Source organism: Atractosteus spatula, chromosome 4, assembly GCF_055471065.1.
Source record: "Atractosteus spatula isolate fAtrSpa1 chromosome 4, fAtrSpa1.hap1, whole genome shotgun sequence".
Lineage (NCBI taxonomy): Eukaryota > Metazoa > Chordata > Actinopteri > Semionotiformes > Lepisosteidae > Atractosteus > Atractosteus spatula.
This window is the reverse complement of record NC_142709.1, coordinates 47,507,667-47,630,168: the sequence shown is the minus strand read 5'-3', so window position 1 is coordinate 47,630,168 and position 122,502 is coordinate 47,507,667. Positions and strand designations below refer to the sequence as shown.

Below are 122,502 nucleotides of genomic sequence, written 5' to 3'. Positions count from 1 at the left end.
AAGAACGTTTCAAAGACGTAAAAGGATGCATTACCTTATGGCAATGGAAAGGGGAAAAAAATAACTCCAAATGACACATTGTGTTATCATTTTACATTTTGAGAAGACTCCAAGTGCAAAAGTGAAGGATACAGGAAAGGCATTAAACTAGAGTAGTAAATGACAAGTCATTTTTTCTTCAGATTTTATTCATTGTAGGTGTTATGGTACGTATTGACAGTTTATGGGAATTAGGGAAAACGCATAATTTGCGCATAAGCGAAACTCGACCCTATTGGTAATTAACACTGTTTCTGTTTAAAATACGTTTAAAACATGTCGGACGACCCGATTGCGCGTGTCAAAAACCTCGTGGCATCTGTCATTTTAATTTGAACATTTTACCTTATTTTCCAGTTTTCGTCTAATATTACGATACTGTACGCCTGTTTTGTTGAAGCAGGTGTTTTGAGCCAACAGAACTGCATTATCGCCGCAAGCTCAGGGACTCTGACGGAGTCGTCGACTGTTGGTTGTTGAAGTCAGACTTTCGATCTTTCCAGTTGGTTATTAACGCGCTGTGCACAACAGAGTATTAGCTCAGAAAGATTTCCAGCGCCAGTCCTACTGTGCTACCCAGGCAAAAAATGCCACATGCTTAACAGAAACAGAGAGGGTCTGTATCTCAGATAAAAGCATTTCACAACATCAGTGATTACTGTGTAATGCAAAATTCGTTCCGGGAAATGATGGGGAATATGGTGAATCTCGCTTCGAAATTAACTATTTACTAACAAATCTTACATCCTATAAAGTGTTCTGTGTCGGTTTAAAGACTGGGCATGTGGCAGTTCTTGAATACGTACCTTGTCAATGGTCATTGTGCTCCATTGTGTTATTAATCTATTGCAGCGGTTACCGTGTTAAAAAAAAAGGTAATTGTTGCGCTGGAATTAATCCAGAGAACAACATCCAGTGTCTGGAGCTGAAAGCCATGCCCTGCACTAGCGAGCCAAAAGAATTGGATCTTTTTAACTACACACACTACACTAAGGGCAACTAATCCAACTGTTCGGAATCCCCAAAGTTCACACAGCTGGCATCTCCATAATAAACAGCGAAAAAGAACCAGTGGAGACATGTGGGAACCACACAGAAGTGCATTTAGAACTGAGAACATGAGGCACTTCTTTACCACAATGGGTGTGGGAGTGTGGAACAAGCTACCCTGCCAGGTTGTTGAAGCCAGTATCACGATCTATTTCCAGAAATGGAAAGGATAATGTCCTTATGTTCCACATGATCTCTTACGTATTTCATTTAATGAATCATCTGTCACAGATCACAGATAAAACTTACAATGCTTTAGAAATTGACCTACAGTACTACCAACCTATAAAACCAGCTTGATAGGGGCTCTCCAGCTGTAGGGCTGGAGACTCCTGATCTATTGAGTAAGTAGTTGTAATAATATCTATACAACTGACGCCTACAGTGCGGGTCCTGGGGTGGCGGTGAATCTGCAGGCTCTCCTTCAAACAGGAGCACTCGACGAGCTGGGGGAGGCTGGCAGATTTCTCCAATCAATCCTGATCACTGCTAATCCAGTGCTTGGTAGTTCCATAATGGATTTAATTAAGGAAAGAGTTGGAGTGGAACAAAGTCTAGGAGAGATGTGGTTTCCCACTCATGGGAATTTCTAGACTAGTACCATTGAAACTTTCAATACTGTATTAAAGAATAAAATGTAAAATTCTGATCATTTTTATTAATCTTATTGAGTGTGTAAAGACAACGCGTCACTAAGGCTTATTTAAACTATAATCACATATGTCCAGGGTTTTCTTAGGCACAATGATTCATTTTCCTCAGGGGCCCTAAAACATCAACATCTAAGCTTTTTTTCAAGTGAATCCATAAAATGAGTAATCCTGTAATCATTTTAAGCTACTTCATTCATAAAAGACAAACTGTAGATTCACAGTAAAAAGTCACAAGTGTTCGTACCCTAATATCAGCCACTACTTAAATGAACAGGAGCTCTTCGGTGTTTGTTATACTTGTGATAAAACACAGGAGGGGTGGCACAGTAGTTAGCAGCACTGAGGCTCTGGGTTCAATTCCTGGTCCACTACCTGCCTGGAGTTTGTACAGTATGTTCTCCCTGTGAAACAGTCCAGAGACATGCTGGTAGGCTAATTGGCTTCTGGTAAAATTAGCCCTTGCTGCGGTTGTGCCTGTTGCTTGCAGAGGTAGGCTCAGCCTCTCCCCTGCAACTCCCCTGAAAATGGATGGACAGAAAATGAATGTATTAGGCGCTCTAAAGAGCAACCACTTTATCTTGCATACTTTGTTACTCAGGCCCTGAATAACTCTTAAATTTTGCTTGTGCTTAAATTGCTGTTTTCCATGTACAGTAATTAAACGATAGACTGTGATCTTTTTTAAGTGCCAGTTTGGCTCTGAAGAACGGGCACCAAGAAAGCAGAGGACAAAAATGTTCAAAAGAAATGGCGAGATGTCTCAAGCATGCTTGCTGTGCGACGTAATTTTCACCAACCACATGGTTGTCGAAAATAAACTTGTGTTCTCTGTTTGGGGAAATAGGCAGTTAGTGGGATGAAGGTGTGAAACCAGGGTGCACAAGTTCACTGGGTACTGCACTGCTGCTGGGGAAGAGCAGAGTCAGAGCACAGCTGACACCGATTTTGCTCAAGTCATCTGTCAAAATCTCAAGGGACACGCAGTTTCCAGATGCAGAGCTCAACCCCTGCCAACATAAAAGTAAACATAATAATGAAACAGACTCCAAAAAATGCTGTTTTTGATCAGGAAACAAGTCTGCATACCGATTACCTTTCAGTGACGTGTACAAATGTTATTTTTGTTTCCTGAGATACGAAATCAGCTGTTGAAATTGAGCAGTTTTAGCAGAGGTTGAGCTGCCCAGCTCTAGTCTTGCGGGGGCCTTAGCATCTGCAAGATTTGATTCCAGCTCAGCTCTCAATCCATTCATCCACAGCCATTTTGTATCTGCTTTATCCAGTGCAGGGACGCCAAGGAGCTGGACCCTACAGGCGCAGAGCAGGAAACATCCTGGATGGGATAACAGTCCATCACAGGGCACACACACACATACACCAGGGCCAGTTTCTCCAGAAGCCAATTAACCCACCAGTATGTCTTTAGACTGTAGGAGGAAGCCAGAGCACCCAGACAGGAACCCATGCAAGCATGGGGAGAACATACAAACTCCACACAGACAGTACCCCAGGAACTGAACCCAGGGCCCCCAGCACTGCAAGGTAACAACGCTATCCACTGGAACATGCCCTGTAAATGTCGAATTTGAACACTGGCATTCAAACACTGAGGAGAAAAAAAAAGAAAAAACACATTTCTTAAAAACTCCTTAAAGGAATGTAACTAAATCATGGTGGGGTGAGATGTTATACAACTGCTACACCATAGTAAAAAAGGAAAATGTTAGGATACATAGTTGAAAGTATAGACCTCATAACAATGGATGTTATGCTAAAACTATTTAACTACTATTTTACAAACTGTATAAGACCTCATTTAGAATACTGTGTTCAATTGTGGTCACCCCAAAAATACTAAGATATTGCAGCTCTTCAGTGAGTCCAGAGAGGAAGAACAATATATATTCTAGATCTTAAAGGACTGCCTTACACTGGAACTTCATCTTTTTAGTCTCAAACAGTGAAGACTACACAAGGGGATGATTCATGTTTTGCAAATTCATGTTTGCAAACTATGTTGAGGTCTATGTCTGTAAATTGGAATGCAAGCTTAGCCTTGTGGCAGCTGTGCTTGTACTATCTGTCCATTTCCATGTACTTGACCTGTGAGGGTCAAGGCTATCTAACAGGTCAACTGCTATTGATCTTTATACTGTTTTATTTTTTTCAAAAAGTGCTCAGAAACATTTTTCTGATGTGTGACATTTTTAAATGCCGTTTTTGTGCAATGCCTTTGCACTGCTCTGAAAATGTTTGTGCAAAATATGTGCAACTTTGGCAAAACAAGGCCGCCAATTCTGAAATAAAAATAAAGTTCTTCTGAATCACAATTCTGGCTACCTTGGCCCCACCACAGGAAACCAGGGCTAGCTATTACAGCTTGAGCCTGAAACCTACTTGTCAGATGTCTTTCCAGGCAGCCTGGTGTTATCTTCAGTATGCAGCTTCCCTCCATATCTGTCTTAACCTGACAGGATTTCCTGCGCCTCATGAAGAAAACATGAACACTTTGAGCACTCTGTTCTAACTGCAGATTTAATTAATATTCCCAATCTATAAGTTTTTTATAGGTTTAAGTAAGAAAATATGTTCTCTATACCTGTGATGTTGTTTGTGTTTTGCTGAATCTGAACATTTACAGGGCGGCACAGTGGTTGGCATCGGTGCCTTTAAGTGCTGGGGTGCTGTCTGTGTGGAGTCTGTGTGTGCCCTCAAGTGTTTGCATGGTTTTACTCTGGGTGCTCCAGTTTCCTCCCACAATCCAAAGGCACACTGATTGGCTTCTGGGAAAAATGGCCCTGGCGTGAATGTGTGTGTTTGTGTGTGTGTGGCCCCGTGATGGACCAGTGTCCTGTCCAGGGTGTACCCTGTCTTGTACCCGTTGACTGCTGGAATAGGCACCAACACCCCTGTGACCCTGAATTGGAAGAAGCGTTTAGAAAATGGATGAATGAGTACTTTTTTACCTTCATTCTCATAAAACCGGACGTAAAACAGAAATAATTGGTCTGCAAGGAAAAGCTTTCAAAAGTTTTGTGATAATGCGCATTAAAACATTCTGGGTTCCTAATGTCCTTTTTGGCCTGCAAATGACTGGGTTAGTGTAATACATGGTGCCAGTTATTACCGTTCAAAACAGCCTCTGCACTCGGGGAAAGTCCTAAATTATTTTCCACAGTAAAATAAATGCAGTCTGATTTTCCACATCTACGTCAAGATTGTGGACTGCAACACTGAAAAGTATATCCTTTTACAGTATATCTGACGTCCAGTATTCTAAAAGAGAAAAGTTCATTTTAAATAAGTGCATTTAAAAGCATTGTTCTTTTGTTGCCTCTTGTGTCTCTGTACATTGACAGCTAACCCTGAAAAACTCTTTGTCCGTACCTTTCGTGGTTTTCCATACTTGAATCAGGATCCTAATTAGGAACTTTGTTGTCAAAAAATATAAACAGATACAGTTCTTTTAGGCCTGGAAGTATAATACATTCCTTTATTTATTTGCTCTCTCCCTCACACCTGAACAAGACTCCACAGCTGAAATGTTGTGTTTCTTTTCTTTACCTTTCAGCATGGAATGAACCTTTACTTGTTTCTTGTAGCTGATGCCTTCTAATGCAGCTCCCTACTCAATTCTTTAAGTCTGCTAACATATCTGTCTGCCCTTCTTTGGATTCATTCCAGAGCAGCAAGACCCTTACTCTTCTGTGACCATCAAAACCAACTAACCTGATCTGCATGACTGTACCTCACTAGGTCTAGTCTGGTGAAATTGCTAGGGAGGCAAGATTTTGTTGACAAAATATTACTGGCATGTCCTTCCATTCCAGAAAGCAGTAATGCTTTTTTTTTACAAAGACACAATGTGCAGCTGCCTCTGTTTTTCATGCACATTGGTCTGGTCCCGTGCCATTTCCTATTACAGCAGGTTTGAAAATGATTTTGATCAAATGACTCTGTGAATCATCTGAAGACGTGATAAAAGTGAAGTACGGTTTGGAAGAAACTACTGTGCACTCACACAAAATGAAACCGCCGTTGTTAAGTCATTTTCCTAGCGATGTAGGCCGACCCATGCCCTTGCAATGTGTTTTGGGAGAGGGGTGACCTCTCTGCAGCCCTGGCAAGAATGAAGCTGGCCCGTCTACAGAGTGGCCTGCAATCCGGACCCAATCACAGGCTGGCAGCACCAGGGTAGCGGCCCCTTTCAGAGGGGGTCCTGGGTGGGTGTGTCTGCAGGTTTTCATCCCACTTCAGCACATAATGACATAAACCAGCTGGTTACTGGTTTAACTGGAATCATTTAACAGCTCCTCAGAAACTGCTGCTCTAAAGAGACCTTGAAAAACTGCTCATACACTGGCTCTCCAGGCCCAGGATTAGACACTGCCATAGACTTTAGCTTTGCACCAGTGACTCCTCAGCCCAGCGCATTCTCCAGATATCTGGAGCCGGACTGACTGTTATACTGCGCAGTGTTACTGTAATCAGCACATCATCACTAAGAAGGACTACTGATGGCATCGCTGAACAACATCCTAAGGGCTCATTAAGGTCTTCCAGGTCGTATGCTTTGTTTTTTTTAAAGAAGTGGATCAATTGTATTTATTTTATTTGATGGTTTCCATTTGTATAAAGCACTTTGAATTACCTGTGTGTACGGAAAAGTGCTGTATAAATAAACTTGCCTTGCCTTATTTATGACCCTGTACTGCAGTTATTACAGACATGTGCTGCTGATTAAGGTATTTCACAGTCTGTCAATATTTCAGAACAGTTCCGCCCCAAAACTTCTACTCAATAGTCCTGAACAAGAAGTGTTTGCCCTGGATTTGTGTAATAGATGTGTAAACTATCAGAGCTGTGGTAGCTCAGAGGGCAAGGGCATCTAGCTCCTGACTGGGAAGTCCTAGGTTCAATCCTAGGTAGGAGAAAGTGATGTACTGTACCTTGCTCTAATTCCTTCCAGACAGCTCCAGGTCCACTCAGCCTGCTTTCCAAATGAGTACTGGGGTTTAATCCTTCCAGGGGTAATAGGCTGGCTGAAGCATGATGCTGACCACATCACCTCCACCTCCAGTGTTGGATGGTCCAGAAAAATGGTGGCCTTTGCCCCCCAATCCCCCATGGGCCTTTATAGCCTGAAAAGGGACCTACCTATGCGTATAATATTACAAACATCGTATGTATTTTATGTTTACAGTATGTGTTTTATAGAACTTGACTCACCCTCTCAGCTTTTGCACTGGGTTTATAAACTCTGCCCATTTTACAGTTGGGTGTTAAAGTGCAGTGAAGTCACAGAACAACATGCCAAAAAAATATCTTTGATGTATTTTTTTTTCTGAGCAAATGAGGCAAGAGAAAGTCACGGTAACACTAGATGAAATCGAGTAGCAGACAGCCATCGAGCAAAATACCAGCAAGTTAAGAAATATGTTTTGTTGTTATTAAGATCAAACAGCTTCTGTTATGAAATGATCTGTAAAGTTTTGGTGTGCTTTGTAGTACTCAGTACTGCCGCGTGTCTTTCCTGCTCTGAATTTTGTTAACACATTTCTGGGGGATTACACAACTCTTGTTTGCTTGTTCCCTTTCCTGAGTGGTGGAGTTTAAAATTGAAAATAAAAGCCACTGTTGGCAAAAAAAAAGATTATTTTTTCAAATAAAAACTCAGGAGAACTTTAAAATTCTCTGGCGTTTTCTTTTGGTAACTGCGTTAATCACATCCAAACCCAGGCCTGTACCTTGGATTTCATCCACTTGCCAATCATTCTCGGGAGTAGCACACATAAAAAAGTCAACAGTGCAGTGTGCGCAGCTCTCCTGCCTTTCGGAGGGCACTTTAAACTTTGCTCTCGTCTTTCACAGCCTGCAATAGAAGCCAAACGACATACATAACCAAGCTAGGGTGTTTATACAGTAGGTCAGGCTGCTCTGGGGTCATGGGTGATCTGCATACATGGGTGTCCCTCTATCGTTTTGAAGACAAAGATCACTTTTTTTTGTCTTAGTCCATTCCTCACATAACGTACATAACACACTGTACCAGTGGTACTCAATACCTATCTTGCAGGACCTTAGTGTCATTGTCCAGCCTCTTCCTAAGCACCTAACTGAACTAACCATTAGCTTAAGCGGTCCAGTTTAGTGCTTTTCACAGGTCTTCGGCAGTTAAGGTAAAGAGAGCCCAGAAAGGCTGCTTGAATCACATCCTGGAAGACTTGAGCTACGCACCTATGGTTAAGAATAGGGATCTCCAACCATGGTAATGGAGAGTCCCAGTGCAGCAAAATACATGGATTTTGTGTCTCTTTAAATAGAGCTGTGAACAGCTGAAAAAAAGTGTCAAATTCACCCAGTTAACAACGAGTTCACCGTGAGCCAGATTCCTCAAGTCTGTTTCATTGAGCTGGTTCTTGACCCGCAAAAGGACTGTTTGAAGCACATTTTCTTTCCGCTTTTACTATGTGGTCAAAATGGCGACATCTAGTGGCCATTTGGCGACACTGGTATGTTGATGATCTTGATGAGATTAGAATTGGAAAAAAGACCCGTTGACTGTTTTGGGGAAACGGGTGCCTTTTCTGATTTCCTGGAGCCATAAATGTTTAGACAACTGCAGACTCCAAATTAGGCGGGCATACAATAAACCAATTTTTATTTTACTCTGCTTTGGGAAATTAATTAATTTTTTAAAAAGAAAAAAGACAACCTAGGTGGAATGAACATAGCTTCCTGCTTAGTGTGTGTTAATTCTGTATCTCAGTCAGTATATAAAACTACTATGTTTTGAAAATATTTGAGTATTCAAAATCGTCAAAGGCACTGACAAACCATCCGGCAACGTTAGAATAAAACATGAAACACAAACCAGGGGAAACAAATGGAACCTATGTGGAAGTGCTTCTTTACACAAAGGGCGGTGGCAGTGGGGAACAAGCTGCCCAGCCATGTGGTTGAAACTGCCCTGACAGAAACTAAGACGAATGAGCCTGAAAAGAGCACAGGCTGTGGCATTACCTCTCACACAGAGCTCCCCGACAGCTACCGTACAGCTGCACAACCTCCATCTCCTCCGAGCAACACTGCTCGACACGCATGCACAGCTGGCACCAGCCACAGAAGAGGTCATGTTGAATTTGAAAACTAAAGACAGTTTCACGTGCAGGATTCGGAAAACAATTCATTTGGAACTTTTATTATTTCATTCACAAAGTAACACCTGAATGCAGAACCCCTTCCCCTGTAGAAATGTACTGTTGACAAAGGCGTGTCAGTTCAGGTCGATCTGGTGCTGAGCTGGGCTGACCTTCCTCTGCTGGGAGAAGCAGGCCTCCAGCCAGCTCTTCTGCACAGGGAGGGCCTGTGGATACTGCGTCCGGAGTGCCTGCAGCTCCTGCCAGTAGACACAGGACACAGCACACAGTGTTAGCGCTGGGGCATGCACACATGCCATATTACCTTGCTTCCGAGAAACCAGGAGAAAACCCTGAACCAGGCAGCAGTTATTACTGGAAACAAAAGACCTCAGCAAACATCCTCTCTCCTCTGAAGCTAGATGCGTTTACTCTTCCCAGTGTCACAAACTTTATCTAAAATCTAAGAGACACTTCTCAGTCACCCAAAGCTGTAACACTTGCTTTATGTTACATTCCTCTATCCATTTTCTAATCGCTTCATCCATTTCAGGGTCGCGGGGCAGCCAGAGCCTATCCTGGCAAACAACAGGAGCCGCAAGGCAGGGTACACCCTGGACTGGATGCCACTCCATCACAGGGCACACACAGACACGGGCACAGACACACAAGCACTCACACCACGGGCAGTTCTCCCAGAAGGCAATTACCCTACCAGTATGTCTTCGTACTGTGGGAGGAAACTGGAGCACCCAGAGGAAACCCATGCAAATGTGAGGGGAACATACAAACTCCACACAGATAGCACCCCAGGGTCCCCAATGCTACTCACTGCGCCACAATGCCATCCCTTTAAGTTACAATATTTAAAACAAAAAACTGCCCAGTGTTGTACTGCATGCGATATCACCTTTGTCTGCCTTACTTGTAATTTTGTGTTCTTTTTACAAACCAGAGGCTAATTTTAGCAGACCGGGATTTTTATGATAGCACTTCAATAATCACTTGACTGATCTCTCTTTCCTAACCCCGATACAAGCAGCTGACAGACTGGTGTGATCTGCCTGAAAGGGGGACAGAGACGACTAACCCTGACCTCCCGAGACCGGGTCCTGCTGTTCGGACAGCAGCAAGAGAATAACTAGGACTTCACATATCCGGCGTCACTGTTTCCGAGACTCTTAATATGAAAACAGTTTTCCATGAGTATAGCATACAGGGGTGGTGCGGTGGCTCTGTGGCTAAGGATCTTATCTTATCTTATACAGCCGGTGACTCGTTTCAGCACAAGTTTAATTTTTTTTTATAATCACCCTGCTCGCAAGCTGTTCCACAGATTTGAGCTTGCACCTCTTGAGGGCTGACAGCACAGGCACGACAATTGCTCCTTCTCAATTGCAGGTCAATCAGTTACGCTGTGCATGCCGGTGCAGAGAATTCGGGAAAAAAGGCCGCGAGGGTGCTTCACCTGCGTGTGGAATGGGCTCTCCACCTCAGCCACGATGTGTGTGACCTCAGCGCTCATCACCTCGTCTTCGCTGCCGCTGTACGTGTCCAGTTGTTAAGGAGGCTGAATCAAATAAAATGACCAGCCGCACTGCAACAAAAACTTAAAAGAAAAACATGAAAAGGACCGGAAATACCCATTTAATCAGGCTCTGTTCATCCGTTCCACTACGTATAAAAGACAGAGATTTGAAAACAAAGGCAGTTGATTTGCTAAGGATAAAGAAGACAACAGCAGTTCTTGCTGATTCTAATCCAGGAATATTTTTCCAAAAGGAATTAACCTTTTTACGCAATATTTTGTGGCTGTTAGCAAGACGCCTAGCTATGTTGTGGTTCATGACGCAAGAACATCCCTGCCTCAGCTATTAGATGACTAAGCTATTAGTGATTTGGGCAGAACAAGCCTCTATTGCACACTCTGAGTTCAGTACAGCAGGACCAATTCTTCTGCAGCTACAGTCCAAGGCATTGCTCGGTTTACTGTCAATTTACAACCTTAAACTTTAAAAAGGATATGTAACAAGGAATTGGCCCAGTCTCTTCCGATCTGAAGCGGCGATGTTGTAGAAGTACACCTGGACTCCACTCATGAATTCAGCCATGCTGGTAGAGCTCTGCGGGTCACTCTGAGCTGAGCTGCCCGCTGCCTCACTGCTCTCGGACAGACCACTCACACGAGATGCGCGGGCAGAGGCTGAGGACATCACGGAGGAGCCCTTCCTGGAATAATAATATCTGACAGCCAAGTCAAGGGCCAGGCCCAGGAAACCTAGATGGACACCACTAAGAGACTCACTCGAAAAAAAACAAACACCGACACAGGGAGTCTGAACCACTTACTGTACATACAGAAACATCATCAGCCTTCCTGAAATACAGCTTCAATATTGCATAAACTACACATTTCCCTATGAATCATCACTCTTGAATTCAAAGCCTGCCATGCCGAACACAAGAAGTCAAAGTTAACTTGAGAAAGTTTCTTCAGAGCCGAGAACATCATCATGCTAGTGGTTGTTTTTTTTTTTCTGGGTTACTCCTGCAATGTGTGGGCTGTTTCCAGACATTACATAGGTGCCCTGCCAAAATCAATGAAGAAAACAGTCTTTATACATCTTTTTTTTCAGTTTGAAAGTGTCTGGGTCATAAAAATCCTTTTAAATATAGTTTTGTCCTTGATCACAGACTCCATCTCGAAAAAACCGAATCCCCACAAAGCTGAAAATAGTCAACTCTAATATTACCTAAAACCACTATTTCTAAAACGGCTTTAGTCACATAAAAGTATTTGAAAATTCAACACCCTTGCTCCAGTTGCAGAAATACCAGCCTTTCCCATGAGATTTTGTCTCGAGGCTGGCAGGACTCACAGGTTCCGTCTGACAGCTGCTATTCTATATGAGCATAGTAATTCTGTGTTTTGTATTGTACGTACATTATCTCTTCATCACAACTTAAAATTTAAACATTTTAAGGCTTTGGCCTAAACCTAATTTAGGATATTATATACTTCATCAGTCACCACATTACTAAAATCTTGTTGCTCTGGCATCAGTCCAAGGTAAAGATTCAGATACATTCTTGGACAAAGGAATTTCCTATACTGACAGGATCAAAGAACAAAACATTTTTAGACCTGAACAGAGACGACTAGGAGAGGACCTCATTCAAGCACTCACAATCGTCAAAAGCTCTGCCAAAATGAACCCCATGGATATCTTCAGAATTAACTGCAGAACATGAACCCAAGGGCACGAGCAGAAACTATAGAGAAGTCCAGGGAAAAGTGAGTATGGCAGTCAGTGCTTTGCACAAAAGGTTGTGGGAGTTTGGAGCAAGCTACACAGACAATGTTGTTGAAGCCAATACCCTGTTGACTTTTAAAAACGATACCATGGCTTCTTGGACCTATTAGTTACTAATTACCTAGGGGACTAGACAGGCGTAATACCCTCCAATTTGTAGCAGCTGTTCCCTGCTTTCTCCTTGATTACAAAGCATAGGCAGCCTGTCTATGCATCGTTATTGTACAGATTACCTGGCACCAAGGATACATGTAGGTGGGAATACTCCGGGAGGCCAGGTGCTTGCGGATCAGCCTCTCTGTGCCGTACCAGTTAAACCCTTTGGTGGAGTGTCCGATTCGTGGCAGGTGCACACTTGCTAAGAAAGAAGAGAGACCAACCTGTCATGAATCCTTTATTCCTTAAGGTTCAATCTTTGATCCACGTCACTGCATGCACTAGTCACAAGGCAACTGGCAGCCACAGCTACACGAAGTCAGTCAGTAAGCTCAGTGAAAAACATACTTCAAACACCTGTGCTCGTCAAGATTTAAAAACACAAATTTCCATCGTAAAAGAAGCCTGTAATGTAAATTCTGTCCAAATGTCTCTTTCTTAATTTTAACATTTTTATCTACTTGTAAAAAAAATGACCGATTTGCCAACTAACACTCTGTTTCAGTGCACTCCCACGTTTTGGTTTCCCAACACCAAAACGAACATCTCAGAACAGCCTTTTTTTAAACGATTTAATCAATTTGTGGACTAGCCAGCATTTAAAACAGCACCACCCTGCTGAAAGTATAGCATGGTGGTGCAGTATAGCACATAAGAGACGGAATCTCTGTCCAGCTAATCTGCTTCAGTAGCCTGGCGCTTTGAAAATTCCCCTTGAGGGTCGCCTACAGTCAGAACTCCTGCCTTTTCCATCTACTTTTAGCTCCCTCCCGTCCTGAAATCCTGACCTGGTTACCTTTCTTCCTCTTGGCCACCCTGTAGATCTTTTTCAGGCCCTCTTCCAGAGCCGTGAGCTTGATCCCGGACAAGCTGTTGGAGCGATCGCGGTGTTGTGCCACTATCAGTGCCAGCTGAGAAACAAACCACACCGGCCAATGAACAGGACATCGCAAATCCCCCGGAAAATTACAATAAAGGCTGCGAGCGTTTCGGGGAAAGCATACTGATCTCAGAGCTGAAAGAGACCAGATTTCATCCACTTTGGGGAAAAACAGATGATCTGGTTTCAGTTTTTGGTACAAACTTAAGGACACTGAACACCGTGGTAATAATGCCTCCATTAATTTTCCCAGAGAGGGACTGAGTACTTACTAGGTCTTGCCCGTCCATCCTGGACTCTTTGTCATCAATGGGGAACAACAGCACACTACCGAGATCCAAGTCTGCAATAAAAAAACAATTTTAAATCTCAAGGTCAAGGTACTCTTCTCACATAGTTCAGAGATTTTGTCTTCGTAAAGACACATTAAGAAATGAATGTCATATAAAATTGAAAGAATATACCTGTATATTGTCCTGTTTTTAAATGTGTTTCTGTCATAATTTCTCTCCATCAGTAGTATTTCACAGCTCAACAGTGTTATGTTGTTTAGGGGCTTCTGCCATCAATCCATCTTCTTTCAAACTGGGGTCATGGGGGAGCCTCTCTCAGCAAGCAATGGGTGCAAGGCGGGGTACACCCTGGGTGGGACGCCAGTCCATCACAGGGCTCACACAGACACAAACACACATGCACGCACACCAGGGCCAATTTTTCCAGAACCCAATCAATCTATCGAAGAACCAAGAGGAATCCCATGAACATGGGGAGAACGTACAAACTCCGTGCATATAGCACTCAATGTCCGAAATCGAACCCTGCACCGTGAGGCAGCACTGCTTACCACTGCAACACCATGCTGTCCGACTTGTCCCATGTGAAGGGTAACAGAAGGATGAGTGCAGAAAGGCTCGTTCTGCTATGTGTGTGCAGACCATCACAGAGTGGGTCACACAGCCCGTTCTGCAGGGTGGTCTGCTTGGGCTCAGTGTAACAATAACGCCCAAGTCAGCATGAGGACAAAACTGAGGAACAGGTGGTGGTTTTGTTTTCCTGTGCCACAGGGAAAGCAAATAGTCTATTACCTCTGAACACTACAAGAAAATTACCTCCTCTGGTCACTTTTAAAGGGAAGTTTCCATATATATCCAAACTACAACAGAATTGTATATAATTGTATATACAGCATATAATTAAATACCTTAATAATCCCCACTAAAAGCCATGTTATTTGTGGTTTATACTTTCTTAAAAAAATATTAGCGGTAAAAAAGTATGACCACATCATGGTAATTAGTGACTGTTAATAACTGGATGAGGAGACCAGCTCCCCTCCGAAACAGGTCAGTAGCTCTCTGGTTACTGCTTCCCACATTATCTCTGGTCCTTACCGTGAGTGCAGATTTAGCCCAGATTGCACATGAGTGAAATTTATTATACCGCCAGAAGCAAGAGCCTGCAGTTTTTGAAGTCCGAACTACACTGTACTGCAGTGCACTGGGAGGCTTGGGTCTATCCCTGCAATTGGATGAGGCGTCTGGTTACCTTTCATCTTGCCAGCTAGCTCATACTTCCTGCGGGGCTCATCTGACCGCACCTCCAGCGCTGTGAACAGTCCGCCTCTGCCCCAGTGCCCAGAGTCATCTGACACACAAGACACACACACAGGAGGAGTACAGTGAGAGAGCATCCGCTGCAATAGAACCCACAATCCCACCTGACACACACAGGAGGAGCGCAGTGAAAGAGCATCCACTGCAACACAACCCACAACCCCACCTCACACACACACAGGAGGAGTGCAGTGAGAGAGCATCCACTGCAACACAACCCATAATCCCACCTGACACACACACAGGAGAAGCATTGAGAGCACATCCACTGCAACACAACCCACAATCCCACCTCACACACACAGGAGAAGCATTGAGAGCACATTCACTGAACTGTGAGACTAGTTACAACATATCTGCAGGAGCTAGAAGCTGATGGCAGGAGGGCTACCATGTTGGAGCAGGGTGTCCCTGCCCTGACCCCTTCCGTACCCACGCAGTGCACGATGATGGCGTCCTCCCGGGCAGCCTCAGGGTGAGTCACATCCCCCAGCACGTAGCGAAGCCCGGTGTGCTCCGAGTCTGTGGAGGCCAGGCTCACATCGTCTTCCTCCCCGCCCTCCTCTTCCTCGCTGTCCTCCGAGGGCACGCACAGAGAGCGGTACCCTCTGGACTCCCACCATGCCATCCTGGACGTGGGCACAAAGCACAGGAACTGAAGACAGGTGAACTCAGAGGGGACACGGCAGACTGTCATCTCCAGCGCATGTCAAAACGGTATCAAACCTGCTCAACAGGTTAGAGGTGTACTTGCATATTTATCTTTCTATATCATCCCCGAACCAACTTGGGAGAGATCCAATACTTTTTTGGGAATTTGGAATGAACATTTTTTACTTTATACCCACTCAGTTTGTAACTGTAAATTGTTTTAGGACTTGGCTCTTCATCTTTAATCATACACCTGAACAGATACAAAGGAAGTCGTTTTCAGTGGGTGTCAGTGTATCAGCATTTAGCAGACGTTTCACAGAAAGCCTTCTGAAGTTTATTGAAATTAAGCTGCAAATCAGTCACAATAAAGAGGGGAATATAATATAATTTAATACTATGGTGGGTATGAGAGTTATGCACTGCGTGACCAATATTATTAATACCGATGGAGAAAAGAGTGGAACCTAGGATGTAACCTTGAGGAACTACCTCAATGAACAGAAGAGGTTGTGAAATCTCTCAGATTTTACACACTGCATGATTACAAACCATCATTTCTGAAACCATCCAAGGGAGTTCATATCAAGACTAGTACAGCACATCTCTTTCAGAAGAATGGTGAATCCACATGATCAAAGCTTAAGATAAACCTATAGAGTAAGAACCAGAAGTAGGTTTTTGTTGAGAGCCATTTCAGTATCGCTGAGAACATTTAAAGCTGCTGTAATAAACCATTCCGAGAACAGCCCTGAAAACCAAACAGCAGATCAGACAGAATATAATTACTGTCTACAAAACAACACAACTGGCCCTTTTTTCCCTGATTTTAGATAGGCAAGGCAATATGACTATACTGTAGCTATAGAGCAGAGTCTGATATACCGCTCCCTTTCAGATCTAAGACAGGCTTCCATTGTGCTGTGATTTCAGAAGGCGGCGGCCTTACTTCTTCTTGTGCTGCTGCTCCTCCCTCTGCCGTTGTCTCTCCTCCCGCAGCTTGGCCCTCTTGGCCGCGGCCTCCTTCCTCCTCTGCCGCCTCTGCTCCAGCTCTTCCTCGCTCAGCACCCTCTTCCTGCGGAGCGGAGCCCCCAGGGGGCAGGAGAGGAGGACCTGCAGGTTGGCAGTGGACTCAAGAGACGCACGGAGCAGCCAGGCTTGCCAGGCCCTAGGCTCCAGAGCAACGTCTCTTGGACTTCTCTAACCTCTGGGATCACAAAACAAAGGCGTACACAAGTCTAGCAGGGGCCCTGACTTCCCATGTTCTTCTGGGTGTGTGAAAGCCCCTGAAAGTATTACCACAGATGCTCTCCATGCCTCATACAGGGATAAGAGCTTCTCTTTCTGTTTAGCAGTCGTGACCGCTACGTTCTACATCATGAGCGATATGCCTCGTGCTCTCCAAAGAGAGCAAGAGGGCCAAGCATCTTACACTGGATTTGTTCCGGAGAGCTCGTCCTTCTGTCCCTGCCTTCTCCATCAGAGCCCTCTGCAGGTCCAGCAGCTGCTCAAAGCTCCTCTTGTCCTCTGTGCTAGGGTCCTTGGAGTAGTCCTTGCCTTCATATAGATACATGTGTGCTGGAAAGAGGAACAGTAGTAGTCAAAGAAGCAGCGCACAAACTACTGTTTTTTGCTTCTCTACAACTAAAATGCAACGAGTCCGCTGCAGTGCAGAGTGTGATAGGTTGACTTGCTATGGTTATTTTATGCATCTCATGTTGCGTCACGTTTTCAGGATAGCAGCAGTACTGCAGAGGCAAATCAGTACTTTTAAACCTGGAGGCATGGAGAGCCCTGCCAAATACTTTAGATTTTTTCAAACTACCTCCAAGCCCCTGGCATAACCTTCATTCCTGTTGGACTGTCTGTGTTGGGTGCCGCAGATGGAGCTTCTGATTGCATCTGCTCTGTTTTGGGCTCTGTGTTGTGTTTTCTCCTTGCTAGGGTTGCTTATTTCAGTAGAGCACAGCGCCTCCGTACAACCAGCAGAACAGCCGAAAACACACAAAAATGGAACAATTTCATTAACACCTACTCTGACCCTCGATATCGGAGCTCTCGTCCTCACGAGGGAGGGCAGGATCCCCGTCCGTCACCCACTGGCCCCGCTGGGTCTGTCCCAGGATCATCCCCAGGTCCACGTCCTGCATGGAGCTCTCCTCCGACGAGAGGAGCTTGTCCACTCCAAATTTGAGGATCTCGCTCAGCTGCCGGGGACAGATCCGCCCACAGCACGCAGGAAGATAGAGCACACAGGTCACCGACACATGCTACTCCAGTCTGACCTGCTGCTGAGCACTCAGGCTTCTCAGAAAACAAGGAGAAATTTCAACCGAAACAAAAAAAACAAAACTACTCACGCCTGGCTTAGTGGAATTACTCATATAAAACCTGTTTCTCTGCACATAAGATGTGAACTGCACAACATTTAAAAGAAATGCATATTAACAAACACATTTATTTATAGCGTCATCCAGTTTGGACTGCAACACATAAATGCGGTTCAAACACTGTCAGGTGAGATGTTCTTGTTACATGCGCATTAAGAACAAGACGTTCCCAATTTTAGATGACTGTTTTTAAAACTCCTGCCTGAAGAGAGAGCTCCTGAGGGTACGCTCACTTCCAGGGCTGTGCTCAGAGAGCACTGTTACCTGGAGACCTGCTGAGGCGGCTTCTGCCTGCTCCAGCAGAGAGAACTGCCCTCCCTCGATCACCGTGCTGGTGAGCTGCAGCTTGGAGGCGGCGCGCCGGTACACAATCTCCTCCACTGTGTCTCTCCCAAGCAGGCGGACTATTTTCACTGGCCTGCCAAAGTCCAGAGGAAAATATACCAGAGAATGAGACTACATACAGTATAATCACATGCTTTTCAGCTAAGCGCTATACTAAAGTGACACTTTACCAAAAACGTTGAAGGAGTGTGGAACAAGCTACCAAGGTATGTTGTCAAAGCTGATACCCAGGTTTCTTTTAAGAATGAGATCTGTATGTAATGAACTACTATCAAGCAGACTTGCTTGAAAAAATGTGCTCTTGCTTGTAACTCTTCTTATGTTTCAGTCTGCCATCTTCAGTCTGCCATCTTCAAGAATCAACTGGACTAAAGCTTCATAGAGTCATGTAGCAATATAATATTAACTATAAGCATTTATATGAAGCATACACAATAAGAAAATTGAATTGTCATTGAGTTGTCTTTTGGGGCTTGCTCTCCTTTTCTTCCAGTCTGGCTCCTCTCCCTCCTGCACTGCTACAACTGCAAAGCACCAATGCCAACCGCTGCGCCACCATACCACCCGTTTGAAAGTTCAGTGGCAAGGAAATGGAAACACACGTACTTCCCATACAAGACGAGAGACGGAGATGAAGGAGGAAATGAGGGAAGCAAGCAGAGTTTGTTGCTGGTACCTTGTCTGTCCAATCCTGTGGGCGCGGGCCGCAGCCTGCAGGTCATTCTGGGGGTTGAAGTCGCTGTCCACAAAGATCACCGTGTCCGCGGCCGTCAGGTTCATCCCCACTCCCCCTGGGGAAAACCCTCACTTTTAGCCCAGTCTTGGGAAACATATCTGCCCCCCCTTCCCAAGAGTGGTTTACTTGTTCATTTCTACTGAGCAAAGTCAATGTTCCACTCATTCCGGCTCAACTAAACACCAAAAGACAGGAAGAAGAAAAACAGATTCATTTCCACAACTACAAACTTTTGCTGCTTTCAGTTTAAAACATTTTCCAGAATACTTCACAGTGCAAATAAAGACAACAACCATGAACAAAGAGTGTCTAGTGTCAAAATGTAATGGGGGGGGAAGGGTACAGCTGGTCTCACACAAAGGATTTTGTCTCACACACATGGGAACACAAAGACAAAATTGCAAATCTTGTTGCGAATGGTCCTAGATTGCAGACTGGGTCAGAAACAATCCTGTACAGCAGGAAAGTCAATCTGTCCAGCCATGCCCTGAACAAACCAGTTGGCGCCAGATGAGATCATTGCATCAATCAGCTACAAAAAAAAAACAACTTACGTGGAAATGCTGAATGGCTTCCTCTTGTTTGTAAATGTTCTGAGAACTGTGAACGATGCTCTGTTGTTTTAGCAATTGAACTGGCTCAAAATAAATCCATCCATTTTCCTACCATGTTAGCCAATACAGAGCCGCAGAGGAGCCAGAGCCTGTCCTGGCAGACAACAGACACAAGGCAGGATACACCCAGGGCAGGACACCAGTCCATCGCAGGGCAGACACACACACTCACACCAGAGACAAATATCCCAGGAGCCAATTTACCTACCAGCATGTCTTTGGAGTGTGGGAGGAAACTGGAGCACCTGGAGAAATCCCATGCAAACATGGGGAGAACATAAAAACTCCATACAGATAGCACCCCAGGAATTGAACCCAGGGGCCCAGAGCTCCGAGGCAGATATACTAACCACTACCCCGCTGTGACTCAAAATACTGTGTAATACAAATGTGAGAACCTGCTGGATGATTAAGGGAATTTTATATTGCCAGAAGAAAGAAAGGAGGTTTGTCAGTCTTTGTAACCGGGAATCTTTGCTTTAAGAGTGTTATAATGCTAGCACCAGGTGAATTATTATACACAAGAGTATTATTTTTCCAGGTAACAGTGCTTGCTCAGGCAGCGAGCAATAGGAGCTACAGCTGGCAGTACCAAATGACTTGACAGCTTGACTCCCAGTCTGTCTGGAGACTAAAGCAGACAGGTTTGTTTAGTGACAGTAAGGGTCCTGAGTCGCCCATCAAAAGACCTTTGTCTGCAAATAAGGATGACTAACGATTTCAGTCTCAACAAGTCAAGTGGCTTCGGAAACCTGATGGGTTTTTACCTGTTAACAGAAATACAGATCGTATTGTGAGCCTCTTACTCACTCTCTCTGTGTGACTACTCCCTCCACGCCCAGCCATGCCCTAGTGCCAGAAGGAGGATGGGGTTTTCAAACCCTCGTGCTCCTGCATTCGGCTATTTCAAAATGGGAACCAATAAAAAAATAAAGACTGCTTTCTGCAAAACACAATCCTGTCGTAATCACACCGCAAGTCAGCTCGAAGTAAGGAAAGTTCAAGCAGCACGGGTTTTTCAAATGAAGTTTCCATTAATCGTGAACCAAGCAAAACTGATCTGTATGCCCTAAAGCACGATTCTTTGCCTGGATACGAGAGACAGCCTTTCCTCTCCTGCGCTGGGGGTTGGTGGAGACCTCTCAGCAGGGATTCCAGACTGCTGCACTCACTTGCTTCTGAAATCCAGCGGTGGAATTTCACACAGCTTAAAACACGCAGCCTGCAGTGCATCGCGAGTGCCTTTTCATATACAGTGCTGCTGAGGCGAAAACGCAGAGTAAAACTTACCAGCCTTGGTGCTCAGGAGGAACACAAACACGTCCTGGTGGCTGAAGCTCTTGATGGCGAGGTTACGCTCCTCTCCGCGCACGGACCCGTCCAACCGCTCGTAACTGTAGCCTGTAGGGAGCGGGGAGAGACAGCAGCGTCACGATGGCAAGCACCCTCAACACACACAGAGAGTGGAAACTCACGCTCTCTGACCGCTGCTTGGTCAGCCTCTGTTTCACTATTCAGGCAAGAACAGAAAGGAATTCCTCTGCACCTAGCAGACAAAGAAGCCAACACCACTTTTAATCAATCAATTAATTTATCAATTAATCAATCAGTTATTCAACCAAGGGCCTCACGGACTGAGCTTTTAGTTCTCATCTTTAAGCATAACAAGGTCATTACTAAAAGGTTCTGGCAGCCCACACACAATTTGGTTAGATGTATTAACATAGACAGAGAAATGAGCCAGTTCTTGGCATCATAAAAGGTATTAAGTCAAAGTTTTTGCCCACCATACAGAAGGGAATAGACACTTGAGGCCGCTGAATGGTTTTTCCTCTGCAGATATATTTTGCAATTCAATCATTGAGCTGCCCTCACCACCACACCAGAGAACTGGCTTTATACAGTATATATCACAGGGTCATTTGTGCGGTGCACTGTCTGTGCATGCTCTGCTCAATCAGAGCTGTATGCACACGCACAATTTCCACATTTCCAGTCTATCAGGTGTCGCCACAGGAAGATGAAGCAGACAGTGGAATCAGATATCTGACAAACAGATACAATCTCTACTTCTCTTGAAATCGAAGCCATTCTCCTTAATCAAAGCTCTGAGCCTTTAAGCTGTCAAAGTGGACCTTTAAGTTCTAACAACGTTACAATTCGCCTGAATTTTATTTTCCATACAAGAGGCAACCCGTTTGTGCACGTTCCATGAGAAGCACAGAAGATGATTCCCAGCATATTCTTGTTAAAAAGCCATGCTGGACACACAATATCATGAGAATGTCTTTTATAAGCCGTTAAATAGGCAGTTGGTTAATTATTTGTGCTATTTCCATATTCTGTTCTTGGTTTGAATGGTCGAGAACGTAATTAGTTGTGTATAGAGTAGGGAAGACAGGGGGATACTGACTCAACACCACTGCTAATCAAAGCCTAAACCTTCTTCAACATCAGTGCCAAGGGCAGGGATACAGTATATCCTCGCTGTAATAAGTACCTTGCTTTCTGTCAACTAAAGTTTTTTGGTGAAAAAGTTTGTGTTCAGACAAGTCTAGAAAAACTTTAATTTCAATACATTTCATTAGTTACCACCCACACATGTGATGGTGCTGTCAAAATTGGGGAAAAAAGAGGTAGAGGGGGCACTAGGGTGAGTCTGTTAGAAGTTGCCACCAAGTCAATGCAACAGAGATCTCTCTGATGAGATAATTCTGGATTGATCCCTTCTCTTAGGGATGCTTAGGAAACAGTAGAGGGCCTACTGCTGGCAGCCCTTCACTTCAGAAAAATCCCAGAGCATCAGAAAATGGGAAAAACCGGCTACAACCCAATATTGTAAGAAGATTATTTGATTAATCTCAAATAAGTGGGAAGAGAGTGTAAGCCATCAGCTGGTGATGTGGTTCTGCCTTATCCTGCATTTACTTGTTTCCTGTTTACTGTCTGCGACTCTGTAGGATCACTGAGTGCAATGCACTGACACAGTCTCCTGCAGGGTGTCCCTGTGTCAATGGCACAGAACAGTACTTTGGGTCTTTGAACTTGCTACTAGCAATACTGGCTGCTGCTGTAGTGATGTAGTGTAGTGTAGTGAATCCCATAGTGATTTTAGCGAGCTGCTGCAGTCTATAAGGAATGTGTAAGGTCCTGATTTACAGTGTGTTGCAGACGTCAGCTCTGCCTGTTGAGTTACACTATATATCTACGTGCATTGAGATCTGAACCAGTTGGACAGAAAAGCAGAGATGATCTTTTTTTTTTTACATTTGCAATCTGGAACAGCTGCAAATGCAGGCTTGACAGGGACCCGTGTCAAAGCAGAGAACAGGATTGTGCTGCTACGACTAGGTGCCGAGTGAGGGGCCGATGAAGGAGCTGCACTGCGGAGCTCCTGCAATCCTCCGTACCTCTGTACTCCATGTAGTCCTGCAGGATGTCCAGCATCCGTGTCATCTGAGAGAACAGCAGCACTCGATGGCTCCTGGCAACCACCAAAACACCACAACACGTGAGACGAACAAACATAACCAAATCAGAGTCCATTCAGCCCCCGTACCTTGCTTTGCTGCTGGAACCTAATTGATCTGACAACCTCCCCAAGCTATTTCTTTGAAAGATGTCGGTGTATCAGCTTCGACAGCACGGCTGCGTAACTGGTTTCAGACCCCCACTTGTATCCTTGTTTGGAGTGCCATTGTTCGCTCTGAAAAAAGCCCGCTGTGCTGACTCTGTCAGTGTCTTTGAGGATATGGACGACTTTAAATATTCAGTGCACTTAGGCTGTTTCTACGCTGTCTGGGGAACTTTTTTTGGTTAAAATATGATAGTAGTGCCAAGTTTAATATGGTTGAACCATTTGCGATATTTTATCACCTTCTGTCTGATTTTAGAAGTATGGCATTTAACTGCTCTTTACATCAAAACTAAATCAGTTGAATGTACAGGATGTTTCAAAATGGATGATAACATGATACTTCCATCACCAAGGCCCAAAAGGAACAAAAAAAAAATAGTGTTACCCACACTGACCATCTCAATCCAATCAACAAAACATTTCTGGTTCAAATTCAATAAAACAGTATGAATAAATGTGACCCCCACATTTTCTAGGCTTATGTATGAGAAATATAAGTTTACACAATATCAGAATTTAAAAAAAGTTTTACAAGTATTTGGTGTTCTGTATCATACTCCTAGACCATTTTAAAATGAAAATTAAGTTTGATACACACTACTCCTTCAACTGCTTCCTTCAGTGCTACAAAACAATTTGAAAATTACGTTGTCAATTCTCTCATAAAGCTCCCAGCTCGCAATCTCTGCTAACCATCTGTCACTTTAACCTGACCGGCACATGAAAGCATTAAGATCATGACAATAAAAACATAAATACCCAGGAAGCAAACAGCTTATGATGGTAAAGATGATAACAATGGGCTCTGGCATGAACTCGTGCACTGCGTGTGTAAAAGTTGAAGAATTTTGGCAGCTATTCATCTACGGTTATTGTTTCTTTTCTATCTGGACCATCAGAACTTTTTGTTTTTTCCTAATGCTTTTTAAAGAGATTCTCTCCTGCATGGAAACTGCTTTTCATTTCCAGTACTCTGTGAAGTGGACACGCGCCTGGAAAGGCGCTATATGAAAAGAATCGGCACGACGGGAGGCAGACCTGTGGTGCAGGAAGGCCAGCATGCTGTCCAGGAGGTGCAGCTTCCCGCTGGCCTCGATGAGGTGGTCTCCCATCTCAAAAGGCTCCGGCTCCACCCCTGGGTACCAGGAGGAGAACCACACTTTTCCGTGAGCTCATGCGTGTGACCTTAAACGTTCCATCTCTGCCAATCGACCTCACCATTTGAAACAACAGCTCGCAATCACATCCCCGTTTTACCTTTGAAACACTCTCTCCCTTGCGAATTTTAACAGACGTCCTAAATCGCATTTAACTGAAACAGTACAAGCTGAGGCAGGAAACTGGAAAACTATAGCAGGGTCATCAGAGAAGCTCATCATCGTCATCATCATCACATCACTTTCAGGAACTGCTTATCCAATTCAGGGTCACAGTGGCCCAGAACCTATCCCAGGAAGCAATGGGCACAAAGGGTAGATACAACCTGGAGGGGACGCCAGTTTAACGCAGGGCACACACAGACACAAACATGCACACACTCACATCAGGGCCAATTTTCCCAGAAGCAAATGAACCAGGAACACCCAGAAGAAATCCATTAAAACTAGGGGAGAACATGCAGTCTCCACACAGATAGCACCCCTGGAATTGAACACAGTACCCAATCGCCGGGGCACCCCAAAAGAAGCTTATGCAAAATGATACTGACAATAAAGGACACAAGTCACTGTCTTTAAGGATGAAGGATGGTCCAAGCACTGGGAAGGAGCTCTTACCATCAAATAAGTATGGGTGGTTGACACACTTCCTCAGCTGCATGAGTATGTTCAATAGCCTGGTCTTGCTTCCCTGTTTGTTCTCAAATGCATCTGTAAATAAACAAACATGCCAATCTATCACTACTGATTTTACTGCAACTTTGAATTCTATATTATTAATACAGTTTCCTTGTTTTTAAAGCTGGCAGTGCCACTAATACTACTGCTCCTCCTCCTGTTACTGGAAGGTCAGGAACATGCAGTGAGCTTACCCAGGTCTCTGGTGAGGATGGCCTTGTAGTACTTCTTCTGGAGAGCTGACATGCCATGATAGACTACAACCTCAGTCTTCTTGGGCAACTCTGCAGCCACCTCTGCTTTGACTCTGCGCAGCAGGAAAGGCTGCAGGACACTGTGCAGTTCACCAGCTATGATGGGAGGCGACAGAACATTGTCACTGCACTGACATAATCATACACTGAACACACAATAACTGCACTGATATCATCACACACACTGCATGCTCAGTCACTGTGCTGATATGATCACACACACTTCACTGACATCATCATACACTGCACGCTCAGTCACTGCACTGACATCATCATACACTGCACGCTCAGTCACTGCACTGACATCATCATACACTGCACGCTCAGTCACTGCATTGACGTCATCACACACTGCACGCTCAGTCACTGCATTGACATCATCACACACTGCACGCTCAGTCACTGCACTGACGTCATCACACTGCACGCTCAGTCACTGCACTGACGTCATCACAATTGCACGCTCAGTCACTGCATTGACGTCATCACACACTGCACGCTCAGTCACTGCATTGATGTCATCACACACTGCACGCTCAGTCACTGCACTGACATCATCACACACTGCACGCTCAGTCACTGCACTGACGTCATCACACTCCATGCTCAGTCACTGCACTGACGTCATCACACACTGCACGCTCAGTCACTGCTCTGATGTCATCACACACTGCACGCTCAGTCACTGCACTGACGTCATCACACACTGCACGCTCAGTCACTGCACTGACGTCATCACACACTGCATGCTCAGTCACTGCACTGACGTCATCACACACTGCACGCTCAGTCACTGCACTGACGTCACTATACACTGCACACTCACCGTACCGCCATCATACCAAATTCAGTAAGTCTCTTTACATCTCCACCAAAAAAAAACTGGAAAACAACAAATAATTGATCTAGTCTGAGCAAATAAATTGAACAGTTTTGTTAGCGCCAAAGACCTTAGATAGAGAGAAAACCAAACTACACCCGTTGCTCATCACTGCAGTTAACACCAAGAGCAGAAGAAAACAGTAAGAGTCCTCCAAACTGCAACTAAAACAGTCAAAATCAGCACCATCATTTTCACTAGAGGACTGTCTGGTCAGCAGAAATTACTCGGGGGTCACAATGAAACTACGAGCGAGGGCTCTGAGAGTGGGGTCCCTGGCTCCCCTAAAACGACAGCAGGATACAGCTCCCAGAACCGCAGGCCAGGGAGATACCGGCTCCGTGGGTGAAAGGTTTGCCTGGGGGATACTGGAGGTACTGTGCCTGCTGTGTGTGCTCCGTGATGCGCTCGGAAAGTCCCACGTGTGGAGAGGCAGGGACGCCGTACCAAGCTCGGGCTGGGACTGCACTGGTGAGTAGGTACTGATGAAGGAGTCCACCTCATCTCGGGGGAAGATACTGGGCTGGATGAAGCTGAGCAGGGAGTAGACCTCCTGCAGGCTGTTCTGGATGGGGGTCCCGGTCAGGAGCAGACGAAACCCTAACGAAAACTGGAAGCACACGGGACACAGAGACAGACCTATTTATCTCACTTTCGCAAGCTGGAGACTGCTGCCTTACACAGACAGGAGACATGCCGAATCAAGACTCTCCCATCACACGAGAGCTAACAAACTGTTTCTGAACATGTCTAAAGCACACAGGGAGCAACTGCATGAAGGCAAGTTTTTGCATCAGAGCAAAATTTGCTCCAGTTATTTTAGCTCCAAAAGAGCGCCACGTAAAAACGTCTTAACGTAAAAAAAAGTATATTTTACTTAAATATGAATTCACTTTGAATTAAAAACAAATAATATAAAATAGTCTGATGATAATCAGAACATAATTGAAGATAAGGCAATTGTATTTTTAACAATAGCTATCTTTCAAACAGAATTTCTTTCTTTCAATTAGTTCAGTAGAGTAATTGACCACTATAATGGATGATATGTTATAATTTCAATACATAGAATCTATTCAAGATCAGCAGACTCTCTGTCCTAATGACACAAATACATCCAAGTCTTAGCTGATGTGTAGGAACAAGTACTAGGTTTATTCCATGCTGAAAAAAAGAAGAAAGAGAACACAACGTTTCGGCCGTGGAGCCTTCTTCAGGTGTCACTGATGTGTGCTGACAAGTACAGACTCAGTGAGAAAAGAGATAATGTGAGTCACTCTTTCAGCAATTTCAGTGCATCCAAGTACTCTTTGCTGTACTGTTGCAGTGGATTTTTTAACAACCTGCAGACAGCATGACCGCAAGACAGATGTTCAGTATTTTGTGGCTTATGTAAAAAGAGCATTTTCATTAGAGTCCTCAACTTTGCCTGCAAATCGCAACAAACACAAATGCTCAAATACAACTCAAAAGCATTTTAAAAATCGCAGTGAATGCACAAATCTGTTCCAGGAGATACTTTGGAAGATGGACTGGATTGGTACGCCCTTTGGATTGGACCTGCTCAAGAGGTACCAGCATGTACTTATCTCGAAATAGATTTGGATCAGACCAGTTATCAGATCAAGAGACCAGACAGGTGTGAATTTCGAAAGCAGGTTTCACTAGAAGAGGCTGTCGCGTTTATATCACATCAGGGATCGCGGGGCTTCATGGGATCGGCGTTACTGAAACAGCCCAGGCGCACAAGCGACCTGAAGGGGCGGGGGGGCGGCTCATAGGCACCTCGGACAGGGTTCTGTGCAGTAAAGAGTTCTGGTTCTTCAGCCTGTGGGCCTCGTCCACAACAAGCACCCTCCACTGCCACCTGCAAAAGCAAAAAGCATGGCCTTCAGTCGCCAGCCCTCTGTCCCCGGCCTCTATCAACCGAAGAGCAGGCAAAAGATTCTGTGATGCAGTGATTGCATTGTGGTGCTCCTCTGCTCGTGAAGTGGCCCTTGCAGAGCATTATCCAGTTAGAGCTCTGGAAAGCGCACAGGCTAACAGTTCATTTTGTCTTTTACACTAGAATCAGAGCACTTTCATTCCTGCTTCTGCCAAGGCAAGCTGGCAGGACGCAGAACAGTCCTTTCCTGAGGCAGCAAGTGTGAAGCAGACACAGACAGCAAAGCAGAAGCACAAAGACGGGTTTGCGTTGGCAGTTATTACATATTACAATTTAATATGTCTTTAGTCTGCAAACTTGCAACTATATCGTTTGCTGTGACAGTTGTTAGTGAGCAAAAGCACTATAAGAAGCTGAAGTTTTCCATATCGCACAGGTTTTCAAAGTTTTACCAGCTGTAGGGAGATCACGGGCAAATAAATACCATATGAGAAACTAATGTTAAAAATGTTTTTCTCCATTAAAGTAATTAATTGAAGAACTAGCACTTCATAAACTTCACATTCCTCCACCTGCTATGCAGAGGGAGAGACATTTTCCATGCTGTGACAGCAGTGTGCAGGGAGGCTAGCTCTGTCACTGGGGGAGAGCTGTGCTACCTGCGACGCAGAGACGGCACACTCACCTTTTCATGAACGAGGCATCTTTGAGACAAATCTGCAAACAAAAGACAGTTACAACTGCTGTGACAATAAAGGACCAGATAGAAAAAGGTTTTATGAACATGCAGAAAAAATACACAGATCATGGGCCTTTATCTACCTGAACACCCATCTTCTATTGTCTAATAATGGTCTAATGACCCCCTGTTCATCTTGTCCTACATACCCCTTGAGGTCTGCCAGGTCCTCACCTCGTAGGTAGTGAGCAGTACGTGGAACTGCTTGTTCCTCAGATCCTTCTGCAGCTCAGCTCTTGTCTCCTTATTTCCAGAGTAACAAACCACAGACAGGCTTGGGGCAAATCTAAAGCAATAGACAGGCAAGGCTCTTTCATTCTCAGCACAAACAATGGGTTAATGCCAAAAGCAGAAAGGATGACTTAGCATTAATATGGGGGGTTAGCACTATTGAGCAATTCAGTCATTCTAAATTAAACAATTCTAATGACAATAAATATAATTAAATAATTCACCAAATTCACACAAGTCTTCACAAAAACAGGAGATAACAAGCTTCAAGCATTTAATTAAACAAGGGGTGAAGCAACACTGGCGTGCAGCAGGGTGATACACAGAGCTGGCATGCAGCAGGGCGATACACAGAGCTGCCGTGCAGCAGGGCGATACACAGAGCTGCCGTGCAGCAGGGCGATACACAGAGCTGGCGCAAGGACAGACTGAGCTACAGTAAAATGTCAATGGGTTTGTTAATTCAAAATGCGGTGACTTTTAAAAGGCAGTCTCAGGTGTTCGGTAGTGACAGTATGTGCTCACCTTTGCAGCTCCTCCGTCCAGTTGGTCATCACGGACAGCGGGCTCAGAACCAGAAAAGGACCTTGATCTTTCTTTGCCCCGGATACATACAGCAGCAGGGAGATAGTCTGAACATGTACAGCAAGACAGAGAGGATTATATTTCTGTCTGATGGCTGAGCCAGTCCCAAAGACAGGCCTGGTGAACCAAAAGACAGACCATTCACCCTACAGAGCCAGGCTGAACCGATAAACTAACGGACATCCAGAATTGACTCGTCAGGCTCTGTGTTCCTGCATTGCCTAGGAAGTGCAAAACCTGCTAACTACTGAAGCCCTGGAAAAGCTTGATAGGATTTTAATCCTCAGTCATCAGAGAAAAGCCCACATTAGCCCAGAATTCACCAGGTGTGCTGGGCTGACCAGTTGAACGCTTTATGGAGCTTCCCAGGAAACAAACATGGTCACTGAAAAGATTATTGAGCGCAGATTCCTTTTTCCAATTTCTACATACTGTTCCGAATTACTACAGTGTACAGTTTTAGCTTCTGGAGAGCATACTACTATGATGCCAACCACTAATACTAATGCTTACTGTTACTCCTATGACTGTAACTCATCCCAATAGAACAACACTGGTTAACACAGATAAGAGAGTCATCACACACTTGGCAGGTTTTTCCCAGGCCCATCTCGTCCCCAAGGATACAGCCTTGCTGATTCTTCAGGCATTGAGTCAGCCAGCCCACGCCAGCCAGCTGGTAGGACCTCAGCTTGATCCCTGAGAGGAGAAAGGCTGCCATTAGCTCCGCCAATTAACATGGAAACCTTTTTACTACAGATGTTGTTTCTCTTTAAAACTGTACTGCTTCTATGCTCCTTTAATCATGTGCAACTCATACAGAAGCCGATTGAATTAAAATGCTTAAGGTTAAAAGTTACCATTAATAATAATTCCTTCCATCTTTATAGCACATCAACCACTGAAGTGCACCCCCTACCTGGATAACGCCCAGCAGTTCAGGTACAGAAGCGAGTGAAATTGCTTCCTCTGTTGAATGAAGCAGGTAAGTTAGGGAGGCCACACTGTCCAGGTCCAAAGGAAAATTTAACCAGGACACTCTTAAATCTCACAAACAGTGCCATGGGATCTTTATTGACCAAGCAGTCAAGTCTCTCACTGGATAAACAGCACCTGCTACAGCCAAGTGTCCTTGGTCACCATACTGTGGCACTGGATTGAAAATCCTAATCCACAGAGAACGGCGCCACCTACTGGTTCACAAACACCACTTACAACAGAGCCCTGCAAACTAATCCTGGGGAGCCCCAATACAAGTAAACAAGAAGACAACGTCTTTATGTTACTGATGCATTAAACTCCGAGTCTGTTCAATTAAAAGACCTTTTGTCCTTGAGACCTGAAGAATACATAAGTGTTGGGTTCCAAATGATCACTAAGTCACATGTTATATTGATCAAAATGAAATTGTTCAATATCTTTGAAAATTGGTTGATTTAATGGTGACTCTCAAAACCTGCTGGATTTAGGTCCCCTGGGATCTTTACAGATATCCCACCCAAAAGCTATCCCGGCCCAGCCTTTCTTAGCTTCCAAGATCTGAGGAATCAGACAACAGGGCAGTGATTTATCTGAAATGCTGCGCACGTACAGTTGTAGATAAATTGTGTGCCATTATTATTTCTTTTTACCATCTCACAATTGGCACTTCTGTGTGAATTAGAGCATCGTTTTGCAGAAGCATTATTCACTCTTGTTATCTCTATCATTAAAGGGGCAATCAGTTTTATGTTTCAACTTTGAGCATGGATGGAAACATCACACACACATTTGAAAAACAAAAACTGGCAGGTTTCTAAATTCTGGGTACTTTGGGGGCAAGTTTTGGTTGGGTAAATCCCTTAATTTGGCCTTCTTAGACATCTCCAAGTACTCCGGTGAGGGGAGACCTTACAGACCAGTTCATTTTCCTGTGTCTCACACCCTTGTTTGTACCCTAATTTAAAATAATTTGAGCTGTTGCTAGGACACAACAGAAGCTGGTGCCAACTCTGTGAGCTCTCCATTAACTCTGAAATAAATTGTGAGTCACGCAAGAATTGCCAACAGATCAGGTGTATAACCCATATGTAAGAATGGTATCCATCCAGCTCTGTGAAGCTGGCCCCCCTACAAATAGCACAAACAATAAAAGCCAGGGCATTCGCTTGTGCTCTTTCTGGTGCTGGTTTGTGCCTTTGAAAGTTGCATTTGTGCTGTTTTCATTTCTGAGATACAGTACTGTTTTTTTTCAGGGATGTGATGTCACTCAGCTCCCCCTCTAGAACACAGGAGGAGAACCAAATTGGTCTAACTGTTAGTGCTCCATTTGTGGCTGGTCTGTGCTGTTGAAAGCAAAATCTGAGGTACCTTTGTACCTTCGTACCTTCGGGGGTGATGTGACTTTTGTTGTCATTGGAAGGGGGCTGAAAACAGGTGGAAAACAGACACTATTTTCAACTGCACAAACCGACACAGACAACTAGTGGGCTTCAATGTCTGTGCTGGTCACAGGGGTCCGATTTAAGAGAGCTGATCCATCCATCTACAGGAGAGGATGGGAATGCAGGGGCCTTGTGGTAAGACTTGTGGCCTTCTGACTCTGTCTTGAGGGGCTGAAGAGGATAACCTTGGAATCACGTGACCCTGCTGTACTCCTCCCAAGCAGAAAAACTCGCAGCTGGGGTGGGCGGCACCTCCAATTACACTGAAGGAACCAGCTCCACTCTTGTGGAAACACAGGCAATTCCAGGATGAGTTAAAATCCCTTCTGATGAGTCACAGACAATATGGCTGTGTTGAGAGTGACAGGCCAATATCTCCCTGGGGGGGCTTATGAGGCCCGAGCTAATGGACAAAAAATGAAGGGAAGAAAATACTGTGAAATACAGATGTATTTCAAGTCCAGTTCTATAATAAGCGCCAAGACCACTTACTCCAGCTAGCCCAACCCCAACTATCACTATGGAACTTTTTATAAACCACATCTAGGCTACCTGACACCCCTGTGAGAATGTGCCACTCACCCTTAACCAATTATCTAATTAATTCACTAATCCACCATAGGTGAATCTATATACATGTGATTAAGGGCCTAAGGACCTCTAGTCACAGGTCAACTGAAATTAATGCATCGAGCCAGCTGGCCTGCCACACTGAGTTACAAGAAACCATAATAACATGTAGGGTGGCGTGGGGGCGCTTCACGGTTCTGGGGCCCTTGGTTCAATTCCTGGGGTGCTGTCTGTGTGGAGTTTGTATGTTCTCCCCATGTGTGTATGTGCCCTTTGATGGACTGGTGTCCTGTATGTGCCTTGTGCTTGTTGCTTGCCGGGATAGACTCCAGCTCTCCCCACAAGCCTGTGGTGGATGAATTGGTTAGAAAATGGATGGATATATGAGAAAATGGGAACGAGGAGGAGCAATTCGCAATTCTATAAAGTAACCCGGCTCAATCGTTAAAAAGGCATGCTGACTGTCAAATCCGATGTGCAGTCCTCCTAGGTCCTGAGGACTCCAGTCTTTTCTGGTGGCTGTTCCAGTAGCTTTATAATCCCAGGCAGCTTTCCATTTTAAAATGTGCTTTCATTTCTTATACGTGCTTAATTTTATTTTTTAAATAAAAAAGAAACGTAATTGGGATCATCAACCCTGTCTCCCTTCTTCAGGTGTGCAGCATTAAATACAGTATATCCAACCAGACCTCCGCAGATGGAAAACCTAGCAATTTGGGGAATGTGTATATATTCATTCCCGCCTGTTTCTGCTTCTCAGACACCGTTTAGCTTTTAACGTCCCTTTATTCAAAAATAAAGGAAAGTATGTCAAACAGCAAGAAAGGTGTTTAAGGTCCTCTACACTGACGTTATTTAACCAGTGCCGTAGAAGAGAGGTGTTCTTGAAACACAGGACTAACCAAAGTAACAAGTTAACCAGAAGTCTAAACAAGCAAGCAGATCACTTCAAGGTATCAATGAGCCCTCGAAACTATACAGTACATAAGCTGGAAAGAAGGCTTCAGTGTAGTGAAAAAGGCAGCAAGCTTTTTGGAAATGGGATACAGTATTATAAATACTAAAACGCTTGGGAGGGCACACAAAACGCTTAGAAGTGCAGATAAGAGTTTTAGATTTGGATTTTTAAATAACAATAGTAAGTTAAAAATTATGTTGTTGCTACGTTCTGTCAGCCGATTTATTGTCACATTGTTTTACCCTTCGTCTCATGCAAACTTCCCTGTGCAGTCGGACTCCGCCTATCACTGAAAAAGCTTACGTACAAGATGCATTTGCCAAATGAAAATTGGACACGGCTTCATTCATATTCCAGAACTGGTTAGATTCAATCAGTTATTTAAGACACTTCGTGCATTTGAAAAGTCGTCTCGAGGTTTCGGTTACTTTCCGTGTTTATTTTGTTGGGCATATCTTTGCGTTATCAACACGTTCACAGCACTATAACTGCCACAGCAACCAACCTGTCAGGCCCCATTGCCTCAGGTTCTTCTCCTGTACGGCCCACTCGGGATCCTTCTGCGGGATATTTTGTTTGATAGTGTGGAGAAAGTTTGACATGACTATAGGTTTGTTTTTCCTGCACCAGTAGGAACTGCAAACAGTGGCGCCAATGTTTCAGTTCAGCGCTACTTCCGGGAACTCCTGGCCGGGATGGTGCAGCCGCTACGATGTCCCAGTAGATGGCGCCAGAGTCACACCGCTGCTTCCCTCATGAAACCGTCCGCGGCGCTGCGAATTAGCTTCACCAATACTTCAGTTTTATTTAACAGAGACATTCCAAAGCGCTTTAAAAGCACCTACAGTACCTAACAGCTAATTTACATCTTTAGTCCCTGGGCAGGACATGATTAACAAGATACAAGACGTAGAAAAAAAACATACAAAACATACCAGGAATTCAAGATATATCGTGTATTAAATTGAAAAGGGATATTACACGTGGCATAATGCACACAAATAATAAGTGTTACATTAATAAATATGTCGGAAGTTGACAGACATCAGACGATTAATGATTATAGGAGTGATTTGCTTTAAGCCATGATTTCATTTTAGTTTTATACGTATTAAACGCATGATTTTCTAACTTCAGCCTGGAGTATAATTATGACAAAAGCCCTCTGGCATTCGTAACTAATGTAACTAGTAGTACGTAGCACTTTGGCATTAGTAACTAATTGGTAACTAGTGCCTTTTGTAACTTCTAAAACGCTTAAGAAAATAATTGTGCGAGACAGACTTTGCACGTGAGGAGAGGTAGTACAGTGAATATCATGATTTGTTATTAAATACTCCGGCGTTTGCTTTTGAAGCACTTGTCTCTAAAGCCTTTCATGTAGCTGATCTATCCTACATGTTGGGATAGTTAAGTGTTTTATGAGAGAATTCTAATTCTCCACAAAGATTGTTAACACTATCTTTACATTCCGCTAAATGTATTTTTCAGACTGGATAGTTTATATTCCCTAAAAGCAGAAACATAAAGCACAGTTCGTCCTCTTATATAAACATTTCGCTCTGCGCACATAATCCCAGCAGGTGTTTATTCTGAGGAATAAATATCGGATTTATCAAGCAATATTTATATACTGTAACTACTCGTTTTCTCTCCATTGAATGTAAAAATCGCGTTTTGTCTCTAAAAGCCATATCTCCAAAATATATTTAAAATTAATGTTTGTTTTCTGACTGTGTATTATCTGGATACAGTATTATACTGTAAGTACTAAAACACTTGGGAGAGCACACAAAACGTTTACAAGTGCAGATAATAGTTTGATTTTTTGTGTAACAATAGTAAGTAACAAATGATGCTGTTGCTACGTTCTGCCTACCGATTTAGTTTTTAATAGTTATGTTTTACCATTGTTTCATTGACTAATGAAATACCGGCCTGATGAGACGAATTAAGCAGGAACCGGAGACGGGATTCGTATTTTAGGCGCAGTAAACCATTGAGTCGGTCCCTGTCACTCTCTTGAAGTAAACCCCAACAAAATCCAGAAACCATGTCCAAGTGCCAGAGACCCCTGCAACCTCAGATGATAATTCTCCCATTAAAACCATTGGAATCAGTACAGAACTGGAGTTACTGTGGAGTCGGTTATGTACTTGCATCCGCTTGCCAAATACTGATTTGGCGGCTGAGAGCTCGTGTTTTATTATCCACGTGTGAAAACAACAGAATGACACTTACCGTGAATGTGATTACTATTACATTTTTAAGATGCTAAAAATATTATGGCGATATAATTGCCTGCCTTTTTAAAATTTCATGTTGCACAGTGAAAATAAGTGTTATTTCGTTGGCGCATTCTGTGTGGAAAATCCATTTTCTCAGCGATGGGCTACTATTAGGTTGCCAGTGGCTTGCACATGCGGTAGAAGGGGCGCCCCAAACTCTTCAGAAGGGGGTTTAATTAGGTAATTGCTAACCGTGAATTTTGAAGTAATGGTCCATGATACATCAATTTAGTTTGACCGTTCCCCTCTCCCGGAAAAACAAACATCGTCCCCCTCCACCATATCTCATCTTCCCGATAATATTTTAATTGCATGATTGCATTTAGACATTAGGTGTCTGCGAAGCATTCTTTAAAGATTGTTGCAGCACAGGGTTCATTACCAACAGTTTTGTAAAGCTCCGAGGGAGCACACGAGAAATACTATGTGCTTCATGTAAGCTAATACTTAAAGGGGGTTATTGGACGACCAGGAGAGAAGGTCTTAGTTCACTGCTAACGTAAAAGAGCCTGTTGTCAGCTTCCATGTCGTTTCAGGAGAACGTGTACGAAATCAAACATGGCGTCCTCTCACACATCTGCTGTCAGTCCCAGCTCTATCGAGGAGCTGCCTGGCCATGTTGTCCCACGCTCTCAAGTGGGGTGTAGAGGCAAGAGAAACTAAGCGACCCCCTTTTCCGGGGGGATTTAAAGGGGAACTGCAGTCCCAATTTCTCACACCGGTTATTAAATCTCGGTATCAAAGTAAATTCATTGACGTTATAGGAACCAATTACACATTTCGGATTAAGTACAAAATCGGGATCTTGGTGAAATTACTGTAAATCGCCTGCAAACGTGCATTTCAGTGCCTCACGAACTGCGACGTGATGTGGCCCTTCCTGCTCACTATTCACTGCAATGACCAATGTAATATGATGTACGAGCGAATAAAGACTGGTTGTTCACCACAGAAATGTCCCAACGTGATCAGCATGCAGAATTAACAAATAAGTAGTATTTGTCGGCAAAGCCGTCTCGAAGTCGAAAGCAACGTCTCTATTGGATTAAAAGCAATGTATTCACGAGCATGTCATCGGGCTGAAACACGTCAACCGAAGTTTCGTTGCTTTCGTTCTGAATCCCTGAACATGGCGCTGCGCGTACCTGAAATTGAATCTATTTTGTGACGTAAATGGGAAGGTTTACAAGTCACTGTGTCCATTTGACTTTTATTGCGGTTTAAAATGAGCTCACCAGTGCTGGATTCTTACTAGCCCCGAAATCTGAAAACAGAGTTGCGGTTCCCCCCCTTTAAATGCGGAGCACCAGGTGAATGAACAGACAGGCCTAAGCGAGGCTGGAATTGAAACCTTAGAACTCGAAGCCAGCAGTGCCAACCACCTCACCACCACAAGTGTGTCAGTGAAAAAGACCCACAAGAAGAACACAGGGCACAGCCCGCAGCCCTGAGCCCCCAGTTCAGGAGTCTGTGAAGAGCTCCAGCTGCAGGTCATTGCTGTCCCTGACAGAACAGTGGTTTTACTGACACGGACACTTCAGAGGCAAACATGATAATTTTATTTCTTATTTACAGCAGACCAGGTTAAGAGTTCACAGACATTTTCAACTAAGAGGAAAACTAATATATTTACAGCTCATTAAAACAAAAGACGGCTCAACAAGCATCATTCAAAATCATTTTCACAATCTTTCTGTTAAACCTAGGGTTTGTGCGCCAATGGCTCATGAGCACACACACATCAAGTGTTAATTGCACAGGCGGTTTCTTTTCTTGAGCAAAAAGGAGAGAATGTTGAGAAGGCCTCTGGCTTCTTCCTGTTTCCAAGAACTTTTTTTTCCTTATTTTTCTCTCCGAAACGCAAATTTATCTTATTTTCAGCATAAGTGTGAAGTTTGAATGTTTCACGTTTAAGCCCCCACAAAAGGCCTCAGCCATTCAGGGTTCTCTCCCGCAGTTTATCTCTCTGAGGAAAAACAAATGAAAAGCATTATCTAGTACTGGCACAGAATCTACTCTGTCATTTATTTTGCACTCCTCGGGACGGATGTACTGTAGAGCAATAAGTGAAGCCATGTTTCTTTATTCCTTGTAAAGACGAAAACAAAACGAGATCAACGAGTCTCTCCGAAGGAGACCGGACCTGGGATAGGCCTCAAGGCCCGGTCCAGTCCAAGTCCTGTCCAAGGTGAAGGTGTTCTCAGAAGGAGTGGGTGGAGACCGCAGCCCAGCTCGCCCCACCCAGTCTGATGTGGGTGTGCTGCTCCCCTCCAGTTTCCACGGTAACCGCTCCTGGGCCCGGCACGCTCACTGCAGAGCAGGAGGAAGTAGCAGTGGAGCAGCCGGCCGGACGCAGCATCTGTCCCTGAGCACAGCCCACACTGCCCCCTGCTGTACCGGAGGAGCTAACACTGCAGCTGCTCACAGTCCACAGACAAGGGTACTGACTTGTAAACGCAGAGAGGAAAGCAATAAAATATATAGTGAGGATCAGTCTGGCAATTCCATAAACCCAAACCCAGAAAACACATATTATAACCCCCTCCCATTCTCACTTGGCTCATGTAGGTTAGGATCTTGCTTTCACAATAATATTCTGGCCTGACAAAATACTAGACAATGCCTCCAGCCAGGATTACAACATCCAATCCTTCGGAGATGTCAGTGCAAATAAATTGTGTCTCCTCACAAGATCATGAAATGTGCTATCTGTTCCTCTTTTTAGGTCTTTTGATAGTTTCTTGTGCCCTGAATTGTCTTTCTTTTTGATGTTTTTTCAAATTTGACTGTCTGCTGTCTGCAAACCCGTGAGGCTGTCTGACCTGATCACATTTCCCAGGCCTGTTAGCTTCAGCAATGCATCAGAGCCCTGTGCATCAACAGTCTTGTGCGGTTTGCTAACGTCATTCTCCTTTCCATGAGTACAACATGGAAGTACAGTACACTGGTGAAAGGTCTCGTTCCCTAATAATTTATAGTCTTCAGCTATCATGTCACCCACTACACGACTGACAACTCCAGCTCTAGACAAGAAGGCACAGTCCCAGGAATGACACCTCTATATTTGATCCATGCTACATGATCCCAGCCCCCCCGTGACCCCGTCCTGGAGCTGACCTGCTGTTGCCTGGGGCAGGAGGTGCGGGGGAGACAGGCAGCATGCCAGGGTGGGTGGGAGTAGACAGGGGCGTCCAGCTCTCGTGTCCAGAGAACACCTGCAGGCCATTGGAGCTGCTTTCTGACGGAGCCGCACCACAGCACAGCACAGAGAGAGGAGAGAGCTGGAATGAGCTGGTTGTTACAGGTTAAACATGACATACAGCACAGACACTCGTGCGAGAGAGCTGGCTGAGATCCACTGAAGCTGTGCACACTATCATACATGACACACTTTTGTTTCACTGTAAATCTTTTGCTGTCTCATGTTGCATTATGTAATGTTTGTACAACTGAGATTTTTATAGTTCAATAATTTTTTGCATCAGACAGCAACATCTTAGCTGAAGGTGACATCTTAGTTGCATCTTAGTTGAAAGTTAATACCTTTGTTGAGGGCTGCAGTTACTTTTCCTTCTTAAGTTTGGCTCACACTGGACATTTAGATTACATATTGTGAAATACATAGAGGCATGGAACACTATTGCACTACTGCAACACTATTGAGATTTTTTTGGAAGTTCAGAGCAATAACCTTTAATTTGCATTCTTATCGCTCAAAATCATTTCAGTAGAAAGATCATAAAACCAGATAAAGGTATACTGTAAACTAAGATCCTTTTTTGACAATTCTTGAATGAATAAAATACAGTGTCTCCCCAGTATTCACAACCCTACCCTCTACCCTGTCCTGCTCCTGTGACACTCCCACACTCCTCTCAGTCCTGCCCCCTGCCCTGTCCCAGTGCTGGGGCACTCCCACACTCCTCTCAGCCCCGCCCTCTGCCCTGTCCCAGTGCTGTGGCACTCCCACACTCCTCTCAGCCCCTCCCTCTGCCCTGTCCCACTGCTGTGGGACACACCCACACTCTCAGCTCTGTCCCACTGCTGTGACACACCCACACTCTCAGCTCTGTCACACTCGAGTGACACACCCACACTCTCAGCCCTGCTCCGTGCTGTTACCTCTGCTGGGGCTGCGGTGGATGTATGGTGTGGGGTACGGCGTGCTTCGGTGACTACGGAGAGTGGAATAGCGTTCGTAGCTGTGAGGAGGGTGAGGTGGGGCCAGTGGCAGGCTCCCACTGTACTGGTAGTTGCTGCTCCCTGAGGTACATAGGGCATCTGGGTTCGAGATCAACCAGCCGCCTACTTACAGAATATGTGCATACACATGCTCAGACATTAGCAGTGCAAACAGGTCACATCATTTGCAATATTCCCATGTGCTGACTCTCAGAATTCACACACACAGTCACAAACAGAAACACATGCAGGCTTAGACTCAGAAACACACAAAGTCAGACTCACAGTGAGATATCCCCATGTGCTGACTCTCAGAGACACACACATTTGGACCCAGACACACACAGAGACTCACAGTGAGATATTCCCATGTATCCCCAGAGGACACACACACTTGGAATAAGACACACAGCAGACTCACAGTGAGATATCCCCATGTGCTGACTCTCAGAGGACACACAACAGACTCTTAGTGAGATATCCCCATGTGCTGACTCTCAGACACACAACAGACTCACAGTAAGATATCCCCATGTGCTGACTCTCAGACACACAACAGACTCACAGTGAGATATCCCCATGTGCTGACTCTCAGACACGCAACAGACTCACGGTGAGATATCCCCATGTGCTGACTCTCAGACACACAACAGACTCAGAATGAGATATCCCCATGTGCTGACTCTCAGACACACAACAGACACACAGTGAGATATCCCCATGTGCTGACTCTCAGAGACACACAACAGACTCTTAGTGAGATATCCCCATGTGCTGACTTTCAGACACACAACAGACTCACAGTGAGATATCCCCATGTGCTGACTCTCAGACACACAACAGACTCACAGTGAGATATCCCCATGTGCTGACTCTCAGAGACACACACAGACTCACAGTGAGATATCCCCATGTGGTGACTCTCAGACGACACACACACAGACTCACAGTGAGATATCCCCATGTGCTGACTCTCAGAAGAGCCCTCTAGCAGGTTCTTGGGAGGGTTCCTGCAAGGTGGAGGGAGAACTGTATGAACACATTGTGGGAGGTGTTCTCCATTGTAAATATCACAGAGCAAGGTGGTAAACCCAGTGTTAGTTACCACTAACACTGCAGGTCTGCCAGCTGTTTAAGGGTTAGGGTTACCAAACCCCTAAACTAACCCTAACTCTGCTGCAAAGGTGCTGAGGTCACACACTGAGGAGGTGAAGCCAGTTCATTCAACAGTTCAGCTGCAGGACTCAAAAAACCTACCAAAGTAAACAGTTGAGCAACGATCAGCAAAATGCCTCCCCTGCAAAAGAATCACTGGTTATGTAAGAATTTAATATTCCTCTGTAAAGCAAATCAATTTCCACCAACGCAGTCCAGACACTGCCTCAAAATGAGAGGCAGCTCTGACAGCCAGAAAACAGCCTGCTGGGAAGGTACTTGGTGTCTTGTGCTAATAGGCTAATGATCATAATTGAACCCAGTATTAGCACATCTCTGCAAAACCATACCCTACGAGAGGAGAGCACACTTCCAGTCTTGTCTAGTGTGGCGTTTGACACTCTAGCTGATGGAGCTCCGAATTTGAAACACTTCACACTTCAGCACCAACGAGCTTCTTAACGACCCTGTCAGCTTCAAATGGTTAATAGCCGATCGCTGTGGGCACTTGTGCATTTGCACCAGTTTGCTCGTGCTGACCCTCTGCATGATATCAACGACGGAGCTCTCTTCTTTGCTTGCATTCATGCAGACGGATCGTCTGAACTCCTTTGCCTTTACCCTTTCTTTGTTTGGCAGATGCTATAATGATGATGGTTGTCCGTCGATGACGGTTGTGCTATCTTCCAGAACAGATGAGCTGCACGAAGAAACCTGTGTGGGAGAGCTTTTTGAAGCGGGATAGCCGTTGCACTGGGGCAGTCCCACTCTCTCCACCTCAGAATCCCGAGTAGTACGAGTAGTCGTCACGGCTGGAGACTTCCTTGGTTGCAGTGGATGGCCATGACACCTTTCTGTGGCTTGCATTGCTCTTCGCTTCCCACGGAGCATTGCAACAATATAGTGTCCCATCACTATCACGGGGAATTAGGACCCACACAGACCGCAGGGTGAGTGCCCCCTGCTGGCCCCACTAACACCTCTTCCAGCAGCAACCTTAGTTTTCCCATCCAGGTACTGACCAGGCTCACACCTGCTTAGCTGCAGTGGGTTGCCAGCTGTGAAATGCAGGGTGATATAGCTTCTGGCGCTAGATGCTATACTACACAGCAACTTACAATCACAACTGGCCCAGATGAAAAAGGGTGCAGTTAACAGCGGCATAAAACAGCAATAAAACCACAGAAAAACAATGCCAGGGTGTTGCACAGCACTAAGGAGTTTCATTGCTGCTGAAGAGACGAGAAGGGGCAACATAAAAGTGAGTGAATAAGTTAGGATTAATCTTAGGCCTCTGGGATCAGGTTTAACTTCAAGAGATGAGTTTTCAAATTGTTTCACCTCTAGGGGGCAGCATAGAGAACAGTCAGACCCGGGACTCAGAGCCCATCAATGATGACACTGCCAATCGGCCTGATGAAGCAGATCTCAGTGCTCCAGTCAGAACACAGGGCCTGACTGCAGTCTGGTGGTATGCTGGTTTGGTCCCCTTGGTAGTCCAGTAGCACCAAGATATGGAATCTGATGTTGCGACCGGAAGCCGTTGTAAAGAGAAGTAGGAGGAACATGAAAGTGTTTCTGAAAACCCTATAGTGTGGACCCAGACAGACCCAGGTCAGCCCGCTAGAGAATCTGTGAGCCATCACTAAACTTGTCCTCCACCGAGGAGAGAATTACATCTCACTTCTTAAATGCCTGAAATCTGTGACATTCTACTCAATACCTGTTTCAGCAACTACAGTGAAACAAATACCAGTCGAAAAACAAGTATTACCAACTCCACCTCCAACTCCAGGACCACAGTTCAGTGCTTCAGGTCACCAACAGCCTAACAAGGCTTATGTGAATCAGTTTGGCTTTTCCCCACAGGTCTTATACTGTCTATCTCTCAATGACGATGATGACGAGGGTCCAAAAAACAAGCACGCCAAGCCAAATTTCAGCTGGGCTCAGTGAACTGATCAGAGCTATCTTACCTGTCTTTGGCATCCAGGAATGCTTTCGCAAATGGATTGTACTTGATCTTCAGAGCTGTGATCTTCAACAAAAGAGAATGTATAGTTAATAATAATAATAATTGCTTACACAGTGCTTTTCTTGACACTCCACTCAAAACGCTTTACAGGTAATGGGGGCAAAACTTCACCACCAACAATGTGCAGCCCCACCTGGATGATGCGACGGCAGCCATAGTGCGCCAGAACGCTCACCACACATCAGCTATCAGTGGGGAGGAGAGCAGAGTAATGAAGCCTATTCATAGATGGGGATTATTAGGTGATCATGATTGATAAGGGTCCATGGGAAATTTGGCCAGGACGCCAGGGATACACCCCTACTCTGTCCAAGAAATGCACTGGGATTTTTAATGACCGCAGAGAGTCAGGACCTTTTTACGATTTACGTCTCATCTGAAGGACAGCACCTGTTTACAGTATAGTGTCCCTGTCACTATACTGGGGAATAAGGATCCACATGGACCAGAGTGTGAGCACCCCCTGCTGGCCCCACTAACACCTTTTCCAGCAGCAACCTTGGTTTTCCCAGGAGTCTCTCATCCAGGTACTGACCAGGCTCACACCTGCTGAGCTTCAGTGGGTTGCCAGTTGTGAGTTGCAAGGTAATATACCGTAGCTGCTGGAAGTACTTCCACACCATTAACCTTTCTGGTTACCTGAGGAGAGCAAGGGTGAACATCCAACAATTCTTAAAACTAAACAAGCACTAAGGATTATTTTCCTTCTAGTAATATAATTCCTTATATTCAAGATCATCTATTAAAGTAGGTCTATTGACCAAATAAAAAGTCAAAGGGGGAGCAGCTGCCTATCCTGGTAAGAACGGGCAGGAAACAGGATACACACAGAATGGAAACCAGTCCATTACAGGCAGGCACGCACAGATACGAACACATACTCACACCAGGGCCAAATTTTCCATAAGCCGATTAACCTAGCAGGCTTTTGGACTGTGGAAGTAAACTCACACAAACCTGGGGAGAACATACAGACTCCACACAGACAGCACCCAAGATCAGGATTTGAACCCAGGGCCCCAGCAAAATCATTTGACATGGTTGTGTATAAATCGTGTATACATGTACATCAGACATGTATACAACAGTCCTCATCTTCCCTGTTGGGGTACACTGTTGTCTCTACATTATTAAGACATGTATAGTACCTTGCTGACAGTTTTTCACAAGGAGGACAATCAAGCCATTGTCTGTTATTATACGAGATCAGGTCGGGCTTATCTACCTCATAAAGGGAGACTCATTCACTATTTCAGCCCTGAGGAGTCAAAACTCTGGGCTTAGACATTGAGTCGCAAGAGCATGTGTAGTTGCTCTTTTCCCAGAACTCTTCTTATTCTGATTTCACTTACCACTCCATTAATTATCCAATAAACCCATAGCACCTTCACCGCTGAACCAACTCCAGCAATTATTGATTCGTATAACACATCCCACTTCAATGTTTTGCTTGATCATCCCCAGTTCCTTGAGAATCTCCATGTTCCGGACTGCCATTTTGGCAAATTTCCATCTTGCTCAAACATCTCTTGGCTACCGTCTTGTGAAGCAGAGAGAACCTGGGATATTACACATGACTTCCTGGTCTGCCAGGGCTCGTAACTGGACAAATGGGATATGGATGCCCACGAGATTGGACAGAAATAAGACCTTGGTAATCACATTTCAGATTTTGTACACAGCAGGGAAGGAGCGCCAATATGCTCAATTAAAATCTCGAGCGAAGCGAGGGAATGAGGCATCAATGAGCGTGCTCTAGAGGAAATCGGAGATGGGAGTAGACTGACCTCCTCATTCTGGTACGCTGTCACCGCTATGAACTGCGTTTCTGCAAAAGAGATGTTGGTCACCATCCGGTGACTGCTCCCCACACGCACAATGTGGATCTGAGGCTCGTACTTGTGCAGGGAATTCAGCATGATCTGAAAAAAAAATGGGGACCCAGATCACCTCTCCTCCTTAAAAGTGGCCCTGTCCCCTCCTTCATTGAAAGATGGATTGGGGAGTTCTGTCTCCTCTTAAAGGTGGCTGACTTTACCACCTGGGGTATAGATTCGGCAGCTGCCAGAGATGTACAGAATATATCACAGGGCGGGCTACTTAAAACACGCTGTCCTTAAATCTGGCAAGCCTTCGATGGTAATTCTGATTGAAAAAACACCCCCTGTTTCAAAGAACCCCACCAAGTCTGGGGCCCATGGAAACAAAGCAGTTTTCAAACAGTTTGCCAGCCCTGTGATGCCTGAGTGATACTACTTTAAGAACAGGATACAGTGCTCATATCTCCTACATGGCTTTCCTGTCACATCCCAGAACAGTGATTCCCGGCTCCAGTCCTGGGGGAGTCCTTTGCCTGGTCGTTTTCATTCCAGCTACATTGACGAAATAAATCAGATGACAACACAGCAAATGTCACGATCGTCATCCCTGTTTTGCCTGTTATTATTTAAGCCTGGTGCTCTCGCTATTCCTGGCTCAGCATTGGAAGATGGACGCCCGGGGAAGCCCGTCTACCAGCAGGTCCAGGAGAGACCCGGAGGCATAGGCTTCATCACGGCGTTCTGACCATCTGAGTCTGGGGCTCGGAGCGCCTGGCCTCATTATCCTTTTTATATCTTCCTGGTTCCCTGTTCCTGTTCTGGATCCCGTTCCGGATTTTAACCTGTCCAGGATGGATCTCCCAACACTTGGACCCTGGGCTGTGCCCCGGATTTCCCCCTTGGACTATTTGGACTTGTTCGCCTGCGCCACGCCCCCAAAGCACCGGATCACCTGTCACAATCGCTACTCCTCCTCTTAAGGGCGCTCCAGCCCTTCCTTGTTCTGCCCCATTACCCGCATCTGTTCCTTATTCCTGCCCCTTTTCAGTTCCCCCATAAAAGCCAGACACAGACATCATTCGAGGGTCTTCATTGAACTCCGTTTCATGTGAGCCCGGGTCCTGCTGCGTCTGGCTCCGTCATGTTTTTAACTTTCTGTTCCTGATGCCCCCCGCCGGTCCCAACCCGGTTCCCGTTTTTAATCCCCCAGATGGATCGCCTGGCCATTGACTTATTCTTCTGTTTTGGTTTCCCGTTTGGACTTCGTCTTGGATTGTTCACCCCGGACTCACTTCCCCTGGACACCTGCACACCTAGGACACACCCCCCTGTCTCCATACCCGTCTCCTGCATGACTTTTTCCTAGTGTTTCCTCACAATTCCGGATTGTGTCGTCTGCATAGGGCCCGGAAAGAACTGTTCGTGACATCACCGTCGTAACGCCCCCCTGTCTGTTATCCTGCCCTGATCCTCATCGTGTTTTGCCTGTTGTCCTTCTCCACTCACTTCCGGATTATACCGTCTGCACAGGGTCCTGAACTACGCTTTACGAAAGCCTGGACCGTCTCTCCTTACAGCAACAGCGTAATATTTCATCTTACAGTTCTTATCAAAAACTCCACATCTAAAACGCTTCTCTTGCACTGTAATTCTAAAAGCTACGTGTACTCTCCCGTTTTTTTTTAGAATTTCGAAAAATACCGTGTCCAGATCTTTTCAGAAAGCTCACTGTCTTTTTATGGGAATAACAGAAGTTCATTTTTTTCTGCCCCACTGTCTGTGGAAATTGCCATGAGCAGAGACTGGTTCTCTTTTCGATGTTCCCAAAGGAATCTTAAGAATAGCATCTCTAGTAACTAGTTCCGGGTGTCTTGGCCCTGGGGGAGCCCAATGTCAGCTTCGACTCAGCTCTGCATCTCCAGGGCTGATGGATATTGATCTGCTTGTTTGTTTAGACTTTTGGTTAAAGTGTTTCTACACCCTGTTCTGAATTTCTCAAACACCTCTTACACGTACTGTAGGTCATCTTTAACCCCCTATCTGCTGGGAGTGTAGCCTGCTTTTCTCATTAGGTTAGGTATTTGCCAGAGGTTATGTCTTAATTAACATCAGCTATGGAGCTGCAGCTGATCTATACTAAGAGAGATCTACAGAGACCCGAGGAGCAACATGCAGTACTGGAGGCTTGAAGACTTTTTGTGTTGCTTGTATTCTAGATTGTTTTTTTCTTCTTCTTCATGTACGTGACTAATGTTGTACCTGAAATTGTTAAATAAACTACTACTCTATTTTTTTTAAAGGCACAAGCACTGTTCATTTTTTTAAATTTTGTATTGCAGCTCAATGTCAACCACAACGGGCACATCTTCCCTGCACTTTAAGTTTTGGGAAGCCTAGGAGGTGGCGTAACACACCCCACTTCGAGGGTACTACTTAAATAACTTCAGTCCAGAGGACATTGTACAGCTTCCCCTAGCTTGTGTACTCTTTTTTTCAGGAGATCAGTTTTTGATTAATATACACAGGCTGGAAAGACAATCATACTTTTGCAATTCTTTTTTTCATGTTTGTGGTGGTACAAATGGTGACAGTTTAGAAAACCACACCCGAATGAGGGCAGTTTTATAAAATTATTTTTTTGTAAAATAACAGGTAAGAAGAGTTTTAGAGCTGAAAGTCGGTTTAAAAATGCACCCTAAATAGCAAAACTGAAATCAACCAGCCCGTGATTAAGAACTCGGCTTGAGCAAAAAGGAGGAATCATAGAAGTGTCCCCTGGTGAGGGCTGATAGCCGCTACCCTGGGGCACCTTCAGGAACGCCCGGGGACTGTCTCCATCGTGCCGTTGCAGTTCTCTATTTCACCACGAGGGGCACCAGAGGGAACTAGCAGCACAGCGCCGCTCGGAGAGCGCATACCCTTCTCTGGACTCTCTCTCCAATTTAACAATTATTATATAAAACGCCTGAAAAAACAAACAATTTTCCATTCTAATTGAGAGCTTTACTTCACCTTTAACATTAAAATCACTGAAAAGGACCGGATACCCATCAGGAGATTATTTTTTTTGCCTTTTTTTTGAAACATCTAAGGACGGAGGTCTAAATTGACTTCACATTTAAAAAAAAAATAGGTAATTATCATAATGTACAACTAACCATGGCAATTATTTCATTTAGGGCTGGTTCTCACTCCTGGTCCCACAGTGTTGCCAACACTGCATTTAATGCCAAAGAAAAGAGAACAGAGCTGGGGGAGGAGGGAGGGGGGAACAGCAGTACACATAAATACCAACAACAATTCTGCTCTGAAGTCATACTTGAATCGAGCACACAAGCCACATAACGCAGCCTCTGAAAGCCTGGATGACTACCTAAAGTACATCTCTCTCTTTTTTAACATCAGGAAGTCCATTAAATCCCAAAAGTGCCAATTAAGAGCTGTTTATTCCTGTTTACATACGGTCCCCTGGGAACAAAGGGTCTCCGGGGGTGAAGTGGCCTGAGAGGGTCCCACTAATTGTATAAATGCGCACTTGATATTTCCCCATGGCTGAGCCTGTGATTACAGACGAGTCAGGGTTTCTAAAAGCCTTGCTAGTTCTCCAAGACTCTAATGCCTGGAGGCGTCTCAGGAGCTGCAGTGCGAGCTGGGCAGGGAGGCATGGGGGACCGTGCTGCCCGTCGTTTTCCTACACACTCCCACCTCCTCTCCCATTCCTGGGATTGTGAGTGATCCACAGTCTTGTATCGATTAACAACGTGGACGATCTCCACCGTCACCTGATCTCATCAACAATACCGTTACATGTATAGGTGACTGTGGAAGTGTCTCTAAGTATCTAGATACAACGGGTAATGCCTGGCTAGTGTCAACATTTCCAGCTTCAAAGCAGGGGGATGTTTGGCTGAGATGCAGGGGGTCCAGATTCAGTGATCGACGCAATCATAAAGTTCATCTTGGTTTACCTTAGTTAAGGAAGTTCTGGATTAAGCGTCAGTCAACAGTCCAGAAAGACACCATATAAAAGGATGGCAGGATAACAGGGAGAAGAACAGACAAGATCACAGGAAAGATATCGGAGGTGAGACCTTGTTCCAGATCACCCAGGAAGACCAGATTGGAGCTAAGTATTTGAAACTTAGCTATTCTGTGGTTTTTAAGGAACTCTGATTTCCTGTGTAAGGAAATGGCCTTACACAGTTAAAATGGCCTCTCCTGGTTATTGGGTGCATTTTTTAGAATAGGGAGAAAGGTTCCCATTTATTTTTTGGCATCCCGGTTTACAGACAGGCATGTTTGTAGGCATTATATGCAATAAGCGTCTGAGTATTTGGTAACAGTCTGGAGTTCTTCTGGGTGGTTAGGCCTCGGGGACACTTGTAAGTTTTTACATGGTGTAACTTGTGTTGCATTTTTATGTCGCATGTTGTTGAGTGTGTGTTTGTCATTTTTAATAAATAATTGTTTAACCAAGTGTGCCTGAATTATTATTAGTTTCACCAAAGCTGTGCCAGACAACAATGAACTCACGTACCTCTAATTAAACCAATCGCCTGGAGTACATTCTTGGCAGAAATCATTTGCAAGTCAAGGGTTTTCATTTATTTTACTTATTGAATAATCTGCTCATGTCAGTTCCTGATATTCTATTTTTCTCTGTCTGTGTAACCCCCCCCCCATCTGTAACAAAATTGATGAATCTCCAGGCTGAAGAGCTTCTGTGTTTCTGCTGTGAAAAATACATCTTCCTTTGTAACATGGGACTGCAGAAATGCAAGACGTTTGGAAATATATCCACATCTAAAAGACCATAACTGTTTCACCAGATAGAAAGTCAAAGAAAAACTTGGAAAAGATCTGCTTCCACCACCTTCATTAAAAACAGATCATGTTCTAGTTTTTTTTAGCAAGATCTTACACTGGTTACTGTATTTTCAAGTATACTGTATATCAACTAAGCTTCACTTCATGTTGTAAACTCCTTCTCAGGTTCGTCACATGTTGTCGTGTTATTTGATCTGACATTTGAAGACAGCTTCTCTTTTACTGTTTTAAAGATGCTTCTGTTTCTTTTTCCTTAAAGCTCCTACTTTATTTTTCTTATTCTTATTCTTATTCTTATTCTTATTCTTATTCTTATTCTTATTCTAAACCTAAACCTAAACCTAAACCTAAACCTAAACCTAAACCTAAATCTTAATCTTACAGTTCAGGATTATTAGTGTGTTCTGTTGCTTTGAGGAAGAAACAAAGAGACAAAGAAGAGTCAGGCACCAGAATGGAGGCCAGGACACACTGACAGGGAGAAGGGAAGAGCTGGAAATTGACAGGGAAAGACACGGAGAGGAACAGGTGGATGAGGAGACCGAGAGAGGCTAAGGGTACCTGTCCTCCGCCGTTGAGCTTGTTGGTGAGCTTGACTTTGCTGAAGGACACAGGGTCCTTCATCCAGTGCGCTCCGAAGTTGGGGGAGTCAGGGTGGATGTAGACGCAGCTGGGGCTGTGTGTCTCCGGCTTGCCCGCGGGGACCCACTCCCCGTTCATGTACTTCCAGCGATGGGAATCTGCCGGGGCAAAATCCAGGAGGAAGGAGTACATGGCATTGGGGTCCAGGCCTGACACGCTGAGCTTCAGCACGGGGAACATCCTCCTGGGAACAACAGAGAGAGTCCGGAGAGATCAGGCCTCCTCATCCCTCACCACTCATCTTCCTCTTGCAGGGCGCTCTGAGCAACTCCGGGTTTGGGGAAGTGCAGGCTCTCACATGTCAGCCAAGAGTGGGGCAGTGGGTGTTTGTGTTTGCCACCAGTCTTTGAAGAAACCCGCACAGGAACATGTGTTGAACTCTGCCTGTATCCAGCTGTACAGACTTGAAAATGACTGTACAGTCAGAATCAATGGCAAAATAATGAGAGATCACTTTATTAGCCATATAGAATTTCTTGTCTTAGGAATTTGTCTTTTCGCATACCTCAACTTGCTCTCCATGAGACACACGGACAGGAAGAGAAGCTTGGGGTCAGAGCGAAGGGTCAGCCATTTATATGGCACCCCTGGAGCAGTTGGGGTTAAGGGTCTTGCTTAGGGGCCCAACGGAGTAGAATTCCTCTGCCGGCCGCGGGATACAAACCGGCAACCTTCCAGCCACAGGCGCAGATCCTTAACCACAGAGCCACCGCACTGCCCCCATGTTAATCATGTTTTATTTATAAAGCAGAAGTCAAGCTATGAGTCAATCAGACATAGGTCCCAGTCAAAAGGTTAGTTTTAATAATAATAATAATAATAATAATAATTGCTTACACTTACATTGCGCTTTTCTGGACACTCCACTCAAAGCGCTTTACAGGTTATGGGGACTCCCCTCCACCACCACCAATGTGCAGCCACACCTGGATGATGCGACGGCAGCCATAGTGCGCCAGAACGCTCACCACACATCAGCTATCAGTGGGGAGGAGAGCTGAGTAATGAAGCCAATTCATAGATGGGGATTATTAGGAGGCCATGATTGGTAAGGGCCAATGGGAAATTTGGCCAGGCCGCCGGGGTTACACCCCTACTCTTTTTGAAAAAAGCCCTGGGATTTTTAATGACCACAGAGAATCAGGACCTCGGTTTTACGTCTCATCTGAAGGATGGCACCTGTTTACAGTATAGTGTCCCCATCCCTATACTGGGGCATTAGGACCCACACAGACTGCAGGTTGGTTAATATTTGTATTTGTTAATATTTGAAAACAGTTAAAGAATCTGCCTCTTGAAGCAACGCTGGAAGGGCATTCAATAAATGGAGCAGCGATAGAAAAAGCACAATCGCTTACAGTCCGACATTTAATCCTGGGTACAGAGAGCTGAAGGGAGCCGACGGAAGGGAGTGTAGATATGAAGGAGATCAGAAACGGATGCTGGAGCCAAATTTTTCAGTGCAATAAAAGTCATTTTATTTTGTATTTATTTTATCACAGAACAGGAAGAGTCATTTAAAAAAAATTTAAGATCAACATGAATAGTAAGTTACAGGAAAGCAGTGGCATGTACTGTGCACTGAGAAAAAAAAGTTTCTCGAGTTTTAATAAAGCCAAAATCCACTGCAAAAAAACAAGTCTTACTTTCTCGTCTTGAGACTGTGTTTGGAGTTTCTGACACTGCTCTCAAATGGTTCAAGTCTTACCTCACTGATCGCTGTCACTTTGTCTCTCTTAATGGGTATGGGTCTGAAATTGGTCTTGTTAAGTCCTTTATCCTTGGAATACTGCAGGATTTCATCATGTCTCCAGTAGGCTAGCTATGTAAGAATCGTTGGAGGTTTTTTTTTGGTGGCTGGTTAGGTGAAAATGACACTTTTATACATAAGAGACCTTTTTATAGAGAGAAAAATGGCTTTAAAATAGGTAATGCTCGGTACTTTTTTAGTTGAAATCCAGTAAAAAGTTTAAAGTATGCTGTTCAGAAACATGCAAATGTATGTGAGCTTCCCACTTACCTGCTGTTCCTGACCCACTGACACCAGCTATGGTCAATTTGGCTAAAAGAGACCCATTAAATGAATTAATGCTACCAGCTCTGTTAACTCATAAACACGACCAACCTCAAAATGCAGTCAGGAGCCAATTTAAATAATACATAGCCCAACCTATTGATGGTAAGTAGTCAGAATTCAGGTAAAAAACAAGAAATGCTTTCAAGATAGAATTTCTTAATTCCCAGTTTCCAAGCGCTGAAAAAATACCATAGTATTTGCAAAAGGTGATACCATCTTTTTGTCAGTCTGGTAAATAAGCAGTTGTGACATTTATCAACTGTAATTCGGTTTCTCCCTCCCTGCAGTGCGACAACAGGGTAATAATATCGCCACCATGCAAGCATAGGATAGTTTTATTGTATTACAAAGCCTGGAGTTTTCGACGCTTTCCTTGCATTTTTTAAATAAACTCCCCTTTATTTTTACTGGGCACCCTCTTACCAAGGAGAACTCTTAATGTACCAAAATACATTAATTGACTTCCATCTCTTCTGGCGTTAGTGTTGCGCGCACACATATTACGTCACGTCTAGCTTTGTCGGAGTAGATTAGGAGAAAGATCCTGTACAATTAATATTAATAATAGTTCGAAGCACTTTACGTCCAGCCAAAATTACGTATGTTTTAAATTTTTAGTTCGTTGTTACAATTTAACGGGAAGATTCCGGGAATATTAGAAAGAAGTTTTAGTGTTAGATAAATACAGTTACATCGACCGTAGTGTTAGTATTTGTCTAGTATGAGCCTAAATACCGTTTAGGCATGTTCAGGCGTAATGTTAAGTAACAAAAACTGTCGTTAAACTGAAAAAAAAATCCTGTTCTGATTATAGTCTTGCTTCATATCAAGACATTAGCTTTTTAATATTTTCCTTTAATACCGAGCTTCAAAAATACGTGTACATGCGAATATATACGTGTGTGTGTATGCATAAAGAGAAATAAAAGACGAAGTTATTTTTGGAAGACCTCCAGGGAAAACCAGGTGACTGTTGTAAGCAGTGATGGTGGACCTGTAGGTGGCGCTCTTTGGTCTTGACCCCAATTCACAAATCGATGTCCCAATGAGGAGATCAAAGACGATTTGCTGTAGGAGGTGGTCTTTCGGGTGCGTCGTTAAGCCGAGGTCCTGACTACTTGGTCATTAAATATCCCATAGCGCTGCAGGAAAGAGTCCGTTAGTTGAGGATAAATTCCACTCAGGGTCTGTCCAGTCTCGAGTCTGCGGGTCTGATGTGCTGGTGGATCTGCACTTCAGCGGGGGTTGAAGTGGGTCCCCTCCTGTGCTGTATGTGAAGCGCTTTGGTATCCTTTAGGATTAATTAATATTCATTATCGCTTTATTCTTCTTGTGTGAGTCACTGTTATATTATTTAACACCAAAACCTACAATGGCACGCTCGATCTCGTTCATCTTTTTCAGTGAAGTGACGTCTTAAACCCCTAAAATATATTTTTCCAATAAAAATATTATATATTAATTCTCCATAAAGGGAGTCGATTACATTATTTATTTAAACATTTCGTGCGTAGTTTACTTTTAAAAAAAATAAAGCATGGAAAATCAGAATGACAGAAATCCTTTGTAAAAGTTAATATGAATATGACTCTACGGGTGTGACCAAGAACGTTTGCGATGGAGTTATCCGTTATTTCAAGAGCACTGGATATAAAAAAATACGAAAATAAAAAATATCGATACTTAATATACTTAGTACTGTATATGTGGTGATACGGATGGTCTGCCTTTCTCAGTCTGTTCTGAAAAACACATTGCAGTACTGTAAAGGTTGTCCTGGAGTGAATGCGCAGCATGGACGAACAGATTAATAAAACGCTTACCTCCGTGAAGTTAAAATAACTGCTTTTTTCTACAGGTACTTTTTACTTTTCAATAAGAGAGTAGCGTAGAGGTGTGATCGTGTTTATTCCATGAGACTTGGAGTCCACGCAAGCACTCGTGTTTGGTTCTGTGTTTTGTCACGTTCCTACAGTAAATTTGGGTTTGGTTTTGCACACACCAGGTGAGCCGGGTGAACTGGGAAGTGTACGGAGACCAATTTTGAATTCGCTTATTTCAAGCGACTGAGCCCACTTCCTCAAGAACTATGTATATTGTAAAAGTGACTTTACAGAAATAATTCACCTGGGTTTAAAATCACATTCGTTCACTAAAAGGATGAGGAGAAAACCACAACAATTACGAATTACGTAGCTCTACTGTACAGTACGTGCGTAAACTTGGATTATGTAATAGTTTATGTATATCCGATTTATTTTTAACATAAATACAGAAAAGTTTTTCCGGATTGTCAATGTAGTGCAATGTTTTTAATGGAAAAAAAAGACATTCTAATTTTTCTGTTTTATGCATTAATAACAAAAAATCCATGCACTATGCGTTATGTTTAGTTTTTTTTTCCATTTATAATAATAGTTTGTTATTTGGTAGTAAAAAAAAATAGGTGGTTAATAGTAATAACTGATGACTTCCTGGACGACGATAAATATTTTTGCAGGAAGTACTTTGATCTTGATGCAAACCGATCCAGGCGGTATATAACGCGGGATGTGGAATGTGCGGCGCCAGCAGAAATAAGTGCGTTTGCAGGCGCAGTGATTTGGGTCTGAGGTCTCATTTCAGAAACGTGACATTAACATCACCTTAACGGTACTGTCCGCCAGTTAACCGGGTAACGCAGTTAGGAAATAATCGCGGAAATGTTACTTTTAAAGAGGAACCGTTATCGACTACAGGGGAACGATTTTATTCCCGTTACTAGAACACCGGGTTTTATAGACATGTATCAAATGTGTTATACATTTTTTAAACACTAAATGTTGTAACGTTGTAATTTCCGTGTAGAAAACTGCGAAATGCAATAGACGAATAGTTATATTAACACTTTTCAACGTCAGAAATCTAAAACAATATTAATAGAACAGGAGAGCCTAATATATTAACTGTATAACAGCAATGCCTGTGTTTTGTAAAATGATATGTACTTATTACCAAAACATTTCCTACGCATTGAAGTATAATTGCTCAAGCTTCAGCATAATTTTTCCGACATTATTCGATCTTTAACAGCATCTCGCCGAGTTGAATATTATATACAGTATATGATACATTTTTCTGTTGCAATGTGGTTCTCTGTAGTGAGTTCTTTAAAAACGTTCATGTTTTGTTTTTTTTTTATTTTTTGCTTTATGGTAAAATCAGTTTTCCCGTTTTGTGAACATTTCCGGATTGAATTTCGGCTCTCTAAAGCAGGTAAGGAGGTATGCGAGTCCGCAGCAGGACTTTCCGCGAACTTTAAAACGGATTAGGGTGTTTAGATTATTCATAAACCCGGAGGAGAGGCTGTACCGACCTGCCGTTCTTGGTGACGATCATCTCGTTGGTGACCTCCTTGAATTTCCTCCACAGCTCGGCCTCCTCCAGGGTCACCTTTAGCTGCTTCTCCGTGGGGTCCCCTTTCTCGCGGCCGGCCTGCAGCTCGCTCTCCACCACGCTGAGCAGCCGCGAGATGCAGCACTCGCCGCCGCTCCTCACACCCGCCCCGGCTCCGCCGTCCGCGTCGCCCCTGCTGCCCTCGACCTTCATTGGGCGCCCGAACTCCCCCACTTCTGTATGGGTTTCTTAGAAATCTATTCAACAAACCACCACCAACGAACAGAACCTTCTCCCAACCTCGTTTGAATGCCTCACAACGTGGTCACAACGTGGCGCAGCGTTAGCTATTAGAAAACATATTCAAACATATCCGTATGTTGCATTTCAGTCTGGTTGTGGCCATGTAAATGCGCTGTCACCTTATGAGAATATGGCACCATCTCACTCAGAAAAAGACAAGCTCCGCAATTACCTGTGCGGTCACATGGCCCACGGCTAATTTCACCATTGGCGATTTTAATTAAGGGAACTTACTTTCGGAACAAATTTCAGCCCTGCCCGCCTTGTGCTTTCTCTCCCCTTAATTAAACGCAACAATTGAACATCACATTCATTGCTTTATGTCATTCTCCCCCCGTCGAGGTTGGGCCATATAATTGCTACCGCCATTTAAATGGAATGCGCACGTATGGCACAACGGCAGCTTCATTTAAGGCTGTAGCGGTAAAGGGCTATTTTTAAACGCACGCCCTCGAATAAAGTCTGTATTTAAATCCGGTGACATGTCTACATTTTCTCAGGCACATTGCGCGTCGTCGGTGTAACCATTTCCTTGATGGGCTCTTATATTCAAAGTAACGAACGGCTCTCTACAGTAAATGGATGTTCCCGTCCATATATAAATGGAATTTAAGTTTCTTTTGAGCTACGCCTTCAATCATTCTTTTCCGCTGTGAATTTCGTTTTGCTCTCAATATTAGTAGGCCGGTTGCTCATAGCTGAAGTCTTAGCAAATGGGGGAAAAGTAAGCGAACGATTCCTGTAACAGAATAAACCATTCCGACTGTTTCAGCATCAAAACCACTTTAAAAATGTTCCTGCCCTAAGACATTGGAGTCTTCTAGAAAGGGAAACTGACTACACGCTCCAGAGAGACAACGTCAAGGCGATGCAGAAGAAGAAAAAAACAGTTTAAAGACTAAAAAAGTGGTTTTCCTGTACCTGCCTATATTAAATTCGCAAAAATTGAAATTGAACGTCGAAATAAAACATCACCCGCAAACGTCTAGTTAACGTCTCTGTATCTACAGTAGTTGCGCACTTCGTTTATTGCCATTTAAAGGCTGTTAGTTGAAATTCCAAAACTGTTTGGAGATATAAAGAGACATACAGTATAAAGAACAATCGTGCGATGTAATTTTAACGTCGACTTCCTATGACATTGAGAAACTGGGTAAAAATAAAAGCAATTATTTTAGGGGACTAGAATCCGTATTTTTGCGGAGCCATTTTTAAGTAAAATTACGACTAATACACACATTATATACGACTTATCCATTATAAACCTGTCATGTATGAATTTAATAGTATTTTCAATTGTTTCTGAAAAGTGATTCTAGAAAAGAATAGGAAATAATCAGATTCTGTCTGTTTTAGAAACAATGTTCTGCTAATATCTTTCGTTATATAATCACACAGCTATTTCTTTCCCACATTAAAATGATTTAAATGGCTTAGATTTCATGTTCTAAGAAAATGTATAGAATAATTGAGCGTGCTTTTGCTTTATTATTATAGCTATGATGACACAAATAACGCCAATAACTACAACACAAAGGTCCCGTAGTAAACTAGTATATCTTTAGATGACTGTGTTTTGTTCGTAATGATTTTAAGACAAAATATTCTGCTTAACACCTAACAGTGGCTCTCCAGATTCAGGCTAGTCAAAGATCGGGGAATAAATCAGCGGTTCTAAAAGGTCTTTATTTTTGAAGAGTTCCTCCGTGCGCTCCTGTCTCTTGGCCAGCCTTCGTGAAGAACGGCCCGAGCGGATTTGATTTCAGCACCCTGGACAGAGTCTCCAGTTTGCGCGCGTCACGCGGCTTCGACCCCAACAGCTCTGGAGACGCATCTAGCACTTCTAAAGGTTTTTGAGCAGGAGAAAAACGATTAGCTTTTTTTAAAATCAAATGTACCTTTTTAAATCTAAAATACTAGCGGGTTATGCCAAAATGTGTACTCACTCTACACTTAGTTATGTAGAATTTAAATAAAGTAGAATATAATGAAAATATATATATATATATTCCCCCCCACTCTTCTTTTTGACAAATTTGAAGTTTCAGATGGAGTTTATTCGTAGTTCAGTGTCAGTTAATTTATTCTGTAATATGCGCTATACCGAAATGTGTTTTTCTTATTTATTTATTAGATGGAGAGCTTCTTTTGGAGGAAAACTGTGGGAGAGTGATAGGTTCAGTGTGCAGTTCTGTTTGGGCGGCTACCGTAGTACACATAGGGTAATTTTAAACAGTTCTCTCAGGTGGCATTTGCTAAAGAGTGAATGCAACGATTAATCAACCCTTAACACAAGATGCAAATTGTTTTGAAAATGAACTTATTACTCATGCAGCTCCACAATATTGTCTTCTGTTTTTCCTCCGCTACTGAACGTCATACGCAGGTATTTCCTGTACAGTCCATGGGGAAAAAGCGGAATATCTATTTCTTCTGAGCAAAAAACAAGTATCTCTCTATTTATCCGTGTAATGTATATTTATGCACGGATACTGCTTAAATGTTTTGGCATCTCTTTGATGAATTGACCATTCCCTACTGTCTGTGATACACTCCAGTGACTTTGAGTGGTGCACAAGCACTTAATCGCCTCATGAGTGAGAGCGCTGGGCACAGGTGATGAGGTGACTCCACCGTGTAAATACCAAGCCTGGTGAAAATCAGAAAGAGTACAGAAAGAAACCAGCATGCCCTCCTTACCAACATGATGGTGCCTTTGTGTCACCAGTATGTTGGAGGCTGGACTAATCTGCCTACAAGTGATCTACAGTGATGAATCAAGGTTTAGTGTGGACCAGTCTGATGGATGTCAGTGAGTGTGGCTCAGACATGCAGAACAATATGTTACTCGATGCATCCAACAGACCAATCAGTGTTGAGTGTGAACATGGTCTGTAGTGATTGAAGGTAACTTGACTACATGGCACTATATTGATCAAATCCTGGGATCTCACTTCCTGCCAATTCCCCAGGCTCATTGTGACCAAATAACATTATTAATAACCACTGCACCTCCACATTTTGATGAAGTTCTAAGTAATATTTTTTTATGCTTAGTATATTTAATATACAGTATATATGATGCAGACTAAACTGTTGTATGCAACTTATTATGATGACTTATACAAGATATTAAAAACAAACACAAAAACTTTTAATCAAGCTCTAATATGAAATACTATGTAATATATGCCATACATAAGGTAACCTGACTGCATGGTACTATATTGATTGTGTCCTGGGACCTCACTTCCTGCCCTTTCCCCAAGCTCATTGTGAGCAAATAACATTCCAGCAGGACAAGGCATGACCTCATGCTGCTCACATAACAGTAGTTTTCTTGAGAGCTGAGGGTGTGACAGTTATGCTGTGGATGTGCTACTTCACCAGATTTAAGACCCATTAAATATTTGTTCGACAGGATAGGAAGACGCATGGAATCTAGGGCTCGGAGACTAGTGAAGAGGCAGTTGATGGTCTGGCCTCTATGAGATGATAGAAGGAAATCTTACAAGACAGTATTTGCAAGCTGGAGCAAAGCATGTTACAGATGTACAGCTTGCAGTCCTTCTAACAGTAGCCTCACGCCACTAGTCTCAGATTTTCACAGTACCATCCCCGTAGGACACTTGGTCAACCAAGTTGATGTCATTTCCACTCAGGAAAATGTCATTCATCTCATTACTCCTATCCATCCATTTTCCAACCACTGCTTCCAGTTCGGAGTCAGAACCTATCCCAGCAAGCGATGGGCTCTAATAAACTGATGTGAACATAAAGATTTCAGTTCTGAACATTCAATGAGAGAATTTGGAGATGGACTGGGGTAAAACACTGGCAGAAGCCTTGTCTTTCAAGATGATCAATCTAGAAATACAAAACTCCAGTCATCTAAAGTGGCAGAGTTTGCTTGCCTTATGAATAAAGAGCTTTAAAAATTCACTTTTGGAGCCTCCTGATGCAACCCAAGCTTCCTAGAATGACGGTTTTTCCAGTGCGGTCGCTGCCGTTAACATGTCCTAAAACCATGTCTCGCTCAGCACGGAGAAACCCTGTACGATAACAAAAAAAAACGGACATCTGATCAGAATTTCCACCTCCTGCGAATTATCCGAAACACCTGAAGCAGAAAAGCAGACTGAATGTTCCCCAGCCCGTGGGAAACCCGATCTGTCATCGGCTCACGTCCTGCTGCAGAGGCGCTGTGAGTTCCCCGCTAATTGAATTACTGCAAGGCCCAGCTGCCTCTGCCAGCCCTTTAATCATCCGGAGGCTGGGTGCCGAGATTAGAGGACTTAAAAAAGACTTAGAGCAGATTAAGGTTTCATTAGCAGAGGGCGCGTGCCCATCAAAAGTTTGAAATTAAAAGCAAGTCTATTCTTCTGAAGTACAGGTCATTGAAACCTGTGGCCTTTCTGAGAAATTCTAGTGCCTGTTAGAGGCAGCCCTCCTAAAAGCGTTTTGAGTATGAACTCATGGTCCGCCGAGATGGGGACACTCCATCCTTTCCTGTTTGTTGGTATTGAGCTTCAGCCTCTACAAGGAACAATGTTCTTGTTTCCTTGTGGACTATACTGACAGCTCTTAACTTGTAAACGACTGCTACAAACCACAGCAGAGCCAACAGTGAGACTCATGTACTGGTAATCAAGGGTCTTCAGCTTTCTATACGTATTTCATTAAGAAACCAAAATCGGAAAGTAGAAAAGAAAAAAAAAACACCTAGGATTTAGGATTTCAGAGCAAAAGTGCTTGGTTACACAAAAAATAGCGGTTCTACAGACCAGATACCTACAGTAACCAAAGTATACAACTCAAATGAAGCCATGGCTCAGTAAAGTTTAATGATTAATATAAAAAAAAACAAATCCAGGTACTAGATAAATTAATGGCTTCATTTGGGTTGTATACTTTATAAGTTTTATTAGCATGTGATAAAAGCCCAGACTGATTTACACCGAAGAAATAAAAATAGGTATGTGGTGTATTACATCCAGGGGAAAGCATACAGATTTTGAAATAAGCACAAGTAACACAGAAGCAAGGATTAAACTATTTATTATGTACAGGCGAAGACAATAAGGTGTTAATGGAAGGCCACAACATCCCAGCGGAGGAACAAAACATAAACAATAATCTACAAAAAAAAAGAGTAAAGCCTCACTACAGGAGCAACACGGTTATTCATTAAACACTACATTTCATTCCAGGGGATTCAAGAAACACTGGCACAGCATAATAGAAAGTGATTGTGATTTTTCCGTTATTTGCTTATTACAAAAAGTCAGGCCTTATGTGTCTGAAAGTAAACACTTTCCCGATAATATAAATGACGTATGTAAATGAACCTACAAAACATTCACTTAACATGATTAAAAAATAATCAATACAGCTCTGCATTAAGGATCATTCCTTTCACAATACTGGTCGAAAGAGAAGAAGTATACAAAAACAATCACAAAGTTGTATAATTAAAGGCCACAAGAGTCCCTATCTCTCCATACCATGCAGGTGTGCCACAGGGTCCAATATAAAACGGACTGTTCAGACATCACTGGGTTCAAAATTTTATACACATAGCAAAAATTGAAATATATTCCATTATAGGCAGTATAGAAAAAATTCACAAAGTGCATTCCACATACAATTTAGAGGCTGAATGGATAGCATTTTAAATATTTTGCTTTTGTTCACCTTAAAATATAAAAAATACATCTTTCCAAAGAACACGTTTTTGTAAAACGCTTTTTTCTTGATAGTGTTTTGGAGTTAGATATTGGTCATGAGTCATGAAGCAAATGTTTGAACAATATTCCCATTCTTTCTCCATGTAGGAGAACTGGAGGCTAAAAAGTGTCATTTGGTCTTGTATAACAGATCTGAGCCACAGACAACCAGCAAATGTATCATGAAGGAGACACTTCACAGTTATCCAGACCTAATGAAACTGCCTATCGCTACGCTGATCTCAAGCCAACGAGGGGAATTGTAGCCTGGGTGATTTTCAGAAAAGCCACAACTAACCTACTACCTCCATTATTAATAAAATGTGACACCATTCAAAACAGAATTAAGTGCCAATAGAGAATTGTGTAGAAAATATAGGACTGCACACTGTACAACAGGGGCTCTCTTCTCTGGTCTAGGGTCAGGAATCTGCTCCTTTGAAGAAGGGGTAAAATATTACAATAAAACTTTCTTTGGAATATGTTATACATTCTCTCCGGTGGCGAGCTGTTCAGAACTAAAAAAAAAAAGACATGGAAAAGCCAGTTGGACTCCTGACCCTTAAGATCCACAGCTGGTATCCCTTCTGCTTTACAACATTTCCAGAAAGAGATGCCTGGTGAACTTCAGGCAGTTGTTAATATCCTGCGTTCCAGTCTTACTGTCGCTATGGACACATCACCAGTTGAAGCCTATGCTTCCTTTATCACAAGAGAACATTACCCCCAATGGAATGTGGTCAATCTGTAGATGGACTATTTTAAGAAGGATTCAGACAAACATATAAACACCAGGAAACTGGACTGTCTCTATACAGCTGTTGGCTTATGGTTGATAAAGTAAAGTTCAGGAGCACAACAGTAAATTCTAACTGGTATTCCAAAATCACTGCTGAAGGCTACAGAATACAGGTCACAAGATGTGTTCTGTGGTTCAATCTTCCTTCATGGATTCATAAATGTTTTTTTCTATAATTCTTCACAAGAAGGCCAGTTTAAAAACAGTTTTTAAAGAACGAAATAATCAAAATTATTGGGAGATAACTTAGGTATGGAGGTTTTCTGAGAAAAAAAACACAGAGCACCAACATGCTACTGGTTTCCAAACAGAATTTGTTTTCACACTTTTCTTGGTTTCTTTTAAATAAACAGTTTTTATTTCAAAGCACTGTAATCAAGTTAAGAAATCAAAACAGACCTGACATCATGTTCTAATGTCAACTGAATATTTGTCTTTCATTGACTCTGAGTAAATGAAAGATATGGTCAAAGTTTGGTTAATTTTCCCTTTGAGAAAAAAACAAATAACGTTATACCTCCAACACTCACAGCAATGTCACAACATACATACTAAAAAGAACATCATTTATTATAATTAAATAAAATAAAGCCACAAGTAATCAGTACACCCTGTATATCCATCTAGGATAAATAAAACTGTTCCAGTGTAAATATTAGTGAAGAGGTAAAAACAGGTCAGCACATACAGTTCATGTACAGAAATATGTAAAATGTTCCCACCTTTTTTAAGAATCTGCTACATATAAGAAATTAGTGTAATTAAAAACTAGTCTACAGCAAAGATGCACAACTGCGGTACTCCAGCCTGCAATCTAGTAGGTTTTATAGGTCTCTTTAAACCACTAAGTTCAGAGACTGGAAAAAGATTAAACTGGTCCATTTAAGTCAATAATTAACACAATTAAGGTGGAATGAAAACTAAAAGCCCTTGAATTTCAGCATTAGGAATACAAAGCTGGAGAAAGGCACTCTGGTCAAGTCAAACACTACCACAGTCGAATAAATGGGCAACATGGGAGTGATCTTCCTTTACACATCAATGGCCGTTGAACAGCTGAATCCTACAGTAATGGAGGCGCCAACCGTGGCTTTTTTTAAAGAGCTGCACTAAACATTTTGAAGAGGAAATTTCCACACAGTTAGTAATGAGAGCTATTCAGCCATTCATTTCTGCGTTCCAGCCCGCCAGCGCTACCAGATGAAGAGCCGCACGTGCCCTCCGAGTGCAACAGCGTTTCAGAGTGCACTGGGAAGTGACATTTCCGCAGCGGACAGGAGGGACACTCTGGCTGTGAAAGTGATTCAGCCACAAATCAACCCAGGGTGACCCGCAGGTCAGTAGCAACTCCACGATGCACGTACAGGAGAACATATTCCCCAAACACGATATTCACTGAGTTTCCTCTAGCACATATTCCTGATCCAAGGAGGAAAAAAAAATGGCAGGCAGACATTCCAGCAAAAACCAAATGTACACAAAACAAACGCAAATTCTGTAGAACTGGGTTTTACAAAATGTCCTTACGTCGGCAGTATATATAATAGGCCAAGGTTTTCGTGGCACACGGGCCAGTTCTAGAACATTTGATTTCTGCGCCAATGCCTGCAAGCACTGTGAAACAGTGTGGGAATGTGCTACGAATGTCTGGGCACATGGCAGCCCTCCACCACCAAGGGATACAATCCAAAGAGAAAGATCTGTGCCGCATCTGCAGAATGTATCAGTAACATCTGACCACACCAAATGCATGAGAAATATTTAGTCTTTTGCCCTCAGTTAGATTATAGTCATCAAAAGTGTATGGCAGCTTCTGAAACAGTTAAGGGCGATAGAACTGGTGATGTTAAGGCATGCACAAGGCTAGGAATTAGCAGGTGGCTTCCAAATCATTACAGCACCTGCTGGGGTTCAAAGATCCACAGACCACACTCACCGCCACAAGTGGCAAAACTACAGACCCCGAATGTGTTTCTGGTCCCTATACACAGCAACCGTTTGCCATAGCTCTATCTCTGAAATAATCTACAGTGGCAGAAATTATCATCTGGCTATTGTTGTCTGGTTCTTCTCATAATTGTTAAGTATTGTCAGTGTTTGTGTCAACAGAAAAAAACATTTGAACGCTAGTTCAAAAGCACCAAGCGCCATATGAAAAAGGGGAAGATAAAATAACTGATCATCAAAATCACACGTGTTATGAATCAAAAAATCATCACTGGGAGTCAAAAATTAAAATGCATCCTATACTTTGTTTCAGAAACTAATTTTGAGGAAATACCAACAGTTTAAACAAGTATTTCCAGCAAATATATCAATTTTAAAGTAGCGAAGGAGTCAGGCTTTTTTTTTAAATAGTTAAACACTGCTTCTAAAGGAATTTTGCAGACTACAACTAAATGAAAGAGATACAGAGATAGAAACAATGCATTCAACATGAGAAAGCCAGTTGCGGATTTTGCTTCAGAACCCACAATCCAGCCCCACTCCTGGCTACTGCCCTGCAGAAAGGTACTACTCAGATGTTTTTCTCTTCAGCCAATTAAGGCACTGAGATACGAATTCCTTACATTTCTTATGTTGATTTGCTGGCTACACCAGTAGCAATGTGTGGGCTAATCGTGTCCTAACTGGCATTTGAAGGTTAAGCACTCAAGTTTGTTAGGGAGTAGATGGCAAGATGTGGACATACAGTAATTATGTGAAAAAGGCACCCGTACCCCTAAGCCTACAGTACTACAGTCCTTCATTTTGATTTTTTTCCCCCCATTTTCTCAGGTAAACGTCAGGGACATACATTAGGTAGGCATCACATCATTAAGACCCTGTGATATACATTCAGCAGCAAGAAAAAAAAAAGAGTTCAGTACAAAAGAGGAAAACCAGGCCATAGCCGTGATGTCACCATAACCAGAGCTCTATTCCTGCTTTTGGTCCATTTGCTAAAATAACTGGCAGCAATATTGGGAAAGTAATATCAATTCTGTGAGAGATTAATGTGCCAATCAGTTTGTGCTTTTGTGTTTTGGAAGGCACTGAGAGCCGCCATGCAACAGAAGAGGGAAATGATTGAGGTCAAGAGGTCAAGGAGGCTCCTATTTATGCCGCATCTGTGTTATTACTGTCGGTAATAACCAACCGTTCTCGTGCTATGCTTCCTGCCAGGTAGCCAAGTAGGTGCTTTACTGTCCTAAAAGCAGGGATAGAGTTTGGAGTGACTGGATTGTGCAGTGCTGCCCTGCCTCGTGTCCCAGAGTTAGGTGCAGACAGACACTCTTCACTTCAGGCACATGGAGAATACTTTTATCACTGCGTCCCTGCGAAAACAGAAAACATGAACAGATTACAGGGTGATTTGGCTGCAGCTCGTTGTCTGACCGAAGGCGTTACAGGGGGTGGTCAGGTCAGCCCAGCCCATCATTGGAGTACTGCTCCTCTCTATTTCAGACATTTTTACTACTCGCTGCCTCAGGAAGGCTGGAAGTATCATTAAGGACACCAGCCATCCTGGTTCCTCACTTTTCTCCCCCCTTCCCTCTGGTAAGCGTTATAGGAGCATAAAGGCACGAGTCTAGAGTCTAGACTCAAGAGACAGCTTCTTCCCTCAAGCTGTCAGATTGCTGAACTCTACCCCTACCACTGGCTCACACTGATGTTTTCTTTCTCTAAAATGTATGTTATTTAACTTATTGTTGTTGCCGCTGTCTTTGTATAGGAGTATACATGCAAATAAGCATTTCATTGCACTTGTGCATATGACAATACACTCTACTCTACTCTAGACAGACTTGCTGAAAAAAGGCCAATTTTTCATTTTTTTCCTATTCATAACAATTTCAATTTCTCCTTAGAATGTTTCACAGGATACCTCGTGTGAGGTTCAGTGTACGGCAACTTTTGTTGGTCAAAGCAGCTGAAAGCATTAGGGCTGAAGGTTGTGGATAATATCAGAGGAGCAGCTGAAGAGTAATCATGCCCCCATGTGGTCTGTTTTTCTGTTTGCTTTAGTAAGATTGTTTCTTACCAAGACCTATTTGTGCCTCTGTACAAGGACTCCCTAATGACCAGGAACAGCCAGCCAAAGGTGCTGTTGTTCAATGTTTTGCGTGCAACATGTGATCCTACTCAGTCAGCTTAGATTCTTTACACTGCACCTAAAACACCATGCATCACACTGCCTGAGCCTGCTTTTACAGGACTGACCAGCTCTCATGCACATGGTGTAACTCATGTTCTGTCGCCTCCACTTGTGCTTCTGTAAGCAAAAAACAGCTCAACAAACCAAAACCTCAGAACAAAAGTAATGTCTTCTAATGAAGCATAAGATAATTAAACAGAAAATAACTCACCTTGCAAATGGTATGTAGGAGATGCTGTACCTGTAATAGACAAGAACTGGTGTTAATAAACTACCACTTCCTTCTTTTGATAACTGAAAACTATTTGTGAAAAATACATGAAAATTACACATACTGTGGCAACTTAATTGTTCAGAAATCCCAATAATATTATCAATACACTGATTGTATTCCATTACTAAATTAATCTTTTACTGTTTTTACAAAATAACAGCACATCTATCAAATATTTCTGACCCGACACATCATGTTTGTGCTTCCTTTAAGAAGGAGGCAACTTGACCACCACAGAGAACACTCCTCGACATATAACTAGATGCAGGCTGCACAGATACAAGTAGAGATGAGTTCGAGTAACTCAGTGTTAATGTGGGTGATCTGTTTAAAGATGATAGTGCCTCTTTTCATGTAGGCTTATACTTCATATCACACTGCTCATGGCATGAAAATCAGAACAGGAGCCTCAACACTGCCAGAGGGGGGTTATTACAAAATGTGGTGGAACACAGAAAGCACTTTTATATCCCAATAGACAATGCCTTGCAAAAGTGTTCACCCCTTCCAATGAGGCAAACATGTGGCACAAAACGAGACAAAACGGAAACTTTTTGGTCTAAATGCAAAGTGTTATGTCTGGAATACTCCCAACACACCACATTACCCCACAGTTAACACCTTCCTCACTGTGCAGCCTGGTGGTGGCAGTATAATCTTATGGTACTGCTTCTCACCTGCAGGGACTTGGAGGCTTGTCAAGACGGAGGGGAAAAGGATAGAGCAAAGTACAGGGAAACTTAAAGAGAAAAACCTACGCCAGTCTGGTGAAGACCTAAAACCAGGCTGAAAATTCACTATCCAGCAGGGGAATGGCCCAAAGCACAAGGTCAAAGCTTATCAAGAATAAAATGAATGTAACCGAGTGACCGAGTTCATGCCGTGACATGAATCCAACAGAAAATCTGTGGCAAGATTTGAAAATCGCCTTCTTACACAAATTAGTTTTTAATTTCTCGTGGCAGCGTTCGCTTCTTTCACCCATAAGAGGGTTTAGTTTGAGCACAGAAATATTGATTTAAAAAAATGAATCACTTTAAATGGGTACACTTCTCACGTAATTTAACAAAATGGGAAAGCGTTAGAAGGGGGCGAATACTCTTGAAAGACGCTGTATTAAAGAACAGTTCTTCTAACTAGGATAACCATAAAAATAAATCTGTTTATTAGAACGAAGGTAAAGGTTAAAAATAGCTTGAATTGAACTTTTCAGAAGATGCTGCGGAAAAAAGCAGAGATACGATGCTGCACATAAAACGGGTCTCCTCCATTTCGTTTGGCAGAGCGCAGGCTATCGAGGTAAGTGCTTTAAACACTGCTGTTCCGTCAATTTATCCCGCTGATGAGGGCCTGCGCCAGAAGGGTGCTTGACAAACTAAAGACCAGAGCATTCACTGGGCTTGACGTGAGCAATTTTGCCCTTATACAAATTAGCCGAGCTAAAAGCTAGATAAATAATTGGCCTGTTTCTGTTGTTTGTTGTTTTTTTTTTTCCCCTGTTCTTTGTGCCAGGAAGCCTTCAGGGGAAAACAAGCCTCCTGGCACTGTGAGAGACTTGTGCCTTGTTGCTGTGGCTAATTCTTCTCTGGGGTCAGCCTCCCCAAGGTCAGTGGCTGAGCGCTCAGAGAGGAAGAAGTCCCTGGTGCTGGGAAACAACACTTTACACAGGTAGCTAGAAAGCCCTTCGATTTTATCATCCTTGTCAAAAAGGGATGCTGGACCTACTCTTGTAATCACTCTATTACTTACATATAAATAAAATGCAGGATTTATAAAGGCTAATGACATCAATAGGGGATTTAAGGTTTCTGCTCACTTGTGTGGATTGCACAAGAAAGCAAGACATTTGGTTATTTTGAAACAGTTAAGGGTTTCAACACAAACGCCTCAGTCAAGAGCATCCGAACACTTTGTGTAAAGATGTGCCTACCATTCGCAGTGCTAAATGCATATCAGCACACTGACAAAAAGAAACACATTTCTACACAAAATGGCTGAGGTACAAAGCAAAGAAAGAAATTCCAAGGTATTCGCAATTAATATTTTCATTAATAAGGATTTTATTACATATGTGTCAGAAATTCACTAGCACCCCACAAGCTGTAATAACTAACAACCAAACCAAGTTTTGAGATTTCCACATTACAAATAATTTTTTAAAACCTAAATGGTACTATTTTTTTTAATAACTTGCCTGTTAAGGGCAATATGGTAAGAATATGCCTTGGAACTTTTCAGCAAAACATAAGGAATTCAGAATTAAATCCAGAATATCATCAAGTAAAACCGACCGCAGAATGGAACTGACTGCAAATAATCAATTAAGAAGGTTTCAGATTAAAATCCTTATTTTTCAGAAGACAGCATGTTAATATAGTCATTTCAAATAAGTTTGCAGAAGCAAACTATGAATAAAACTCACCAAGCAAAAGCCAAAAACTGAAAAACGCAGAACAGCAGAGCAAGACCTTTGTTCTTCCACTAAAAAATAAAAGAAATGTGGAAAAATTCCAAGTCAGGCTACAGTTGAGTATTGGGAGAAAAGTAAATATAAACAACTCACTGAAATAAAAACCTAAGCTAAATAATTCCTAAGCTTTACACATGTAAACTACAATTGGCAAATATTTGCTCTGATGAAACAGCTGAAATATTGACACTTTTTTTCAGAGCTTGTAAAGAAGTGAAAACAGTTACTTTGTTTTTGGTGAGCACCCAAATTGGTTCATGTAGTATTCTTATTTCTCACATGCATTTTTTCTCACATACAAAATGTCTCCTCTACAGATAGCACACAAAGACAAATACTACCTGTAGCTATGAAGAATGGGATAACCTACTGCCAGTTCAAACTCCATTTCCTAGACTCAATGAAATACGTGCATTTGAAAATATCGAGAATGGATTCTCACCCAGAACGCAGCACAGAGTGTCAAAATCAAGCAGGTCTGCAAAAAAAAAAGAATTGACAAAATGTGAATCAATACTATTAATATCAATATCTTACATTCAAACTTGTGTAAAGTAATGAACATTTTTAACCTAATAAAAGAGATATGACAGCCTAAAAAAGCAACATGTAAAACAAATACAATAACTGCCATTTTAAGTAATTATTTGACTGCCCCAAAAAGAGTCACAAATCACAGACTGAACACATACCAAAAAACAGAAGCCCAATCGACCCAGTTGTATAGGTTTAGCTCTTTGCAAAATAAACACTTCAAAACTCCTACTGCTCGGGTTTTGTTGTTTTATTTTTAAATACCTGTTGTTTTTACAAATTATCACGTACAATTAAAACCCCTCGATACCCCATTGACTTTGAAACGCTTAATTAATGCCTTCTTTCCTGCACTCTCCAGGCGGAGCTGGGGGGTTCCTGGCAGAGTTCTCGGAAAGCCTCTTTCTCTCTGGCACAGCCACCTGTGCACTCTTCTTGGGCTTGGCACAGAGAGGCTGCTCACCGCTTTTCAACCCAGACCTCTTCCAGACCCTCTCTGGGATGCGGCCCCCCATTCCGGGGCGGAGCTCTCTGTGCTCTGTGCTGCTTCTCTCTGTTCCGAGGAGAACCCTGGGAGCGTTCCAGCATTCTGCACTGAGCGCCAGGGGCCCAAGAGCACTCAGAGAGGCAATTTAACCCTTAGCTCCTGGTGGGGAATTGGGTTTGACTGTGTTTGTATTCCTAACGTCTCTCCGTCAGGGCAGCACAGGGGTGCAGTGGTTAGCATTGTTGCCTGTCTGTGCTGGGGTCCTGGGTTCGATTCTACGTGTTATAATTAATCATAATTGCTTACACTTATATAGCGCTTTTCTGGACACTCCACTCAAAGCGCATTACAGGTAATGGGGACTCCCCTCCACCACCTGAATGCAGCATCCACCTGAATGATACGACGGCAGCCATATCGCGCCAGAACGCTCACCACACATCAGCTATCAGTGGGGAGGAGAGCAGAGTAATGAAGCCAATTCATAGTTTGTATGTTCTCGCTATGTTCGCGTGGGTTTCCTCCAGATGCTCTGGTTTCCTCCCACAGTCTTCTGGGACAACTGGCCCTGGTGTGAGTGTGTGTCTGCGTGTTCCCTGCAATGGACTGGCGTCCAGTCCAGGGTGTATCCTGACTTACACCCATGGCTTGCTGGGATAGGCCATGGCTCCTGCATGACCCTGTACTGGATAATGTGTCTGGAACATGGATGGATGGATCTATCAGTTAACCCTAAATCAATATGGATGGATGGTACCATACAAGGGAGTTTTAGACCTTTCCCCCTGCTTGCGTTTCCTGATGCTGTGAAATACAGTATTTATAAAGACAGAAATGTGACATGGAATACTTTCGATATGGTCAAACTCTGAAATCTTTGAACAAAACCCTTCTTAAATGGCTGTAAAGAGATGTGGGTGGGGTCGGCAATGTGCATTCTTACCAGCATGACCGCAGTGGCCAGAGCCCGGGTCAACTCACACATCCTCTTCAGCTGCTTCAGAGGTCCCATCAAAAACATGGTGCTAGAGAGACACAAAGAAACACTGTCATCGCCTGCCTCCTCTGACACAGCACAGGTACAGATTCCTAATGAAATTACATTGTCTCCAGTGAGTCACATTGTACAGTTAGCAATGACAAGAACTCACAAAGAATCCCACAGAAAAAAAAACATGGCTACCATTCTGTGAAAGCCTAACTAGACAGCAGTATTACTGCTACCCTTTGGAATAAGTATTGCTACTCGAAATCTAAGCAAGACTGGGCTTGGCCAGTACTGGGATGGGAAACTGTTAAGGGAAACCACAGTGCTGCTGAAAGTGATGTTGGTGAACCAGTAGATGCCAATACCACAATATGTAGATTAGAGACACTGTGCTGTCCATCAGATGAGATGTCAATGCAAAGTCCTGATTGCTTGGTCATTAAAGAGCTGCTTTTTGAAAAAACAGGTGTATTAATCCAGATGTACTGGCTACACTCCATGCTGGGTTGCTGGTGTGTAATGGCTGCGGAGTATCACACAGATGGGTGCGTCACGTCAGTGGTGGGTGTAGTGGGTCCCCTCCAATATGTAAAGCAGTTTAAGATCCTTCAGGACAAAACGTGTTCAAATACAGGAATTACATTTCTGAAACTGCTCTTCAGAAAGTCACCAATGATCTGTTCAATGCAGTAGATTAATCTATCTTGATTTTTAAGGCAATGGACTGGCACCCCGTCCAGGGTGGGTGTATCCCACTTTGCTCCCAATGCTAAGGGTTAGGGATAGGGAGAGAGATAGGGATAGAGATAGGCTCTGGGCCACCGGGACCCTGAATTGGATAAGCTGGTCTGGTTTAATATGCTCCCACCGTTCGTTTCCTCTCTGGGGGTAGCAGGGCATTTTGTCACCCCATCCCAAATATTCTGGTTCACCACCCCGAAAGAAATCAGGGACAGGGTGCTTGTACACCCAACTTCAAAACCTAATTTTTCAGACAAACGTTTTGTTACCATTTGATCTTCCTTGCCAGCTTTGTTTTGTTGGACTGGAAAATGTTGAACATTCTCATTTTTGTACTGTGATACTGAGGAACACTTAAGAGTTGATCAGGTTGAAAGGCATGACAAAAGTGAAACTTCATTATTATCTAAAATAATTTTATTTGGGACCCAATATGTCCAAAATATTCCACCCCCAAAAAACTGTTCTTCATTTTCAGTCAAGATCATTTTGCTTTCTAGGTCAACAGCAGCTAAGAAATTGACTATGATGGGTGTGGTGGATCACAGAATATACCAGTCCACCCTTTTACTAATATTATTCCTATGGACATGTGCACTGTCAGACTGTAGTGGGATACTGTGGCCATGATGATCACCTGGTTATCTGCAGCTTCTGCAGTCACTGGTCTAATCTTAACAGAGGGAGCCCCAGCTTTCTAGTCCATCTGTGCTTTTTAATTTTCCACTTTTTTTTCTTATGTCCCCATTTGTTCTATGTATACAATAAGCTATCTTGATGAGGGGGCATTTGAGAACACTTCATTAAAGCAATCATCAAAAAAAACAGATATGGAAAGTAATAGGATAATGGCATCAAAGGCAAGTCCAGGAAACGCAGGATTAAGCTGCATACGTCATGTGCTTTCACAACCTTGAATAAATTAAGACTCAATTACCTGAAGAAGGAAAGAGCATACAGTGTTGGAGGGAGGCTTAATACAGCTTTTTTAATTGTAATGACTAATTCATCCCGAAGTACAGATACCTAATCAGGAAGGCATTAAATACCTCTGTGACGAAATCAATCATAAAAAGCAAACTAGAGCTTTATGAAAACTTGTTTTTTTCATAACGACGATCTTACAAATAAGGGGAGATAGCTGAATGAAAGCAGCTTTCAGATGAATCACAGCGTTAAATCAGAAGATCAAAAGAACAACAAGGGAGAAAGGCTTTAATCGCAGAGTGCTGGTGATCTGTATTTTTAGCAACCTCTGTGCATGTTACCTCAAAACAACAGCTCAGCTGCTCAGTGCTTGATAAAGGTCCTAGCCTAGCAATGTGTCCATGGTTTGGGCTTCAATGCCATGAACTGAGGGTACGGTCAGCTGAGAGGTGTGCTTCCATGTTCAGTGGGGGAAATTCACCTGGCTGGGCAGAAATATAGCCCACGCTGTGACTGACTGAAATGACAGGTCACCTCAGCTTGGTCAGGCTCACAAACCCAAGCCACAGCCAGCCTCATGTGGCGAAGATGAATGGGTTCCTACTCTTCGTTATCCTCTCAGCTCCCACACGAATGCAGAAACATTTACACCGATTTGGAAACACACAAGCCAGCAGCCATATCACTCCGCAACTCACCAATGGCAACCCACTGAAACTAAGCAGGTGTGAGCCTGGTCAGTACCTGGATGGGAGACCTCCTGGGAAAACTGAGGTTGCTGCTGGAAGAGGTGTTAGTGGGGCCAGCAGGGGGCGCTCACCCTGCAGTCCATGTGGGTCCTAATGCCCCAGTATAGTGATGTGGACACTGTACTGTAAACAGGTGCCGTCCTTGTTGATGAGGACGTAAAACTGAGGTCCTGACTCTCTGTGGTCCCATTGGCCCTTACCAATCATGGCCTTCTAATAATCCCCATCTATGAATTGGCTTCTTAACTGTGCTCTCCTCCCCACTGATAGCTGATGTGTGGTGAGCGTTCTGGCGCACTATGGCAGCTGTTGCATCATCCAGGTGGATGCTGCACACTGGTGGTGGTGGAGGGGTAAAGTGCTTTGAGTGGAGTGTCCAGAAAAGTGCTATATAAGTGTAAGCTATTATTATTATTAAACTGCTCTTGCTCTTGCTGCTCTTGAAGTAGCTGTGTAAAGCGAGTTGCTTAGCGTTCCTCGGGTTTGCTCGGAATGTGCAGCGGCTTGCGGTGAGGAAGACCGTGTTCCAGCAGGGCGGGCAGGGCACACACGCGCCGGAAACTCAAAAGCACGGACCGTTTTCTGCAACGTGTGCGAGACTTACCTGACGAGAGACGCGATATTGCCAAAGGTGTACAAGATGATAAACAGCAGTAATCCAATTCTGGGCACCCACAGCAAACATGTTCCCTGAAAAACAACACTTTTAACATTTTAAAACCGGACAAAAGGATGTTTTAGATACATATTTTAGTCTAGAAGTACGACAGACATGAATTAAATTGGGGATATATTCATCCTTTTCTTGTCTTTAGTTTTTAGGATTTTGGGTTAACATCTGGAACAATGATGTTCTGCTGAAAAAGATAAGATGAACATCTTTGACTGGAGGAGAAACTCAGTTTTATATACAGTAGATACTCAAGCAGCACTTCAAATTCCTGCTTTTGCATATATAAAGTCAACTTTAGACAAAGACAGCTGTTGTGCACTTATTAGTGCTCTTTAGTTGGGCATAGCTAACTTCAGGCAATGAAACGAGTGTATGTGTCTATTGATCCTCACAATTCATAGCTACAGTACCAAGTGTTCTTAAGACACCCTAATCCCGAAAGACATTCCTCATAAGATACATATATACAAGCACATTTGCACTTTGAGTAGCAAATACTATTTTACTCACTATCCAAAATTTGGGGTTTTTTTATACATTGATACATTTTCTAACCTCTTCATCCAATTCCATGTCGCGGGGGAGCCAAAGCCTATCTCGGCAAGCAACGGGCACTAGGCAGGATACATCCTGAGTGGGACGCCAGTCCACTCACCCCTCACCCCTCACACCAGGGACAGACTTTCCAGAAGCCAATTCACCCATCAGCATGGCTTCAGAATGTGGGAGGAAACCGGGGTACCCAGAGGAGACCCACGGAAACACAGGGAGGATGTGAAAACTGCCCAGTCCATCACTGGGGTTGCCCTCCCATCCCTACAGGACATTTATGACAGACGGTGCTTGAGGAAAGCTCTAAGCATCATCAAAGACCCCCACACACCCCAGCTACAGACTGTATGACCCTCTACCATCTGGAAAATGGTACCGGAGCATTCGGGCTCGGACTACCAGACTCAGACAGTTTTTACCCCCGCACTATCAAACTATTAAACTCCCAGCCTCTCTCACCTACCATCTGAACTCTCACAGTGCCTTCTCTCTTCATCAAAACGCAAACACACATTGAAATCTACCTCTACCTCACATGTCAAAAAGCTCACTCCCCATAATTTTCTATCTTTTATTTCATTCTGTTGATGTATGTTTGTGCACATCTGATCTTGTTGTGCACATTACCTGTTACCTGTTGTTGTTTTGCACACTGCCTGTTGTCTCTGTCTTTCTTTTCTTATACAATTGCATTGTTGTTTTTTTGTACTACTTATCGTCTGAGAGCTACAGTAGCTAAATAGCATTTCGTTATACCATATACCTGTATAATGACAATAAACTTGAACATACGAACTCCACACAGATAGCACCCCAGAATTAAACCCAGGGCTCCAGAGCTGTAAGGCAGCAATGCCAACCACTGCACCACCGTGCCACCCAAGCGCATTTACTTTTCTACATTTCTATTTTTTTCCAATTTTTATAACAAAGCAATGATTGATGAAGGATATTCCTCTAGACAAACATGTAACTGTTCACTGGTCTCCAAGCCCTAGATGCCACACGCCACCTCTCTCCCCGCAGATGTTCAGTGGCACTCAAGTGTGGTAAGTAATATATCCAGCGCATTACTGTCGCAATCTCATCTCTCAATAAAGCTGCTGTTACACAAGCTGCTTGAGGATGTGTTGTCAAGCCAGGATGAAGGAAGCAAGTGAGGTCACAGGATGTGACACAGTCAGGCTGCCATCAATCACTACAAATACCGTTCTGTAGTGACTAGACACTCCCACTCAGACCATCCCATCTGGACAATGGTGATCTTGGAGAGGAGTCTTATCTTAGACTGCTGCCTACCTTTGACAGACTTTGACTGTTGTTTGACTGGACAGGTTAGAAACTGCTGGCAAGTGACCAGCATACTGCCAACGCAATTGTTCTGTTGATAAATGAGGCACATTGTTAACTTTCTATGTTTTTCGTCATTCTCAACAGGAGTGATACTGAACATGCTAAATCACCTCGTCGCCAGGGCTGTAAATCACTGCCGAGGTGATTTAGTGTTTATGCAACACTTAAAGGAATTCAAATGTATATCATGGTCTGCCATGAATGATTAATTAATACAAAGGACACCAAAACAGTTAATAAATATCCAAAATCCATATATTATATCCAAAAAACGGTGCCAAGTGTGTCTTTTGATGCTTATCACATCAGCAAAGTTTAAAATCTTTAAAAGTGATCGTCGTGAACGAACATTACAAACATTACCATTCGAAAATTAAGTTTTGTTTCCAAAGAAACAACCCTGCTGTTTGTACAGTAGATGTGTTGTATGAATCTACATTGTATTGTACAGCACTGCACTGTTTGTGAGTGGAGCGGGCAGCATGCCCACAGCCTTCCAGTAAGGAAAGGAAGTGTCTCTTTAATTAATTAATAATAATAATTGCTTACACTTATATAGCGCTTTTCTGGACACTCCACTCAAAGCGCTTTACAGGTAATGGAGACTCCCCTCCACCACCTCCAATGTGCAGCATCCCCCTGGATGATACAAAGGCAGCCATAGTGAGCCAGAACGCTCACTACACATCAGCTAATCAAGACACCCCAGATGGGACACGAACCCACAATCTCTGGCTTAGGAGACCAGTGCCTTATCCATTAGAGGATCTGTTATCCTTATCCGTATACAGAACCTTGTTTATGTATCAATCCCAGTTGGATAGCTAACCTCATACTTATTATTGACGATTAATTATTAAGACTTCTACCTTATCCTCTTTATTGATGGTGGATCCTCCTGTGGCTACACTGAGGTCAACAGCTGAGCTGGAGACGGACGCCCCTGTGCTAGCCAGAAGGCGTTGTGAGCAGGAGGTTGGAACGCCCGTGGTGCTCAAGTCGGAGCACATTCCTGTGAGAAGCATTCCGTCAAACCGGCCAAACCAGAAGGGAGGGGAATGCCCAGCGACACCCCCATCACTTCCGCGCCGGAGCATTTCCCCACCCCAAACGACAGAGCTCTCTTCTCACCAAGATCTTTAACATTCCATCAGCTTGAGAATATTTTCCAAGGAAAAAATGGGCAACTACGAAGAAATACGTACTCCTGATAGTGTGTGTGTGTCTGTGTCATACATCTCTAGTTCTTATCCTTCAAATCAATTTGCTCCTCAGCGCCCTGTGCTGCCAATTTATGAAAACATCTGCATTTGATTGAGACTGAGAATGCGAAGAATTTACAGGAAAGGGACGCACTAGGAAAGAGAATTATCTTGATCATAAAACAGCTTTGGAAAATTCTGGAAAACGTGGGGAGTAAATATTCCACTGGACCAAATCATTTTGAAAGATACAGAACCTTGTTTATGTATCGATCCCAGTTGGATAGCTAACTTCATACTTATTATTGAAGATTTTTTATTAATACTTCTACTGTGTTACTTTACGTGCTGTTAAAACAGCATCGGCATCCCCTTCCAATGAAAGGTCACGTGACCAGCATGACCGATTATTTAACCAGCTTCCTTTGAAACTGGTTCTCCAAAAAGTTTCATTTTCTCTTTACAGCACCTCTGAAAGAGAAGGAGGTAAAGGCTCTGGAATTCACAGCAGAGCAGGAAATATCAGGATGAGCAACACTAAACACTAACTAAAGCTTCGAGGAAGTTACAAATGCAAACATTTAAATAGACTCAAGGGCTACAAGTACTTTTACCTTGTACAATAAGGTGGCATATTATGGGAAGTAATAGTATCTGCCCCATCAGGAACTAGATGAGATCGTGGCATATGACAACACCCTGGCCATGTGATGAAAAGTGTGTTCCTGTTGATGGGTTAGGTCATCGTTACACCTGCTCTACAGATAAAATGATGACTTGAGAAGGTGGAATTCTCTTGAAACAATTCCTAAATTCCATAAAATGTGTCCTTTTTAGCTAGCCGTCAGCACCACACTAATTATCCCACAGTTAGCATGCTGCAACATGGCAGTGGACGGTGGCTCTGTGGCTAAGGAGCTGTGCCTGTGGCTGGAAGGTTGCTGGTTCGTATCCTGTGGCTGGCAGAGGAATCCAACTCCATTGGGCCCCTGAGCAAGGCCCTTACTCCCAACTGCTCCAGGGGCGCCGTATAAATTGCTGACCCTGTGACCCCAAGCTTCTCTCCCTTTCTGTGTGTCTCATGGAGAGCAAGTTTGGGTATGTGAAAAAAAAGAAATTCCTAATAGAAGAGATTGAATATGATCAATAAAGTAATGTTATTTTATTTCATTTGTCAAAATGCCGCTGACACTTTTACTCACCAGAATTGAGCAGAGCACACCCAGTGCAAAACAGGCACAGAAGCCCTTCACTCTCGTACTCCAGCTCAAGCTGGAGGCCTCATTTGCTGCCTAGAGGAGAACAGATCACAGAAAGTTAAGTGGGAGAACCACTGCAGATTGTTACAGTTAAAAAACTTAACACAAGTTTCCGTTACATAGCACTTTGAGCCATTTCTGCCTTTCCTGGAGCATGCTGACGTGGTGTGCACAGCTTGTCCCCAGTGGGATTCAACCACCCTCTCAGCCCCCAGCACTTCCACCAACAGAGATGAATTCCCCTATGCTGAAAGGCCAGCCTCCTGTTTTGGGAGAATTCAACACTAATCAGTATCCTAAGGGGTTACATCACTGTAATCGACTCGTGCACCAGATGAGCCCTGGGTCATTCCAGTGTACAAATAAATCAGAATCCAAGAAAATCCCCACCTCAAAACTACAATCCTGTAGTGGAACTTATTTTGTGTGAATCTGACAGATCAACCTGGACAAATGTCACAGGGTTCCTAGCATTTAAATCAGCATTTTCAGATTCTCAGACGAAGTCCACTCTGAAGCACATTGGAAAGTATGACTACAGCAACCGCATCAGCATGCTGTTAAAATAAAAAAATAAAACATCTTCTTCAATCTCCTGTCTGGTCAAAATAAAGGTATTCCACGAAGAACAGCAATTTGATAGTCTTGCTTTTGTTAATATTCATGAAATGCTATCTGCATGGAGTTTGCATGTTCTTCCTACATGGGTTTGCGTGGGTTTCCTCCAAGTGCGTGCGTGCGTACGTGTGCCAAAATCACAACAGGTCCCAATCCTACTGGGAGAGGGAGGAGGGAACTCAGTGGAACTGGCAGCCCAGTATGTGATCTCCTGTCACAGCCTGAGGAATAGTGAGTCTGTCTCCCAATAATGCTCCTTCTGTCTACAGTATATGTCAATATTTTATAATATGTCTTTGTTGTAAATGTAGATTTTATTTTACTTTTATTTTTTGTTTTGTTTCATGTGAATTTCATTATTTTATTTGCTTTGGCAACACTGATTGTACCCATCGGTCATGCTAATAAAGCACCTTGAATTGAATTGAATTGAGTGTGTATGTGAGTGAGAGAGTGAGAGAGTGTGCGTGCGTGCTCGGAGACTGACCGGCATCCAGTCCACAGTGTATCCTGCCTAGCGCCTCTTGCTTGCTGGGGTAGGCTCTGGCTCCCCCACGACCCATGAAGTGGATCAAGTGGTTAGAAAACGGGTGGATGGAAGATTCATATGAGAACTGCTGTGGGCTTGAGTCCCTCTTCAGGATAAGGAACAGCAACGCTTTCGAGCCTCAGCAGAGCCGTCAGCGCGGCTGCTCGGCAGCCCGCACGGTCAGTGAGCTCTCCGGGGGCCAAAGATCACTCCCGAGTCGAAAGGGGACACTGGCCCACCGGGATCGAGAAAACCACAGCTGGGGCATAGCGGAAGCAGAACCGCCCACAGGCAAAACCAGAAATGACAATAATTAAAGAGATCGCAAAGCTATCGATTACTAGGCTGAGGATATGTTTGGTGTGTACGCTTCGCTCTAACTGTCCTAAAGTATCTTATTCCTGCGAAAGACCATGTGTAAAAAGCAGCTTTGGCCCTGTAACTCTCCTAGAATGCAATGTGAGCCATTTCACACTGTGAAACCAAGACAAACCAAAAGCAGCTGTCAAAAGGACGATAGACACACCTAGTTATTCATGTTCTCCAGTTTTGGTCTCATCTTTAAAAACGGGTCACATAATCACTGCAAGTGGGTCTGAATGTCCGCCCAAAAGAACCCCCCCACCATTGAATCAGGAGTTACCGTGCACCGCACTGACTCGAATCAGTGGAGATCTGAGCCAGAGCTATACACACGGTATTACTTAAAAGAAAGAGACTGGAGACGTGAGAGGTGGACGAGTAGGCTCAGTCCCAGCCCGATCTTAACGTTAAAGAGAATGCCACCCTATAAATAGCCCCAACCACGTCGGTCTTCAGGGCTCATCGATATATATTAAAGGAGAAGTCGCTGATATGCGTTTTGGGCGCATTGTCAGCGGGTTACCAGTAAGCAGGTCCGACACAGGGCCGTGCAGTTTCAGCATGCAAGCAACCTCAGCTTTTTTTTTTTTACCTGTAGTACGTTGAGGTCATCGTTTCCGTCCTGGCCGCTCAGCACTCTCTTGAGTTTGTCCATGAAGGTCTCGACGAAGGACACTGCTGCCGGGCGCCTAGGTTAACTGTTTGGCTCGTTAATGTTATTGTCCTCGAGTGGCAACAGGTGAATTCCCCAACTTCCTTTCGACGTCCTCCCTGCCGCTGGGTCCGTCACTACGGCAACGGTAACGTCAGCACGCACGGCCGGCGTGCCGGCGTGCCGGGACCACGGCGATAAAGAGCTGTCGCGCCACCTGGCTTTAGTATGATGTTTGAGGCGAACGACAAGAGATCATAATTGGCGGTAAATAACAGACGAAATTAGACGCTCTATATGTGATCAGGAATTCTTTACAGAGTGATCTCAGGAATTCAAATGCGAAATCTTGGATGCGCGATGACACTGCTCAGTGTTCGCAGAGTTGGCAGCTGTCTTGGAACAGCGCCGCAGTAATACTATAGGAAGTTATATTAGTTCTCCACACCTGTCACATTTCATGCAGTGGCCTGAAAACTAATAGTGGCAGATATAAAATAAAAAAAAATCCACACTTTAGTCCTGTAACTGCCTGAAGAATCCTATTCTGCATAACAATAACAATAGCTTATTTTCTCTGTGTGGGAAGTTGAGATCTCTTTCACTGTTTCCCAATTCAGGATCACGGGAGAGCCAGGGTGTAATCTAGCAAGCAACGGGTGCAAGGCAGGGCAGACAGACACAAACCCAGACTCTCACACCAGGGACTACTTATCCAGAACCCAATTAACCTACCAGCGTGTTTTGGGGCAGCAGGAGGAAACCCACATGAATATGGTGAGAACATACAAACTCCACACAGAATTTAAGCCAGGGCCGCTAACCACTGCGCCCCTGTGCTGAGATATTAGGAATACAAACGCAGTCAAACCCAATTCCCCAGCAGGAGCTAAGGGTTAAATTGCCTCTCAGTGCTCTTGGGCCCCTGGCGCTCAGTGCAGAATGCTGGAACGCTCCCAGGGTTCTCCTCGGAACAGAGAGAAGCAGCACAGAGCCGCAGCTCCGCCCCGGAATGGGGGGCCGCATCCCAGAGAGGGTCTGGAAGAGGTCTGGGTTGAAAAGTGGTGAGCAGCCTCTCTGTGCCAAGCCCAAGAAGAGTCCAAGACGCTTTCCACTGCATCGCCATGCCACCCCCACTTAGACTCACAGTAGGTATTCGACATGCAGAAGGTCTCTTTCTAGAACGTCTGCCAAAGTCGACATGCAGAGCAGGGGCTTGATGTACAGGAACGAAAAACAAGGTCAAAGAAGGTTTCATTAAGACTTTATTGGCGTTTTCGTAATCGAACGTTTTAACAAACGACCCCTAGTTGAAGAACAGGTGATCACTTAAGTTCCAAAAAATTGCACTTTTTTTTGTACCATCGGCATTTGAACTGCACAACGATCACAAGACAGAGCTGAAACCGCTGCGGAAAGAATGGAGAGCAATAAATATCATTGTACTAAAAGCAAGACAGAGTAAGGTCAAGAAAGAACGGAAAAATACACTTGGTAATGCGTAATGTAGCAGGGTGAAGGTTCTCAGCTGAAGGGTGTGACAGCAGAGGTTCCATTAAGAGCACTTCAGGCTGTAACTACAGAATCTCATCTTGATCTCTAAAAACTCTTGCGCAGAATGAAAGACTGCACGTGGGTCCATTTCAATAAAAATATGAGAAAAGGTCAATGTTTAAAGAAATCAAAATTAAGCAGTGGGTTCACTGAACAGGGCAGTAAAGTGAAGTGAGTCATTCTACTTGTGTTTATAAGGAAACACCTCTTTGGCTTCCTTCTTCATTTGCACTGCAAAGATCAGTGTGACTTCCTCACTGTGTCCTTTGCAGGGCTGTATTTTAGCCAGCAAACTAGCAGTTCCTTCAACAGCACTGTGGGAATAAAGTAGACTGTAAAAGCAAAGACAGGATTACAAACTGAGCTGAAAGACTAAGTTCCTCACAGATATTTCACCCTTTATGAAGAGAATAAATAGGGACGAATTTTCGCTATTCACAGTATCGGACTTCTCACTGTTTACTGCAGCTAAGACGTGATCTAAGGGGATCTTTGGGGGTCCTCCAAGACTGTCCAGTGTGGGGTTCCCCAGAAGACTTTGCAATTAATGTCATTCCTCATTGATAACTTTAGTATCTGGGGTTATTTGAGAGCAATAGCTTGAAAGGGGGATTCCCCTCCCTGAAAAGACTGAGAACCTTTGGTATATAAATATCAACATATAAAAGGCTTGTGGGTCTTTGGCTTTCAACACTGTTTTTATCAACATGCAATTCAAATGTATAAATAAATTATTTAGGATTAGAATACATCTAGGAGCTATGCAAAATAAAGCTTTATGTCTTCATCCCAGGTAATATGTCCCATTTACACATTAGTAAAAAGATAGTCTCACATATTTCACTTTCAACAGTGAAACTGTCAACAGCTTCAGTTTTAAATGTACTCATTTACAATGGCTGCAATAACACACTTATAAGCTAAGGCACTGGGTGGGAGGAAATGGGAGCAGCTGGAGAAAACCCACAGGGACACAATGAGAACATGCAAACTCCACACCGAAGGTACCACGGGTCCAGATCGAACCTGGAACCCAAGAGCTGTGGAAGCCGCACTGAACGTTAGGCCGCTACACTATCCCACGACCAAGTAAAAATTATCGGCTTCATATTCTCATCCTTGTATTGCGTTAATGACGTCACTGTGACTGGGAAAAAGGTTTTGAGGTCTCCTAGGTCACTCAATCACTAAGTCTTACCCAAGCTCTGCCTCACTGTCTCTGCTTTGTGTTGCTGCAGGGGGGTGATCAAAGGGTTTTTATCCAACAGTACAAAAAGACAATTTTTTCCCCAACTTTCCCAGAAGCACAGTTACCCACTGGAAAGCAGATCAGATGAATGAACGGAGAGATCAACTGATGGACAGCTTGACAGAGATGGGGAGCTTGACTGTAGTGAAACAAAAAATCTGAAGTTGTTTTTATTGTACACTGGGTTTAATTTTTTTAAAATAATTTGTTTCAGGGCATTTCGGACATAAGTTCCTCTTCAGCTGTTGCGTAAGAAATGTATCGAAAATATTGTATACCTGTTGTGATTAGGTAGGCAGTTTTACCACAGCTAGGCTTAATTCCAGAAAAGCAGAGCACATTTGGCAGTGAACATGCATTCATGAAGGCACAGAGACTAATTGGTCATCTTGAACAGAGAAACACCATGAACTGGCCTTGACAGAGCATCATCACTAATTTCACTCAAGAAACATGATTCAGCTAAGGAAAAGTGAATATATATTCATACCTAAATGCAAAATTATGTCAGCATTTGAATACAGTACAAATAATTGTTTAGGCACTACAGCACCTCTACACACCCACCATATTTCCTGTTTATAAATATATATATATGTCTTGATTTTAGTATTATGTGCATGTTAATTTTTAAATTGCAACCTTGTTCACAATATATGAGTTGAAGGACGTAATATTATCCTTTCATTGTAGAATCGAACAACTAACTTCAATGCCCGTATTCGCCACTAGATGGTAGCATCGCGCTTACAATTTCTAAACTAAATGAATCTTGGGAAAAAGCAAGAGGCCGTCGTCCTGGCTTTTCAGTTAAAACTCGGGGGGGGGACTTTAAAAACTTTTCAAACTCCGCTTCTTGTGAAAACTGAAATGCCAGGACAATTGGAGCACAAGAAGAAAACTCGTTCCACTCTGACAGAATCACTGGAAGAGGCAGACGAAAGATCAGGGCTTTGGTTCTGTTGTTGTATGACGGATTTGTCCGTTCCTCCTTTCTGATGACTTTTCACTGCCTCTTCCTCCATTGTAATTTCTTTGTAGTCTTTTGGTGTTGTCTTTCATTATCTGAGAGGAGTGGTCAGGTACAAGCCGGAAGGTTCCTGTAGTTCAGGGAACACAATCTGTGCTTTCTACTGCTTTTCCTGGGAAAGGGGTGTTCTAGGGTGTGGGGTGGGCCAGGTGGGTCAGTATTCCTGTCATGTGGAAAGGGAGGACCAGTCAGTGAATCTTCTTCCACCTCCCTCTCCCGAGCTCAGGCCTCAGGGAGTTGGGGAGGGAGGCGCTACATTTCATCCTCGGATTCCAGCTCTCTCTCTGCCGTCTTCAGCAGGCCCATCTCCAGTGGGGGGGTCTGTCTCAGACGAGAGCGCGTCACCCTGAGAAGAGACAGGCAGGCGCGTCACTGAGCTGTGAGATTGCTCCACCACACACACACACATAAGACACGGAGGCGCAGAAGGACAACTCTGTGTCAGCTGTTGAGATGTAGCTGTGTTTCAGGGATGTGTCTAATTTTTTAAAAAATCATTTTTTTAGGGCTAATTGAAAAAAAAACTCAAATTCACAAAACTACCAAATCCTCAGGGGCACAGACGAGGTCAGCCCAGGGGACAAAAAAACACAAGGTCATACAAGGAAACTAAAATGTTAATTTATCTAGGATGGAGAATAGCTTCTGTGCACAAAGAGTTGTGGGTGTATGGAACAAATTTCCTAGCTACATGGTGGAAGCCCAGACTCTGGATTCTAGAAGGAACAATTGGACAGAACTTCTCTTGCCGGTTCGGCTACTAAACGAGGAAGCTGGGCTGAACGGCCTCTTCTTATTGGCCAGCTTCCTGTCGGTCTTATGATAACAGCGACACCATTAAAGACCATGAAATAAAACAAAAATCTGGAAAGAATCTGTTGGCATCCAGCACTGGTCCAGAGCAGCTCGACGTTGGACTGCTCCTCTCAGACTGGGTTACTCAACAGTTACTTCCCAGCTGGTTACTCATCTGAGTTGTCACATTCATTGCAGAATCCAGATAGAGAGCCAATACACAACTTGTTAACTGAACTGAACCGTATCACGGTGTTAGAGAAGTTCAAGAAGGTAGCTGTGTCAGCATGCGTAGGCTGTAAAGGTTTATTCCATGGTGAAAATAAACAAAAAAAGTGACATGACTGACTGACATGCCTGAAGAAAGCTCCACAGCCAAAACATTGTGTCTCTTTACTTTTCAACATGGCATAAGCCTTTACTTGTTCCTTAACAAGGTGTTAACTGTGTTCTTTGAATCCAGGTGCACAAGATCAAAGAGAGAGATCACTTTATTGGCCATATAGAATTTCTTGGAATCTTTTCACATACCCCAACTTGCTCTCCATGAGACACACAGACAGGAAGAGAAGCTTGGGGTCAGAGTGCAGGGTCAGCCATTTATACGGCTCCCCTGGAGTAGTTGGGAGTAAGGGCCTTGCTCAGGGGCCCAACGGAGTAGGATTCCTCTGCCGGCCGCAGGATACGAACCGGCAACCTTCCAGCCACAGGCGCAGATCCTTAGCCACAGAGCCACCGCACCACCCTACAATCACCCAGATGACCTACAGCCACCACCTTGGGACAATGTCGGTATCGGCAATGATGGGGTAAATTACCACAATATGACACACGCAGTGTGAAATCTCTAGCACAGCGCATGTATACACAGTGTACCTCTGCCTGTACCTTGGTGCATCTCACTGAAGGCATAAGACGCTATTTCCATGATGGTAAGTCTTTGTGAATAAAGCTGTCAACCACAGCCACAGCGACAATGAAGAAATAACCAGGCCGTCGCTCCAGGCAGGGAGGGCCCTGGATGTGAGCGGGGGGAGGGCTCACCAGCACACGGTGGAGTAGACCACAGCCACGGTGACCAGGGCGAAGGCGAAGTGCCAGCAGTAGCACATGGTGATGAACATCATGTTGTTGTGGTCCTTCAGGTCCCACTCCGCCAGCCCGCTGGGGGGGTACAGGACAAATCCGATCTGCAGGGGGGAGAGCAGATGCTCAGCGGAGCAATGCGGAGACCCGATGAGCTGGGCCACGGTTTGGAGGAGAGGATAGGGCCTCGGACTGGGGGACCGTGGGTTCAAATCCCAGGTGGGCACACTGCTGGTGCTTCAGTCAAAATACCCAATGTATAACATTCAAATTATATTATTCGATCCTTAGAGTTGTATTATTATCTCTCATTGATGTCATTATAGTAATTATCATACAAAAACAGTATACAAAAAGGCTTTACAAAAAGCTCAGTAACAGAGACAGTCTGTTGGAGAAAGACAGATGGACCTAGACGCAGACACAAATAGACACACAGACTGACAGACGCACAGCATTACAGACTGACAGAATCACAGAGTTACAGTCTGACACACACACTGATAGACATACACACAGACTGGCCAACAGACACACACAGATAGACAGAATGACAGAATTATAGACTGACAGACACTAACAGACTGGCCAACAAAAAAACACAGATAGACATTTAGAATTACAGACAGACACACAGACAAACAGACACATGAACAGACGGACACACAGACAGACATACAGACACACAGACCTGCTAGAACCAGCTCCCCTTCAGCAGACACAGGCTGACAGAATTACAGACAGTAACAGACAGACATACAGACACACAGACCTGCTAGAACCAGCTCCCCTTCAACAGACACAGGCTGAAAGAATTACAGACACTAACAGACAGACAGACAGACAGACATACAGACACACAGACCTGCTAGAACCAGCTCCCCTGCAGCAGACACAGGCTGACAGATTACACACAGACACACAGAAATTAACATACAGACGGACACACAGATAGAAACAGACACACAAGGACACACAGATCTGCCAGAACCAGCTCCCCTGCAGCAGGCACAGGCTGACAGAATTACAGACACACACACAGACAGACGGACACACAGATAGAAACCGACACACACGGACACACAGACCTGCCAGAACCAGCTCCCCTGCAGCAGACACAGGCTGACAGAATTACAGATACACACACAGACACACACAGACACACAGACCTGCCAGAACCAGCTCCCCTGCAGCAGACACAAGCTGACAGAATTACAGACAGACACACACAGACACACAGACCTGCCAGAACCAGCTCCCATGCAGTAGACACAGGCTGACAGAATTACACACAAACAGAAACTGGCATACAGACACACACACAGACAGACGGACACACAGATAGAAACAGACACACAAGGACACACAGACCTGCCAGAACCAGCTCCCCTGCAGCAGACACAGGCTGGCACGCAGCAGCTCCAGCAGGATGTTTCCCCGCTGGAAGACTTCCAGGAAGGTGGTAAGAGCCCCCCCAAAGATGGCATAGAGCAGCAGCTGGTGGACGTGCACGTCCAGCATGTCCCGGCCGTGCAGGTGGTACAGGAACAGGAACCCTGGCAGAGGAGGGAGAGGGCGTGAGGAACAGAGAGACACAGGATTCTCCTCTGAGAACGCCAAGCAGTTTCATGACCCATGGTAAGTGTTTTACTTAGAATGAAAGAAAATCAACCTAATCTAATCAGCAATCTAATACAAACCCAGCACAACTCCTGTCCCCACACTACTTCTCTGTACAATATCTCCCAAACCCTCTCTCTCTCACAACCCAACAATCTGAAATTGCCATCACTCAGCACAGAACACCCAGGACAGCAGAGTCCCCTTGAGAGACCTGACTGTGCATTTCAGTATTTGAGAGATGTGTGGATCAGAGGAGAGGGGGAAAGCACTGTAAATCAGCCCGTAGTCTATATAAAACCTGTATAATATCCGTGCAACGTTTGTGATCTGGCCCTTTTGATTTTAGTAAATAGGTACCATACTGTACAGTACCTGTTGTTCTTTGCACTGCTCTGATTGCACGGCTATAATGCAACTAGTGTTAATCTGCCTGACCGTGAGTGTTGAGCCAATGAAGCACAGTGTTACGGACAGGCTCTGTTATGTTAGACCCTACGTGAAGCGGTAAGAGCTGAAGGAGACAGGAGGCGGAGTACGGGAAGACACACAGGGGTTTAATGGTGCAGTAAAGTAACAGTGACAATCTGTGAGACGGTGAATAGTCAGGGCACAGTCCATGAGTCCATCAACCGTGGATCCATCCTGGGACGCAACGAGGTTAAAATCCCTGGGAAGGGGGAAAACACGAACAAACGGAAAATATGGAGATCCTGGGATGACGGGGCGAGGTCCTCCAGACCCCGGGCTCAGAACACAGGAGATGTTGGGGATGAGGCCTATGCTCTCAGGAGACAGACAAAGGGTATCCTGGTGCTAGCCAGGCCTCGTGACATCCATACTCTAATGCTGAGCCATGAGCACTGGAGGTGCTGGCCTTAAATAGGGGGAGACACAACAGGGCACACCTGGAACACATACAAACAATCACAGGGAACCATTCACATGAGTAAAATGGAGCGCCCTCTAGGGGAGGATGTCAACTGTAACACACAGAACTGGATTGACCTGAGACAGAGACAGCCCCAGAGGAAGAGCGAGGAAGAGGAAGGCAGCGCAGGTACCCTCGGTGAAGAAGGCGATGCCGAGCAGCAGGCGGTCGAAGGCGAGGGGAGCAGCCCCAGTCGTGTGGATGGTGAGAGAGACGGCCCCCGCCAGGCCGAAGAACAGGTACATGGTGGCGTGCTGCCAGTTCATCAGTCGATCCCAGTGCTGCCCCACGTAGTCGTACAGCCGCAGCTGGGGTCCGTCTGACACAAACTGCTCCGCCAGCATACCTGCCAACACAGCACACACGTCAAGGGCTCACACTGCACAGCTCACACCACACTCTCATCTCACAGACTCACACTGCACAGCTCACACCACACTCTCATCTCACAGACTCACACTGCACAGCTCACACCACACTCTCTTCTCACAGGCTAACACTGCACAGCTCACACCCCACTCTCTTCTCACAGACGCACGCTGAGCTCACACCACACTCTCACCTCACAGACTCACATTACAGAGCTCACACCACACTCTCACCTCACAGACTCACACTGCACAGTTCACATAACACTCTCATCTCATCTCACAGACTCACACTGCACAGCTCACACCACACTCTCATCTCACAGACTCACACTGCACAGCTCACACCACACTCTCATCTCACAGACTCACACTGCACAGCTCACAACACACTCTCATCTCACAGACTCACACTGCACAGCTCACACCACACTCTCACAGACTCACACTGCACAGGTCACACCACACTCTCACCTCATCTCACAGACACACACTGCAGAGCTCCCACCACACTCTCACTTCATCTCACAGACTCACACAGCACAGCTCACACCACACTCTCATCTCACAGACTCACACTGCACAGCTCACACCACACTCTCACCTCATCTCACAGACACACACTGCACAGCTCACACCACACTCTCACCTCATCTCACAGACTCACACTGCACAGCTCACACCACACTCTCACTTCATCTCACAGACTCACACTGCACAGCTCACACCACACTCTCACTTCATCTCACAGACTCACACTGCACAGCTCACACCACACTCTCACCTCATCTCACAGACTCACACTGCACAGCTCACACCACACTCTCTTCTCACAGGCTAACACTGCACAGCTCACACCCCACTCTCTTCTCACAGACGCACGCTGAGCTCACACCACACTCTCACCTCACAGACTCACATTACAGAGCTCACACCACACTCTCACCTCACAGACTCACACTGCACAGTTCACATAACACTCTCATCTCATCTCACAGACTCACACTGCACAGCTCACACCACACTCTCACCTCATCTCACAGACTCACACTGCACAGCTCACACCACACTCTCACCTCACAGACTCACACTGCACAGCTCACACCACACTCTCACCTCACAAACTCACACTGCAGAGCTCACACCATACTCTCACCTCACAGACTCACATTACAGAGCTCACACCACACTCTCACCTCATCTCACAGACTCACACTGCACAGCTCACACCACACTCTCATCTCACAGACTCACACTGCAGAGCTCACACCACACTCTCACCTCACAGACTCACACTGCACAGCTCACAACACACTCTCACCTCACAGACTCACACTGCAGAGCTCACACCACACTCTCACCTCACAGACTCAAACCACACTCTCATCTCATCTCACAGACTCACACTGCAAAGCTCACACCACACTCTCACCTCACAGACTCAAACCACACTCTCATCTCACCTCACAGACTCACACTGCAGAGCTCACACCACACTCTCACTTCATCTCACAGACTCACACTGCAGAGCTCACGCCACACTCTCACCTCACAGACTCACACTGCACAGCTCACACCACACTCTCACCTCATCTCACAGACTCACACTGCACAGCTCACACCACACTCTCACCTCATCTCACAGACTCACACTGTACAGCTCACACCACACTCTCACCTCACAGACTCACACTGCACAGCTCACACCACACTCTCACCTCATCTCACAGACACACACTGCACAGCTCACACCACACTCTTACCTCATCTCACAGACTCACACTGCACAGCTCACACCACACTTTCACCTCATCTCACAGACTCACACTGTACAGCTCACACCACACTCTGACCTCACAGACTCACACTGCAGAGCTCACAGCAGAGCTGCCGCAGGGTCACATTCAGACATGCACATCTTAAAAATAGGACGTCACCTCATTGTTTTGCCAAAAAGTAAATTATGTCAATCAATGTTTTGTTTATGTTCTTTCCAGAGTCACTGGATTTTACAAAGCCCCATTTCCCCTACTGAAATAAACATTATCATGAAGCTACCGAGACAAGGACATCAGCCTGGGACAAACAGGAGACAACTGCTACAAACGCAATCAAAAAGGAGAATGAGCCAGCTGCACAGAACCAGAACTGTTGTACAGCTATCTGTGCCACATTGACAGTGCTTTAAATGGACTGGCAGTAGGCAAGGCAACTACGATCATTTCTGGAGAGGAATCAGTATCTTCATTTTGGATTTCTTTGTTAAAAGAAAAACTGCAAAACCCATAAGATTGAACAAACAAAAGACATTGATGTAAATTCTGGTCCCGTATTGTGGTATTTATTTTCAATACAGCCTGATGCTGGCCCAGTGTTATTCGGAGGCCCCTGTGGCCCCTGGGACTCACCAATCAGGGAAAAGGCCAGGATGACAGCCGCCTCAATGACCTCCAGGCGGCGCTGCACGGCCCTGCTGGCCAGGGGCACTGTGCTCTTGTTGCGTCTGGTAGCGTGCCAGAGCGAGGACTTCACTGTCCACCACAGCCCTGCTATCAGGAAGAAGCTGCCAGGCAAGGCGTGACCCTTGAAGTTGCCCATCGCGGCTCACGGCACCTGGAACGAAGACAAGGGGGTCACCCCACTCTGTACACCCCGCTGACTGCAGCAGGGCAGCCACACGGCCCACACAGCGGGTGCAGTCCGCTCACGAAGCACATAGTGATGCGTTCACATTTACACACAGAGAGCAGCAGCAGGCTGCATTTGCTTTCTGCCTGTCTGCACAGGGACCCCAGAGCAGGAGCAAACTGTACAAACTGCAATTTCTCGGTGCCCATTACTGCATGGTGACCTCTGGTATCTGAACACTTCATTTTGGGGTTGAGGGTGGCACAGTTCACACAGTGCTGAGGCCCTGGGTTCAATTACAGTCCTGGGGTGCTATCTGTATGTATATTCTCCCTGTGCTCAATTGGGTTTAATCCAGGTGCTCAGGTTTCCTCTCACAGTCCAAAGACATACTGGTAGGTCAATTGACTTCTGGGAAAATTGGCCCCCGATGTGAGCGAGTGTGCGCGTTTGTGTCTGTGTGTGCCTTGTGATGGACTGGCATCCCTTCCAGGGTGTACCCTGCCTGGCACTCGCTGCTTGCCGGGATAAGCTCTGGCTCCCCTGCAACCCTGAATTTTAAAACACAGTTAGAAAATGGATGGATAGATTTTGGAACTACCGCCTGCCACAACGCCATTCATCCAAGGCCTCGACAGACTCACACACTATTGCAGCTCGTAGCAGATTCCCAGCCCTGGTCCTGCAGTCCCACACCCCTGAGCACTCAGTGAAATCACTGAACCCTTAATAGACTTAACTGGTCTCTTTAATTGTTTTCAGTAGCTCCTGAACACTAAGACGTAAGTACGCAGACGTCAAGAAGAATGTACAGAGGCGAGGGGGATAGACAGAAGGACCTGTCTACCCCACTTTCTCTCCCTCTCCTCCTCGTTTTTTAATAGATCTCTTTTGATCCCATTGTGGTGTCCCTCAATCTTTCAAGCGCTGCGTGCATCCCATTAATAATGAGCGGACAAATGAGGACAGAAAAGCTTGCATAATCAGGGCCACCGAGCTTTCTCTTCTGCAGGTGCACAGATATGGCACGAGTCCAGGGAGGCCGGAACAGCACAAAGGAAAGGTGAAACACACGGAGCAGCCATGATCAAGGCAGAGGAGAAGGTCACCCTGACGATCACAGGGCGGAGGTGATTCTCGGCCCCATGGTGCAGCAAGGACTCGGAGGTGAGGAAAACTTCTGTGCATACAGAAGCTCACAGACTGTCACCGCCGTTCCCCCTTACACAGAGGGCAGGCGCAGAACGAACAGCGGTCGAGATATATCCGGTCGATGGAGGGTAGCTCGGTCCCAGTGATTTTCTGCACGGACCTCACAACCCTCTGTATGGCTTTTCTGTCCTGTACTGTGGCTCCACCGTACCACATCGTAATACCACCAGACATAATAGTTACACAGCACCTCTGTGCTGGAGCTGGAACAATGTAGTCAAATTGGAGTAGGTTCAGTTTTATTAAAAAAAACAGTGCAGAGCACTAGACTCCCATTTCTCCCTTCAGACACCACTGTTGTCACCTTAAGCAAGGTAATTCACCACGATTGCTGCAGTTCACAGTGCTGTATGACAAAGACACAGGTAGGACAGTGTTAATTTCCAGAGGGGAGTGCCATACTCCCAGTCCACTAAGAAGACTGGGATATGCTGTGAGCTGATGGAGCTGCCAGACTCAAGTGTGGACTGCCATTTAATCTGCAGGGACTCTGCAGAATTAAAAAGCTGTTTGATGATTCTGACTTCCCTGGGCAAGCCTGTTACCCAGCCAGCTGCTAAGTGCTGCCAGCGACACATCTGGTTCCACATCTGGAGGTGCCAACCCTGTTGCTTCCTCTCCCTGGCATCACGCTGCCAGCAGTTTCTACTGATAATCCTAGTCTGTGACCTGAGGATACACTCCTCATCCATAAACTGAAGATCGAAGGAATACAACACTCAGGCTCCCTCTGGACATGGTCCGTCACCTTTTAGGTCATGTAGCTCCTGATAACAACCACCCTTCACACAGAATAACGAAGAGTCACTGAGAGTGACCTCCTCAAAAATCAAAGTGAAATGAGTTTCCTTCACCAAATGCCACTGATTGGTTTTTCAGTCAATATCCTGTTTAAAAAACAACTGAGCATACATTTGACATGGAGACAAACACCGCAGTCAGAGCACTCCAAGACCAGGCAAGAACTTAAAGGGGCAGCAATTCAGATGGTTACACAAAGAATTGGGTGAATTCACTGGCCCGCAGACAATTATTTTGCCTTTTACACTCTTTAATGTATATAAAATACATAGGTGCCCCAATATTTATGGTCACTAATGGACTTAGACAAAAGTATGTTTGTGTTCCACTAGGATCAAATGTATGTGTGGAATTACTCAAAATTAGAATGTACTTGTGCTTTTCTTTCATATTAAGCTCATGAACACAAATGCAAACACTTAACTGTAAAGCAACAATAACTATTTTGACTTTGCTGCCCCTGTACTTCTGGAGGGGACTGTATTGCTGTCCTGTCTCTGTCCTACCCAGTCCACCTCGCTCTCTCACTCTCCCTCCTCTGGGCACACCACTAGTATTTGGCTTAATAATTAACCCCCCACCTCCAGCAGGGGGCCAGGCAGAGCTTGGTACTGCTGTCTCCCACTTTCACTCTGATATCCTTGGCACAGCCTGGTTTATCGGTCAAAGGCTTGTCCAGCCTCATTCGCAATCTGCTAGGTGCCCAGTACTGCACACTAAAAGTTAAAAAGCACCTCCACATTTCAGGTGGTGCTCTTGTGACCTCTTCACAATACAGCCACTGGTGGCATTTCCAAATTGCACAGACAGCACTCAAGTGTTAAAAACAGGCTCTTCCAGCTCTCTTAATTCCAGATCTCCTCCATGAACTCTCAGGATTCGTCTGTTGATTCTGTCATTGAAAATATCTTCCGCCTAATATCGTCCGCCTAAGACCTTCACCTTGACCAAAAGGATATGTAGAATTTTTGAGATTCTGGGCAAGATTTAGAATTTAATACAGAGCACAGGTACAGGTCACAGAAAATCCACATCACAAAATTGTTTTACTGTGACAGAACTGTATCACAGCAGTGTCTCTGTATTTTCCATTATGAAGGATTAGTTCACAAATGCTTACTGTGTAATTGTGTACACTCTGCAACACAACACAGTGCGTTGCATCATCCTGCACTTCCAGTCCCAAGTCTTGACCCAAAAGCTACCTTTTGTGGTTGGTTAAAAGGTTATAAATTTAAAGAGAAACACATATTGTTGCTTAAGTCATTAAATGTGACACTTTGTTCCACAGTTGGGCGCACACAGACGAGCTCGTGTTTGTGAGCACTTCCCATGGACTCTCATTCCAATGTTTACTGTACTCCCACCACGTCAAAATCCGCACAGCATGAACGCAGGCCAGAGGATGTACCAACATGTCATCTGTTGGTGATCTTTGTGATGACATTTCCTCAGAATTTGTCACCACAATGGTCCGTAATACAGCACCTAAATACGCACACTGCTCCAACATGGCCCTAGATAAATGTGACTAGAAAGGAAATATTAATACTGGTTTTATTGCAGTTGGGTTACAAAGTTCTTGTTCTTTTATGATACTCCTGCCCTTAATGACCCCATCGTTTCCAAAGCAGGGTGCAGGACTTTGTTAGTTATCAGCAAGGTAGTGAAGAGGACACACCAGGGCTCAGAGCCAGGCAGAGCAGGGCTGCAGGCTCAGTACTGTCCAGGAGTGTTGACAGGAAGGCCTGCAGATCTCTGGGAGTCCTTGTAACACTGTCAATGACTGTGGACGTCCAGTATTTTAGCCACACTCTCAGTCAAGGTTCAACTTTTGCAGAATTCCTGTCCAGCCTGTGTTTTCTGCATGAAAATACCTCAAGGGTTTCTGTCCAGGATCAGTCCAAAGAGGTTGTGGAGGTCACTGTGGAAGTTGTAAAAGTAAAATTGTTGTGTTCCATACAGGAATGTGATTTGGTATTGTTTGCTGTCTTTGTGCAACTGATATCCCATGATGCTGATTGTTCAGTTCTACAATTTCAGGGTCTGAGCAGCAACACAAGCCTCCTAGGGGACTGACTACGATAACCTGCCATGCCAGAAAATTAATGTCTTCAGCTGTACAAGAAGCAGAGGAATTCCTTTTCCTCTGTTAACTGCTAAGTTGAGCACGTCCTCAAATTCAGAGTCTGTATGAGTATCCTTAGTGAGATTCCTTCCCTGGTATTGGGGCAGTGCAGTCCATATGGCTGAGGTGAAATCCCCTGTCCTTTACCTACAGCACAGACCAGGATGCACAGCACAAAGCCCCTCAGGTCGCCATAGAGACAGAACACATGTGCCTGTGTTGTGAAGTCAGAGCTGCTTCGTACTGGAGAGGGGGGAGGGCGTCTGAAGAGAGAGGAATGAGGGCTCTTCTCCAGGGCAGCTGCCACACAGTCGCACTACAGCACATCCTCATCCATCCTTAGGCATCATACATGAGCCCTTGCTGTCAGAATGCCACTTCGATACGAAACGGCAGCCTTTTTTACTGTTAGCCTCAAATGAGTCAGGGAAAAATCTAGCAGTGATGCATTGAGGAACTCAACCCCAAAACGATGGGGCAAATACCATTGTCACTGTGCAGTTGATTCTGCTTTCTGAAACAGGTGTCTGGAAAGTCAATAGGTATGATTTTCACTAACATCCTGTATCTTAACAGAGATGTTATTCGAGCGCATTTAAAACAAAGCGTTCCATCAGCACTTACTGTACATTGTGATAGGTATTCTGTTGAACTGGGATCTGCCAGGCATGGATAGTGGGTGTCTTGAATGGAGTAATCCCAATTACTCCCAATTATTCCTAAATATGGTCTGGCAGTTAAACGAAGTTTAAATTAGACAGGGACAGACTTCCAGCATCAATTCACGTAAAACACAGAGAACAAGGCGAAGAAGAGAAGCAATCACAGAGGACTAAATGAAGCAAAATCGCAGTTAAGAACAAAAGGTTTTAGAAGATGGCAACCTCAAAGGTTTCAGCCACAGTGAAACACATCCTGGATGGCTACATACTAATCTAAATCATGCAGAAAGCGATTATCTTTAATAATTCACACAACAAGATCAGGTTACCCCTTTAAGATTATGATGGCCCAAGAAAGGAATAGTATTGTGATTATTTTAACTGTATTAGCAACAGTCAGGGGCCATTGTACTGTACTGTATGAAAATGTAATACTAAGTGCAAGTGTAATAAATATGGCTATTGTATTGTATGCTTCTCAAGTTCGTAACACACCATGGGCTGTTAAAGCATGCTATAACAGTCCATAACAGCCACAGCGGTCAACCTTTTGAACTAGCAGGCAAAAGGAACATCTGTACAATCTGTACAAGGACAAAGCAACAGGCACAGCTCTGGGTTGCCATGGGCACCTCTCAGAATCCAGGCCTTATTGTGAGATTTCTGCCTAATGTGCTGCAAGACCGGTGTTTGAGATAAAAACACCTTTGATGCCAACGAATGATAGGAGGGCTAAACGAGTCTGTCCTTACTCATTATTAAGACCATGCATAAGATGACAGACTGTAAAAAGACTGCTTTGTGAATCTTACCGGCCACCGGAGCACATGTTGGGCCAACATACTACTAGACAGAGAATAAAAATTACCAGGCTCACCATTATAAACAAGGGCCCAATCAAGGACATTGTCATATGTTTTGTGTTTTAATGTGTTTACATTGTAATGTGCATTGCTATCACTTTTACCCCACTACTATGAAGATGACGACACTGACAATGTGATTTGTGAAATGTGAAAAGCGTTTAAAAAAGCAGAAATCAGAAAATCGCCTTCTCGGTTTTTCGATCTGCTGTACGTCTTCCTATTTGAACAGGTGTGGATATGCAAACCACAGAAAAGGACAACAATCGTACGATGGATAGTTCTCTAAAGCGCAACATTATTGCTAAGGCATCGTTTAAAAAAAGTTATTTGACAGTAGGCAGTGAACGCATTAATAAAGATATACTTTTATAATTATGTGTGACTTCCCAAAAGTAGACAATTCGACAGGATCATTGTCGAATTTGTTCTCTCACGTAACGCACGTACATCGTATATTCTGACGGTTAATGACTTACATGAGGATGATGATTATCATCATCATAACAATAACGGTGATGCTGGTTCACATTACTGCCTAGATCACAGCAGTACTGCGGATCCTTGTGTGTTACATGTATGTGCAGTGTGGTTTGAACAAGCTGCTCCGAGCTAGAGCCAAACCCGACTTCAGGCTCTTAACCCGGTGTGCTGTAGCGCACGGCGGCCGCTTTCCAGCCGCAGGCAAGAATCCACACAAACCTGCAGTATACAAGCTCGATAAAACAAACGCCAAACAAACTCTCTCCTCTCAAATTACATGCTTTGTTCTGGTATTAATAGCTTTAAATGATTTTTACAGAGCCGTAAAGTTTATTGGGTCTTAAGGTCAGTCATTTTATTGAAAGTGTGGAAAGGTCTGAACTTCCCTGCGCGTTTATAAAACCGCTCAACGATCGATTCTTTGACTTTATCACCCAAAGCTGAAGCCGAACGAAATGAACAGCCTCTGGATTGTCTATGCGAGAGGTGCATCTTACAAAAAACGTATCCGCCAGCAATACTCCTTAACAACTGGAAAAAAAAATCTTTGATCGTTGATTCTCCTCCATTTCAAAGCATGCTACCATACAAGACAAGTTGCAGACCCTTAACGTGATGTATTTATCGTGATTTATTTGACATCTATATGTTGTACAGTAGATGACCCATCAGTTATTATTGCTGTTAACCTGATGTTAATATCGCCTCGGGCCACTAAAATCTCGTTTTCCAAGCACTTTAACAGACAGCAACGGGTCGAAGTATTTACAGTACAGTGGCTGGGTATACAGAATGTTTACACGCCGTTAGTTTTTCCAGACGTTTTCTTGTTTAATTGGTATAATCGGCTACACTATTAAATAGCCCTTATGAAAATAACGTATAGCTTTCATATAGAAATGTACCAATTCCCTACATAAACCTAAGACCTGGAGTTTTTCTGTAAAACTCCAGTTATTTTCCATAACGGAAACTATAGACAGAGGCTGGATAGAGATGATTTTGCTCTTCTTTAAAATCCGAGCCAAACCTTTTCCCAGGTAACAATACATTATCAACTCAATTCGGGTTTGTACATGAAATTGCGATTTATAGTATTATAATAATTAAATTACAATAATCTGTTTACCTTTTCGGTCCTTCGGTGACGCACCGAAACCCTCTCTTCTCTTCGGAAGATAAACAGATGATTTCTTTCTTCAAACACAGCTTTGAGCTCTTCAGGGCGAGAACTTCTCTCTTGCTACTAGCATCCTCTCAAACTTCTAAGACCGATGTCCTGTGGTTCCCGCAGCAAAACCTTACCAAAGCTGGCCTCTGGTTCTCCCTTTGGAGCGAAATGAATTAAATCAATTGAGAGCCAATTCTAAGGAGGGTTCATTTACAGTGTATCAAAGGTGCGCCTAACTGCTACTACTGCACGAAATCTTTTGTAACAAGTCTTCTGTCCCTAAGGAGTTTTTTTTTGTTCTTTTTTTTAACTAGTCCATCCTACGGGCACCGCGATTGGAGAAGGAGCGCAGAAAGATGTCACTGAGTGGAGCTGTGATTCGTTGAGACCCTCGCCTGTCAGCTCTATGGGCCCGATTCCACGTGTGCAGTTTTGCTCCGCCTGTCGGCCGGTCGAGGGACTGTCAGTGTTTATTCAGACTTGCGGATGGGGAGGGAGCGCCGCAGACCCGCTACTTCAATACGGTTTATTTACTGGGTGAAGGAAGTCCGGAATCCTGTCAAGGGCTTTTGAAGGCGCTGTGTAAAAATACATATCGACTTTGTGCCTCTGAGCCGTCCTTGTTTCATTTTCTTTTATATCCAAAAACAAAGCCCTTACACATTTTAAAATTCTGGTTTTGTGATAGTATCTATGGTTTAGAATGATCTAATAATTGGATATTTTAATATAATGTTTCATATAATCATGGGGTACTTTAATATAAGCTACAGGCAACGGCATTTTATGGGACCTAATTTACATATTTTCTTTACATTTTTCCGAAGCAGCAAAAAAAAATGTTAGACGAGCCACATGTCATTATCACGTTTTGTGTTTTCTAGTTACACAGTTGCGTGACTCTGTTGTAGAGGTTGTGTAATGATGAACTTTGGGAGATATGTTTCCGTCTGATGTTAAATCTCTCTATGTGAGTTGTGTACTCATTAGCACATATTCCCCAGTGGCTCGGTAGAGGTGTCAAATGATTCTGCCGCGGATTATACAGTACGTGAATTACCCTCTTCGGGAGGTAGGCTGTACTTTTTGGAAATTAGTGTTTTGATTTCCTCTCCCTGGATATGTTTATGAGCAAGGGCTGATATTATAAGTAGAGTACATTTTTGTAAAAATTTTGTGCCTTTCCCTCTGCTTTTTCAGCGCGGGATTAATATCTAGTTGTCCCTTTGCGGCCGGGATGGTGACGCAAATTAAAACTTTGTCCTGTCGTGTCTGCCTCAGTGCGCGTTTAAAATGGGTTATTTACTTAGAAAATGTGTTTGTTTTTCAGGGGTGGGTGTGACCCGCAATCCTATTTGACGTTAATGTGTCTCTTACGATTTTTTAGGGAAAGGGTTTCCCCCGAATTCCAGATCCCAGGATGTGAGAGAGGGAGGGACGGGTTTCAAACTTCCCTACGTGCAGTAAGTCACGGCGATTCTCAAAGCCGACGTCTCCTGAACCGCCGGAGCCAGACAGAAACTCCCTGCGCACTCAAGGAGAGGAGACAGTCCGCCTCCAACGTGAACAGCTGTGTGTACAGTAGTTTCCCTGCTGACCCAGTCTCACCTTCACTTGCATGTGCTGCCGGCGGTTTTATCGTCTCTTTATGTAACGCGAAGCCTGGTGACGCTCTCAGATCGTACCTATAACTAATTTAGTGCAGATTTAGCTGTAGGGTTCATTGTGGATATTCCGGTAAAACACACTCAGCGTTAAAAATACTATTTTTTTTCTGTCAACAATAAAATCAAACGAACTCATTTTGTGATCAGAAATGACCAGTAAGAGAATTCGTATTACAATCGAAATGCTTATTTGTACATTCGGTCATAATATAGCTATGTATGGAATATACAACGGGATACATTGTACTGTACAATAAGAAGGTCAAGGAATTTCACTACATTCCCAGATATTTTAGTAAATACATGAATATGTTCTTTCTGCAAATGTTGGCTCGCTTTAAACATTTTCTTAACAGAAACCAGTTCTTCGATTTTTGAAGTTTTTACTATAACTTACGTACTGCATTAAGACTACAGGGCTAACATTTTTGGATTCTGCCACTTTTATTGTGTGACACAACAAGACTAATGACGTCTTCTGTGGCTCGAGGCTCCTACAAAAGCACCAGGCGCTGTTCTCTGTCGTGCCAGTGACGCAATTAGTGCTAGAGAAGCTTTATGACGTCCCAGATTGCAGTGGAGAACGCAGTTACTGGATTCTTCAATATGGGACGAGCACAGCAACACTCATCCTCCTATTTTTTTAAGACAGCTGTGGCCTTTTGTTGGACATTCATTCAGACATAATGTAAAGAATACAGAAATAAAGCCAGTAATAGCCAGCACGTCTCAAAAGAGAGAGGCTGCCGTAATGTTTACAGCCAGCCTAGGGGGCGCGCGCATGTGATGCGATCAATTTTTCGTTCTCTATCTCTCCCCTCTTTGTGTCGTGCATTCTCACGACGTAAAATCGTTGGCCGCTCGATGACAGCAGCAGACGGGCAGCCCATTAAGCAAACTAATCCATACTGTCCTCTGCCGCTTTTCAACAAGAGGATACCAGCGTCACAAGGTCACCTCACCGTGTCCACGCAGAGAGCAGCACAGGCCTCCACTGAACTTCACAGTGGCTGACGCTTTGTGCTGTACCGAAGCCCGTCTTTGACAGGAAAGACAAGAGCAGGATCCAGCATTTGCTTGAGACGTAGACCTCTCACAGACGCGTGCCCTCGCTTTAACTGAATTTGTATTCTTCGACTTGAACTAGTTGTAAGAGCTGCACCAACCTCCCCTGCACAGGAACTGGTGTTACAGTATGTTGTGCAGACCTCATATGCAAAAGTCCATCCATCCACAGGGCCACATCACCAGAACAGCTTGTAGGGAACCTAGCCATCCTGCTCATGGGTAAGTGATAAGATAGGGATCCCAGCTGCCTTTTTGATGGAGACAAACTGCCAAAAAAAAGTGTATCCTTGAGTCAGAAAACCCCACCCCATATTTCTGTCAAACTGCCCATCCCTTTAGGAAGACAGTTCTATTCCAAATCATCTACCTGGGTCTTGTCCCCATTCTAATTGAGTCTAGATTGAAAAACCTTGGGGTGATATTTGATTCTGGCTTAACATGCAACCCACATATTGTCAAGCATCTTTTTTTCACCTCAGAAATATGGCTAGACTATGCCCTATGTTATCACTAACTGTGGCTGAAAAGCTGATCGACACATTTGTGTTTTCCTGAATTGACTACTGTAATGCTCTACTTGCTTGGGTATCTAAATCTACATTGAATAAACTGCAATATGTCCAAAATTCGGCAGCCAGAATCCTGACCAGGTCTAGTGCAAGGGATCACATTACTCCTATCCTGGAGTCCTTGCACTGGCTTCCTGTCAAATTCCATGTGGACTTTAAAATCCTCATGCTCACCCATAAGGCTCTGTGTGGCTTGGCACCTCAGTACCTGTCTGAACTATCATCGGCCTACTCCCCACCTCGCAACCTTCGCTCTTCTAATTCTGGTCTCCTAACTGTCCCCCAAGCCCGTCTACATTCTATGGGTGACAGGGCCTTCTGCTGTTATGCCCCCAAGCTCTGGAACTCTCTCCCCAAGGATATCAGAGAGTCACCTTCAAATCCAGACTCAAAACCTTCTTCTTTAGAAGATCCTTAACTTAACTGGTTCCATTCTTTACCCTTCTGGTCCTATTATACTTAGTACCACCATCCACGGTCTCTCCTGTGTACTGTAATTTGTGTTTTATCTTGTGTGTTCTTTTTATTTATTGTTGTTCTCATTCTGTAAAGTGCTTTGAGAAGCCACCTTTAAAGCCACTGTCTTGTTTCACACTGTGTGTGAGGGACCGGTACCCTGTATTGGCTGGCCTGCTACAGAGGCTAATGAAAAAGAGACCCAGAATTTTTGTCTCTTGAAGACCTCAGTGAAGGGGGGATAGCACCTAAATCCACAACCCCCCGGAAAGGAGGAGTGGCTGAACTCATGTTACTCACCCACTCAACAATCCTCGAACCCTGGCTCAGCACATGGAAGCTTGTGCCTTGCAAACTCGGCTCAAGAATCTCCCGGAAACAACACAGGGGAACTGTGGCATTCCTGACGTAAACCAGACTCCGTTCCTGTCTGTTGATTTTTCCATGGATTTGGAAGGAAAGCCCTTCCTTCTGCCTTGGAAAGGCCCAGCACAATGACTGCAGGGTGAGTCAACAAACCTGACTGGCTCCTGGTTGGCGTCAAGACCCCCACGAGGGAAGCTTTCAGCTCACAAAAAGCCGAAAGCTTGGAAAAACAAGCTAAGAAAGCAGGAAACAACAGCCAGTGATGATAAAGTAAGTGACTTCTGTTGGGAAGACGAATCCAAGAAGAAGACGCACGTCAATCAGCACACTGAATTTATTCCTGTTTTTCGTCAGGCGTGACAAACTCCCAGATCCTCCCAGATCCAGACACACAGTAGGCGGCTCTACTGCAGCCGTACAGCAGGAGACTGCAGAGCACAGAGATGATCCTGAAATCATAACAAGACAATGCAGACATGCAGTACTTCACTCCAGCATTCATGAAGACGTAGTAATGATTGCTGCTCGGGGTGACTTGCAGGAATTTGGAGGTTGCATCACTAAAGGAAAGGGAGGGAAGAGTCTATCATCTTGTCCTCATCCTAGGGGGGTCTGGATGTCAGGCAGGGGCCTGCAGGGGCGGATGGAGTATTTGAGGTGGCTGGGGTGGTGGAGAGAGTGCCAGTGAAGTAGGGTGCTTTTACTGTGCTGCTGGAAGATGCTTTCTCTAATCACCCTGAAGGTGCATTCCTGGAAAAAGGTGTACCACTCTGACCCTGTAGGAGGTGCTGCTGTACAGACTCATCCCTGGGAGCTGCTTCATATCATAATCCAGGATGCCAACACTGGGTAGCGCACTCGCTGGCTCTGCCACCCCCTGTGTGGGCAGCAGGCAGAGAACTGGAAGAGACAAGCGGTGCCAAACCAGCCCACAGAGGGCCCTCCATTCCCTGCTCACTGGGAAACAAGAGTCAAATTACAGTCGCCTGACAGCTGATCACACTAAGGACAGTCAACTTAAGGTTCTACTTTGTCACCCAAGCATGAGCGCTACACTACTGTCAGCACTGAAGCTGAGAGGTGCCCGGTTTTCTCCCGGCAGAACGAAACTTGTGTTCAACTTGCGCAACGCTGGTCTCAAGAGTCTAGTGGGAATACGTGAGTTTTAAACTCTGTGAAAGGAGCGAAAATACGTACACCATACCGGAAGATTATTCGAATATCAGATAAGGTGGTGTATGAAACTGTGGCTGTTGAGATACAGTACTGCACGCGAGCGCTTCAGTGCTGCTATAAGCTCTATACTTTCTCCCCTCTCCCTGACCTGGTGGGCATCTTGCTCGGCCCTACGCCATCTTGGTGAGGTATCCTAGCCATCATCATCAATATGGACAAACGGAGAGGTTGGGAACAAGGAACAAGGGAACAAGGGATTGGTGAAGGAGGTGCTACGGATGCCTAGCGTTCCCAATCTCCAAAGCGCCCAGCCGACTTGAGAGAGAGTTCCGGGGCTCCACAGCTGTCCCGGTGTGGGGCGTCGGCCTTGCCAGGGAGCCGCAGCCGTGCGGCAGCGACGCGGCCTGGTCACGGGACTTTGATGCGGGTGGAGGACCAGTAGAAGGGTGCTGGCATGACCACGTGGACCCGGCAGGTGGGGCACGTCTGTTTCTTCCACAGCCACTGCTCGATGCACTGAAACACAGAGGGGGGGGGAGGGTCATGCGGGGGCAGCGCTCGTTCCCACACTCCCACGCTCCAGACCGCCCGCTGAGCTGCTCACTGGACTTCACGGCCTCCACACTAACACGCTTATGGATTCTGTTACTCAGCCATGGCAAGGGGCCTAAATTAACCGGGCCCGTTTTTAAAAACACTTACATCCATCCATCCATTTTCTACCAGCTTCATCGAATTTCGAATCACAAGGAAGTAAGAGCAGCGCTGCTCACCACTGAGCCTCTGTACTGCCCAAAACTCTTAGAGCAGGGTCCACATTTTCTCCATTGTTTTGCTCTCCAACCCAAATCCAACTCCCGTTTATGCAAGGAAGGTGTTTGAGAAGAATCTTTTAAGTCCCTGGCTAAAGAGCAAGTATAGAGCTACAGCAGCATTGAAGCTCTCACGCGCAGTACTGTATCTGACCAGCACCAGTTTCATACACCACCTTGCCATACATTCGGACAATCCTCCGGTCCAGTGTACGTATTTTCCCTCCTTTCATAGAGTTTACAACTCACATATTCCCACTAGCCTCTTGAGACCAGCGTTGCACAAGTTAAACATGACCTGTGAGGGAGGCATCCATGCTGAGAGATGTCCAGCAGTGAGAATCCTGTCCTGCTGTCAGAGCTGAGGGGGAGGATTCTCATAATCCAGAGCTAACGAGCTGCAGGTTGCGTAAATCAGTTTTTATGGGCTCTTCGCAAACATCCTGGCCAGCTGCCTTGCACACTTCTTAAGAATAAATAGGAACTGAGGACGGAAAAGGGCCTGACGATTTAGCGCAGATTGGGCTGCAACGTGGAAGGACACAGATTCCATCTTAACACACCCATCCAAGTCTACCACAGTCTTATTTTTATTTGCTATTATTCTCATCCGCGTTTCATCGATCTCACTTTCCTTTTGTTGTTTTTGCTGAATACTTCATTGTTAGGTCACAGTTTTACATGAAATTCCAAGAGATGACTCGGGTCTCTTAGCTTAACCAGGACAGCCTAAAAGAAGAGGCTCAGATTTCTTGACACAATACGATATTTTATTCACTTTCAGCATCAGTAACTTCATTGTCATTGTACACAGCAGTTGAAATATTAATACATCCCAAAAGAGCTGCCAACGTGGGAACCTACAGACACAACTCTACTCAGTACATAACATTAACAAGACGAAGCGTCACAAAGCAATACAGCCATTAAATGACCATTTTTGTAAAAAAGGTTCAGGATAACAGCAGGTTACAGATTTGGATGGTGGTTGACCTTTATTTGTGACTCACCTAAAATCTAAGTCATGCCATTATCCCAACGACAGTAAAGTCACCCTCAAAATGCTGAATCGGTCAATATTCATACTTGGCGTTCACAAAACATAACTTTCTTGAATGCATTTCTGGTTTGGTAAAATCCTTTCAGATGAGGTGGGGCCAGGCAAATGTGTAACTAGCATGCCTCCTTCAGACAGGTGAGGACACGTGAGTGTTAGAATTTGAAGGCCTGGAAAACTAAAAGACTGAACGAAGTGTGGAATTCTTCTGGTTTGTTTTCGCTCAGTGTGGAAAATCCACTTGGCTTGAGTCACTTGGATTTTCGACCTGGTTTTATATGGCACCTTAAATATAAAATTGTTAAAATGATACAACTTAATTATTGCTTACTCATTACAAGACCACGTGGCAAGCAAATGTTGTATCTGACACGGAAGCTGTACAATCAAATCGCAAGCCCCTATATTCCAAAGCTGTATTAGCAGGTCAGTAATCTACTGCTGATTACAGGCAGCCAGGCCCCGCAGGGAGAATGACCACTTTCTGTGGTTTAAAGACTTCTTAAAAAAAACCCCAGAAAGTCCAGAAAGTGTTTTGGGATCAACTGTATCTGAAGCACCAAGCACAGAGACATGTATTCTACTGTACTTCAGTTCTTTCATGACCTAGCAGAAGAGTGCTGAGCACTGACAGCTGTCATAGCACAGGAAGCTGTGCCAATGTCCCGGGCAGGATGGAAGGAAAGAAAGGTGAATTATGGCTTATTTAATGAAGAAAGAAAGGAGTCCATGGTCCTGGAACAAAGCATCCCTCCTCATTCCACTGCGCGACCTGCACTCCGGATTATGGTGAAATGTGGAATGTCTGTCACCTTAGGGAACTGGACCCAGTGGATCCTACTTGTGGACATCGAGGAAGACGGGGAGAGGAGAACACAGTGCTCACGTTGACCCAGTTTTGGCCTGTGTTTATTTCTTGCCCGGATCTGCGCGCCTGTGTGAATCTCGGAGGCTGTAGGGAAGAAATGGGGCAGGGCAGGGCTGGGGCCTCCCTCTCCCGCTCAGCGCTGTCGGCGGAGGGAGGGCTGGCGGCTGACCTGGCGCTCATCCCCCTGTTCAAAACACCGGACATCACTGCCTCGCCTACCTCACCCGCTCGCCCTCAAACTGCACGGCTGCCCGTTTACTCGGAAGTGGAGGCCAACGGTTTAAACCTGGCCCATTGGCAGGGTACGCGCGCGATTCTGAGGACTGTTCCTGACCCTCCTACCCCAAGTCAAAACCCCAAGTTCTGACGCAGAAAAAAACAATTCAGAAGCAAGAAAACACACATTGTTTTACGACTCTGGTTGGAGAAAAAGCATCCAATTGTGCACTGGAGCAAAAGTCTTTGAAAATCATGCTGGCAGGTTTGCGAGACAAGGGACTGGGCTGTTCTTCAGCCCTGTGGGCAGGAGCAGGAGCCAGGCTGGGTGAAGGAGGGTCCCAGCAGGACAGGAACACAGGGCAGGGAGGTGCAGGGCCGCAGTTGGGCTCAGACTAGTGCAGTTGTGCAGGTGGGGGGGTGGGGGGGCGCGGCGGACCATACCTCTTTGTGGAAGCGATGTGCGCACTGCAGCTCTCTGACGCCTCCGGTGCTTAGCTCGTCGTGACAGATGACGCAGAGCTCGTCGGCCGCCCCCTGCAGGAATGGAAGAGGACAGCTGGCCAGGATGCTCCCGTCATGCTTGGCTTTCTGGGTACTTATGTTAACGTAGCGGTATGTTAGAGAACTGCATCCAGGGCTGAGAGCATTGCTTCCCTGTAAACAGCTCAGCCGTTTCGGTTATTGAGAATTTGGGGAAGTTTATGCAGGGAGGCTCAAGGAGAAGAGAACCATGGATCTCGATGGCTAAAGCTCCCGTGCAGGATTTACCATTCAAGCAATCAGTTATTTCTCACTTACAGTGCTTATTTCAGTAATACTGTAATAGAATATTGATACAAAAGACTGCAGGGACAACAGCCACCTGTGAAGATTAACCTCCCTAGACAGACGTCTTCAGAAGACAAACCCTTCAGGAAAGGGAGGCAAGAGCAAGGCTTCAGAAAGGTCACAGATGAAGGAGGCTGCTCGGAATATTAGCTCATGTTGTATTTCTCTATTGTCCCAGAGCCTGTACTAGTAGTAGTTGGAACGAACATCCACACAGGTAGGATTTTTTCTTAAAAACACCACCTCGCCCACCAGAGAACAGGACAATTGTAAAGCAGCCAATCAGCGAGACCTGTGCCCCGGCGGGGATCTCACACCCCAGTGTGTCCCCGTCTTTCCCCCAGGGGGACCCCACACCCCAGTGTCAGTCTCCCCCCCCGAGGGGACCCCACGCCCCAGTTTAAGTCTCCTCCCTTGAGGGGACCCCGCACCCCGGTGTGTCCCCGTCTCTCCCCTGAGGGGACACTGCAGTACCCACCAGAGACACAGCATGTCTGCTGCGGAAGTGCAGCCGGCGCTCAAAGGACTCGGACAGCTCGCGGATGGGGGTGAAGTGGTTCTCCGGCACGGAGGACTTGCGTCGAGTCTCGTCGGTCGAGGAGGTGCGGCGGGCTTTCGGGTGGGGCCGGACGTCCTTCTCGTCCCGAGGCCTTGGGTGGCCCGGCGAGGGGGTCATGGCGGCTGCCTGGAGCTGCCGCAGGTGCATGGCATCAAGCTGGGCCTGGCGCACAGCAAGACAACCAGACAGCCAATCAGGACGCGCAAAACGGCCACTGATACTGAGCACTCTGGGAGATTTCGACTCTACCGCCATTCCAAGCCTTGCCATAACACAAAACCACACGGATTAACCACAAGAACACTTGCGATTTAACATCATGAGGTCACTCAGCAATCTGGAGCTACAGTAAACGATTAATAATCAGTACTGTGGCTCCTTGGTTTACTGCTATTCTGTTTTTGCAAACCGGGCTTGGGTGCAGCTGAGCTCAGCAAAAACCACTAGTTAGCATTCACCATACTGTTTGAAAAGCCCACACACTAAAAGCCAGGAGGGACACAATAATGCCTGTGTCCTTTTGAGCGACACGGATTGCAGCCGGGTATGATTGAGGATGACCTACTGTATAGACAGGAGAAGATGCTTGTAGAAGGAAAGGTTCTGCTTCAAACAAATTATCTTCTGGGATTTGTTCCACCAGCCTTCTCAGTGACATAGCTGCTCCAATTATTAAATTAATTTCAGGATTGTAATGCTCCTAACCAGGCTCCGGGGTGTTGGAAAAGAGACCGGTGCTTTAATTAGTTGAATGTTTCAAGTAATCAAAGGTAAAATGTCACATGCTATATATGTCAGAAAAAGAGTAGGTTATTGTTTAATGGATTAAACAGGTTAGAACAAGGGACTAGGCTCTCCAGGAATACGGCCGGCTGTATTTCCAATAAAAAAACTTCGACTGAATTGTCTGTTGGCGTGACGTACATACAGCTGCGCAATTTTGATTTCCCTGTTGATACTCGCTGATTAAAACTGTCCCCTGCAGCCGAGAGAGCTCAACCTGACTCTTGCTCGTTAATTTAAGTACTGTACTTGAAATACTTGTTGGAAAACCTTTTCAAAATCAGGTGAGAAAGTAAAACGTCATTATCTAAACCTTCGAGGACTGGATAATCAGTCCCATATTCAGAAGCACTTACAAATGAAATGTTACAAGTAATTGCCCGATGTTGTCTCTAGCAAATACATCAATTCAGGGTTCATATGAAATGAAAACAGCTACAATTTCGCAATTAGTTGTAAAAAGACGTTCGAAAACTGGAGCTTTCTTTAAAATAAATGCATTTTAAACTTTCCTGGTCTCACGGTCTCATTAAAATGGTTTTCATTTCTAACCCTCGCCTTCGTTTCTTTACTTTGTCACTCACGTTTCCACATGGAAAAAATCAAATTCTGTACTGCCTGTACTGTACTTGAAATACTTGTTGGAAAACCTTTTCAAAATCAGGTGAGATTATGTAATTTCGGACCACGGAGGGCGAAAGTAAAACGTCATTATCTAAACCTTCGAGGACTGGATAATTTGCCTCTTGATACGTCTATAACAAAAAAATACAGTGAAAATATTACTATTACTGAGTTGTCTATGAACAACTAACATTTTCACACAAAAAAAACTATATGGTTGTATTTCCTTCTTTGTGTCTAGGCATATCGGGCTAATGATGGCATGTTGCTTTTTTATATTTTTAAGTCAATTTTTTCAACGAAAGGACAAATGTCCTCTTAATATGTAAAATGAGTTGAAACACTGACCCCTGCGGGTGAGGCTGGGTATTAAAAACTACGATTTCAGTACTCTGCGGTAACTAATAATTTGATTAATGTTTCTACTGCAGGAAGTTATTTATAAAATATTTTAGCTGAAATCTCTAGACATTTAATAGCTTAAAACAATAATAATAATAATAATAATAATAATTAATCAGTTAAGCAAATAGTTTGGGTAAATAGGCAAATGCTGGACCTGGAGGGCTGAAACCTGTTGTGATTTTTGTGCAAATTTTTAAAATATTCAGCCAAACCACTTTCTTTATTGGTCACTATTGTTCATAGTCTTTGGGAATAGTAATGGTGGTCTATACATCCCACTGATAATGGAGCTCTCTATGTCTGTGATTAGATATTCATGGTAGCATAGCAACTGGTAAAGTTGTCATCCAGTTTATAAATGCCGATCAGGTGTTTTGTGCATGGTTTGCATCTGCGCATGAGTTGTGGTGGGGACTGGAGAGGCGCGAAAATAACCGGACAAACAGAAAAAAAAACATTTGTAAAAATCCTTACTTGTTGTATTCAGATTAGTCCTTTAGAGCTTCAGAGCACAGAGTATTTTTAACATGTTGTCCTTTCTATGGTAAACAGCTCTCGCTCTATCAACTGTGTGTTTGACACATTGATCGCATCTTTAGGCCAATAGGATTGTTTTATTTTATTCTGGAATGTCTCCTACAGTCATATTAGACTGGCTAACGATGCCATTGGTTGTGATGCAAACTGAGGTGAGCACAACTACAAATGACCACACTTGGTCAGGGTCCAGCACATTGAGACTTTGACCAGTATCCCTTTATTCAGAATCCTCTTCATGTCTTGTGAGAGTTTAGAGCCAAACGCTGAGCTTAGAAGATCAGGAGCTAGATTAATAATGAGGCCCTGGCTTCTCCTATTATCTCCCTTGTGATCTTATTAAGGATAGCATGCATGCGGTAAAGAAATCCATCCACAGGTCCTCTGAGGCTGTGTTTCCAGCCTGTAGGTCAGTATCTCGGGCTGTGAAGCCTGTAAGGCATGCTCATGTGGGTGAAATCACTCTATTTGTTGTAGCATTTCAAGTTTCTCCAGGAAGAGAATTTGGACATCTCCCTGGTCTGCGTACCCAGCATTGGCACAAGATTCTGAGAAAATACCCACTGCCTGTGCTTATACCATACCCATTAACACACCTGTGTGAAATCGCTGTTTCATCACTGAAAATGAGCAACAACTAGTGCTGAGGAATTCAGGAATGCAGTACTTCAGCACTGAAGGTTGTCTTCAGTGCGTCTAAGGCCCACTGACAGGTGACTGGACCTGCTGACAAGCCAGTGTGGGGTTTTAAATGGGTTACAAAACACACTGCTCCTATTTCTGTGCCTGTCATGCCCACTTAAAAGACTTCCTCCTCCTCCAGACCCGACTCTAACCTTCCCCTTCACCCTGCCCCTAAATTTAACAATAACTACAAAACATAGTTTGGTTTCCACTGTTAGCTAAAGCTGTGCTGAAGAGACTCTACAATATGTGCTGCCTGGGTCATAGAGTGTCATTTCATGCACAGTTGGAGGACTACAGATTGCGTTAGTGGACCACTTCTGTCCCCTCATTTTCCCTTTCACTCAGCTGTTTGCCATGTGCTCACTTGTTGAACTTCCAAAAAAGTTGTGGCCACCCTCAAAGCTTAAAACTTGCATTTTGGGGCCCATGTAAGTGTTTGGGGGAGGTGAACTCTCCTTAGGCCCTTGGTAAAATGGCACCCCTGTATTACACCCATTACCTGGTAGCATGGCACTGTGCAAAACATAATGTCAGGGAGGACTGAGTGAGAGAGGCTTTCTTGTTTCTTGTTTGTGTTGCTTCCAAGTGCGATCACTGGGGACACAAATCTCATCATTTTTGTATCCTCGTGCTTCCTTTTCCCAGAGCTCTGAAAATGGTGGGAACCAAGCCAAGCTGTGGTCCTAGTGCTCACAGGGAGCCAAAGCAACAGTGGGGCTGGTCTCCACACCACTATGACTCCAGAACTATTGGTTTTGGAAGAGGAAGCTGTCCGTGGCTCTGTACGTTCTAGGTGCAACTGTCAGGGGCTGAAAGCTGGTTTCAAGAGCAGTTAAACTGCTAGTTGCAGTGGTGAAGCAGGCAGGCAAAAACACAGTCCAAAGTCATAGTCTTAGAACAGACAGGGGTTGACAAGTCAAGAGAGTAAAGACAAGTTCAAAGCCAAGAAAAACCGTAAATGAAGCACAGGTAGAACAAACCACACAGGCAAGCAAGCACAGTCAGGACAAGGAAGGTAAGGACACAAGGAATGCCAAGACTAGTAACCAAACACTAAGACTGAGCATCAGAGTAGAGCAGCGGCAGGTCTTAAATAGCCATTGTGCTTAATGACGGACAGGTAGAACTGATGCAACCAGAGCATGTCATCTCGGCAACTGGTAAGTTGACCGGACTATCGTTATTAGTGGTGAATCAGATTCAGAGATCAGGTATGTCATCAGGTATGCACTCTGTTGCCAGAGAGGAATCTGTGGCATTAATCACAAATTGACTTTAATGGAGCACAGCCACATGAGCTAATAGCCTCAATCACATCAGCTGAGGCACGGTCCAGGAACACAGCTGGGTTGTAGCCAGGCAGCAGGTAAACAAGTACAGGGAGACATGGTCCAGAAGAATAAAATAAAGCCATAGGAGGGCTCAGAGTATGAGAGTACAGTACAAAGCACTGAGGGCAATCCAAGAGATGAAGTCGAGGCGAAGTTGGGTTGAGGATCTAAAGCAAGCACCAAGCAGGGAACTAGGGGCCTAGAGAATGAGAGAACTTGAGACTTAAACTGAGTTTGATTGTATACCACAGCCATGAGCAAGGCCAGAGCCCTCCTTAAATATTCTGCACCACCTGATGAGGGCATGGATGGAAATTGCTCACAGGTGATGCAGATTTCCTGTCAGAACGCGTTTCTGAGGTACAGTAATGGGCACTGGGTGACAGGTGAGTGGCCAGCTTCTTAAGGCAAACTGTAGCTTGCTCCCCAGCATTGCAGGGGTGAACCTGACAATCTGTCTGTAATAAAGCCACCTGCGTGGTAAACTATTTTTTCTCAAGGAAGGATAATTTAAACAGTATGTTTGAATTTGTCTATAATGAAACCTCACCGATCTCTCAGCATGTCATCCTTTAGTGCAGGGCTCTCCCATCCTGTTCCTGGAGAGCAGGTGTTCCTGTGGGTTTTCATTCCAACTCAGCTCATAATGCAGTAAATCAGCTTGTCAGTGGATGAATTGGACCATTCCGGTCATTTTCCCCAGCTCTTCAGGAGCTGGTACTTTGAATAGACCTAGAAACCTGGCTGAAAAACTGACTGACAGGATTGGACAGTCCTGCTTTAGTGGTGGAGCTCATGTCTCTGTGCTTGTCTCGCTGATAATGATCATAAATCTGGAATTAAATGGACCCCCATTTCAATTTCGAGGAGCAGTTGTTCAAAAATACCTATTGCCATTAAGTCAAAAGCACTGTTAATATCAAATCGTATTTGGACAGGATAATACTTCCATAAATACCTCAATCAGTTGTCGCATGACACCAGCTTGACTGCAGACAAAAGAAGACCAGACTGACTCAGCTATCCTCAGTGCCCATGGTTCTCAGCAAGTCTAGGAGCAGTATATGTTGTGCAGGAATGTAGCCTTGAAAAATACTTATACCACACGTGTATTTTTGCTGTGTTTCAGCTTGATGTGATTTTCCAAAGGGAGCTTCTGTGTAGCCCAGGATCTGTGCACAGCCCTACCATAGTCACACAACCAGGTAGTTACTCTGTGTCACGATTGTCGTCCCCCCCCCTTAAGGGCGCTCCGGCTCTTTCACTTCTGAGTTGATTTTGTGCACCTGCCCCCTGTTCCAGCCTCCTATTCAGCCCACCTTAAAAACCAGACGCTCACTCTGTTCCGGGCTCTGCACTGGTTCCTCCGGTTTTTAATCCCGTTTGTCTTCATCTCGGATGGACCGCCCAGCTCTGGACACTTGCCTCGTCTTGGATTTCCCTTTGGACTCCCTTTTGGACAGTTTGCCTTGGATTCACCCCCCAGAACACCTGCGCACCATGGACATGCCCCCTGTTTTCATTCCCGACCCCTGCATGCTTTTTTCCCCCGTGTTTTCCTCACATTTACCCCTATGTGTCTGCATAGGGTCCGGAAAGAATGCTTCCGTTTCACTCTGACACTTTCCCAGACGCTACACAATATCCCCTTCCTCCTCGCTTCACACACTGCTCACTGCTCTTCTGCTTTGCCTTTTCAGAGCACAGCCTGACAGTCCAGCTGAGTCGTCTGCTCCAGCTGGTGGTCACTTGTCAGCCCTTACTACCCACAAAGCATTTTGGTGAGACCAGCCTTCGATGGCTCAGTGCAGCCTTCAGCTGAATCTTCCAATCTTTCAAACCTTAGGGTTGAAGTGAAATCTGGGTTCACATTGATCTATGGAAGAGTGAGTGAGTTCATCTTAAAGTTTGGTTCTCCGAATGGCAAGAGACAGCTATTGTGTGCACTTTCATGCATTCTGTGATAGGTTGCCTTTCCTTTCTGCAACCATGCAAACAATTAAATTAAGCCTAGAAAACTCACCAGAGCTTGGTAACACATTAGCTGCATTGTTTCTTATAACTGAAGAGTCAAATAGCAGCTGGAAACTTGTCCCCAGGGAGCGATCAAGTGCCTTTTTCGATTGATGTGCAATTCTCTAAATCAAACTGTCGGCACGATTATAACATAACATCACTTTATTAACCCTTTACAATTTCTTGCATTAGGAATTATCTTTTCGCATACCCCAGCTTGCTCTCCATGAGACACACAGACAGGGAGAGAGCCTGGGGTCATAGCGCAGGGTCTGCCATTGTACAGCACCCCTGAAGCAGTTGGGATTGCTTGCTCCTTGCTCAGGAGCCCAACAGAGTAGGATTCCTCTGCTGGCTGCAGGACTTGAACCAGCAACCTTCCAGCCACAGGCGCAGATCCTTAGCCACCACTCCATCCCAACGGAGTTACATCAGTAATGGTGAATCATTAAGACAAATACAGTTCTTGCCTTGCTTCATGCTATGTAGTTCTTGCCTTGCCTCTCCCTGCAGAGACTCCGTGCTCATTGCCTGTTGAAAGCTGAGGAATGTGCCTTTCAGGGTGAGAGTTAGGAGCCTCTCTTGTTTGCGTGGTGATTTAGAAATGAACTAATCAACGGAACACCTGTTATAGCGCGGAGGGGAGGGAGTGTCTGGGCTGCGGAGGGAGGACTCACCGGGCAGGGCAGAGAGGCGCGGCGGTCGCTCGGTGGCCTGGACGAGCGTCTCCAGCTCGGCCTGCGCTCCCGCGGGCGCTCCTCCCCCACGCTGTGGCCCCAGAAGCTGCTCATCCACTTGGCAAAGTTGACGTCGTCGTCCTCCTCATGGTCCATGTATATTGAGGGAAACAGCTTCGGTGGAGAAAGGGGCCCCTTCGGGGAGAGAAACAGGACTCCCGGCACGCTGTGCCACACGCAGAGGGGAAACTGCAGAGAGGTGTCTTCCTCCCTGCAGTACGGAGCTGTATTCTGCTCTACTGTAGTCTAAAAAGTTGTACTGTTTTGTTGTACTCTAATACACTGTTTCACTACACTTTACTGAGCTACAGTCTAAAGTGTTGTACAGTACCCAGTACACTGTTTCACTGCACTTACTGCACTGTAAACTAATGTACTCTGCTATACTGTACTCCAGTACACTGTATTTCACTGCACTTTACTGCACTGTAAACGAATGTACTCTGCTATACTGTATTCTGATACACTGTACTACCCTTTACTGCACTCTAGTAAAAATGTACTCTTCTTTCCTGCGCAGGACTTCGATGCTGGTCTCCGGGACTGTACTCGACCTCTGCCGCGCTCCGATGAGATGCTGTAGTAATTAGATTCCCTCGGTCTTGATGGGCGGTGTGGTTTGTTGTTCTAAGCTGGCCCAAAAATACTCTCTGCTGCTTTTGTCAAAGTCTTTATATAAACCCATCCCCTTTAATCTATTTAGCCTCAGGGATGGAGGGAGAGGAGAAGGTGGTGACAGTGTGTGTGTGTAGAGGGGACGGTGTTGACCGGCTTTTAATGTTTCCATTACAGAGCTGTGTCAGTCAGGGCCCAGAGGGGAAACAGCACAGAGAAACTCACACTCTCCCGTACTTTCTGCTTGCTGGGTGTAGCAAACTGGTCAATAATTATGGAGCGATGTCTGCTATCTCACTCTTTCCCCAAGGCCTGGAGCCTCCCTCTGTCCTCTACGTGTACAGAGAGGTCAGAGTGAGAGGTAGGAGGGGGGTTAGTGACAGGGTGGGACTCTGTCACAGTGCTGGGAAAAGTTACTTTCAAAAAGTAATCCACCACAGTTACAAGTAACTTGTGTAAGGAATGTTTAAGGGACAACTTCTGAAAATCAATACGAAGTTGGCAGGAAAATCAAATTAAGAAGTCATCAGTTACAGTGATCTGCTGTATGTAGTTTTTGTTTCTTTGTATGGTAAGGTAACTTTTTTATAAATGTAAAAACATAATTATGTACACATGGCGTTTATAATGTGAGGTGGATTACTTTTTAAAAAGAAACTTTCCCTAACACCGTCAGCAGTCTTACAATGTGTAGTTCTCACCCTAGTTTTTAATATTGGCTTTGCTGGGAGTGAAACCACTGCAGACTCCTGGTATCCCACCTGTTTCAGGTGAGATTGAATGCTGGTTTAGAAAGGCGATGTTAACAGGAGCAACAGCCTATCCCAGCAACCAGTGTGCACTAGGCAGTGTAATCCTGGACAGGACATCCTCCCAGTGCAGGGCAGGGCCAGTGGTCAGCATTGCTGTCTCACATGCTGGGGTCTGGGTTTAATTCCAGACCTGGGGTTTATCTGTGTGAAGTTTGTATGTTCTCCCTGTGATAGCGTAGGTTTCCTCCGGTTGCTCTGGTTTCATCGCACAGTCCAAAGATGTACTTTTTTTTTCTATCAAAAACATACTTTATTTCCAATAGCAGCATTCTCGCAATCAGTAAACATTCTAATAAGGTTTGAACTTAGCATGCAATATACACTTTCCGAACGGGGTGATTGTCCACGATAAATCAATGCAAGTAGATGATGGGGCTGGATTTGCGCAATTAAAAGAGTTCCTCCAAGCCCTACCACTTGCTTTTGTCCATTAGTCCCTGTACAGGGCCCAAAGTCCTTTCCAGTGCTCCCTCACTGTGGACAAGCCCCATTTGGCAACGTTGCACTTCATCCTCCTTCTGAGGTCCTGCAAGTATCCTCTCCTCCAGCTCCCTCGCTCCCCACTCTGTGTTGTGCCGAAGGAGAGTGTTCCTCACGTTTCACAGTCCTTGTTTTGTTAGTAAGTTAGTTCGTTTCTTAGAAAACTAACCCTGGTGTGAGTGTGTGTTTGTGTCTGTTTGTGCTCTGTGATAGACCGGCATCCTGTCCAGGGTGTACTCTGCCTTGCTCCCACTGCTTCCTGGGATATGCTCTGGCTCCCTTTTGACCCTGTATTGTATAATGGGGAGCTGTGTTTGAGACCCCTGTTTGGTAACAGAAGTCCTGTACATGTAGGCTCTGATATACTAGGATCTAATAGTAATTAAACCATGCTTTAATTAAAAGTTTTTGGAATTTTTAATATACTCCCAATCATAATATAATCAATATTTAAATATGCGTTTTTACTCTTTTTCAGCATCTAGAATATAGCAAAAACACCCATAGCAGGATGTGCTTCACTGACCTTCAACACAGAGTTAGCTGTTACCTTCTCTTCATAGGGGTATTGCACAAATAAGTATGCAGGAAGAACTCTGTCTGTGACAATAGAAAGTAAAACATCAAGATCAAGTTTTGAAAACTTGACCACCACTGATGCCACATTGGAAGAGACAGCTGGGATAAACCTGTTTATCTTCAGAACAGCTTCAAGCTGTAAAGGTTAGTACACCGTGAAACCAAGGACTTGAAAACATGTGGTAAATGTGACACAACACCACTGGAAAAAACTGGAAAAAAAATGTAATTACACAGACATTTTGACAAAACAACTGTGTAAAATCTGTAAAATGTTTTACAGGAAATTCACTCTCCCAGACAAACGTGTAAATTGAGCACAGTAAAATGTTTTAAAATAAGGCTCCTGGATGCTGACAGCCACTTCATCTCTGTAAATTCAGTACATACTATCTAACAGGGCTATATCATTTAAAACACTTGTGGGAATCAAGTACTACACCTGACCGCTCCCCACCCCACCAGGTGAGCCAGGTTTCCCAACTCTGTCACCTTTACCACTGCAGTAATTTAGCAGGATGACACAGCAGTGTCCTGATCCTTGTCCTGAAGGAGCAGGCCTGTCTGGGTCAGTCTGCTCACGGGGTAGACAGCCTGGGTCTCTGCGTCACACTGTGGGCAGACGCTTGGATGTATTTCTGGACTGCCCAGGGGAGGAGGATCTCGGAACAATGAGCAATCATGTCCTACATTGCATACTGTACTTGTCATACACGGTGATAAGAGAAACTGGAACACCAGACCTTTGGCACAGAGGGGCTATCAACACTGAGATCACAGACGTTGAGACGTGTGCTGAGTTCTCCGTGGGCATCAGATAGCTCTTGGGTTCCCAAAACTGCAGAATCATTTGGGTCTCCCTTTGCCCCTGACGGGACCCAGTGGCGCTTCCTGAGGGGCACTGAACAGTCAAGGTCTGTGGAAATTTCCCTTCTGGGCATTAAGCAGCCAGCACAGTGTCGGAGCCTGCACAGAGCAATCGATACAAACCAGCATCAACAAAACCTCATCAAAGATGAATGTGACAGGCTGGTGCAGAGAAAAGCAGCCAAGTGGAGGTCCAGAAGGAGGAAAGCTGAACTTTAACTTACACAATGTATGAAACTGGTACTTCCTTTTTCAATTGGGAATCAATTTGCCATCCTTCAGATGAGATGTAAAACCGAGGTCCTGACTCTCTGTGGTCATTAAAAATCCCAGGGTGTTTCTTGGAAAGAGCAGGGGTGTAACCCGGGCGTCCTGGCCACATTTCCCATTGGCCCTTACCAATCATGACCTCCTAATAATCCCCATCTATGAATTGGCTTCATTACTCTGCTCTCCTCCCCGCTGATAGCTGATGTGTGGTGAGCGTTCTGGCACACTATGGCTGCCGTCACATCATCCAGGTGGATGCTGCACATTGGTGGTGGTGGAGGGGAGTCCCCATTACCTGTAAAGCACTTTGAGTGGAGTGTCCAGAGAAGTGCTATATAAGTGTAAGCAATGATTATTATTATTAATTATTTTATTATTATATCCATCCATCCATTCATTTCTAACTGCTTTATCCAATATGAGGTTCCAGGAGATCTTTTTCCTTTTTGGAAAGCAAAGGATGCAAGGCGGGATCAGGCCTGGACAGGACATCAGTCCATCAGGGTGCACACACACACTCACACCAGGGCTAATTTTCCCAAAAACCAATTAACCTACCAGTATGTCTTTGGTCTGTTGGAGCAAACCACATAAACCTGGGAAGAACATTGAAACTCCATGCAGAATGAATCAGTCACCTCTGCATGAATTAGTCACCTCTTTTACACTGCACACTCCAGAGAACTTGTCTCCCCCAAATGCCAGTTTCACATCTCACTGTCCCTGCAAGCCCTGCCCTGGCACAGCTGCACCAGTCTCGTGCCGTCACGTGGAAAAGCCTGCTTATGGAGAGCTAGCTCCAACCAGCAACGTCTTGGTCACAGGACCCAACCAGTCCTCCCAGCAGGAGCCTGTTCTCGTTGAGCCACTCAGGATATCCAAAAAACGTCTGTGGTTTCCTTCACCTCAGATGAAATTGTCGGGCAGAGCTATGCCACTTTAAAGTGGGCAGCCTTGGCATAAACATTCTAACAGCGCAGGAAAAGTGCAAACGCAAGCACATAATTGAGTGTGTGGGTCTTGTGTATCCCTCTACTGCTGGACTTAAGGCTGATGGCTAATCTTTAAACAAGGGATCTAGAAAGTTCTGGACACTTCTAGTGTGCTTGCGATGGTGCTTGTGCCCAATCCTGGGGTCCTGGGGGACCCACACTTTTCCTGGTTTGTGTTTCACCTGAGCACTCCGTGAAATAATGGAATCCTTAATACACCCAAAAAAGAGGTTTCATTTGAACTCTAATTGTTTCCAGTTCCTGAATGTGCAGGAATTTGCCTTTTAACTACTGCTTTTCTTAACTTCAACCTCCCACCCCCGACTGGAAAAAGAAAACTTGCGAGGTATTCAGCCAAGCAGCTGGTTGGTTCAGCTAAGGATTTTTTTAAGTCGAGAGCTGAGCTTCGGTGAAACCCAGCAGGTGTGGGGTCCCAGGACCAGGACTGGGACCCCAGAGCTAATAATAATAATAATAGTTGCTTACACTTATATAGCGCTTTTCTGGACACTCTACTCAAAGCGCTTTACAGGTAATGGGGTCTCCCCTCCACCACCACCAATGTGCAGCATCCACCTGTCAATTCAAGGCATGGAGAGGGGCAGGGGGAGCTTTGAGGGTTATTCAGGGAGACCCAATCCACTTATCCCACTCAGCACCTGCAACACTGAGCTGCACGCTCACTAGCAGGAGAGCTACAGTAATAGCATTATCCCTTAAAACAGCTGAACCTCATGGTTATTAATACCAGAGATTATGTCACAACGTTAAACAAATATTAAATGAGATGACAAGGGAACAACAGGTGCATTGATTCCTTAATTGTGTGCAGATTACACTGTGGTGCAACACCGATTTATGAAAATAGGTTGGAAAAGGTGCTTTAGCTGTAGGTGACCAGGGGAATCTGAGAGACTGCAGTAACAACAGGCCTGCCGCTAGAGGCCGCTAAAAGCCCCTATCATTCAATAATAGGTGAAATGGGAGTCTTAGATCATTGTAAGATAGTGAACGGTTCAGAAGCCAAATTCTCACTCGGTGGTTCGTTACTGCTGTTAGTGTATAAATAGGGTTTTCTTGGGGTTAGTGGTCATTGTGAAACAGTTAGAGGTGACTGTTTGTAGACTGCAGGAGTGGAGAAGAGATGGTTTTTTTTTTAAGGAAACTCAGATATTTCTTCATCCATGTAGCTGGGTAGCTTGTTCCGCACTCTAAAAAACCCTTGT

General features: G+C 44.5%; 5 protein-coding genes across 5 annotated transcripts; all 5 read right to left on the bottom strand.

Annotated features, from left to right (window-relative positions):
• Positions 1-10,788: 10,788 nt before the first annotated feature.
• Positions 10,789-34,265, bottom strand: chd1l (chromodomain helicase DNA binding protein 1 like). Its single transcript, XM_088914407.1, has 23 exons — positions 34,083-34,265; positions 30,213-30,325; positions 29,567-29,673; positions 28,985-29,096; positions 28,757-28,788; positions 27,972-28,053; positions 26,634-26,796; positions 25,247-25,402; positions 24,993-25,085; positions 24,256-24,352; positions 22,991-23,064; positions 20,871-20,981; positions 18,907-19,021; positions 18,150-18,303; positions 17,531-17,702; positions 16,928-17,073; positions 16,445-16,608; positions 15,277-15,473; positions 14,777-14,875; positions 13,504-13,574; positions 13,148-13,262; positions 12,445-12,553; positions 10,789-11,125 (listed from the first exon to the last, which is right to left on the bottom strand). Exons 1-23 carry the CDS (start codon positions 34,177-34,179, stop codon positions 10,894-10,896), a joined length of 2,811 nt encoding a protein of 936 aa, XP_088770533.1. The 5' UTR covers positions 34,180-34,265; the 3' UTR covers positions 10,789-10,893.
• A 3,800-nt stretch (positions 34,266-38,065) lies between these two features.
• Positions 38,066-56,191, bottom strand: tbx19 (T-box transcription factor 19). Its single transcript, XM_088914401.1, has 8 exons — positions 55,959-56,191; positions 50,446-50,710; positions 45,025-45,159; positions 43,179-43,240; positions 40,996-41,057; positions 39,988-40,173; positions 38,983-39,103; positions 38,066-38,312 (listed from the first exon to the last, which is right to left on the bottom strand). The coding sequence occupies exons 1-8, from the start codon at positions 56,189-56,191 to the stop codon at positions 38,066-38,068; spliced, it is 1,311 nt and encodes a 436-aa protein (XP_088770527.1).
• A 5,132-nt stretch (positions 56,192-61,323) lies between these two features.
• Positions 61,324-81,440, bottom strand: sft2d2a (SFT2 domain containing 2a). Its single transcript, XM_088914592.1, has 8 exons — positions 81,256-81,440; positions 79,097-79,186; positions 74,719-74,804; positions 71,653-71,734; positions 70,131-70,166; positions 69,641-69,699; positions 67,156-67,185; positions 61,324-66,123 (listed from the first exon to the last, which is right to left on the bottom strand). The coding sequence occupies exons 1-8, from the start codon at positions 81,316-81,318 to the stop codon at positions 66,084-66,086; spliced, it is 486 nt and encodes a 161-aa protein (XP_088770718.1). The 5' UTR covers positions 81,319-81,440; the 3' UTR covers positions 61,324-66,083.
• Positions 81,441-82,562: 1,122 nt separating this feature from the next.
• Positions 82,563-100,176, bottom strand: tmem45a (transmembrane protein 45a). The gene is made up of 6 exons (XM_088913556.1): positions 99,855-100,176; positions 92,357-92,561; positions 89,714-89,926; positions 88,401-88,585; positions 86,988-87,133; positions 82,563-85,494 (listed from the first exon to the last, which is right to left on the bottom strand). The coding sequence occupies exons 2-6, from the start codon at positions 92,544-92,546 to the stop codon at positions 85,401-85,403; spliced, it is 828 nt and encodes a 275-aa protein (XP_088769682.1). The 5' UTR covers positions 92,547-92,561; positions 99,855-100,176; the 3' UTR covers positions 82,563-85,400.
• A 5,430-nt stretch (positions 100,177-105,606) lies between these two features.
• Positions 105,607-116,772, bottom strand: lnp1 (leukemia NUP98 fusion partner 1). Its single transcript, XM_088914875.1, has 4 exons — positions 116,602-116,772; positions 109,461-109,703; positions 108,596-108,688; positions 105,607-105,714 (listed from the first exon to the last, which is right to left on the bottom strand). The coding sequence occupies exons 1-4, from the start codon at positions 116,755-116,757 to the stop codon at positions 105,607-105,609; spliced, it is 600 nt and encodes a 199-aa protein (XP_088771001.1). The 5' UTR covers positions 116,758-116,772.
• Positions 116,773-122,502: the final 5,730 nt, after the last annotated feature.

Excerpts from the sequence above, each read along its gene's own strand:
- sft2d2a (XM_088914592.1), bottom strand. The coding sequence starts at position 81,318 with ATGGACAAACTCAAGAGAGTGCTGAGCGGCCAGGACGGAAACGATGAC. Across the intron at positions 74,805-79,096 it reads GTGTGCTCTGCTCAATTCTG|GGAACATGTTTGCTGTGGGT; the intron begins GTGAGTAAAAGT and ends GTTGTTTTTCAG. Across the intron at positions 71,735-74,718 it reads AATATCGCGTCTCTCGTCAG|CACCATGTTTTTGATGGGAC; the intron begins GTAAGTCTCGCA and ends GTGTCTCTCTAG.
- chd1l (XM_088914407.1), bottom strand. The coding sequence starts at position 34,179 with ATGTCAAACTTTCTCCACACTATCAAACAAAATATCCCGCAGAAGGAT. Across the intron at positions 17,074-17,530 it reads CTCCGATATCGAGGGTCAGA|CACACATGTATCTATATGAA; the intron begins GTAGGTGTTAAT and ends TCCTCTTTCCAG. Across the intron at positions 11,126-12,444 it reads CGGAGTATTCCCACCTACAT|ATATTATTATTCCAGGAAGG; the intron begins GTATCCTTGGTG and ends CTTGGCTGTCAG.
- lnp1 (XM_088914875.1), bottom strand. The coding sequence starts at position 116,757 with ATGGACCATGAGGAGGACGACGACGTCAACTTTGCCAAGTGGATGAGC. Across the intron at positions 109,704-116,601 it reads GCGCCTCTCTGCCCTGCCCG|GCCCAGCTTGATGCCATGCA; the intron begins GTGAGTCCTCCC and ends GCTGTGCGCCAG. Across the intron at positions 108,689-109,460 it reads GCAGACATGCTGTGTCTCTG|GGGGCGGCCGACGAGCTCTG; the intron begins GTGGGTACTGCA and ends CCATTCCTGCAG.
- tmem45a (XM_088913556.1), bottom strand. The coding sequence starts at position 92,546 with ATGGGCAACTTCAAGGGTCACGCCTTGCCTGGCAGCTTCTTCCTGATA. Across the intron at positions 88,586-89,713 it reads CATCGCCTTCTTCACCGAGG|GGTTCCTGTTCCTGTACCAC; the intron begins GTACCTGCGCTG and ends CTCCTCTGCCAG. Across the intron at positions 87,134-88,400 it reads AGGGGAGCTGGTTCTGGCAG|ATCGGATTTGTCCTGTACCC; the intron begins GTCTGTGTGTCC and ends TCCCCCCTGCAG.
- tbx19 (XM_088914401.1), bottom strand. The coding sequence starts at position 56,191 with ATGAAGGTCGAGGGCAGCAGGGGCGACGCGGACGGCGGAGCCGGGGCG. Across the intron at positions 50,711-55,958 it reads ATCGTCACCAAGAACGGCAG|GAGGATGTTCCCCGTGCTGA; the intron begins GTCGGTACAGCC and ends TGTTGTTCCCAG. Across the intron at positions 45,160-50,445 it reads AGCTCAACGGCGGAGGACAG|ATCATGCTGAATTCCCTGCA; the intron begins GTACCCTTAGCC and ends TTTTTTTTTCAG.